This window comes from Balaenoptera ricei, chromosome 15, assembly GCF_028023285.1.
Source record: "Balaenoptera ricei isolate mBalRic1 chromosome 15, mBalRic1.hap2, whole genome shotgun sequence".
Taxonomy (NCBI): Eukaryota; Metazoa; Chordata; class Mammalia; order Artiodactyla; family Balaenopteridae; genus Balaenoptera; species Balaenoptera ricei.
Genome location: NC_082653.1, coordinates 24,241,304 through 24,355,742, shown reverse-complemented (window position 1 = coordinate 24,355,742; position 114,439 = coordinate 24,241,304). Strand labels below are relative to the sequence as shown.

The following is a 114,439-nucleotide window of genomic DNA, read 5'->3' as shown; positions in this document are numbered from 1 at the left end:
GGCATATGGTCATTAAATTTCATTTATTCACCAAATATTTATTGCAAACTTACTATGTGCAGGCACTGTCCTAGGAACTGGAGATATATCTGTGAATAAGATAAGCCTGGTTTGTGCCTTCCAGGGTCCAGAGTCTAGTGGAGGAAGACAGATAGATAAGCAATTCCAATCCACACAAGCATTATAATCTGAACAAGTTACTTAACTTTCTAAAGCCTCAATTTGCTTATGTGTAAATGGAGAAAATAACAGAATCAACCCCAATGGATTGTTCTGAGTTTTATATGAGATAATAGATATAACACAGGGCCTGGCACAAAGTAGACACTAAAAAAGTATTAGCTATTATTATTATATTATTTTTATCACATAAGTTTTCTTGTTCAAAAATATGTAAAATTCAGTGGCTTTAAACTGGCATTTTTAAGGCTCTACACAATCCAGGTTTACCCCTAAGTATTCAATCCTGATTCCCACTGTTCTTCCACATCCCCTCCACGTTCCAGGCAGACTGGGATCCTTAGAGACCTCCTGTCATGCTAAGGATGAGAGCCCCCAACTCCTGCAAATCCCACATTTTCTTTAAGACTAAGCTCCTACCCTTTTCAGAACTCTGGAAGTATTTCTCTGGTCGGACTCTCACAACTTAACCTTGCTCACAAACCTTTTTAGTATTGTTCAATACTTAGTTCTTGTGGTTTCTTTCAATTTTGTAGGTAGATTGCATCTGATAGAAGGATAAAGTAACAAGATTACTTTTCCCTCCTTTTAACACACATATAGTTCAAAACATATTCAAAGCCTTATTTCCTTGACTTGTATAATTATCCCCTTTAAAAAATCCTTTTTGGAAAGAATCCAAAAAAATCTCTTTTAAAAAGAAAGAAAATTCTGAGTAAAAGACACTGCCTCTGTCTTTACTACAATTCTTGGGAACCTCTTGACAGGCAACAAATTCGAATTCTCTGGTGGATTTGAGTCTTACAAACAGCCCAAAGTCCTTCTGAGTGGAGCTTGATGAATAAGTGGATAATTAATACCGTTTTTTCCTGTTCTTTTTTAAAAAACTTCTAATTTGGAATAACTTTAGATTTACATAAGAGTTGCAAGGATAGTACAAACAGTTCCCTTACACCTGTAACCCAGCTTCCCCAAATATTAACGTCTTACATAACCATCATTTTTCTGTTTGTTTGTTTTGTAAGCTGCAGTACAAGAAATCCCACATTGACTGTTGTGCTGCAATCCTAGAAAGCAATAAATCAAATTAGAACAGACCCTGTGAAAAAAAAGAATAGATTCCAACCAGGAATTAGTGTCAAAAATTGAAAGGAGGAACATCATTTCAGATTCTTCAGCAGGATATAATGAACAAGAAGAAGATTGTAAGAGGATATAATGAACAATTTCATGCCTAGACATTTGAAAGTTTAGATGAAATAAATAAATTTCTAGGAAAAAAATCCATACCTAAATGGACACCAAGAAGTAATACAAAATTGGAATAATCCCATATCTATTAAGAAATTGAATCTATAAATTAAAAACCTTCCCACAAAGAAAACTCCAGCCCCAAATGGCTGTGATATCTACTAAACTTTTAAGGAAGAAATAATACCAGCAATACACAATTTCTTCCAAAGACCAGAAAAAGAGTTAACATTCCCCGACTGATTATTACGAGACCAGCATAACACTAATACCAACATAGGAGATAAGGTGCAATAAAAATCTCTAATTGTATTTCATTTAATTCAAACTGCTTTCATTAATAAGGTCTCATCAATTTGTTGCAACAATGATGGGGACATCCAATACCCTGGTTCTCAAACTTAAGCTTGTATCAGAATCACCTGGAAGGCTTGATGAAACACATATTGCTGGCCCTACCCCAGAGTTTCTGAATCAGATGGTCTGGGGTGGAGCCCAAGAGTTTGCATTTGTAAGAAGTTCTCTGGTGATGCTGATGCTGCTGGACCAGGGACCACATTTGAAAACCATGGATCCAGTGGCATATATATTGAAATCTTGCTTGCCATAGCAGTAATATTATTTGAAATGCTTGGATAGGCTTGAAATGTTGGAATGGGTTTCCCAAGAACTTTCTAATTTAATTCACTAAGAATGTTAAAAAATATATCAAATAGGCCAACATTGTTACTCAAAAAAATCTTTGAAAAGATTTTCCAAATGAGATTGCTTTTTGGCTAGAAAAATATGAATTTCATTCTTGTATTCCTATAATGTGCTTTGGACTTTCCTTTAAGACAACCAACTAACTTTGATATGATAAACTAAGTGGTAGGTCAGCTCTAATCCCCGAAAAAGTTTTTTTTTTTAATTGGCTATTTTGTCAGCTTCCGTTAACAAAGTTAACAAGAACATACACATGAATTTCAGCAGAATCTCTGTTTTCCAAAGATTTACAACATATAAAAGAGTATGCCAAATAACATTGTTTTTAGATGCTTCTAACAATTTTTAAATGCCTTTGTTATAGTTTCATTTTTCCAGACTAACTTACATTGACCAAAATTGCACTTGTCAATTCTGTAAACATTTTAAATCAAGTTTTGTGTGAAGAGGTTAACTAAACACATAACAAGACCCTCCTTAAAATGGCCTTACCACTCATATCAGGCATAAACTAAGTGTCGTGCAATTTGCAACTTGTCTTTCTCAAGTTGGATCACAAAATCTATACCAGACTGTAATAGCATAACAAACATTGCTTCTAAAATCTGCAACAGCAAAGATTCAAGGAGAAATCGTATTATTGCTAAGACACATTTTTATCAGTTGATGTACCATAAAAACAGTACACACCAAAATACATACCAGAAGATTAAAAAGCTTTTGCACAGGGAAGGAAACCATCAACAAAACCAAAAGGCCACCTATTGAATGGGAGAAGATATTTGCAAATGATATATCCAGTAAGATATTTGCAAATGATGTATCCAAAAGATACAAAGAACTCATACAACTCAACATCAAAAAAACAAAATCACTCGATTAAAAAATGGGCAGAGGATCTGAATAGACATTTTTCCAAAAAAGACATACAGATAGCCAACATGCACATGAAAAGATGCTCAACATCACTCATCATCAGGGAAATGCAAATCAAAGCCACAATGAGATATCACCTCTCACCTGTCAGATGGCTATTATCAAAAAGACAGCAAATAACAAGTGTGGGTGAGGATGTGGAGAAAAGAGAACCCTCGTGCATTATTGGTGGGAATGTAAATTGCTGCAGCCACTATGGAAAACAGTATGGAGATTCCTCAAAAAATTAAAAATAGAACTACCATACGATCCAGCAATTTCACTCCTGGGTATTTATCCAAAGAAAATGAAAACATTAATTCAAAAAGATATATGTACTTCTATGTTCACTGCAGCATTATTTACAATAGCCAAGATATGGAAGCAACATAAGTGCTCATCAACAGATGAATAAATAAAGAACACGTCACATATATATATATATATATATATATATATATATATATACACACACACACACACACACACACACACACATACACACACACCATGGATATTACTGAGCCACAAAAAAAAGAATGAAATCTTGCCATTTGTGACAACATGGATGGACCTAGAAGGTATTATGCTAAGTGAAATAAGTCAGACAGAGAAAGACAAATGCTGTATGATTTTACTTATATGTGGAACCTAAAAACGAAAACAAAGGAACAAACATAACAAAACAGAAACAGAGTTATAGATACAGAGAACAAACAGGTGGCTGCAGAGGGGAGTTGGGAGGGGGAGGAAAGAAATAGATGAGGGAGATTAAGAGGTACAAAATTCCAGTTACAAAAGAAATGAGTCAGGGGTATGAAATGTCCAGTGCGGAGAATATAGTCAATAATTATGTAACATCTTTGTATGGTGGCAGATCGTAACTGGACTTAGTGTGGTGAGCATCTTGCAGTGCACAGAAATATCAAATCACTATGTTGTGTAACAGGAACTAACATAGTTTTGTAGGTCAAGTATACTTCAGAAACAAACAAACTCAGGAAAAGAGATCAGGTTTGTGGTTGCCAGAGGCAGGGGGTGAGGGGTGGAGAACTGGATGAAGGCAGTCAAAAGGTACAAACCTTCAGTTATAAGATAAATTAATACTAGGGGTGTAATGTACACCATGATAAATATAATTAACACGGCTGCATGTTATAGAGGAAAGTTGTTAAGAGAGTAAATCCTAAGATTTCTCATCACAAGGAAACATTTTTTCTATTTCTTTAATGTTGTATCTATCTATATGAGATGACGGATGTTCACTAAACTTATTGTGGTAATCATTTCATGATGTTTCTAAGTCAAATCATCATGCTGTACACCTTAAATTTATCCAGTGCTGTGTGTCGATTATATCTCAATAAAACTGGAAGAAAACAAAAACAAAATAATATATATGCCAAAAGAATAATTTCTTTTCAGGAGCCATGTGAGCAATTTTCCCTTTAGACACATAATATGCAACCCAATACAATGATAATAAGGTTTTCTCACTGACAGCTACATCATGACTCAGAAAATTTTGCCCATCACATTATATATATTTTTTCTTTTTTTGAAAATATTTAAGGGACTAAGTCAGCACGTCATGTTTCCAAGTATCTTTTTAATATTGGTGGCTTTAAATTTTCATTGGCAAGTGTATCATTACAAATAACACACTAGTATATGTCACTTTTTGGTTTTGCACATTTGATAAAGCCATATATATATGTATACATATATATATATATATATTTTTTTTTTTTTTTTTGGCTGCATTGGGTCTCCGTTGCTGCGTGGGGGCTTTCTCTAGTTGTGGCGAGCGGGGGCTACTCTTCATTGCGGTGCACGGGCTTCTCATTGCAGTGGCTTCTCTTGTTGCAGAGCATGGGCTCCAGGCACACGGGCTTCAGTACGTGTGGCACGTGGGCTCAGTAGTTGTGGCACACGGGCTTAGTTGCTCTGTGGCATGTGGGATCTTCCCAGACCGGGGCTCAAACCTGTGTCCCCTGCATTGGCAGGCGGATTCTTAACCACTGTGCCACCAGGGAAGTCCCAAAAGCCATATATTTTTTTTTAAACATTTAATGTTGCTATCCATTTATTTATTTATTTTTTAAGAGATAACATACATATTTTATTTAATTAATTAATTAATTTATTTTTGGCTGTGTTGGGTCTTCGTTTCTGTGCGAGGGCTTTCTCTAGTTGTGGCAAGCAGGGGCCACTCTTCATCGCGGTGCGCGGGCCTCTCACTATCGCGGCCTCTATTGTTGCGGAGCACAGGCTCCAGACGCGCAGGCTCAGTAATTGTGGCACACGGGCCTAGTTGCTCCGCGGCATGTGGGATCTTCCCAGACCAGGGCTCGAGCCCGTGTCCCCTGCATTGGCAGGCAGATTCTCAACCACTGCGCCACCAGGGAAGCCCCCAAAAGCCATATTTTTTAAGAGCTGTCTTACTAAACTTACCCTTTCTTTTTAATGAGGCACAAAGCCACTGTCTGCTAACGTCAGTACTTTCCCCAATATCACTATTCACTGTTCCCATATTTTTCACCTTCTCATTCTCATTTTTTGTAGCATTAAAATAATTATTTAAGGGCAATTTGAACTAGTTCAATAAAAAAATGCTACATTTCCCCACACATTCAAGATTTTCCTGATTATGAACTTTCTGAAAAACCACACTGCAAATTCCTAACCAAAACTCAGTTGAAAGTCATGGCAATGTTGCCAAAAATAAAATTCTCCCACACTTTCATTCACAACTAACTTCAAATTATGTTGCTATAAAGTTAAACAATACTCGATTCTCCCATTTTAGGGTGATGATCATATTATTGACAGTCATAGACCAGAAAATCAAAGTAGATGCCAGTCCACTGAATAAAACAATCTACTCCTAACCAATGTATATATTTTTCACATTTCGTCTGTGTCTCTCTCACACAGCATGATGCAATTAGCCTTAGTATTGTGCCAATGCCCTTGGTTCTTGTCAAGGATCAACATGATACACTCTAACAATTTCTAATCCATTCTGTTTCATTATTGTAAAAGTTAGTTGTGACTCATTATATTTATTTCTTGACCTGCTGAAAGGTCATAAGCTGAGTCTCAAAAACACTGCTCTAAGGCACTAAACAAGCAAGAAAGTTTGTTTGAAAAAATATATAAACAGAATAGCTTACCTCTCCGCATGCAGAATGCTTCCTTTGGTAAATTTATTTTCCAGGTATGGATTTAGACCACTCTGTGCCTGCAAATTGCTGCTGCTTCTTGAGAGGGTGTATGTTCTTTTTTGTTTCCTTCTTTGTTTTTTCTTTTTTTGCTTTTTTTAAAAAATTGAGATATAATTCATATGCCGTAAATTCACTCTATTAAAGTGTACGGTTCAGGGACTTCCCTGGTGGCTCAGTGGATAAGAATCCGCCTGCCAATGCAGGGGACACAGGTTTGAGCCCTGGTCCGGGAAGATCCCACATGCCGCGGAGCAACTAAGCCCGTGCGCCACAGCTACTGGGCCTGCGCTCTAGAGCCCGCGTGCCACAACTACTGAGCCTGTGTGCCACAGCTACTGAGCCTGCGCTCTAGAGCCCGCGAGCCACAAGTACTGAAGCCCTTGCTCCTAGAGCCCGTGCTCCGCAACAAGAGAAGCCACCGCAATGAGAAGCCCGTGCACAGCAACAAAGAGTAGCCCCCGCTCACCACAACTAGAGAAAGCCAGTGTGCAGCAACAAAGACCCAACACAGCCAAAAAATTTTTTAAAAATAAGGTGTACGGTTCAGTGGTTTTTAGTATATTCACAAAGTTGTGTAACCATCAACACTATCTAATTTTACATTTTCATCACCCACCAAAAAAAAACACAACCCTATGCACATTAGGAGTAACTCCCCATTCCTCCCCCCTCTCCCCCTGGCAACTAACGATTTACTTTGTCTCTATGGATTTGTCTAGGCTAAGTGCTTCATATAAAAAGAACAATATGATAAGTGGTCTTTTGTGTCTGGCTTCTTCCACTTAGCATATATTTTCAAAGTTTATCCATGTTGTAGTATTTATCAGTACTTCATTCCTTTTTGTGGTTGAAAAATATTCCATTGTATGGATATGCCACATTTTGTTTATCCATTTTTCAGTTTACGGACATTAGGGTTTTTTACACTTTGGGCTATTATGAATAATGCAGCTATAAACATTGGTGTTTAAGTTTTCATGTGGGTATATGTTTTCATTTATCTCAGGTATATATATACCTAGGAGTGAAATTAGTGGGTCATAGGTTATTCTATGTTTAACTTTTTGAGGAACTGCCAAACTGTTTTCCAGACCAGCTTCCCCATTTTGTATTCCCACCTCCAACATATGAGGGTTCCAAATTCTTCTTAACATTTGTTTGTCTACTTTTTTTTTATTATAGCCATCTGCAATGGACTGAATGTTTATGTCTTCCCAAAATTCACATGTTGAAATCCTAACCCCCAAGGTGATGGTATTAGGAGGTGGGGCCTTTGGGAGGTGATTAGTTTCACCCTCATGAATGGCATTAGTGCCCTTATAAAAGAGGCCCCAGAGAGATCCCTCATCCCTTCTGATGTGAGGTTACAGTGAAAAGACAGCCATCTAGGAAGCAGGCTCTCAGCAGACACGGAATCTGCCAGCACCTTGATCTTGGACTTCCCAGCCTTCGGAACTGTGAGAAATAAATTTTATTGTGTATAAGCCACTTAGTTTATGGTATTTTGTTATAGCACCCCAAACAGACTAAGACACTGTCCTAGTGGATATGAAGTGGTATCTCATTGTGGTTTTGATTTGCATTTCCTTAATGACTAATGATGTTAAACATCTTTTCATGTGCTTGTTGGCCATCTGTATACCTCTTTGGAGAAATGTCTATTTATCTCCTTTGCCCATTTTTTGATTGAGTTGTCTTTTATTGTTGAGTTGCAAGAGTTCTTTATATATTCTGGATACTAGACCCTCACCAGATATTTGATTTGCAAATATTCTCTCCCATTCTGTAGGGATAGTGTCCTTTGAAGCACAAAGTTTTTAATTTTGAGAAAGTCCAATTTATCTGTTTTTCTTTGTCTACATGTGCTTTAAGGTGTCTTCTAAGAAGCCATGGCCTAATCCAAGGTCACAAAGATTTATGCCTATGTTTTCTCCTAAGAATTGTATAGTTTTAGCTCCTATTTAGGTCTTTGATTCATTGAGTTAATTTTTTTTTTTTAATATGGTGTTAAATAGTGGTCCAAAATCTTTCTTGTGCAAGTAGATATCCAGTTGTCCCAGCAAAATTTGTTAAAAATATTCCCCATTGGGGGCTTCCCTGGTGGCACAGTGGTTGAGAATCTGCCTGCCAATGCAGGGGACACGGGTTCAAGCCCTGGTCTGGGAAGATCCCACATGCCGCGGAGCAGCTAGGCCCGTGGGCCACAACTACTGAGCCTGCACGCCTGGAGCCTGTGCTCCACAACAAGAGACGCCATGATAGCAAGAGGCCCGCGCACCGCGATGAAGAGTGGCCACTGCTTGCCGCAACTAGAGAAAGCCCTCGCACAGAAACAAAGACCCAACACAGCCAAAAATACATAAATAAATAAATTTAAAACAAACAAACAAAATATTCCGCATTGGATTGCCTTGGCACCTTTTTCAATAATCAACTGACCATAAATATAAAGGTTTATTTCTGCACTCTCAGTTCTATTCCATTAATTCATACATCTATCCTTATGCCAGCACCACACTGTCTTGATTATTGTAACTTTGTAGTAAGTTTTGAAATCAGGACGTGTGAATCCTCCAGCTTTGTTCTTCTTTTTCAAGATTGTTTTGGCTATTCTGGGTCCCCTGACTTTCCAAATGACTTTTAGGATCAGCTTGTCAAATTCTCTTAAAAAGGCAGCTGAATTTTGATAGAGATTGCATTCAATCTGTAGACTAATTTGGGTTGTAATGCCATCTTAACAATATTATGTCTTCTAACCCATGAACATGGAAATATTTTTCCATTTATTTAGGTCTTTAAAGTTTTCTTTTAACAATGTTTATAGTTTTCAGTGTACAAATCTTCTTGCACTTCTTTTGTTAAATTTACTCCCAAGTAATTTATTCTATTTTATGCTATTATAAATGGAAATGTTTTCTTAATTTCATTTCTATATTGTTAATTGCAAATGTATAGAAGTAAACTGACTTTTGAATATTGATCTTGTATCCCACAACCTTGCTAATCTAATGTTTTTCTTTTATTTGGGAGTGGTGTAAAGACAATGATTAACTTTAGACTTTAAATTAAAAACATGTACCAGTCAGAATGGTCTCTAGGTGTAACAGTCAGGCACCTGACAGGAAAAATATGGCTCATTCAAATTAGGAAGATTAGAGGAGGGTTTAATAAAAAGACTATTTACAAAGGTATGGGCCGAGTATAAGAGAACCACAAAGGATAACTCAGGAATCTGGGGCTACTAATAGCACAGCAATTACCATACCTAGCCTGAAAGAACAAGGGAATGGAAAGGTTACCATTTCCTGAAAAGAAGGAGTTGAGAGGAACAGTGACCTTCAATTGAGAGACTAGCCAGCCTGAAGCACCCCAGCAGGAAGGAAGCCAGGGGGACAAATATCATGACATCATTCTACTCCCTTTCGCCAGTCTCCTGCCTGGACGCCCCATTGACTGGACCCAAGTAGAAGCCGTAAGGAAAGTGAACCCACTGGGGTAGTTCATACAGGCCACAGGATAGAGAACAATTCACCCTCGTGGGGCAGAGAGGGTGGAGAGTACTTCCGGAGAAGCAAATGGAAGATATCCTACAGACTAGGTCATGCCACAGTAACCAGCAACCTCATCAGAATCACTCAAAGAAAGTATAAGGAAGAAAACAATAAAAAATACTGAATCAGTATGTTGTATACCTGAAACTAATATAATATTGTAAATTATACTATACTTCAATGAAAAATAAAGTACACCTGATTAGTAATAAAATATGAAAGTATTAAAAAAAAAGAAAGAAAATAATAAAATAAAAGCCAAAATTAGGACAATAGAAAATAAACATAACAATTGACAGTAACAACCAAGTCAAAAGTTTGTTGCTGAAAAAAGAATAATAAAATTAAAAATCTCTGGCAAGACTAATCAAGGCATAGATAACTAATATTAGGAATAAAAGAGAACAACTTTATGCTAATAAATTCCTAGAAAAATACAAATTTCTGTGATCATTTTGTTATGTATAAAAATATTGAATCACTATGTTGTACACCTGAAACTAGTATAATATTGTAAGTCAATTATACCTTAATTAAGAAAATGCAACTTTGTAAGTTGGGGAAGTCGATGGGATTTAGGAAAGGACTTTCCTTCCTCTCTCTGGCCTAGAATCTAGTGTGTTGACTGATGATCAAGGGTGTCCCTGAGTGTGAGGTGAGCTGGCCTCGGCCACAAAGAAGCCCTGAATAATGAGTGGGGTGGATTGTGGTTCTATGAGCAGCCATAGCTAATGGTAGTTGTTAGTTTCTAGATGCTGTCATGTCCTCAACTTTCAGTCAAGTCTTGTAAAAAGTTATAGCGGTTCTTATCTGTGCTGTGGGGAATTAAGAGTAGGTCTAGGTCCCTATTTTGAGGCAAAGTAATAAAAGGAGGGCAACAGGTATCCTTGTATATCAAAGTGGCCACAGAGTCTTGCCCTGGAACTGCAGAAGATAATCAATCAGCAGCTGAATTAATGAAGGTTCATGGGCAAAGATGAGGTTGGCAGATAAAACCAGACAAGCTGCTGGTAAAAAGTCATCTCCTCAGCTATTAGAGAAATGGTCAATTCAGGGATGGGGCAGAAAATATATAAGATGAGTCTGAAACATCTTGTTTTACCAGAAAGCAAGGAAGCTATCAAAGATGACTGGGGTTGCATTAACAGGACTCAGGAGCTAACTTGAAGAGAGGCTTCCATTGGCCAGAAATGGGAAAATTTGAGCTTTGATTCAGTGGACTGAAAACCATCAAAATGAGTTTAAATCCAAGTTTGAAGTACTTTTTTTTTTTTTTTTAATTTTTCACTTTATTTATTTATTTATTTATTTTTGGCTGTGTTGGGTCTTTGTTTCTGTGCGTGGGCTTTCTCTAGTTGCGGCAAGTGGGGGCCACTCTTCATCACGGTGTGCGGGCCTCTCACTATCGCGGCCTCTCTTGTTGCAGAGCACAGGCTCCAGACGCGCAGGCTCAGTAGTTGTGGCTCACAGGCCTAGTTGCTCTGCGGCATGTGGGATCTTCCCAGACCAGGGCTCGAACCCGTGTCCTCTGCATTAGCAGGCAGATTCTCAACCACTGCGCCACCAGGTAAGCCCCTGAAGTACTTTTTATAAAAACTTCATTGTCACCTTTGGAGGATGCTAGGGAATCTGCACGTTATTTTGAAAACTGGTAAATAAAAGGAAAGAACCAAGACTTTTCTGTATGAACTATACCTCAAGGTAGCCAACTAGTGATTAAGGTGAAGTCTTTCTTTAGAGAAGTATTCTAGCCAAATTAGAATATCATGATATTGTAACTCCTACTGAAATAATGAATCTAGGCAATGGTCAACAAAAGGCTGTTAGTAATTGAGACAACCAGATATATGTGCCTCCTGATTGAAGTACACAACACCATTTATGAAACATTCTTGAAAAATAAAAACAAAATGTAAAAATATGAATCTGGGGACTTCCCTGGTAGCGCAGTGGTTAAGAATCCGCCTGCCAATGCAGGGGACACGGGTTCAAGCCCTGGTCCAGGAAGATCCCTCATACCGCAGAGCAACTAAGCCCGTGTGCCACAACTACCGAGCCTGTGTGCCACAACTACTGAAGCCTGCGCATCTAGAGCCCATGCTCCGCAACAAGAGAAGCCTGCACACAGCAATGAAGAGTAGCCCCCACTCACTGCAACTAGAGAAAGCCCACGTACAGCAACAAAGACCCAATGCAGCCAAAAATAAATAAATAAATAAATAAATATTTTTAAAAATGGCTCTTAGGATAACATATTCTAAATGGAAAACTTAAAAAAAAATCTGACTCTGATTAAGCCTCTAGATCTTAATATCAATTTACCAAAACAAAAACACCAGAGAGACATTAAACAACCAATTCCACAGGAATGCAATTAGCTAAACCCATAATATGGGAAACTATAGGACAAACAACCCAGTTTCTTCAACAAATAAATTGCAGTGAAAGTAAGAGAGAGTTCAAGAAAATGAAAAGACAAGCCACAGACTGGGAGAAATATTTGCAAGACATATACAATAAAGGACTGTTATCCAAAATGTACAAAGAATACTTAACTCAACAATTAAAAAAACCCAACAACTTGATTAAAACGTGGGCCAAGAACTTAACAGACACCTCACCAAAGAAAACACACAGATGGCAAACAACCATATGAAAAGATGCTTCACATCATATGTCATCAGGGAAATGCAAATTAAAACAAGGAGATACCATAACTGAGTCACTTTGCTGTAGAGCAGAGATTGGCACAACATTGTAAATCAACTATACCTCAAAACAAAACAACTCCCTCCCCCCGCCCTCCCCCAAAATAATGAGATACCACTACACACCTTTTAGAATGGCCAAAATTCAAACACTAACAATACCAAAAGCTGGCAAGGATGTGGAACAACAGGAATTTTCAGTGCTGGTAGAAATGCAAAATGGTACAGCCACTTTGGAAGACACTTTGGTGGATTCTTAAAAAAAACTAAATGTACTTTTACTATAATATCCAGCAATCATGCTCCTTGGTATTTACCCACAGGAGCTGAAAACTTATGTCCACACAAAAACCTGCACACAGATGTTTATAGCAGTTTTATTCATAATTGCCCAAACTTGGAAGCAACCAAGATATGCTCAGTAGGTGAATGATTAAATAAACTGATATATCCAGACAATGTATTTAAAAAAAAATGAGCTACTGAGCCATGAAAAGGCATGGAGGAAACTAAAATGCATGTTACTAAGTGAAAGAAGTCAATCTGAAAAGGCTATATATTGTATGATATTTTGGAAGGCAAAATCATGGAGACAGTAAAAAGATCAGTGGTTACCAGGGGTTAGAGAGAGGAAGGGATGAAAAGGTGGAGCACAGAGGGTTTTTAGGGCAGTGAAACTACTCTGTATGATACTATAATGGTGGACACACATCATTATACATTTGTCAAAACCCATACATACAACGTACAACATCAAGAATGAATCATAATGTAAACTATCAACGTACAACCTCCCAAGACTGAATCAAGATGAAATAGAAAATATTAACAGATCGATTATCAGTAATGAAATTGAATTAGTAATTTAAAAAAAAAAACACCTCACAACAAACAAAAGTCCAGGACCAGATGGCTTCACAGGTGAATTCTACCGAACATTTAAAGAACAGTTAATACCTATCCTTTGTAATCTATTCCAAAAAACTGAAGAGGGAGGAATGCTTCCAAACTCATTCTACTAGGCCAGTATCACCCTGATACCAAAACCAGACAAAGACACACACACAAAAAAGAAAAGAAAGTTACAAGCCAATATCACTGATAAACATGCAAAAATCCTCAACAAAATATTAGCAAACTGAATTCAACAATATATTAAAAAGATCATACACCATGATCAAGTGGGATTTATCCCAGGGATGAAAGGATGGTTCAATATCCATAAATCAATGTGATACATAAACAAATTGAAGGATAAAAACGATATGATGATCTCAATAGATGCAGAAAAAGCTTTTGACAAAATTCAACATCCATTTGGCTGCTCTCACCTTCTGAGACAGCCCACACTCTGTGGAGACTGTTTCTCCCAGGGCTGCTCTCACTTTTTTTTTTTAAATAAATCTATTTATATATTTATTTATTTTTGGCTGCATTGGGTCTTTGTTGCAGTGTGCGGACTTCTCATTGTGGTGGCTTCTCTTGTTGCAGAACATGGGCTCTAGGCATGCAGGCTTCAGTAGTTGTGGCGCACGGGCTCAGTAGTTGTGGCTCACGGGCTCTAGAGCACAAGCTCAGTAGTTGTGGTGCACAGGCTTAGTTGCTCCGTGGCATGTGGGATCTTCCCGGACCAGGGCTCAAACCCACATCCCCTGCATTGGCAGGTGGATTCTTAACCACTGCACCAGGGAAATCCTGCTCTCACCTTTTGAGATGGACTGCATTCTGTCTATGGAATGTGTATCTCTGCTTTCACTTTACTATGGCTTGCTCTTGAATTCGTTCCTGTGTGAAGCCAAGGACTCTCACTTGGTGGCCCGTCCCAGACACTCGCCTGAGACCTGAGACATGACCATACTCTTGTGCCCCATTTTCCTGCAACATCTTTACAAAGGAAGAGGAAGAAGTTGGCCTTCTCCCCCTCCCCATTTTTCCTTTGATTATAAAAATGTAGTCCACTTAGTCCTCAGGGCAGAGCCCTCTTGCCTGCCCACTTGTATCCTTTATGAGCATCCTAAATTATAAATCTACTTCTTGCCTATCAAAAAATATTCAACATCCATTTATGATAAAAACTCTCAACAAAGTGGGTATAGAAGGAATATATCTCAACATAATAAAGGCCATATATGACAAATCTACCATCAATATCATACTCAATGATGAAAAGCTGAAAGCATTTGCTGTAAGATAAGGAACAAGGCAAGGATGCCCACTCTTGACACTTTTATTCAACACAGTATTGGAAGTTCTAGCCACAGCAATCAGACAAGAAAACAAAATACAAGGAATCCAAGTTGGAAAGGAAGTAGTAAAACTGTCACTGTTCATAGATGAAAAGATATATCTATAGAATCTATATATAGAAAATCCTAAGGATACCACCAAAAAAACTATTAGAACTAATAAATGAACTTTCTCATACCATGTTCAAAAAGAAACTCAAAATGGATTAAAGACTTAAACATAAGACCTGAAACCATAAAATTCCTACAAGAAAATATAGGCAGTATGATCTTTGATACTGGTTTTAGTATATTTTTGTTTTGGATATGTCTCCTCGGGCAAGGGAAACAAAAGCAAAAATAAATAAATGGGACTACATCAAACTAAAAAGCTTTTGTACAGAGAAGGAAACTATCAACAAAACAAAAAGGCTGCCTACTGAATGGGAGAAGATGTTTGCAAACAATATATCTGATAAGGGGTTAACATCCAAGAGATACAAAGAACTCACACAACTGAACATCAAAAAAACAAACAGAGATTGGTTCAAAATGGTGGAGTAGAAGGACGTGCGCTCACTCCCTCTTGCAAGAGCACGGGAATCACAACTAACTGCTGAACAATAATCGACAGGAAGACACTGGAACTCACCAAAAAAGATACCCCACATCCAAAGACAAAGGAAAAGCTGCACTCAGACAGTAGGAGGGGTGCAATCACAATAAAATCAAATCCAATAACCGCTGGGTGAGTGACTCACAAACTGGAGAACAATTATACCACAGAAGTCCACCCACTAGAGTGAAGGTTCTGAGCCCCATGTCAGCCTTCCCAACCTGAGAGTCCGGCAATGGGAGGAGGAGTTCCCAGAGAATCAGACTTGGAAGACTAGGGGATTTGATTGCAGGACTTCGAAAGGACTGGGGGAACCAGAGACTCCACTCCTGGAGGGCACACACAAAGTATTGTGTGCATCAGGACCCAGGGGGAAGGAGCAGTGATCCCATAGGAGAGTGAATCAGACCTACCTGCTAGTGTTGGAGGGTCTCCTGCAGAGGCAGGGGGTGGCTGAGGCTCACCACAGGGACAAGGACACTGGCAGCAGAAGTTCTGGGAAGTACTTCTTGGCATGAGACTTCCCGGAGTCCACCATTAACCCCACCAAAGAGCCTGTAGCCTTCAGTGCTGGGTCGCCTCAGGCCAAACAACCATCAGGGAGGGAACTCAGCCCCACCCATCAGCAGACAAGCAGATTAAAGTTTTACTGAGCTCTGCCCACCAGAGCAACACCCAGCTCTACGCACCACCAGTCCCTCCCACCAGGAAGCTTGCACAAGCCTCTTAGATAGCCTCATCCACCAGAGGGCAGACAGCAGAAGCAAGAAGAACTACAATCCTGCAGCCTGTGGAAGAAAAACCACATTCACAGAAAAATAGACAAGAAGAAAAGGCAGAGGGCCATGTACCAGAAGAAGGAACAAGATAAAACCCCAGAAAAACAACTAAATGAAGTGGAGATAGGCAACCTTCCAGAAAAAGAATTCAGAATAATGATAGTGAAGATGATTCAGGACCCTGGAAAAAGAATGGAGGCAAAGATCGAGAAGATGAAAGAAATGTTTAACAAAGACCTAGAAGAATTAAAGAACTAAAGAACAAACAAACAGACATGAACAATACAATAACTGAAATAAAAAATACACTAGAAGGAATCAATAGCAGAATAACTGAGGCAGAAGAACGGATAAGTGACCTGGAAGACAAAATGGTGGAAATCACTGCTGCGGAAGAGAATAAAGAAAAAAGAATGAAAAGAAATGAAGACAGCCTAAGAGACCTCTGGGACAACATTAAATGCAACAACATTCGCATTATAGGGGTCCCAGAAGGAGAAGAGAGAGAGAAAGGACCTGAGAAAATACTTGAAGAGATTATAGTGGAAAACTTCCCTAACATGGGAAAGGAAATAGCCACCCAAGTCCAGGAAGCTCAGAGAGTCCCAGGGAGGATAAACCCAAGGAGAAACACGCCAAGACACATAGGTTATCAAACTGACAAAAATTAAAGACAAAGAAAAATTATTAAAAGCAGCAAGGGAAAAATGACAAATAACATACAAGGGAACTCCCATAAGGTTAACAGCTGATTTCTCAGCAGAAACTCTGCAAGCCAGAAGGGAGTGGCATGGTATATTTAAAGTGATGAAAGGGAAGAACCTACAACCAAGAGAACTCTACCCAGCAAGGATCTCATTCAGATTCGACAGAGAAATCAAAAGCTTTACAGACAAGCAAAAGCTAAGAGAATTCAGCACCACCAAACCAGCTCTACAACAAATGCTAAAATGCTAAAGGAACTTCTCTAAATGGGAAACACAAGAGAAGAAAACGACCTACAAAAACAAACCGAAAACGATTAAGAAAATGGTCATAGGAACATACATATCGATAATTACCTTAAATGTGAATGGATTAAATGCTCCAACCAAAAGACACAGGCTTGCTGAATGGATACAAAACAAGACCCGTATATATGCTGTCTACAAGAGTCCCACTTTTACCTAGGGACACATACAGACTGAAAGTGAGGGGATGGAAAAAGATATTCCATGCAAATGGAAATCAAAAGAAAGCCGGAGTAGCAATACTCATATCAGATAAAATAGACTTTAAAATAAAGAATGTTACAAGAGACAGGAAGGACACTACATAATGATCAAGTGATCAATCCAAGAAGAAGATATACCAATTATAAATATATAAGCACCCAACATAGGAGCACCTCAATACATAAGGAAAATGCTAACAGCTATAAAAGCGGAAATTGACAGTAACACAATAATAGTGGGGGACTTTAACACCTCACTTACACCAATGGACAGATCATCCAGACAGAAAATTAATAAGGAAACACAAGCTTTAAATGACACAACAGACCAGATAGATTTAACTGATATTTATAGGACATTCCATCTGAAAACAGCATATTACACTTTCTTCTCAAGTACCCACGGAACATTCTCCAGGATAGATCACATCTTGGGTCACAATTTAAGAAAACTGAAATTATATCAAGCATCTTTTCTGACCACAACGCTATGAGATCAGAAATAAATTACAGGGAAAAAAACGTAAAAATCACAAACACATGGAGGCTTAACGATAAGTTACTAAATTACCAAGCGATCACTGAAGAAATCAAAGAGGAAATCAAAAAATGCCTAGAGACAAATGACAACGAAAATACGACAATCCAAAACCTATGGGATGCAGCAAAAGCAGTTCTCAGAGGGAAGTTTATAGCAATACAAGCCTACCTCAAGAAACAAGAAAAATCTCAAATAAACAATCTAACCTTACACCTAAAGGAACTAGAGAAAGAAGAACAAACAAAACCCAAAGTTAGTGGAAGGAAAGAAATCATAAAGATCAGAGCAGAAATAAATGAAATAGAAACAAAGAAAACAATAGCAAAGATCAATAAAACTAAAAGCTGGTTCTTTAAGAAGATAAACAAAACTGATAAATCTTTAGCCAGACTCATCAAGAAAAAGAAGAAGGAGAGAACTCAAATCAATAAAATTAGAAATGAAAAAGGAGAAGTTACAACAGACACCGCAGAAATACAAAGCATCCTAAGAGACTACTACAAGCAACTCTATGCCAATAAAATGGACAACCTGGAAGAAATGGACAAATTCTTAGAAAAGTATAACCTTCCAAGACTGAACCAGGAAGAAACAGAAAATATGAATAGGCCAATCACAAGTAATGAAATTGAAACTGTGATTAAAAATCTTCCAAAAAACAAAAGTCCAGGACCACACGGCTTCACAGGTGAATTCTAACATTTACAGAAGAGCTAACACCCATCCTTCTCAAATTCTTCCAAAAAACTGCAGAGGAAGGAACACTCCCAAACTCATTCTACAAGGCCACCATCACCCTGATACCAAAAACAGACATAGATACTACAAAAAAAGAAAATTACAGACCAGTATCACTGATGAATATAGATGCAGAAACCCTCAACAAAATACTAGCAAACAGAATTGAACAACACATTAAAAGGATCATACACCATGATCAAGAGGGATTTATCCCAGGGATGCAAGGATTCTTCAATATACACAAATCAATCAATGGGATAAACCACATTAACAAATTAAAGAATAAAAAGCATGTGATCATCTCAACAGATGTAGAAAAAGCTTTTGACAAAATTCAACACCCATTTATGATAAAAACTCTCCAGAAAGTGGGCATAGAGGGAACCTACCTCAACATAATAAAGGCCATATATGACACACCCACAGCAAACATCATTCTCAATGGTGAAAAACTGAAAGCATTTCCTCGAAGATCAGGAACAAGACAAGCATGTCCACTCTCGCCACTATTATTCAACATAGTTTTGGAAGTCCTAGCCACGGCAATCAGAGAAGAAAGAGAAATAAAAGGAATACAAATTGGAAAAGAAGAAGTAAAGATGTCACTGTTTGCAGATGACATGATACTATACATAGAGAATCCGAATGATGCCACCAGAAAACTACTAGAGCTAATGAATGAATTTGGTAAAGTTGCAGGATACAAAATTAATGCACAGAAATCTCTTGCATTCCTATACACTAACAATGAAAGATCAGAAAGAGAAATGAAGGAAACAATCCCATTCACCACTGCAACAAAAAGAATAAAATACCTAGGAATAAACCTACCTAAGGAGATAAAAGACCTGTACTCAGAAAACTATAAAACACTGATGAAAGAAATCAAAGATGACACAAACAGATGGAGAGATATACCATGTTCTTGGATTGGAAGAATCAATATTGTGAAAATGAGTATACTACCCAAAGCAATCTACAGATTCAGTGCAATCCCTATCAAATTACCAGTGGCATTTTTTACAGAACTCGAACAAAAAATCTTAAAATTTGCATGGAGACACAAAAGTCCGTGAATAGCCAAAGCAATCTTGAGGGAAAAAAATGGATCTGGAGGAATCAGACTCCCTGACTTCAGACTATACTACAAAGCTACAGTAATCAAGACAATCTGGTACTGGCACAAAAACAGAAATATAGATCAGTGGAACAGGACAGAAAGCCCAGAGATAAATCCATGCACCTATGGTCAACTAATCTATGACAAAGGAGGCAAGGATATACAATAGAGAAAAGACAAGTCTCTTCAATAAATGGTGCTGGGAAAACTGGGCAGCTACATGTAAAAGAATAAATTTGGAACACTCCCTAACACCATACACAAAAATACACTCCAAGTGGATTAAAGACCGAAATGTAAGACCAGACACTATAAAAACTCTTAGAGGAAAACACAGGCAGAACACTGTATGACATAAATCACAGCAAGATCTTTTTTGACCCACCTCCTTGAGTAATGGAAATAAAAACAAAAATAAACAAATGGGACCTAATGAAACTTAAAAGCTTTTGCACAGCAAAGGAAACTATAAAGAAGATGAAAAGACATCCCTCAGAATGGGAGAAAATATTTGCAAACGAATCAATGGACAAAGGATTAATCTCCAAAATATATAAACAGCTCATGCAGCTCAATATTAAGAAAACAAACAACCCAATCAAAAAACAGGCAGAAGACCTAAATAGCCATTTCTCCAAGGAAGACATACAGATGGCCAAGAAGCACATGAAAAGCTGCTCAACATCACTAATTATTAGAGAAATGCAAATCAAAACTACAATGAGGTATTTCCTCACACCGGTTAGAACGGGCATCATCAGAAAATCTACAAACAACAAATGCTGGAGAGGGTGTGGAGAAAAGGGAACCCTGTTGCACTGTTGGTGGGAATGCAAATTGATACAGCCACTATGGAGAACAGTATGGAGGTTCCTTAAAAAAACTAAAAATAGAATTACCATATGACCCAGCAATCCCACTACTGGGCATATACCCAGAGAAAACCATAATTCAAAAAGACACATGCACCCCAATGTTCACTGCAGCACTATTTACAATAGCCAGGTCATGGAAGCAACCTAAATGTCCATCGACAGACGAATGGATAAAGAATATGTGTGGTACATATATACAATGGACTATTACTCAGCCATAAAAAGGAATGAAATTGGGTCATTTGTAGAGATGTGGATGGACCTAGAGACTGTCATACAGAGTGAAGTAAGTCAGAAAGAGAAAAACAAATATTGTATATTAACGCATATATGTGGAATCTAGAAAAATGGTATAGATGAACCAATTTGCAAGGCAGAAATAGAGACACAGATGTAGAGAACAAACGTATAGACACCAAGGGGGGAAAGCAGGGGTGGGGTGGGGTGGTGGTGGGATGAATTGGGAGATTGGGATTGACATATATACACTAATATATATAAAATAGATAACTAAGAAGAACCTGCTATATAAAAAAAAATAAAATTCAAAAAAAGGAATATATAATCTTTTGTATGTATTCAGTATTACATGAAAATTAAATGAATATAATGCAAAAACAAACAACCCAATTAAAAAATGGAAAGAGGACCTGAATAGACATTTTTCTAAAGAAGACATACAGATAACCAACGGACACATGAAAAGATGCTCACCATCAGTAATCATCAGGAAATGCAAATCAAAACACAATGAGATATCACCTCACACCTGTCAGAATGGCTATCATCAAAAAGACAACAAATAACAAGTGTGGGCGAGGATGTGGAGAAAAGGGATCCCCTGTGCACTGTTGGTGGGAATGTAAATTGATGCAGCCACTGTGGAAAACAGTATGGAGATTCCTCAAAAAAATAAAAATAGAACTACCATAAGATCCAGCGATTCCATTTCTGGGCATTTATTTGAAGAAAACAAAAACACTAATTTGAAAAGATTATGCATGCCTATGTTCATTGCAGCATTACTTACAATAGTCAAGATATGAAAGCAACATAAATGTCCACCAAGAGATGAATGGATAAAGATGTGGTCTGGACAAAGTGAGAGAGTGGCATGGACATATATACACTACCAAATGTAGAATGGATGGCTGGTGGGAAGCAGCTGCATAGCACAGGGAGATCAGCTTGGTGCTTTGTGACCACCTAGAGGGGAGGGGTAGGGAGGGTGGGAGGGAGACCCAAGAGGGAGGGGATATGGGAATATGTGTATACGTATGGCTGATTCACTTTGTTATACAGCACAAGCTAACGCACCATTGTAGAGCAATTATAGTCCGATAAAGATGTTAAAAAAAAAAAAAGATATGGTTTGTGTGTATACACACACACACACACACACACACACACACACACGTGCTCACACGCAGTGGAATATTACTCAGCCACAAAAATGAATGAAATCTTGCCCTCTGTAAAAATATGGATGGACCTAGATGGTATTATGTTAAGGGAAGTAAGTCAGACAGAGAAAGACAAATACCATATGATTTCACTTATATGTGAAACATAAAAAAACAAAACAAATGAACAAACATAACAAAACAGAAACAGACTCATAGATACAGAGAACAAACTGGTGGTTGCCAGAGGGGAGGTGGGGTGGGGGGAAGAATGAAGTATGTGAGGGATATTAAGAGGTACAGAATTCCAGTTATAAAATAAATAAGTCACAGGGATGTAATGTACAGCACAGGGAATATAGTCAGTAATACTGTAGTAACTTTGTATGGTGACAGATGGTAACTAGACTTATCGTGGTGATCATTTTGTAATGTATAAAAATATCTAATCACTATGTTGTACACCTGGAACTTATGTAATTTTGTAAGTCAACTATACTTCAAATAAAAAATAAAAAATGAAAATCCCTCCCCACCAAAAAAGAACTAACAAATACATTTATAACACCCTCCAGAAAATGGGAACTTTGAAAGGAAGGGAGATTCAAGTATCAACCCCTGGAGTCTTTTACATTTAGCTGTTTCTCCAACTGTATGAGAAAAACAAACTAGATTCGCAATTGTTTTTAGCCATGAACCCTTTCTTTGAATGAAATCTCATGAAATGATCCAATATGTAAAATAGAAAACCATGATCATCAAAAGCAGATTTATTGTTATAGTTTCAAAAACAAACAAAGTATCATCCAGTGGTTATGAGGAATCTAGGAAAACCTGTCCCAGTAATGCCAACTTTGAGGTAAAGGGCTGACTAGGGCAGCTGAGAAGTGGGATTTTCTGCTTGGCGGGCTTCTTCTCCCTTGCCCGGTCATAGTTTTCAGGGGAGGACAATGTTCCTGGCCCTGCTGGGGGTTCCCATGGCCCTGAGCTCATAGTTTTTTTCTGAAATCTCGACCTATTCCGTTTGAGAGAGTAGAATTCCCTCATCAGATCTTCCACTTCCCACTGCTCTTCCTTCAGCCTCCGGCAACAGTGCAGGGCAGCGGGGTCGATGGGGTGCGCTTCTGTGTTGAAGATGTAACCCCCGGCCCCCAGGATGCACTCCCCGTAGGGGGTTATCACCGCATCGAAGGTGGAGCCATTGTTGTGGATGAAGTTGGTCGGGTCAAACAGCAGGTAGAGGTATTTCACGGTCTCGGCCAGGAAGAAAGACTCCATGCGGTTGTCAAGCTTGTGGTCTCGCAGATCTTTGATCTGCCACGTGGGGGAGGGAAGCAAGTCAGACCAGCATCACAGTACAGCAGAAAGGGTCAGGGGACCCTGTCACGCGTTCCCGCTCTGCCACTAGGTGACTGCAGGCCTTTGGGCAAATCACTTAACTTTTCAGAACTTTGCCCTTTTCCCAGCCATCATCATCTCTCACCCGGGTTATCACAATTTTCAACTGGGCTTCCTGCTTCCATCCTTACCCTAAAGTATATTTATATCATAAATCTTACCTGTCACTCCTTCACAGAAAACCCTCTGTTGACATCCCATTTCCCATAGACTAAAATCAAAATCCTTATCGTGGCCTAACAGGTCCTTGGTGATCTGGCTCCTGCTCCCTCCCTGACCTCATCTCTTCCTGCTCTCTCCCTGGTTCTCGCAGGTCCAGCCACATGGCCTTTTCTGTTCTGTGAACAAGCACATGCCCAGCCCGGTTCTTTTCACTGGTGTTCTTGCAACCTGGAGCACTCTTCCTTCAGACGCCCTCCTGCTCTTTCACTTCCTTCAGGTCTCTGCTCAAACGCTGCCTCATCAGAACGGTCTTCCCTGGCCCCCCTACACGATACAACAATCTCCCATCCCCTTTATCTTACCCTGTTGTGACTCTAAACATTGATCTAATCATCCCCTTTTTAATGATGTAAAAATGTAGCATCATTTACTTAGCTAATCCTCCCTTAACGGACATTAAGGTGGTTACCAAGTTTTTTGCTCTTGTAAACAACTAATTAGGAGTCTTTACGAAGAGAAATTCATACTGAGTTTACAGTCAGGGATGAGTAAGTTTACTTGCTACAAACATTTATTTTAGCTTCTCAGAATTAGCAATACATTTTCTTAAACAAAACTAATTCTCAGTAGACATCTATTTTACACCAAAAAAATGTGACTAAAACATGGACTTGATGTACCAAGAATTATTATTCTCTTGCCCTGTTTGCCAAAGGCCAAGGAGTCAGTTGCCTGTTCCCATCATTCTCCTTGGAAGGGCTCCAAAAGACTTCACTTTCATGGAAATAAGTCAAGAGTTCCTAAGGGCCCAATGGGCTCATCCACTTTGGCTTTTCACAAAATACAACATATTAGAAACTACAACATATCATTGCTTTATATTTCTCCTACACATATAGGTCTTTTCTTTAAAAACATGTATCTATGTTTTACTTATAGAATATAATCACATTACAACTTTTTGAAAAAGAAGTTTTTTGTTTGTTTTTAATTCCTTACCCTAAGAAAAACCTCTGTGGGCTTTTTGGCAAATAGGCTTCCAGGCTATTTGCTTACACATCTGGTTTTTACATGTCTGTAACCACTGTTTATTTCTGTCTTGCCTGCCTGGGTCCTCTAAGGATGTGACATAGCTCTCATCCTTGACCCTTTAAATCCATTCTCCACAGAGCAGCCAGAGTTATCTTTCTAAAATACAAATCAGAGCATGTCACTGCTCTGCTGTAAATCCTCCCAAGGCTTCTCATTCCAAGCAGAACAAAAGCCAAACTCTTCCCCACGACTTATACAAAGCCCTGCGCGATCTAGCCCCTGCCTACTTCTGGGGCTGTATCTCCTCCCACTTTCCTCCTTGCTCACGCCCTACAGCCACACTGGCCTTCTTTCTGTCTCCCAGATACACATTCTTTGTTTTTTCTACTAAAATGTCAGCTCAGGGGCTTGGTCTTTCTTCATTGCTATAACCCTCAGCCTAGCACAGAGCCTGGCCCGTGAAAGACACTCAGTAAATATCTGTGAGACCAGTACAGCTGTTCCATTAAGGATCCCTGGCTTTGCAAATAAGGCTATGGGACTCTGTAATTCCCTTCTAGAACCCATTTTATAGGCCTTTTTGCAAAATGTTTCACAATACTCACCCTTGCCAAGTAGCCTATTCCGACAGCTAAAGGATCTCTGAAGCAGGGAGAACGCCAAGGGCATGGAGTCAAGACCCCCTGGGAACTAACCCTAGCTCCACCTCTACTAGCTCTGTGACCTTTAGCAAGGCTCTCAGCTTCTGCTCCTCAGCCTCCCCATCTATAAAATAAAGGCATTACTTATATCTCTAAGGTCCCTTCCAGTGCTAATATTTCAGAGGCTCTTTAGCAGCTGGGGGAGACATTTCCCAATTCTTGGGCCCGTGGAAACACTTACTGTGGCAAACCCACATTCCACCTTGCTGATTTTTTCGATGGATTCCACGGCATCTCTTCCGAGTTCTAAGACGGTGGGGTCCCCCGTGGCACGGTAGAGGTACATGGCGCTCTCAATGAGTTCTGCAAAGTTCAAAGCAGACCTTTCTCACCCAGTGGCTGAGCAGAGAAGGCTTGGGGACAGCCTGGGGCAGTGAGAGATTCCTTCTCTCCACACCATGTCCACAGGGTCCCAACTAGGGGGAACATGGGACAACTTACTCAATACTGAATCTTCAGAGCCAATATACCCAGTCTGAAGCTTAGTGGAAACCAGCATTAAAATGGACCATGGACTCCCATCCCAAGGGAGAGACAGGCAGCCAGGTTCTGGGATAGGGAAGGTGGCAGAGGCTGCTGCCTATCTCCCAATATCTGTTCCCTCCTTCTTCCTTAGTAACAGAAGAGCTAACTTTATCCAAGCACATGGCCGCCTAGACTAACAACTATTCCCAGCAGGCAGGAGTGGGATTAAGGTCCCTGCCACCAAAGAGAGTCATGTAAGGCCAGAAAACCAGAGAGAAATAAATTTCTATTTTATCTAAGCTACTACTTTGTCTCTGTCACTTACAGCCTAACCTAATCCTAAAACTTAAAAGAGTATGAGCCTGTCATTACAAGGCCCTTTCCAAGATGGGATAGGCCAAAAGATAAAGGTTAAGATACTCAAGAATCAACTTTCAATCTAGCAAAGATGCAGCCATCAGTTCTCTGTGCCCAGAACAAGGCAACAGTCTTGCCCTGTTCTACACCACAACTGGAATTTGACGTTCAGACATGGGCCCCATCATAAGATGAATATTCACCAACTAGCCAACAGGAATTGGACCAGATGGGAATATTTATTCCAGAGAAAAGAAAACTTAGCAAAATGTGTTTGTTGCTTTCAGATATCTAGAGAGCTGTTATGGAAAAGATTTGATTTCTAGGGTGGGCCCAGTAGGCAGAAGCTACAGTTCAACAGACTCTCCTACTTCTTCACCTCTTTTTTCTCAGAGAGGAAAGAACATCTCTCCCCTCCCTATACCAACGTCTCCTCCTGATGTTCTACATCCTGTTTCCTCCTAGCCCTTGATCAGTACTTTTCTCCCTTTTGATTTATTACTGCAAACTCCATTACTTATTTTTGGAGAAAAGATCGCTGCCTATCTCTCCAGTTTTCTCCTACTTCTCTCTCCCTTTACCCCACAGGCCTCTAGACACTTGCTCATCTAATCACTCATATTCTAAGCAAAGATTGGGGCACATTTACTGGTAGATGAACACACTGTGTGTGTTCAAAGACAGAAAAGATGGTGTCCTCATGGGAAGCCTCTCCTTATGCTTCTCACAGCTGGCCGACTCAGTGCCCAGGGCCAAGCATCTTGTTTCTTGTTTTCTCTTCCTCACACATGGGCCTGCGTATGCTAGTAATTGCTTGAATTTCCTGTATATCTAGCCAACTCTCTAGAAGAGGGTGACAGTCCAAGGTTTAGATTTGGACTTAGGTGGAGGTAAAGCCCTTCAGAGGCTTTTAGGCTAGGTTCTGTGCTCCAGCACTGCTGATCGGATACATGCACCAGAGCGTCAGGGACTGGCCAATCTAATTATAGAATAGTACCTTATCTCCCATTTGCTACTGTTTTGGGATAGGAAGGGTGACTGGTCTAAGACATCTCTGGATTCCTGGCTGTGGTGCCTTACCTTCCACTGAGCCTTCCTGCAAACAAAATATGTTGCCTCCTTAAGTAGTGAGCCCCCTGTCACTGGTGGTAATCAAACAAAGATGAGATAACCACTTGACAGGGCTATTGCAGGGGAATTTCGATTAGAAGACCTCTCAGGTTCCCTCTAACCTTGAGAATGCACATGTCTAAGTCTTACATTTAGTCCCAAACTCTGTCTTCATTTTATCTACTGGGAACATGGGATCCAATACCATCTGAGTATTTTCTCTTTAAAAAAAAAAAATGCCATGAGAATAAATGCACGAGAAGTACTAAAAACAGCAGCCTCTAAGGAGTCAAAAGTGACTAATTTGCTCCTTCCAGTTGCTGCTTTACTTCCACTTCCGGTCCTCCTCCAAGACTCCTACAGCAATCACTTAGAGGACTACAGGGTTAGAGGAGGAAGGAAGTGGAACCGAGGAGGGCAGGATGGGCAGAACCCATTCGAAGGCCCATCGCACAGCTAAAAGGCATTCAGGTGGGAAGAGCCTAAAACAATGGGAACGTAACCTATTTTGAGGGGGAGGGGAGATGACTGTGTGCTGACTCAGCTTCCTTCCTCTGTCCCCCCTTTCCATCCTCTCCTCACAATGTTTAACTTCCCTTCAGTGAGTCAGAAGATCGGAGCTGGAAAGGAACTTAGAAGAGTTATCAAGTGTGTTGTCCCTTTCTTCTCTACATCTTGACTGCTGACCTGCAAGTGGGGAGGTGGACGAGAAGAGATGATTCACTCCTAAAGTCCATTCCAAAGTTCTAACGTTCCATAGACGCACAACTTATCTGACCTGACCCACTGACTTAACGAAGTTTGCCTACACATCTGAAATCCCAATGGCAAGAATTCAAAAGGCATCAGCCTGGCTTTTTCCATCGCACTTGCTTGTCTGGGTTTGAAAGAGCATAAGATGTAATTAGGAGACCTGGGTTCCAGTCCTAGCTCCTATACTTAACAGCCTTGGGCAAGCCATTTCAACCCACCAGGCTTCCGTTTCCTTCTCTGAAAATAAGGGGGAAAAATAATTCCTAGAAGGAAAACCATCCAGAGCCCCTGGAAGAAGCAGATGGGAAAAAAATGGAGCTGTGAGCACTTGCGAGGCATGGAGCCTCATAGAAATGCGAGGGGTTGAGGTTCTGAGAATCAGAGCCTGTGGGCTGGCAGTGGGCCAGAGATGCTGCTTACCTGGTCGAAGCGGGTAACCCTCTCGCTTCTCCACTGTATATCCCTGAGGAATGTTGTAGAATTCCGGGAGCCCCCCAAACTGCTTCCAGACGGTGTAGTAGTTGAGGAAGGTCCTCATGGCATTGTCAATGTCCCCAATGAGGGTCTGTAGGAGAGAAGTGGTTGTCAGGCAAGCAGCCACCAGGCAGGAAACCCACATACAAAACCCCACACTCAACCTCAGGGAAAAGAGGAAGCAAAGGCTTTGGAGCCAAAAAGACCTGCGATCAAACCCAGAGTCGGCCATTTACTCGGTGTGCTGCCTCAAACCGGACACTTAACTTCTCTGAGCCTCGTCTCTAACATGCAAAATACAATGTATATTTTACATTGTTGTGAGGGACAGAGGCTGTATACAATGTCCCTGCCTACCAGTACGTGCTCAGTCAATACTGGCTACTAACTGTTTTTAAATAGGTAAGTCAGCCATCTGATTCAAAATTCTAAGAATAAGAAAAAGATTGATTGTACTTAATCTCATTCACACTCTACCCCCCAGCAAATAACCATTTTGCATTAGTTTGTAAACATAAGCAAAGATGTATGAGTATGTATTATTTCCCCCACATTAAATACGGCTTATTAAATATACTTTTCTGTAGCTTCCTTTATTCATTTAACAATACATCTCAATTTTTCCATGTAAGTACATAAAGCACTCCCTCCTCCTATTTATACAGTTGCATAGTATTCCATTGCTTGGACCACAATTTAATTAGTTCCCTATTGATAGCTAGTTGGCTTGGTTCCAATCTTTTGCTATTTGCTACAATAATCAATGCTGCAATAAATAACCCCATACATATGTCACCTCAAACATATGTGAAGTGTGTCTGTAAGATACATTCCCAGAGTTGGGATTGCTGAATCTGAGAATACATGCACTTGTAATTTTACTAGGTGTTTCTATGTAGCTATTCATATTAGTATAAGCTCACAGGAAAACAGCTGACCTTCTTGACATCTCCACTGGATGTCTCAAGGATGGAACAAACTTGACAGTTTCCAAACAAAACTCTCGGTTCCTTCACTCTCCCGCAAAGTTGCCTCCCTCCTCTCACCTCTCTCCCTTTTCAGTAAACGGCACCACCTTCCACTGATTCCACTCTGGCCAGATACCTGCTGGCCATCCTTGACTCCTCCCTCTTCCCCCACTCCCACATCCATTCCATCAGCAACTGCTATCAATTCCCTCTCTCTAAAACATAAAGATTTTTCTCTTTATCTCCAGAGCCACCACCTGTTCACCTGCATCTTGCACTGGGATGACCTCAAAGGCCTCCTCACTGGTCCTACCACTTGTCTTCTCCAGTCCACTCTCCCCAAGGCAGCCAGAGTAACTGTCTTACTCAGTGGCTTTCCACAGGCTCAGCTTAAGGTCAAGACACCTCACCATGGCCCTCAAGGCCCTGCGCAATCTGGCCACTGCTGACTTTCCATTGACCGATCTTTCCCCTCCCTGGACTGTGGCCATGCTGCTTTTGTCTCTGATAAACACCCAACTCTTTCCTGCCTCGGGACCTTCACACATCATGTTTCCTCTGCCTGGAATATCGTCCCCCACCCCAGTTCTTCACATATCAGCTTGAGCATCACCACTTCTGAGAGGCCTTCTTATCTAAAGTAAGTCCCCATCCAATATTCTCTCTTTTAGCCTCTAATTTGTTTCCTTCATTGCAACTTATTATTTTATGAATTTGTCTAAGTTTTTCTTTGTGTCTCGCCCTCTATAACTTCACGAGGACAGGGCCTGTAATACAGCAGGCACTCAAATATTTGTTGAGTAAATGAACAAATTTAATGTCTATAAGCCTCCTTTCTTCATCTATGAAACATCGTTTACCTCGGTGTGTTGTGATAATTCTGTGTAAAATGCCCGGCACATAAATCATTCTTTCATAAATATTTATCACCTCTATGTGCCAGACAGACTGTCAGCTAAATGTTAGCTATTAGTGTTATTATAACCTCACAGAGAAATAACCCCAGGACCCCTTCTTAAAGCAGGAAAAGTGCCACACACAAAGCACACAAATCCTATACAAACCAAGATGGCAAAGTGTGGTATATACATACAAAGGAATATTGTTCAGCCTTAAAAAGAAGGAAATTCTGACACATGCTACAGGCATGAACCTTGAGGGACATTATGCTAAATGAAATAAGCCATTATGCTAAATGAAATAAGCCAGTCACAAGAGGACAAATACTGTATGATTCCACTGATATGAGGTACCTGGAGTAGTCAAAATCATGAAGACAGAAAACATAATGGTGGTATGACCCAGCAATCCCACTGCTGGGCACATACCCTGAGAAAACCATAATTCAAAAAGAGTCATGTACCACAATGTTCATTGCAGCACTACTTACAATAGCCAGGACATGGAAACAACCTAAGTGTCCATCGACAGACGAATGGATAAAGGAGATGTGGTATATATATACAATGGAATATTACTCAGCCATAAAAAGAAATGAAATTGAGTTATTTGTAGTGAGGTGGATATACCTAGAGACTGTCATACAGAGCGAAGTAAGTCAGAAAGAGAAAAACAAATACCATATGCTAACACATATATGTGGAATCTAAAAAAAAAAAAAAAGTTCTGAAGAACCCAGGGGCAGGACAGGAATAAAGACGAGATGTAGAGAATGGACCTGAGGATATGGGGAGGAGAAGGGTAAGCTGGGACGAAGTGAGAGAGTGGCATGGACATATGTACACTACCAAATGTAAAACAGATAGCTAGTGGGAAGCAGCTGCATAGCACATGGAGATCAGCTCGGTGCTTTGTGACCACCTAGAGGGGTGGGATAGGGAGGGTGGGAGGGAGACGCAAGAGGGAGGAGATATGGGGAGATATGTATACATACAGCTGATTCACGTTGTTATACAGCACAAAACTAACACACCATTGTAAAGCAATTATACTCCAATAAAGATGTTAAACAAAATAATAATAATGATGGTTGTCAGGGGCTAGGAGAGGAGCGAATGGGGAGTTATTGTTTAACAGGTATAGAATTTCAGTCTTACAAGGTGAAGAGAGTTATGGGGATGGATGGTGGTGATGGCTGCACAACATGAACATAAATACCACTGAACTGTACACTCAAAATGGTTAACGTGGTAAATTTTATGTTATGTGTATTTTACCACAATAAAAAAAAAAAAGAAAAAAATACAATCATTTATTTTTTCTTCCATTACTGGGCATTTGGACCATTTCTAGTTTTTCTTTGTCATGAACCTTGCTGCTGGGAATATCCGTGTACAGGTTGCATCTTTCCCTGGTCAATTATTTTCTTGAGGAACATGCATAGAAGTAGAATCAGGCAAAGTCAAAGGGTGTGATCAGTTGTATGGCTGGGTGGTACAAGCAGGTTTTCCAAGAGGAATGTAGTCAAAAATAGTTTTAAGGAAATAGATTTCCCGATCCTTAATTTTCCTAAAATGGATCTGCTTGAAAAGATGCTTACAACACAAAGGCAGGCAACCCATTCTATCTCTTCCACAACTGTCCTTCTACCATCTTATAAAAGCAAGGTGTACCCACCAACAGTCTCCAGCCTTACTGCGGAACATTGTCCTTGGATATAAAAACATCCTGAGCACTGAACTAGGTTAAATTTAAAATATTAGTGTAGGTGTTGAGAAAAATGAATGGCTCTAACCACTGGGTAACAAATCCTTCTGCAAATCAGATGGCTTTCAATTCTTTGCCTTCAAAAAATTGAAAGAGGAACTGGTCAAGTTGTCAGCAGAGACATCATTAAAAATAATTTTTGATGACAGATCATTTGTGATTTTTTTTAACCATATAAAGAGTGAACCATAAAATACTGCCACATTTGCAGGCCAAAAATGGTTGAATGCTGGCAATTTTATATGGTTCAATCTATTAATGATTTCAAAGAACTGAATGATATCACAATATCAAACTCCTTCCATCTCCATCTACTTATTTATGTGCATAGGCTCCTCGGCACTTACATCTAAAAAAATGAAAAGCAGGAATAAAATTGATGCTTAACCATGCCCTGTTTTAGCAATATGTATTATTCATGCACAAATACACGAACTACTTAAAAACTTTAAAAGGCCCCCCAAAATCTCATTAAGAAATGCATTTCCAATAAAATTGCTTTCAGGTTTATAATCATCAAAAATTGTAAGCTGTAAATGTTGTTTTTTTTTTTTTTTTTTTTTTTTTTTTTCTTTAATACTTTATTTATTTATTTATTTATTTATGGCTATGTTGGGTCTCTTAGTTTTCGTGTGAAGGCTTTCTCTAGTTGCGGCAAGTGGGGGCCACTCCTCATCGCGGTGCGCGGGCCTTTCACTATCGCGGCCCCTCCCGTTGCGGGGCACAGGCTCCAGACGCGCAGGCTCAGTGGTTGTGGCTCACGGGCCCAATCGCTCTGCGGCATGTGGGATCTTCCCAGACCAGGGCTCGAACCCGTGTCCCCTGCATTAGCAGGCAGATTCTCAACCACTGCGCCACCAGGGAAGCCCTGTAAATGTTGTTTTAATCATTTACATACTAATGATAACTAAATCCAGAAGAAAACAAATTTAATACTCAGAGCTTATGATCACGGGAATTTTTAAAACATTTTAAATTTCTATGTATGAACAAATTTTGTCACAGAGACAAATAAAATATAAAATATATTTTATATATAAATTATATATATAATTATACATATAATTATATTATATATAATTATATTAATATATAATATTATATATATAATTATATATATATTATAAAATATAATAATTAGGATAAAATCCTGTTGGAGTGGCAGAATGGAAATATGAGTTGGAGGAGAAAAAGGAATGGTATCCAACTATTTAAACTCATAAGATTAAAAACATGCATGGGGCTCTATAATTTTTCAAAATTCTTTTAGGGGACACTCAAGTAAATTTGAAGATCTTAGAAGAGTTGGACCAATATTTAATATTATCAACAAGTTCTCGCTGAGCTTCTTTCCCCATCTATAAAATGAGAGGGTTGGCTAAAAGTATATAATGGGGAACAAGTTAAATAAATGACAATATATCTATTCAAAGGAATACATGCAACTGTTTAAAAAAGTAAAATTGATCTTTATGTATCAATAAAGAATGATCTCCAAGATACATACAGTGAAAAAGAATAAAAATGTTCCTATTTATGTAAAGGATAAAGGGGGCTATAAATATACATATATCTATGTATATGGATTTCTGGAAAGAGGTACAGAAAACTGACAACAAGGGCTGGATTGGGGAGAGAATCTGAGGGTGGGGGCTTGAGACTTATCATTGTATTCCTTGTTGTGCTTTAAAAATTTACTACCATCTACATGTTACTACCTTTTCTTAATTTCTTAAGATTAAAAAGAAGTTGTTTATAAAAATATTAAAAATATTTTAGGACACACAGGGAGTGGATTAGATGGGCTCTAAGATCCCTTCCAGCTGCAACTCTATCAGACCATGTAATGGAGACACATAATGATGGCAGACAGAGCAGCCCCAGATGCTGTCATGCCCTTTCCTAGGCCCACTGTCAAGAATGAGGATACGTGACAGAAATGTCCAGTGGAGAAATGGTTATTGCCAATGGCTATTACCGCCCTGTCTACTTTAAGTGGTACAACATTCCACAGCAAACTGGAAGTTCAGTTCCTGACACCTTAAAGTTCCCCTTGGAAAATTCAGTTTGGCAGAACTTTAAATCTGTCTCACTCTAAGCCCCTCTCCCATCCCCAATCCACCCCTCCAAAAAAAAAGTGCTCGAGCACTTTTTTGACTTATACATTAGAATGAGCTTGCTTTGCCGGTTCCATAGAAATAGGACCACCCTCTCTGATCGTTCCTACCTGAAGACCAGGCCAGTAGGCCTCCAGAGACTGGAAGACTGGCATGGACACAGTCCCCTTGTACATCTGCACCCACAGGTACCAGTCATCAAAGCGGGTGTAATTCCGAATGGCTTTGTTATATTCTGCAGAGGAGATAAGATGATGGACACATCAGTGATGAGGGACACAAAAAGCAGGCTTTGGCAACAGAAGGATGGACTTAAACATTTGCAAGACCCTAGGGTGGCCCAGTCTCAAAGCAGACTAGGATGCAAGGAGGCACAGAGGAAGGAGCATGGGTTCTGGAGGCAAACTTCCAGGCTCAAATTCCAGCTCCAGCTTTACCACTTGTTAGCTGTGACCTCAGGCAAGTTTTTCCCTCTTAAGCCTCAGTCTTATTATCTATAAAGTGAGGAGAGTAATGTCATATACCTCATGGGACTGTGCAGTCATTTATTCACTCAACAATATTCACTGAGTGCCTACCAGGTGCCAGGCACCTGGGGGGTGGCAAATAAGACAAAGTCCAGCCCTAAGGGAGCTGGCATTCTAGTGGGAACTTGAACTTATAACTCCCCCTAGACTGTAAATCTATGAGAGCTAGGACTTTGTTTTGTTGATTGCAGAATCCGCAACATGAAGATAGTACATAATAAATATGCACAATAAGCATTATATGAATGAACAAAGTACCAAAAACATGCAAATAAATAATACAATCTCAAACAGTGTTGTAAGGATGAAATGAAATAGTCCATGTTCAGTGCTTGGCACAAAACTTAACACATCAATGGTACTCAGTAAATATGTGCTGAATAAATGAATGGTAGCTATAATTATTATTAGGTGCCCAACAATTCCTCAATATCATTACTACTAGTGTCTAAGGGCCTGAAGGGTAAACTGCTATTATTCAACAGGCATTAATCTACAGCTACCTCCTGCAAAGCATTGTGGGAAGTACAGATGAATAAGGCCTGGATGCTGCACTCAGTTAGAAGAGCTGTAACTGTGATGATAGCTGACTACAAAAATGATGCTGGGCTTCCCTGGTGGCGCAGTGGTTAAGAATCCGCCTGCTAATGCAGGGATCACGGGTTCGAGCTCTGGTCTGGGAAGATCCCACATGCCGTGGAGCAACTAAGCCCATGCACCACAACTACTGAGCCTGCGCTCTAGAGCCCACGAGCCACAACTACTGAGCCCATGTGCCACAACTACTGAAGCACGTGCACCTAGAGCCCGTGCTCCGCAACAAGAGAAGCCACCGCAATGAGAAGCCCGTGCACCGCAACGAACAGTAGCCCCGGCTCGTCACAACTAGAGAAAGCCCGCGCGCAGCAACGAAGACCCAACGCAGCCAAAATAAATAAATAAATTTATATATTAAAAAAAAAGATGCTGAAGGCCCTAAATTCTGAGGAAGAATCAAGCTATTTCCTGGGCAAAGTGACATTTAAGCTGGGCCTTAACGGGTGAACAGAATTTGGACACATAAAGGCAGGAAGAAAGGTATTTTAGGCAAAGGAAACACCATGTACAATGGCCAGGAAATAAAAAATCCAGGGCTGCATACAGAGAAGCCAGCAAGGTTCAGTTGGCTCTTGCAGGAAGGCATGAAAAGGTGTAGTGGGCCTCAAGTGGGCAGTGTTAAGTCCATGGTGGTTTTGAATGCAGAGCTGATTCTGTAGGCACTTGGGAGCAACTGAAAGTTTATAAATAAACTACATGTCAATAGGGAAAACCATGGGGAAAAGCCCCCTTACCCTGCCCTTTTTACCTAGGAACATGGCCATGAGCTTCTTATCCTGAAGCAGGATGGCTCCTTTTACCAGGTACTCAAAGTAGGAGTCCACGCCAGCCCCGATGCCCGCGTCCTGGGCTACCCACTTGCCAGTGAGCACGTCGATGTGGTTGCCGACCTGGGAGAGAGACGTGTGGTGTCAAAGGAGGGCCCAAGACCAAACAAGGATGTCCCCACACCCCTGACTGTCCCGTGATATACAAGGCAGGCGCCCCAGTGCTTCTTGGGAGACACGCAGGCTATCAGGGTACAGGGTTGGGGGGCAAGGCTGGATCATGGCCAGCTCTCTTGCATATATGTACAGTGGAGACACCTCTCATGCACATTTAGGAGGACTTAATTTTATACACACTGGTCAACAACTGAAAAAAGAACCATGACTTGGAGTGTTCATGCCCTGTCTAGAGTGAGTGTGAGCTGGGAGATGAGAACGTGCTGTTCCCACAGTCTGTCTCAGACTTCTCAGCCTGAGAATCTGCATGCAATTCCAGGGTCTAAAGACATAAGATATACTTCCCGTATTTCCATAAATCAACTTGGGAAGGACATCCAAGAAACTGATAGAGTAGTTGCTTGTAAGGAGAGGAACTGGGTAGCTGGGGGACAGGTCACAGGTGTCACTGGGTACTTTTTTGTATCCTCTGACTTGTGAACCATTTAAAAATAAATTTTAAAGATTTAAATGAAGAGATATGCAGTCCATATAACTTAGACCCCAATGGAAGCTGATAACTTCACCTGGTACTCATTCAAAGAAACAGCTAATTTGTCCTGTGTTAGTTTTGGCAGAGCCCCAGCAAGGAAGACAGGAAGTAGCTGGTTTGGAAGGTGAGTCCCTGGAAACTCTGGAAGAGGAGGGGAAAAGTGAGGCAGGGCAGGGAGGCAGCCCATAAAGGGTGTGCCGTCAGGCAAGTTACCACCATGGGAAACGGAGCTCCATCCCGCCGGGCAGCTCTGGGAGTCAGTGTAGAGCACGAGCCTCGGCACGGTCCCACCCGAGGGCTGGGGAACAAGGGTGATTGTCCATAAACTCCCATCAGTATCAGCCACTGATTGAGAACTGCTCTGGAGTAGCATTTAAGACCTGGAGTTTCCAGCCAAGGGCAAGCAGAGCAGGATCCAGGCAGCAGAAAAGGCCCGTAGCCAAAGAGACATGGGTGATGGCAGCTGGAAGACAGGCCAGTGTGCACGGAAATGATAAAGGGCTGAGAGGATGTGGGCAGGGTGGTCACGGAGCCACTATGGCTCCCGAGCTAGAGAAAAAACTGCCTGTGTTGGACACTAAGGGAGTTACTCTAGGTCTCCAGACTGGCACCTTCTTAAGGGACTGTCAAGGAGTCCTCACACAAGTTTCACTTTTCAAGCTGACTTAGAACCAGACTTTGCATAAAACGTGCCTCCACCTGAATCACTTTCGGACAACACAGTCTTTATAAGTCATAATGACTCAGCAAGGAGGTATTAATCCATCAGTATTATTGCTGAAGTTAACTGTGGATCAGAAAGGTTGAGTGACTTGGCCAGGGTCACACAGTTTCAACATAGTAAGGCTGGGGCTCAGTCTCAGTTCTGACTAAATCTAGTGCTATTTCCTGGACAGCTTTGGCTCAATTACTGTTAGTTTCACTGGATCATCTAGTTTAGGAGCCGAAACCGACCTTAGAGATGATCTGGCCCAAGGTGTGTTAAATTTCCATAGGTGAGTAGGTTTGGAGGGGAAAGGAAAGCTCTGGGGTCAAATAAGTTTGTGAAACGTTGAGTTAAGCAAAGTTAAATAGATGAATTTATCATAGGATTTCATAACCTTTAACCTGCTCGTGTTCATTATGACTCTCCGAAAAAAGGATACTATTTATAGTGTTGCCCAAATTTAATTGACCGGTAATCATTTTCTCATGGAACAGCCATTCAACATCTCTCAAATCTTCTGGTTCTAAGAAACACAGTTTTACAAACAAAAATATGTAAAAATGAGGGCCAGATAGGCTGACGATCTAAGGTCACCGAGTGAGTCAGGGGCATGAAGCATATGACCCACTCCCTAGAAATCAGAGACGCTCAAGGAGCCAGAGCTTATCACGGCCCCTTTTCCTGCCAGAGGATGTGCTCTCATGCTCTCCTCCCCTCTGTGTCAAAGCAAGAACTGGAGGCTTGGTCTACTTTCGGTGTTGTGAGCCTAAGTCTTGGACCACTCCTGAGGTCACCCTTAGTTTCCTTCGGCTGGACTGCAACTTGTTGCTCAGAGCCCTGAGCCTCATAAGCAAGGGCCAAGGTGGCCAACTTGAGCTAGACAGGAAGAGTGGCAGCGGACCTACCAGCCCAATATCTGACCGGCTCTCCCAGAGGCGCATCAGGGCCACTCTGGCCACGTCTTCGAACACAGGGTCACCGGTGAGGCTGCTCAGGGTGGCAAATTCCACGATGAAGGTCCCAATCCCTGCTGTGCAGGTGACAGGAGTCTCTCCCGGGTTCACGCCGTGAAGCAGGTTCACCGTTCCATATGGCATGCCAGTGGGGGTCTGAAAGGCTGAACAATCGCAAAATTAAGACCCCAGATAGGAGCGGGGAGGTGGGCATGGGTGGACACAAGACCAAAGCCTGAGGCCTTGGCCAGCACTTCCCTTTTGTCTCCTGGGTGATCTGCTAGAGACTGAGCCAGAGAAGGATAAATGTCACAACTGGAGGGCCCTTAGTGGCCACCTAACCCAGATGCTGTCAAACACTGCTCCTCATGCCTTGGGCTCTTGCCTGTGGTGAGCAAGGAAGCAGCGGGCTGTGCTCTGGGGTATCACACTCCATGCATGCTCACTTTAGCTAGAGCAGCTCTACTTTTACTTATTTTATATTATGCCTCAGAGGCCAGGCAAGTAACATAGTGTGAAGCAGGCAGGGCTTAAGCCACAGGCAGTGGGGGAGCTGGTGGCACAACGAAGAAGTCATTCATCTACTTGTTAAAACACCATTCTGACCAAATGAAACACATCTGCAGACTGTAAACAGTCCCAGAGCAGCCAGTTTAAGATCCCTGCTCTAAATAAAGAGTTTCAGGGGCTATGTCATTTTTTTTAAAAAGGATATAAACCACGAAACTGCCAATGTGGTCCAACCCTCAATTCACAGGTAGGAAAGGTCAGGCTTGTAAAGAAGTGACTCAAAGATCACAGAGAGAGCCAAATGGAGCTGGGATGGGAATGACTACCACGTGCCCACTCCCTTTCCCCCTCCCACGGGCCCAGTGCCCTGTCCACCTCACCCCAGTGCCTTCCAATTCAAGGCAAGGAACTAGACAGCAAGTCAAGAGGCAGAGATTTCCTCTCCAGGATGAAAGGTCAAACAACCCCAAAGCAGCCTGTGCGTCACCAAACTGTGAACAAAGTTGTCAAAACTTCCAAGAACCACAAGGTCCAGCAACTTTACTGTAAGAAGAGAAACTTGCTATCTGGCAGACATGAGTGGTAAGCAAGGAGGATTCAAGTCACAAGCAAGAAGGGCCCAAAGGGATAGTTCAGAGAAGTCAGGCAGTATTAAAAAGGGGGTGGGGAGGTGACAAAATCCTGTTTCTCAGCGTGGATGCACTTTTCAATATGTATATTTCTCAATACAAAAAAAAAAAAAGAAGGGAGCCAGCAGACAGAGTTTCACTCCAGGGATGAGTCACACAGGACATGACGTTTGTAAGGAGACATTCAGGCCGTGAGTGAGACCTGAACCCAGTTCGCTCACTCTCCTCAGCTCTTCCCCGAGGATGAGAGGCAAGTCCTGGGTGAAGGGGAGAAGTGAGATGGCCAAGAGGCTGGTGGAAAGCACAGCGTAATGTGTTTGGGTGTGAACAGCTCTCAGAGCCTCCACCACACCCTGAAGAGAACACAGCGTCCCGCCGATGACGCCGAGCCCAGCTACTGCCCCTCTAGACAAACACTGCAGCTTGGCCTGCAGCCCTGGACATGGCTCAGCTACAAAACAAGTCCCTCTCGTGTCTCAGTGGTGTGTGAGGTTCTCCAAGAACTTTCTCCTCTCTGACCTCATTTTACGTCTCCCCAGAGGGAGGCAGGAATTATGACTCCCATTTGATAGACGGGGAAATTGAACCAAGGAGAGGAAGAGCGGCTTGGTCAAGCTACTGGTTGTCAGAGCCGAGTCTAGAACCAGGGGTTCCGAACGCTCACACCAAGGCTCTTCTCTGGAACCCTTTCATTCCAGTGGTGTGTGGGCCTGGGAGGGGGCAAAAGCACTCACTCAAATAAGGGCAAGAGCCTTCCAGCCACCAGGCTGGCCTTCAGCGCTCCTCGCAAACAGTAATGAGGTCAGCTCATCCATCCTAGTCTAGCCCTCAAAATGCCAAGGACTCTCCTGATTTCCATGGTGGGCGCCAAGAGGTAGAAAGACCAAGTGTTTGGGTGAGCAACACGAGCAAATAATTCCGCAGAGCCACTCTCTTCTCCAGCAAGAGCAGCAGGACCTACCGGACTTCATCTCTGCCCCATCTCCATGTGGGTCTTACCTGGGAGGAGTTTCCGGGCTGCCTCCTCAGCCATCCTCAGGAGAGGTCCCGAGCAGGGCCATCCAGCCTCCACTTCTACCCCAGCCCTCTTTGATAGCAGGTGAGCAGACAGAAGTCCTCCTACCACTACAGATGGTATAAAAAGCAAGTGTCAGAATCCTAAGGACCAGTCTTTCCCTTGTACAAATTAAACCTAATGCTTTGTTCAGTGGCTCACTGGGAAGGGGCTGGAGCCACGTAGCAAAAGAAGAGTCCTTAACCCCCCACACTGGTACAGTGTTAAGTTCATGAAGTTGTTTTTCTCTTGGTGGGTCACAAAAATAATGGTTATCATTTTTTTGCAGTCCCTACTGTATACCAAGCACTAGGTACTATTGTGCCCTCTTCAGACAGAGATACTGTGGTTCAGAGAGGTAAAGTGACTTGCCCAGGGTCATCCATCTAGTAGGTGGTAGGGCCAGGTCTGTCTGACTCCAAAGTCCATGCTCATTGCACTTGGTCACTGTCTCCCAGTCACCCCAAGACCAAGGGGGGATACTTACTACCTTCATTTTATTCATTTATCTATTTCAATTTATTACATAATATTTAGGACTTATAAAAAGACACAAAAGTTACGTATCTGGAAATATGGTTAAACAGATATCCTGAATGGCCCTCCCACTGAAAAAACTGGTGACCTTGAGCTTCAGTTTTCCCCTCCTCCTGGCAGACCAGGAATAAGAGACAAAGGCAGGACCTACCCAGAGTGGGAAGTCTGATAGAAGATCCCTCCATGAAGTTGGGATCTGGAAGAATTATATACCTTGTGTAAAGATGAATTAAAAATAAACCCTACACACCTCCCCTAGCATAGAGTAAGGAAAACTGTATACCTCAACTCTCAATGCCAAGTAAAGAGAAGAAAAAAAATCTCTCCTAAGAATTAATAACCACAAACTGATACTCACTAAGTTTTACAGACTGAATTCACCCTGAGTAGTCTAGAAAACCTCAAACCTTTAGCCTAAGGTGGTTTTAGCAGATAATGTCTCCAGCCACATGGCAAGAGTAAACAAAAAATGTATCTGGAAAAACCCACATTCAACCCGGGCCTCAAAGAATCCCACAAGTAAAACCTAGGCAATAAGTGTTCATTAAATAATAAACAGGGGGGCTTCCCTGGTGGCGCAGTGGTTGAGAATCTGCCTGCCAATGCAGGGGACACAGGTTCGAGCCCTGGTCTGGGAAGATCCCACATGCCATGGAGCGACTAGGCCTGTGAGCCACAACTACTGAGCCTGCGCGTCTGGAGCCTGTGCTCCGCAACAAGAGAGGCCACGATAGTGAGAGGCCCACGCACCGCGGTGAAGAGTGGCCCCCGCCTGCCACAACTAGAGAAAGCCCTAGCACAGAAACGAAGACCCAACATAGCCAAAAATAAATAAATAAATAAAAAGAAACCATGTTCTCATGTGAAATTTTTTTTTAAATAATAAATAAATAAATAAATAGGGGACTTCCCCGGTGGCTCAGTGGTTAAGAACCTGCCTGCCAATGCAGGGGACACAGGTTCGAACCCTGGTGCAGGAAGATCCCACATGCCGCAGAGCAACTAAGCCCGCGAGTCACAATTACTGAAGCCCACGTGCACAGAGCCCATGCTCCGCAACAAAGAGAAGCCACTGCAATGAGAAGCCCGTGCACTGCAACGAAGAGTAGTCCCCACTCGCCGCAACTAGAAAAAGCCCACCCGCAGCAACAAAGACCCAACGCAGCCAAAAAAAATAAACAAATTAGTTAATTAATTAATTAATTTTAAAAAAAAGAATCACTGGGTCAAAATTCATTGAAATGTGTAGATCTGTGCATTTCAGTATATGTAAATTTACCTCAATAAAATGAATGATTCATTAAAAAAAAAAAAAAGATTCACTGGGAACCTGCTAAAAATACTGACTGTAGGACCCAACCCAGAGATCCCAATTCATTAGATTTAGAGTGGAGTCTACACAGCTGAACTTTTTAAAATGTCCCAAATGCTTCTGATGGGCAGCCAGGTTTGGAAACTAATACCCTAGACTTGCACTATGTAATACAGTAATTAGTAACCACATGTCCCTATTTAAATCTAAATCCATTAAAATTAAATGAAATTAAAAATTCAGTTCTTCAGTTGCAGTAGGCACCTTTCAAATGTTCAATAGCCACATGTAGCTAGTGGCTACTGGACTGGACAACACAGATATAAAACATTTCTATCAAGAATGCAAAAAGTTCTAACAAACTTTCAATAGGCAATAAGCTACAAGAAGGCAAGGATTACATCTTTCTTGCTCTTGGCCGAAAGCCTGGTACCAAATATATGTTAAATATGTGAGTAATCCTGGCATATTTCCCTTCAGTCTTTTCTCTGTCCCCTGCTCACTTTCATGTCTGAAACTGATAAGGGATCCCGAGACCTCCCTACCCAACCCTACAGGAGGGAAGAGCTCTGTCAATCTTGTTTGAGCCAAGTGCCCTGGCAAGGCTGGCGCTTAAGATCCTGTTTACCACCTCTTGGTTTACACAGAAGCCAAAATTCCACATTCTCCTTTCTTCCAAGGGCCCTAGAAGGCAGCCCTCACCTCGGATGTTGGTTTCAAACACAGAGGCGTTCACATCAATATCAAAGTCCACGTTGTTCTGGAGCACTTCAACCACTCTTTGGAATTCTGAGACATTCCCTAAAATCTGAAGGAAAGAGAGACCTGACAGTGAGGCTCTCAGGCTTGTAGGCACTGAAGATGCTAGATTCAGAATCTAGGATCCTATGCTGGTGTGACTCCCACTTACTCAACTTCAAACCTACAGTTTCTGTTCTAGGACTGCTGATAACAGGAGAAAACACTGAGAGCTGGAAATCACACAGACCCAGTATCAAGAGACTGGTAAAGTAAATTCTTTGGTACCAATTTAAGAATTTTTATGTACTCATTTAAATGAAACCAATATAAAGACTGTAGACCACATAAGGAAATCTTAGCTTGACATTTACAGTGGATATTTATTGTTTTTAACCTTGTCACATTCATCCTCATGGAAAATACTGCAGGATGGTTGGCCCAACATTGATTCTCAGTCTTCTTTACCCTTGTAGCTCCCAGCCATAGAGGCTAGAAATCCACATATTTGCTTTCTCAGTCTCATTTGCTACTGGGTGATTGTGTTACCCAGTCAATTCTGAGCTTTGTGAAGTCTACTACGGGCAAGTCTCAGAAAGCTTCTGTTTTCCTAATAGAAAGGGACAAGACACAGTTGGCATGGCTTTTACTCTTTTTCTTTCTGCTTTGAAAGCAGACTTGATTTCTGGAGCTGTGGCAGCCATCTTAGGCCATGAGGTACTAAGCATGAGAATGAAAGTCAGTATACTAATGATGGTAGAATGGAAGGATACAAAGATCATGCGGTCTCTGATGGCACAGTTGAGCAGCTGATCCAATGCTAGAAATTACCTTCATTCAGATTTTCTTATACTTGAGAAAATTAAACCCTTTTGTTTAAACCATCAGTCAAATGCAATCCTGATGCCTTTTATTCTGATATCAGTGTTCCAGTTTTCCCTTGAGGAATCACCCTTCTTCCACAGTCACTCCTGTAATTTGAAGAAGCTGACTCCATCCCCTCAGCTGCAAGAATGGGCACTTCACCTGGACCAGCCAATGTACTATATCCCTTGGCCAACTGATTGATTCAGGGATAGATGTGTAACCCAAGCCAGATCAGTGAGACTCAGTCCATGGAATTAATGGAAAAGGACTAATTCTCTCCACACACAGGTTACTAAATGAGTGGGATGTGAGTCTGGAGTTACCACTGGCTACCCTGCCAGCTTAAGGAGAGCCTGAGAATACAGCCAGCAAAGAAAGCAGAAATAAGAGATGGAGAAAGAGATTCCTAATGACGTTATTTAAATGTCCGGAACCAGCTGGCTTTGAGGTCAGTCTTTACCTGGACTTTTTAGTTATCTGACTCAGTAAATTTCCTTCCTGTCTAAATCAGTTTGATTTGAGTCTCTATCACCTGCAGCCAAAACAATCCTGACTATCTCAGCATTCAAAGCCCTCTATGATTTAGACCTAATCTATCCTTCTAACCATGTCTCTCACTGTTCTTCTGTCGACTTCAGTACCCACTATTCCCTGATTTTCTGCCCTCAGACATGCTGTTCCCTCTACCAGAAATCTCACCCTATGTCTTCCCATTTCCAAATCCAACCTATCTTCGATTATCTAAATGTCACCTTCTCTAGGAATCCTTTGATTCCTCCAGCTGAAATTAACCTCTTCTTCCTTTAAAAGACTCCAGCAAGTTTATCCCCACAACTCTTAGGGCATCTATTTCTTTCCAGATTACGAGAATCTTTGCATAGGCAGGAGCCTCACTCATTCCTGCACTCCCCCAGAGGGCTGAGCACAGTGCATGAAGCAATTACTCAAAAAATGTTTGTTAAATGATGACATGACTCTTTCTCCACATTGTAGCCAGTGATCTTCTCAAAACAGGAATCTCATTTTCTACCCTCTTCTTGAAAAAATTCCACTGGCTTTCCACTGCCCCCAAATTAAAGATCAAAATGAAAGATGAAAATAAAAGGCCCAGGTGAAGAACTCATTTTTCACCTACAGTAAAGCTACCAAAAGAAGAAGGATATTGGTTATGCAGTGTTGGAGAGGAAAAGGAATAGATGAGACACTTACCAACAAGGTGTCCAGAGCATCAATAAGAGTCAGAGAAAAACTGTAAAAGGACAAAAACCCCAGCTGCTTAGTAAGAAAATCAAACACCAGTTATTAAGGCTGCCCCAGGTCAGAGACCCCAAAAACTAATAAGTGAAGCACAGCGATGCCTCTGCCAGTCCCACTTGAAATCACAACAGAGAAGCCATCGTGAAAATCGCCGGGAAGCTCTGACCCATTTAACGTACCTGGGAGGTGGGCTGATGTATAACATCTTATGCAAATAGCTCGACTGTAGTTAAACACATTGCCTATATTCTCTGGCATTCTTCTCCACCATAGGGAGGCAGTATAAGATTGTAGCTCAGAGCGCAGGCTTTCCAAATCTAAGAATTTATCTCGCAGTGCACAGAACTGTAGCCTTGAGAATGCTCATGGCAATATTGTTTTTAGAACAGCAAAAAGCTAGAAATAACCCAAATGTATACCAGTTGAAAAGTGATTAACCAAATTGTAATACATTCAAACAATGCAAAACTATGAGGTGGTCAAAAAGATTGTTATCAAGAGTTCTATGGGCTAAGGGGAAAACATTCAAATTATATAGTTAAATGAAAAAGACAAGGTACAGAATAGGCAGTGTCGTGTGTTGTATTCTAACTGCATTTTTCTAAAAGAGACATATAGACAGAAAGCAGATTAGTGGTTTTTTGGGCCAGTGGTGGTGGAGGGATTAACTATAAAGGGCCACCGGGGAACTTTCCAGTGTGACAGAAATGTTCTCTATCCTGTGATGGTGGTTACTACACACTTAAAATGTGTGCATTTTATATAAGTTACACCTTTAAAAGGTTATTTTAAAAGATACACATATACATACCTATATGATGGTATAAACCAAAAATATTTCTGGAAGGATACACAAGAAAGTTAACAGTGGTTGGAGTTCTAGGGTATGGGAGATATTTATTTTATTATATGATATTGTACTGCTTGAATTTGCCATTTACTTGTATTACTTTTTTCAACTAAAAAACGAAAACCAGCACAATTTGTGTTGAGCTTAATTTCTCCAGTCCCTAGCATATTCATTTGTAAAACAGAGATAACAGCAATTAACTCCTAGGGGTGTTAATTAAATGAGATGACACAAGTAAAATGCTTAGCACAGTGTTTAATCAAGGTTAGCTTCAGCTAAATGCAATGATTCTTCACTTACTCAGCAAGGAACAAGACAGAGAATTCCATCTCTCATAGATTTTTATTCTAGTGGAAGTGAGAAAGACTAACACATAAGTGAAAATGACAGTATCAGAGTGAGAAGTGCTACGAAGAAAATAAAAAGGGTGGTTTGTGAGAGTGACCTGTACGGGGTGGGTATTTAGGGGAACTGATGCTAAGGTGACAGTTTGAGCTGAGATCTTAAGAAGCAGCCAGGGATGTGAGGGTAATGGGGGAAGTGGGTTTCAGTTACACTAACAACAAAGGCTCTGAAATTCCATGTTTAGGAGAGTTACATCCCCTCCTAGGCCTGTTTGCCCACTTATAACATGAAGAGGTTGGGTCTTCTGACTTTTTGAAGCCCTTCCACATATCCTAAACCTCCAGAGATTTGCCCAAGTCCCAACAGCTGGTGTCTGTCACTGCTGTGGCCAGAGACCGGAGGTCCAGACCACCAGGCTAACCCAGCCTTTTTCCACTATGGGAATCCAACTTTCCAGGAGGCTGGGTGGATCCTGGTGGTGCTGGCCTGAATTGGGGGGAACGCGACCCCACCCTGGCTAGGAGGTTTTTCTGGAACCGGTGAGATCATGAAGCCACCAGCTCCAGCATACCCGCCCGCCTAGGACCGGACTGCCAGACCCAGGCCGCCCCCTTGCTCCTCCGCTCGCACTACCTGCCCCAGGTGTCGTGCCCGTCACAGGTGAGAGGTCGCAGCTCGTCGTAGGGAAAGGCATTCTCCAGGTAGCTGTCGTAGGCGTGGTAGAACATGGCCTTGACTCGCTCCCTGGTGCGGGGTACGAGAAATAAGGCAGAGGGCCACCAAACGAAACCAGGCAGAGGAAAGGACAAGAATTAGGGCGGAAAATGGTAATCACCACCCGATTTCTGCGAGGTGCCCAGTGGCGGGGTCCGAGCAGGTCAGGGTGGGGGGTCTGGGATGGAGGATATAGGGAAGGGACCAGGTCTGGGATTCCCATTCCCCAACTATGGAAGGGCGGAGAGCCTGACCCCCTTCACCTGTAGTGGGCGGGGTCGGGCGCGGTGCCATCCGGGCCGGGCGCACCATGGTGCAGGGGCAGCAGCGCACACAGGAGGCCAAACGGGACGAGCAGCCGGAAAGGCATAGAGCGCGTGCCCTGTCAGCGCCGCCGCTGCAGCAGCAGCCGCAGCCACCCGCACATCCTGCGATTCTCTGCTGGTTCTTCCGGGAATTCGGAGCACTGCGCCTGCGGGCCGATGAATCATCCACTCACTTCCGGACTACAAGCCCCAGAATGCTTGGGCGGTGGAACCCAAGCAAAGAGCATTTTGGGATATGTAGTCTCCGAAGCGGAGATCAACGTGTCTTAAAAGATAGTGGCTAGTACGGCTACTATTATTAATTAATGTTTTAGCAACAGCATTTTTAAAAGCTTTCTTAAATTTAATTATTTTTATTGAAGTATAGTTGATGTGCAATATTATATAAGATACAGGTGTACAGTATAGTCTATAAAGTTTATAACTCCATTTATAGTTATTATAAAATATTGGCTATATTCCCTGTGCTATACAGTATATCCTTGTAGCTTATTTGATACTTTATAGTTTGTACCTCTTAATCCCCTACACTTATGTTACCCCTCCCCCCTTCCCTCTCCCCACTGGTAACCACTAGTTTGTTCTCTATATCTGAGTCTGTTTCTTTTTTGTTACAGTCACTAGTTTATTGTTTGTTTTAGATACCACATATAAGTGATATCATACAGTATTTGTCTTTCTTTGTCTGACTTATTTCACTTAGCATAATGCCCTTCAAGTCCATCGAAGTTGTTGCAAATGGCAAAATTTTCATTCTTTTTTATGACTGAGTAGTATTCCACTGAATATATATACCACATCTTCTTTATCCAGTCATCTGTGATGGACACTTAGCTTGCTTCCATAACTTGGCAAATGTAAATAATACTGCTATGAACATTGGGGTGCATGTATCTTTTTGAATTAGTGTTTTTGTTTTTTTCAGATATATACCCAGAAGTGGAATTGCTGGGTCATTTGGTAGTTGTATTTTTGGTTTTTTGAGAAACCTCCATACTGTTTTCACAGTGGCTGCACCAATTTACATTCCTACCAACAGTTTACAGAGGTTCCTTTTTTTCCACATCCTTGCCAACATTTGTTATTTGTGGTCTTTTTGATGATAGCCATTCCTTCAGGTGTGAGGGGATATCTCACTGTGGTTTTCATTTGCATTTCCCTGATGATTAGCATTGTTGAGCATCTTTCCATGTGCCTGTTGGCAATCTGCATGTCCTCTTTGGAGGAATGTCTATTCAGATCTTCTGCCCATTTTTTAACTGGGTTGTTTGGTTTTTTTGATATTGAGTTGTATGAGCTGTTTATATATTTTGGATATTAACTGCTTATTGGTCATATCATTGGCAAATATTTTCTTCCATTCAGTAGGTTGTCTTTTTGTTTTCTTGATGGTTTCCTTTGCTATGCAAAAGCTTTTAAGTTTGATTAAGTCCTATTTGTTTATTTTTGCTTTTATTTCCTTTGCTATAGGAGGCTGATCCAAAAAAATATTGCTGTGATTTATGTCAAAGAATGTTCTGCCTATGATTTATTCTAGGAGTGTTATGGTTTCAGGTCTTACATTTATGTTTTTAACCCATTTTGAGGTTTTTTTTGTATGTGGTATTAGAGAATGTTCTAATTTCATTCTTTTACATGTAAGTGTCCAGTTTTCCCAGCACCACTTACTAAAGAAACTGCCTTTTCTCCATTGTATATTCTTGCCTCCTTTGTCATAGATTAATTGACCATAAGTGTGTGGGTTTATTTCTGGGCTCTCTATTCTGTTTCATGGATCTATGTCTCTGTTTTTATGCCAGTAGCATACTATTTTGATTACTGTAGCTTTGTAGTATTATCTGAAGTCAGAGCACATGATTCCTCCAGCTCTGTTCTTCTTTCTCAAGATTGTTTTGGTTACCCAGGGTCTTTTGTGTTTCCATACAATTTTTAAGATTATTTGCTCTCGTTCTGTGAAAATGCCATTGGTAGATTGATAGGGATTGCACTGAATCTATAGATTGCCTGGGGTAGTATAGCCATTTAAAAATATTAATTCTTCCAATTCAAGAACATAGTGTATCTTTCCATCTGTTTGTGACATCTTCAATTTCTTTCTTAGCAACAGCATTTTAAACGACTTGTGTACTAAGACTGTATGGGTACTTTAAATATATTATCTTTTTTTAAAAACCACCTTATTAAGCATGAAGGCAGAGACCAGTGGGGCCTCAATATTTATTAGTGGATGTATTTAAAGATGGATGAAGAATGTTCAGCCTTGGGCTTCCCTGGTGGCACAGTGGTTGAGAATCTGCCTGCCAATGCAGGGGACACGGGTTCGAGCCCTGGTCTGGGAAGATCCCACATGCCACGGAGCAACTAGGCCCGTAAGCCACAATTACTGAGCCTGCGCGTCTGGAGCCTGTGCTCCGCAACAAGAGAGGCCGCGATAGTGAGAGGCCCGCGCACCGCGATGAAGAGTGGCCCCCGCTTGCCGCAACTAGAAAAAGCCCTCGCACAGAAACGAAGACCCAACACAGCCATAAATAAATAAATAAATAAATAAATAAATAAATAAATAAATAAATAAATATTAAAAAAAAAAAGAATGTTCAGCCTTTATCATAATTAGAATTTTATTGAGTTTCCCAAACGAGTTCCTTGTTAATCATGTAAGATACAACTTACTCCCAAAGCTGCTACTCTCAAGATTTTCAGAAATCCCTTCAGTTCTAGGAATTCATGAAATCGACATTCCTTTCCTCCCATTTGGGACATGGTCACATCATCATGGTCTCTTCAGTCTCCGTCCCAATGCAGAAGCTACCCCCTCCCAATCCCCTGGACCATCCTCAGCCCTGCATCTCAGGGCTGCAGCCCTGTAGGTTACCCCATGTGAGAATGAAGACCTGGGACACTATAGCTTTGAGAAGGTTGTGACCCATTTTTCCATTTTCCTTCTTGCAAGTTCCCAGAGTTTTGTCAGCCCTTTGGACCATAGCAACACACATGACTTTGGGCAGTGTGATGTGCAGTAGAATCAACCCTAGATTTGAAGTGTGACCAGGACTTCAATCCCAACTTTATCACTTAAAGCCTCTACATGTGACCCTAGGCAGGGCCCTCCTCTTCTGTGAGCCCAGCTTCTTCATATGTAAAATGAGGAATTTGAACAAATGGATCTCTGAGGTCCTTTTAACCTGAGCTTTCTGTGATGCTAGGATTGGCCATCCCCTTCTCTTTGCTAAAAAATGGCAGCTCAGTTCCTTGAGCTGCAGTGAAGGCATGATTGGTCTCCTTTGGTCCAAAGTCCTTGAAAATATCCCTCAGATATATATCCCAAAATTTCGCCAGTAGATACAAGAATTAAAACCTTGACTTACCCCAGAGATCTTGAGGTAGTACAGTACAGAAGTTAAAAGTGTGGGCTTTAGATTTGAGCAGACCTGAGTTGGAATACTAGCTCCATCACCTGTTAGGAGTGTGGCCCCACCAGCTTTTCTTCTGAGCCTCATTTTACTCATCTGTAAAATAGGAATAATATTAGTATTATATTCACGTAATAGGATTATGAGGGTTCAGTGAGCTACTGCATATAAAGTGCTTGTCACAATGCCTTTCAGAAGAGACAAACAAAAGATATTAGGATGCTTTTGGAAACTCTTCTTGGAAGTGCCAGATGGAAGGGAAAGGAGATGACAGTAAACTGAGACTTGGATAACAACACAGGGGCATGGTGTTCGTTTTCTGCGACTATGGTAACAAATTATAATTACCACAAACTTGGTGGTTTAAAGCAACAGAAATGTATTCTCTCATAGTTCTGGAGGCCAGAAGTCTGAAATTAGTTTCACTGGGCCAAAATCAAGATATTGGCAGGCCCGGAGCCTCTAGGGAAGAATCTGCTCCTTGCCTCTCCAGCTTCCCAGGGAAAAGAGAATGTTACTGACATTCCTTGGCCTGTGGCCATGTCACTCCAATCTCTGCTTCCGTGTTGACATCACCTCCTCCTCTGTGGATTAGTATCGTATCTCCCTCTGCCTCTCTAAGGACACTTGTGACTGCATTTGGGCCCTACCTAGATAATACAGGATAATCTCCCATCTCAAGATCCTTAACTTGATCACATCGGCAAAGACCCTTTTTCCAAACAGGGTACACTTAAAGATTCCAGGGACTAGGACCTAATTGTCTTTAGGGGGCCATTTTTTTTAGCCTAGCATAGGTACTAAGCATTTTTCAGGTCTGGGCCCTTCCATGCTATGAAACTCAGCCAGGCCTAAGTGCCCTTCTCTACGTAAGTCCTGTCACTTATCTTCTTGTCTCCGTTCAAAACTCTCATGTGGATTAAATGTTTGCAGGGAGAGTGGGGCCAGGTTGCCTGGATTTGGTAATTATGGGTCTCTTTTGATGAGCAAGATTGAAATACTCATAATTTTTCTTTGTTTTCTTTTTCTAGCTTGATAAAAAATGTGCATTTCCACATTGTCACAGAGCAAATACAATCATGACTTATATTTTCACAATTTATAAAGTTGATTTCATGGTTTTTCATGAGAAAAAACTCTCTTTTTCTTTTTTTAAACCTTTTGGAATGTATTAGGTCTCTTCCTTCCTGGCTTTACCTCTCACTCTGTGATTATCATATTAGATTCTAAAAGGTTGTGGTCCATCAGAGAAATGTCAATCTTGAATATTTACTCATGAAGACTCAGAGTAACCTTAATTTCCTGATTCAAAATCTGGAAATTGACAATGCTACAAAGGATGTCTGGGGATTAAATGGGATAGTGTGAAAATTCTAGCACAGTGACTAGAATGTATTAATTTCTTAATAAATATTCTCGGGCTTCCCTGGTGGCACAGTGGTTAAGAATCCGCCTGCCAATGCAGGGGACACGGGTTCGAGCCCTGGTCCGGGAAGATCCCACATGCCGCAGAGCAACTAAGCCCGTGAGCCACAACTACTGAGCCTGCGCTCTAGAGCCCGCGAGCCACAACTACTGAGGCCCGTGCACCTAGAGCCCATGCTCCACAACAAGAGAAGCCACCACAATGAGAAGACCGCGCATCGCAACGAAGAACAGCCCCCGTTTGCTGCAACTAGAGAAAGCCCGCAGGCAGCAACGAAGACCCAACGCAGCCATAAATAAATAAATAAATAAATAAATCTATTTTAAAAAAATAAAATAAAATAAAAAAATATTCTCTTCCTTGTGTCCCATTCCTTTTTTTTTTAAATTCGGGGTATGTTAATTAGTTCCATTTATTGAGCATCTGTTCCTAATAATCCCAGCTGTTATAGGCAATAATTTCTGCCCTCAAGAACTTGAAGCACAGTGCTGGGTATACAACGAAGATTACAAGTCAAGCCACAGACCTTTCCCTTGAAGTGCCTGAAATTTTGATAGAAAGGAAAGACATCTTTTGGAGAATACCTGGAATCACAGAGTGTTCAAGTTTTCCTGTGCATGTTTGGAGGATGGACAGAGTGTATTAATACCCCAGGTCAGTATTCTTGAACTCTGTGTCGAGTGGAGCAAGCCGTGGACTCGTGGTCAGAAGTCCTTCGTTCTATTACTGGTTTAGTCATTGTCTCTGTGTGATCTTGGGCAAGTCACTTTCCCTTTTGGGGATTCAGTTTCCAAATCTGGAAAATGAGAGAATGAGACTACTTCTCAGTACAAGGAAAATGTTAACAGATTCATAGAGTTATTGCAAAAAAATCAAGAAGCAGAATTCAATACACATTAACTGCAGAAATTTTCCCCCAGAAACAATCATGAAGCAGAATAAAACTGTAGGATGACACTCCAAATAAAATTTGATTATTTCCCAACTGAATAATAATAATAATAATAATAAAGAAGAGGAGAAGGAGATGGGAGGAGGAGGAGAAGGGGAAGGCCAAAATGTATTAATAATAGCAAGAATTTATATAGCATTTACTATGTCCCGGGCTCTGTTCTTGGGACATTAGTCCTCACCACGATCCTCTGAGACAATACTATTATTATTACCATTTTAAAGATTTTTAAAATTGAGACACAGATTTTAAAAATTGAAGAGAGGTTTAGTAATAATCAACGTCTCACACTGAATAAGTTGTAGAGCCAAGATTCAGACCTAGTCTATATTCTACTACATTGATGAAATTAATGACAATTGTATAAATAAAAGTCCAAAACAGAATTAAAACGTGGGGATCTGATTGACTTCGGCAGTATCCTCTAACTTTAGCTTCATGTGATTCTACATTCACCATTCCCTTCCTTTTTGCTGGAAAGTCAGAATAAAAGGTTCAATTCCCTGAAGCTGGAAGCCCAGGCATTTTAGTTCTCCTTTGACCCAGTACTCTTAACTACTTTTAGCAGGGAAGTATCTGGAAATTCCTTTTCTAGCATCTGGAGATCGTGTGGTTCAAGCAGATTCTCTCAACTCCCAGAGCAGAGCTTGCATACTACATACTTTTGGACTGCCAAGAGATAGCTAGTTTGTTCCTGGGAAATTTCCCATCTGTTGCTTTGTAGAAATGCTCGAATTTTCCCTGTCCCCAGTATATACAAAATTTAGAGCACATCGGAGCCCTAGAACACGTTTTTAATGCTCATATTCCATGTAAACATTCTCTAGGCTAAATCTGCCTAGAGAAACTTAGTCATCCTGGTTGTATTTAGGCAAAAGTACAAAATCAAGAAATGACCACAGATGGTCTCATAGTCTGGTTAGTCCCAGGCCCTGAGCCAGATTATAATCTTTGAGATCTCAAGCCTTGAAAATGGTATCCATCCCTCATATGCAATTCAAAACAAAAATAATCTTATACTATAAAATAAAGGGAGGTGATAGCCAAAAGATGGAAGCAATGCAAGCATCCATCAATGGATAACTGGATAAATAAAATGTGATATAAATACAATGGAATATTATTCAGTGTTAAACAGGAAGGAAATTCTGACACGTGGTACAACTTGGATGAACCTTGAGGACATGATGCTAAGTGAAATAAGCCAGCCACAAGAGAACAAATGTTGTATGACACCATTTATATGAGGTACCTAGAGTAGTCAAATGCATAGAGACAGAAAGTAGAGGGTGGTTGCCAGGGGCTGGGGGAAGGGCAATGTGTTGCTGTTTAATAGGTACAGAGTTTCAGTTTTGCAAGATGAAAAGAGTTCTGCAGATGGATGGTGGTGATCGTTGCACAATGTGACTGTACTTAATGCCATTGAACTGTACATTTAAAATGGTTAGGATGGTAAATTTTATGTTATATGTATTTTACCACAATTTTCTAAATTGAAAAAAAATAAATGGATAGTGGTCCCCAAAATTTCTGATTTTTTTCCATGGTGCCTACTTCACTGCCTTTTTGGAAATATCCAGTTATTTCAAAAATATATATATATGTTCTTACGGAGGGGAGGGATATGTGCCTGCTTTGCTGATGCCAAAGCAGATACTTCTTCTGCCTATTTAATGAGACAGAATTAGCATTGCAACACCCCAGGCTGAAGGAAGGAAGAGCATAGGATCCTGCAGGGTTCCCCACTCAGTCTACCAGCTCTGTAGGTCCCAACTCTGACACTGGGGAGAAGGAAAAAAGCCTAACAGAATGAAAATGCTTTCAGCAAATATTTATTGAGAGCCTTATAATAATAACAGTATCTACTAAACTAAACTTACCAGTGTTAAGAAAAACTATCTAAAACATGTTACTAAAGTAAAAAGATGATTATGTGACCTTTTGATGTCACACTAAAGCATTGATCAGCAAGTCTACTTAAGAGTCATCTGCCTCTGAAGAGAAATTTAACATTATTTGCACAACTGATTAGGGCCCAGACATTTCACAGTTCTGTTAAGTAATAGGACGTGATGATTTCCTTTTCTGTCTAGTAGAGAAGATAATCCTTAAGGTTATGGTTTTATTACCCTGTAGGACCTTAATCCATTTGTATATAATTTAGCAATATCATTTCAATATTTTTCTTTTTCAGTGACTATAAAACCCCCAGTTTTCGGGGGCGAGGGGGTGGCCGTGGTGGGATGAACTGGGAGATTGGGATTGACATGTATACAGTAATATGTATAAAATAGATAACTAATAAGAACCTGCTGTATAAAAAAATTAATTAAATTAAATTTTTAAAAAACCCAGTTTTTATATTCTATTTTGAACTGGCTTTGTCATCCTGTTAGCCCCCTTATTAATGAGTTAAATGAAATTCTGACCCATGCTCACTGTTTGTATGAGAATTATGTTTTTAACATGCTGAGAATTAGCCTTTACACTAAGTGTCAGATCCTAGGTTAAGCAATTCACAGACCCATGATACCCCTTTGAGGTAGTTTCTATTTTTATTCCCATTTTCCAGATGAGAAAGCTGATGCACAATAAAAGATTAAACAATTTTCTAAGGGCCAATTATGTGCCAGGCATTTTGCTGGTCACAATTTTCTCTCCTTCCCTAGATGTTCTATTTATTTGTTCATTCATCCAATAAATATCTATTGAGCACTTACCATGTGCCAGGTATTCTACTAGCCTTGTGTTACAGAAACGTTAAAACCCATTCCCTGCCCTCTTACAGCTTTTGGTATGAAGGAGAGATGCTTAAACAGACAATTATCATGGAAAGAAGTTAGCTGTGATGAGGGGAGAGGGCTATGGTAGAACAGAGGGAATATCCAACACAGATTTGCGTGACATCAGGGAAGGCTTCCTGGAGTAAGAGACACCTACTCTAATAGGTTTTAGGTGCGCCAAAAAGGGGGTGAGAATTATCTGAAGATAAAGTCTCCATTCCTTAGTGTAGTATGACAGACTCTTCATCGGACTCCTGCTTACCTCTTTACATCACTTTGCCCTCCCTGCTGCCCACCTATTCCGTTTTGGCCACACTTAAGTACTACTAATTTCTCAAGCATGTTATATTCTTTCTCCTCTCATATTATATTCTTTTGCACCTTCTTCTCCCTCTATCTGAAACAACTCTTCCCCACACCTTCGGCCCTTCCCCCACTGCCATCCCTCATTTGCCCTGCAGGACCACCTTAGGCATCACCTCCTCCAAGAAGCCTTCTCTGACCCCCAGGCTAAGTTAGAGGACTCTACTCTCATAAGCTCGATCCCCATCATGCTCCCCAACTCCAGTCCTCCACCTCCTTGGCCCTCTCTCTTAACACTTACCACACTGTATTATCACTGTCTGCCTATACGTCTCTCTCCCCTGCTTGATTGGCTGCTTCCTGAGGAGGGATCTTGTCTGCTTCAGGTCCTAGTACACAGTAAGTGCTCAATAAATGCCCACTGAATGAATGAAGCAGCCTATGAACAGCTTTAGAGGAAATAAGGAAGATGAGATGGCTCTCAGAAGTCCTTGGAAATAGGGAGTTCCCTGGCGGTCCAGTGGCTAGGACTCTGCATTTTCACTGCTGTGGCCCAGGTTCAATCCCTGGTTGGGGAACTAAGATCCTGCAAGCTGACCTCACATGGCACGACCAAAAAAAAAAAAAGAGGCTCCTCTTGGAAATCAATTGTGAGCAGTTCAGAGTAAGAGAAGCATAGAGTGTAGTGGCAATTGCTATGGACTAAGATAGCAAAAATACTACGTGCCCGGATCTGCACTAAGTGGTTCACTTATATCATTTCATTCTCACCACAACTCTATGAGACAGGTATTATTATTCTCCCTATTTAACTGATGGGCTCAGGGAGGCCAGGTGGCATGCCCTATATCCCACAGCTAGCAAGTGGCCAAGCTGAGATGTGAGCCCAGGCAGCTTTACCCCAGAGCCCATGGCCTCAGCCTTGGTGTTACACTCAATACCACCTCTGCTCTGGGTCCTGGGAGGAGGAAGCAGGCTGAGAAGAGAGCACAAAGATGCTCTCCAGGGGTTTATAGTCCAGGAGAGAAGACAAGGGGATAGAAGGTGACAATATAGCTACAATGAAGCTACCAGGGGAGGCAATGTTCCATTGGTTTTGTGAGTAGAGTGAGAAGTCAAATATAGCTGGGGGCATCCTGGAAGGCTTTCAGAAGGAAGTGGTATCCCAGCAGGGCTTTGAAGGAATGGAGAGGACATGGAGAAGTCTAGAGAAAAACAGCAGAAGAGTAAAATGTATGTAACAAGGAAAATACCTCATGAAGAATTGTCTTCAACAGCGCAAGGTTAGTTTAACACTAGAAACAATGCATTTGCCACATTAACAAATTAAAGATGGAAAATCATATGATCATTTCATTAGATGATGATAAAGGATTTGAAAAACTCAAAACATTTATGATAAAAACTCAGCAAACTGGGAATAAAAATAATCATCCTAAAAAAAAAAAAGAATCTTCCTTACTCCAATAAAGGGTATCTGGGTTTTTTTTCAATATAGCAAACATCATAAAAGCTTTCCTTTTTAAGCCAGGAAAATGAAAAGAATACTCACTTATATTTTCTATCATTTCTGTTCAACATTGTACTAGAGATCAGAGCCAGAACAATAAGTTAAGAAAAAGAAACTGTATAAAAACTAGAAAGGAAGGAATAAAACTATCACTATCTACTAATGATGTGACTATGCATATAGAAAATCGAAAGAATCTACAAATAATTATTGAAATAAATAAAATAGTTAAGGTTTCTAGATACAAAATCAATGCAATAAAATTATCAGTATTTCTATATACCAGCAATAAACAGAACATGAAATTTCTTGTTATTACCATTGTCAATAACATTTTAAAATATGAAGGACCTAGGGAAAAAAATCTAACAAAGGATGGGTAAGATGTCTAGAGAGAAACTCACGTAACTCTGGGAGACACCAAAGGAGATAGAAATAAATGAACAGATATACTTTATCATGCGCTGGACAATTCAATACTGTGAAGATGTCAATTTTCGCCAAAGCCATTAACACATTAAATGCAATACCAACTAAAATCCCAAAAACTTGACAAAATGATTCTAAAATTTATGTATAGAAATTCAAGATTCGAAAATAGCCAAGACATGGGAATTCCCTGGTTGCCCAATGGTTAGGACTCCATGCTTTCACTGCCGAGGGCCCAGATTTGATCCCTGGTCAGGGAACTAGGATTCTGCAGGCTGTGTGGTGTGGCAAAAAAAAAAAAAAAAAAAAGCCAAGACACTCTTGAAGAACAAGGTGGGAAGACTTGATCTGCAAGAAATGAAGATGTATTATAAGGCTATACTGATTGAGAGACTGTGACATTGGTGCAGGGAGAGAAGAATAGGCCACTGAAACAAAAGAAACACATTTACTATAAGTCAGAGATGTCACTGCAGATCAGTAAGGAAGGGCAGACTTTCAAGAAGTGGTGCTGGGACAATGGGCTATCCACATAAGGGAAACTAATCTTTTCTTTTTTTTTAAATTTAATTTATTTATTTTTATATAGCAGGTTCTTATTAGTTATCTATTTATACACATTAGTGTATATATGTCAATCCCAATCTCCCAATTCATCCCAACACCACCACCCCCCCACTTTCACCCCTTGGTGTCCAAACATTTGTTCTCTACATCTGTGTCTCTATTTCTGCCCTGCAAACCAGTTCATCTGTACCATTCTTCTAGATTCCACATATATGCATTAATATACGATATTTGTTTTTCTCTTTCTGACTTACTTCACTCTGTATGACAGTCTCTAGGTCCATCCACGTCTCTACAAATGACCCAATTTCATTCCTTTTTATGGCTGAGTAATATTCCATTGTATATATATACCACATATTCTTTATCCATTCGCCTGTCGATGGACATTTAGGTTGCTTCCATGACCTGGCTATTGTAAATAGTGCTGCAATGAACATTAGGGTGCATGTGTCTTTTTTGAATTATGGATTTCTCTGTGTATATGCCCAGTAGTGGGATTGCTGGGTCATATGGTAATTCTATTTTTAGTTTTTTGAGGAACCTCCACACTTTTCTCCATAGTGGCTGCATCAATTTACATTCCCACCAACAGTGCAAGAGGGTTCCCTTTTCTCCACATCCCCTCCAGCATTTGTTGTTTGCAGATTTTCTGATGATGCCCATTCTAACTGGTGTGAGGTGATACCTCATTGTAGTTTTGATTTTCATTTCTCTAATAACTAGTGATGTTGAGCAGCTTTTCATGTGCTTCTTGGCCATCTGTATGTCTTCTTTGGAGAGATGTCTATTTAGGTCTTCTGCCCATTTTTGGATTGGGTCATTTGTTTCTTTAATATTGAGCTGCATGAGCTGTTTATATATTTTGGAGATTAACCCTTTGTCTGTTGATTAGTTCACAAATATTTTCTCCCATTCTGAGGGTTGTCTTTTCATCTTGTTTATGGTTTCCTTTGCTCTGCAAAAGCTTTTAAGTTTCATTAGGTCCCATTTGTTTACTTTTGGTTTTATTTCCATTACTCTAGGAGGTGGGTCAAAAAAGATCTTGCTGTGATTTATGTCAAAGAGTGTTCTTCCTATGTTTTCCTCTAAGAGTTTTATAGTGCCCGGTCTTACACTTAGGTCTTTAAACCATTTGGGGTTTATTTTTGTGTATGGTGTTAGGGAGTGTTCTAATTTCATTCTTTTACATGTAGCTGTCCAGTTTTCCCAGCACCACTTATTGAAGAGACTTTTCTCCATTGTATATCCTTGCCTCCTTTGTCATAGATTAGTTGACCAAAGGTGTATGGGTTTATCTCTGGGCTTTCTATCCTGTTCCACTGATCTATATTTCTGTTTTTGTGCCAGTACCATATTGTCTTGATTACTGTAGCTTTGTAGTATAGTCTGAAGTCAGGGAGTCTGATTCCTCCAGCTCCATTTTTTTTCCCTCAAGATTGCTTTGGCTTGGGCTTCCCTGGTGGCGCAATGGTTGAGAATCTGCCTGCCAATTCAGTGCACATGGGTTCGATCCCTGGTCTGGGAAGATCCCACATGCCGCGGAGCAACTAAGCCCGTGCGCCACAACTACAGAGGCTGCATGCCGCAACTACTGAAGCCCACGCACCTAGAGCCTCTGCTCTGCAACAAGAGAAGCCACCACAATGAGAAGCCCGTGCACCGCAACGAAGAGTAGACTCCGCTCACCACAACTAGAGAAAGCCCGCACGCAGCAACAAAGACCCAACCCAGCCAAAAATAAATAAATTAAAAAAAAAAAAAGATTGCTTTGGCTATTCAGGGTCTTTTGTGTCTCCATACAAATTTTAAGATTTTTTTGTTCTAGCTCTGTAAAAACTGCCATTGGTAATTTGATAGGGGTTGAACTGAATATATAGATTGCTTTGGGTAATACAGTCATTTTCACAATATTGATTCTTCCAATCCAAGAACATGGTATATCTCTCCATTTGTTTGTGTCATCTTTGATTTCTTTCATCAGTGTTTTATAGTTTTCTGAGTATAGGTCTTTTACCTCCTTAGGTAGGTTTATTCCTAGGTATTTTATTCTTTTTGTTGCAGTAGTGAATGGGGGTTTCCTTAATTTCTCTTTCTGATCTTTTGTTGTTAGCGTATAGGAATGCAAGAGATTTCTGTGCATTAATTTTGTATCCTGCAACTTTACCAAATTCATTGATTAGCTCTAGTAGTTTTCTGGTGGCATCTTTAGGATTGTCTATGTATGGTATCATGTCAGCTGCAAACAGTGACAGTTTTACTTCTTCTTTTCCAATTTGTATTCCTTTTATTTCTTTTTCTTCCCTGATTGCCACGGCTAGGACTTCCAAAACTATGCTGAATAATAGTGGTGAGAGTGGACATCTTTGTCTTGTTCCTAATCTTAGAGGAAATGCTTTCAGTTTTTCACCATTGAGAATGATGTTTGCTGTGGGTTTGTCGTATATGGCCTTTATTATGTTGAGGTTGAAGGAAACTAATCTTGACCTCTATTTCCCACCATACACCTAAAGGTGAAAGACAAAAGTATAAAGCTTTTGAAAATAAATAGGAGAATATCTTCGTGATCCCAGAGTAGGGAAGGATTTCTCGAACAAGGCACAAATAGCATGAACTAACAGAAAAGACGATAAAGTTGACCATCTTAAAATTAGGAATTTGTTTATCTAAAGATAAGATAAAGAAAGTGAAAAGATAACATTTGTGTGCTCTGTGTTCAGGAAACCAGAAGGAGCAGGTTTGGCTGAGACTGGAATACATGGAAAGATAAGGCTGGAAAGATAAGCAGGTACCAAGCCAGGAATGCCAGGCTCCCACCACTTGCTAGGCAGGCAGGAGCCGGAATCATCCTACTTTAGGGGCTTCTTTTCGTGTTTCCTAAGTTGGGGTGTGTGAGTGTGTACAGGGGGAAATCTTGAGGAAGATTCATATTTATTCCTTTGCCTCTCCTTCAGGAAATCCTACTTAATGTCTGCCCTCCATTCTTCCTGTTGCAGTTCTGTTTGCTGCCCCCAAAGCCAAGTTCCTTTCTTATCTCTCCCACCTACTGAATACGTACTGTGTTCTGGCACTTTGTATGAGTCATCTCATTTACTCTTTTAGGATGGCCTGATAGTTAAGAAAACATATTTGGGATACAACTCACTTGGATTTGAGATCTGTCTTTACTAGTTGGGTGTCTTCCAGCAGGTCAAGTCACTGTTCTATGCCTCTGTGTCCTCAACTGTAAAACGGGAGTAATGGCTATGTCTTCCTACTTTTCATAGGACACTAGTGAGAATAAAACACAAGTACTCTGCTGACTTAATACCATGCTTAGCACATTGTAAGCTCTCAATACATGTTATTGTTATTATTTCACATCCTAAGGGGGAGGTGATCTCTGAAGGGACCACACTCTGCTGTTATCTGTTGTTATCTGAGTTGGGCCTGGTTGCTTCAACTGCCTCTCTTCAGTAGCTAACAGGGAGGGAGAGGGCTGGTCCTGTGAAGTCCCGCAGGGCCCTCTGCCAGTCCCCAGCTCAGCCCAGTTCCTACAGCCCTGGCAGGGCCTCTCCTCACCTACTGGGGCTGCACCGGCACTGACCCCTGCTCAGCTTCCTGTCTCCCTTATCTACCCCCCACACGTGCGCTCTGCGGTGGGAAATGCTACCACTTGCTTCCTTTACTCAACAGGACCCTCATTCTTTAGGCCGCAGTCAAATCCCAGCAGCTGGCCCTGTGCCCACTCTGCTCACTGGTTTTCTGCCCCTCAGCCACCCAGGCCAGATGCAGCAGAGGCTCTGCCTCCAACCCTCACCCCTGGCTTTAGAAAGGGAATGGGGACGCCCCTTAAGCTGCCCCCACTTACCAGCTTCCCCAGCCCCAATACTCTCTTTGTTCTCCCTGTACCCAACCCCATACATCCATCCTCTTTGAGTTCCAATCTTTGCTCTGAACTTCTCAACTCTGTGACCTTGGGCAAGTTAATTACACTTTCTGTCCTTTAATTATCCAATCTGTCACATGGAGACAAGATAGCCTGGTGCTATCTGCCCCAGAGGAAGCCATAACGGTCTAGCACTTAGTATAAATTTTTGGCACATTTTATATTATACATAACATAAATATTCAAGCATGTTGGAAGTATGTGTTCAAAAATATACTGATGGAAAGTTATCTCCTCAAATTTTTGAGATACTATGTGGTGGTTAAATTCACAAACTTTGGCATCAGAGAGATGTGGGTTCAGATTATAGCTTTTGCTATATGACCTTAGGTAAGTCACTTACCCTCTCAAAGCCCCAGTTTCTTTATTAGTAAAATGATGTTAATGAAACTCACCTGGTAGGGCTGGCATATGAATAACGTGAGATTATTTGTGTAAAGAGATTATTTGTGTAATAATAATAAAAGATTATTTGTGTAAAGAGCTTAACACTGTTCCTAGCCACGATAAATGTTACCTATAATAATTGTTGTCTCTGCTATTTAATTTTCAGGGCACTGGTGTGTGAGGAGGGTGCTTGGGAAATAGCTGTTGCTGCTGCCACTTCTGTCCATGACAGATCTTAGCTTGGTGGGAAAGATCTCTCTGTAATTAGCTCTGTGCATATTGGTGTGGATCCACTTTAACCCCAGTGACCCAGGCCCTATCTGCTTAGATCAAAGACTCACAGCCCTCAATTCCAAATTGGTTCAATCATATGCTTTATTACCCTCCATCCCAAAGTACCCTTCTAAGCCCCCAAGGGAGAAAAAAGGCAAAGCAAAAATGCACAAACTCACTAGGAATCAGATAAAGCAAAGTAAAACCAAAACAAAGTGCCATTTTACACCCAACCATCTGACGTCAATGGCTAGCAAGGAGGTAGAGCTAGGGAACTCTCACGCACTGCTGGGGTATAAATTGGCCCAAACTTTTTGTAAATCAGTTTGGCAATATCTAGAAAAATTGAAGGTATGCATATACCCTATGACTCAGCAATGCTACTCTCAGGTTTGCACCTACAAAAACTCTCCCACCCACGCACAAAAAAATGTTTATAAGAACATTCATACCAGCACTGTTTATAACAGCAAAAACCTGGAAAAAAGACTGTAATGTCTAACAACAGGAGAATGGATAAATAAATTGTGATATAGTCATAAGATGGCATATTACAGAGCAGTGGAAATTAATGGACCTACACAGGGCAACATGAATGAATCATTAATATGTCAGGTAAAAAAAGCAAACTGCAGAGAAATATGAGCACGTCAATACTATTTCTATAAAGCTCAACTTATGCAAAATACCACTATATATTACTTAAGGGTATATGCATATGTTGTGTAAGTATACAGAAATGTAAGGATATAAAAAATAGCAAATTCTGATTAGTGGTTACTTTGGTGGTGGGGCACGGGGGAGAGAGATGCAGTTGGGTAGGAGTACAGAGGGGGCTGCAATTATATTGGTAATATTTTATTTCTTATGCTGAGTAGTGGGGGCTTGTATGTTTGTAATAAAATTCAAGCGTGAATTAATTCTTCAAATATGAATTATTTCATAATACTTTTTTTACAAAAGGCAAGACAATATAATTGGCAGTGATTTAAGTCCTTTTGCTTTTCCTGAGTCCCAGTCCAGGAAAACAAGGCCCCCATTCTTCTTCTAACTAGACCACTTTGACGAGCTGGAAAAAACTTTGTTATTTCTATGCTGGTTTATAACAACTGAGAGGTGAGTATGGACGCTCTTGCATATTTTCAGCTCAGAGACTGGGAGTCTAGTATGTGCCTAGGGTTTGCCCCAGTTCTACTACGACATCTACTCTCCCTCCAAGAAACAGTATATAAAATAAAAAGTTAAAGTCCCCCCTCAGCCCTTTATCTAATCCCATTCCCCAGAGGTAATCTCTACTGACGGTACCCTTCCAGGCATTTTCCCTATGCATATATAAATACATAGATACACACATAAAGTTTTTTTAAATATAAGAAAGGAATTAAATATGGATTACTTGAACAGAAGTAAAAATTTTAAACTAAAAATAGAAGGAATTTTACTATATGTATTGTTTACTATATAAATCGTTCTGCAGTTCCTTTTTTCATTTATCAGTGTCTCATGTCAACACATCAGTTCATAATGTGTCTTCTACCACAATCTGTTACTTAAACTTCTATTTTTAATTCAACAAGAGATATATGATCACATTCTAGATGCAAAATTTTCAAACAATACAGATAGAGTGATAAAATCCTTCACAAAATAGAGTGAGAAAGCCTTTCACAAGATTGTCACCCCTAACGCATACACCACACACACACACACACACACACACACACACTTAATCTCAGGCTCCTCCCTGGAGATGAACCACTGCTATATTTGATGTACATCTTTCCAGATTCCTTTACTCCCATAAAGAAATAGGTTGTTTAGTTGTTGTGTGCGTGGCTGACACATAAATGGTTCTAAACTGTACATAATGTTCTGTAACTTACTCTTGGTGATTTATGCATATAATCACTATCTCACTGAGTCATCCATTAGCTGATATTTATTATTTATTATGCTATTATTTATGATGTGCACTGTTCCAGGCACAGTAGCAAATAAGATGGACAGCCTCTATCCTCATGGAGCTTACATTCTGATGGGACATTCAGACAATAAACATGTAAATGAATAAGTAAAATCATTTCAGGTAGTGCTAAGTAATATGATGAAAACAGAGTGGGCATTGGGCAGAAAGGGTTTTTTTAACAACTGCATAGTATCCCACAGTATAGATTAACATAGTTTGGGAGAGTGACTTTCAAATTTTTCTTTTTTTTTATAAATTTTTTTTTTTATTTTTTTATTTTTTTATTTTTTTAAAGATTTATTGATTGATTGATTACCATGTTGGGTCTTCGTTTCTGTGCTAGGGCTTCTTGTAGTTGCGGCAAGCGGGGGCTACTCTTCATCGCGGCGCGCGGGCCTCTCACTATTGTGGCCTCTTTTGTTGCGGAGCACAGGCTCCAGACGCGCAGGCTCAGTAGTTGTGGCTCACAGGCCTAGTCGCTCCGTGGCATGTGGGATCTTCCCAGACCAGGGCGCGAACCCGTGTCCCCTGCATTAGCAGGCAGACTCTCAACCACTGCGCCACCAGGGAAGCCCTTAATTTTTATTTTATTATTTATTTATTTATTTATGGCTGTGTTGGGTCTTCGTTTCTGTGCGAGGGCTTTCTCCAGTTGCGGCAAGCGGGGGCCACTCTTCATCGCGGTGCGTGGGCCTCTCACTATCGTGGCCTCTCTTGTTGCGGAGCACAGGCTCCAGACGCACAGGCTCAGTAACTGTGGCTCACGGGCCTAGACGCTCCGTGGCATGTGGGATCCTCCCAGGCCAGGGCTCGAACCCGTGTCCCCTGCATTGGCAGGCAGATTCTCAACCACTGCGCCACCAGGGAAGCCCTCAAATTTTTCTACTTGCTTCCTAGAGTAAGAAATAAATTTTACACTGCTACCCAATATCCACCATAGAAATATACACACACAGAACCAACACACACACATACACAATTGAACAAATATTTCATGAAATAACGTTTACCCTTATTAAGGGTGATGCACTGAAAATTTTTATACTGTTCTATGTCATTCTTTTATTTTTTTTTTTAATTCCTTACATCTCTCTGGGCCTCAGTTTCCCCATCAGGAACATGCTGATCTCAACATCCTAGAATCTGCTCTAAGTTGATGCCCCACCCCCTGACTCAGCGAAGGCAGGACTTCTCTCTGGCCCTTCTCCCCCTTTTCCGCTCCCTGTTCCTCAGAAGTGGCCCAGGGAAAAGGGAAAAGGGAAAAGGCAGGCCTCTGCAGGCAGGAGAGTGTGATTCAGGGCAGGGCAGAGGGAGGGAAAGAGAGAGGCCCGCCCTCTAGTAGGAAATGAGACCGGGTAAGAATAATACTTTATAAGCCTGCCGACCTCTTTCTCCTCCCATGCCCTGGCCACCTTCCATCCGCCTCCGTCCAGTCTCCTCCCCTCCCAGAGAGTCCTCACTTCTTTTTCCCCTAGGCTGCAGTCAGCCGGAGGCCCCAGCGTGCCAGAGCCAAGAGCCCAGGTGCGGTCGAGAACCTCAGCTACAGGATGTTGACAACACTGCTGTCCCTGCTGCCACTACTGCTCCTGCCCCGCTGGGCCCTCTGCAGCCAGGAAGCCTCAGATGGTGAGTCGAGGGCACATCTCGCGCCCTGGGGTGGTTCTGGAGACTCTCAGCCTCTCTGGGTACACAGGCAGGACCAGAGGGGAGCTTATCCCACAGTGTCTGTGTCTGCAGTCGGCTGGATCTCTCCAGGGGGCAGGCAGGTCCTGGGGACTGGTTCGTGTCCCAAAGCCAAGGTGAGGAAGCATAGTTCAGCCCCTGGGAAGGGGGAGATGCAGGAGGCTAGGGGGAAACAAGACTGGAAAAATGGGAAAGGGGCTTGTAGAAAGGGTGAGAGAATTAGCCGTGGGGAGAGAGGAAAGACGGGGCGAAGTCTAGAGAGGGAGGTCTGAGGGTGATGGTGGATGGAGGTGAGTTTAGGGAAGATGGGAAGAGACTTAGGGATGAGACGAGAGATGGAAGGGATGAGAGACACTGGGAGAACTGATGGGAGACTTGGGGAAAGACTGGGGCTGAGATCTGTGAGGCAGAAGAGGAGACTAGAGAAGGTGGAGGAAGACTGGGGGCAGCTGGTGAGGGGAAACCCAGGGGAGAGACAAGCTGTGGTTGATGGGAGAACTTGAGAAGGATCAGGCTGCCACAGTGGCTCCATTTAAGCAGGGAAGGGGAGTTACTGCCTTGCACCGTAATTGCACAGGGGCCTCGTCTCCCCTCTCCCACAGCCTCTGTAGCTTCAGTCTCCCCCTCAGAGAGGGAGCAAATAATAACCAGTATTCAGTCAGTGCTCACTATGCTTAATACGTGTATTGACTCATTTCACTCCCACAAAATCTTTACAAGATGGGTGATATTATTATCTCCATTTTACAAAGGAGGAGACTGGTCACAAAGCAGTTAAGAACCTTGTCTGGGGGTGACCCACACAGAAATACTTGTTCACATCTGCAGACACAGAGCACAACTTCTCAGATGCAAACGTGGACGAGACACATGCCCCCACGGAGATTTACAACGCCAGACGCATTCCCCCCTCAGACATTCTCTGGGCACCAACTCCATGCCAGGCCCTTAGTGGGTGTAGGAGGCAGAGATAACCAGACATGATTCCATAGCCTAGAGGAATGGAAGCCTGTGTGTTTGGAGCCAGTTATGCAGAATCCGGGATCGCGGAAACTGACCCACTGTGTCTGGGAGGGTAAAGAGGAGAAGCATTAGGAAAACTTCTTCAAGGAGAGGGCAACAGAGCTGGGTCTTAAAGCATAAACAGAAGTTTGCCAGGAGGCACAGCAACCCCGGCATGCTATTCACATGTCACCTGAAAGGTGGCATGACGGACTCCAAGTACTCTGAGGTGCTATCTAAGCACAGGGAAGAGGCCAAAAAAGGCAGGCGGGGCCCAGTCTCCGGCAGCCTTGAATGTCAGGCTAAAGACTTTGGACTTGATTCTATGGACAGATATCCTATGGGGAGACAGTATAGTTGAGTGGCTAAGAGTGCTGAGCTCAGACTGCCTGCTAACCTTGACTCTGCTATGCCACTTTCACCTGTTTTCCACATGGACTGGGGTTAATAATAGTAGCTACTACATCAAGTTAATGGAAGGAAGGCACAAATAAGATAATGATGCATGTAAAGTACAGTGCCCAGGTCATAATAAGCACTTAATGGCTATTACTATTGTTGTTGTTGATAGGGGACTGTGTCCCTGGAGGATTTTTAGGCAGAAGGACATAATCTTATTTCTAGGCCAGGTGGAGGGCAGATTAGAAGGGGTGAGACTGAAAGATGAGTGGAGGGGGATGAGGAAGGAAGTTACTACTCCAGGACAGATGAGAACCACTGAGGCCTGAAGTGGGACAGTGGCAGAGGAGATAGAGAACAGGAGATGGAATTGGGACTTCATTGTAGGTCAGGATTTATTAACCAACCGGAAATGGGGGGGTGGGGAGGAAGGGGTGAGAGAGAGAAAGCAGACTAGAGTGGCTCTTCCACTGACCGTCTGGATTATCCTGGGGCAAGTGGCTCCTGCACTTCTAGCCTCAGTTTCCTCATCTGTAAAAACAAAGATAATAACCCCTGTCCTGCCTTCCTGGCAGGGTTCCTGAGAGCGTCAAATGGAAGGAAGGGTGGGAGGGCACTTTATGGTTTAGGAAGGGCCGAGAAGGTGGGCGGCCGACCTCTGGGTGGGGGGTTATTATCTCGGGTTACACGCCGACCCCTCCCACGCCGGCCTGGGCCCGACGCGCTGACTCCTGCCCCCAGGCCCGCGGTACCTCCACATGATCCAGGTCTCCTACTTCCGCAACCCCTCTCAAGTGTGGCACCGGGGCAACGCGACGCTGGGGGGAGTCCTGACGCACGTTCTGGAAGGCCCGGGCAACAACGTCTCGATCCAACAGCTGCAGCCCTTGCAGGAGCCCGAGAGCTGGGCTCTCACAAAGAACAGCCTGAATCGCTACCTGCAGGAGTTCCTGGGCCTGGTGCAGGTGGTGCACCACGAGCGGGGCGTGGCCTGTGAGTGACGCACGCAGGGGAGGGGGCTGGCGAGGGTGGGCCCTTGAGGTGGGGGGCGTGGCCTATGGGCCGGACATAACTGGGGGCCGGGTCTGTGGAAGAACCGGGCGGGGCCAAGTTCTGGGATGGGTGTCCTTGCCGGGCGTGGTCTTTTTGCCTTTGCTGATTGCTGGGTGGGAGATTGAGGCTGGAGAAGAGTGGGTGTCCTAGCTGACGTACTGTACTGTCCGTCAGGCCCTCTTCCTGCTGGCATGACCTCGGGGTAGTCCCTGTTAAAGAGGCCCTGTCCCTGATCCACCCTGCACCCTGAAAGCTCACTTCCCCGTGGCGGACATGCACCGACACCTGACACCCTTCCACATAGCCCCCTGACCCTGAATCCCACATCTACAGTTCCTCTGACCATTCGCTGCTTCCTGGGATGTGAGCTGCCTCCTGAGGGCTTGAAAGCCCGTGTCTTCTTCGAAGTGGCTGTGAATGGGAGCTCCTTTATGAATTTCCAACCGAAGACAGCCTCATGGACAGCAGGGCCTCAGGCACCTTCCAGTGTGGTCACCTACGCCCTGGAGCAGCTCAACAAGTACAATCGTACTCGGTACGAACTGCGGGAATTTCTGCAGGTCACCTGTGTGCAGTACGTGCAGAAACACATCACCGGGAACAACTCGAAAGGTATGGTGGGATCGGGGAGGGTCCTGTGTGTTGGGTGGTTCCAGGCAAATGCGTGGACCTGAAGGATGGATACCTTGAGCAACAGGAGGCCCAAGGCTGGCGGTTTGGGACAGAGTACACACACCTTACGTAAATTAGTGAACTAGCCCTCCCCGCCCCCCTTCCTTTGGGGAAGGGATTCCTTGGGGTTTGACTCAAACCATGGACTCCTTGGGGGTATGCTCTTCAAGCTAACTCTCCGCATGTTCTGCAGGAAGCCAAATAGGCCGCTCCTACACTTCGCTGGTCCTCGGCATCCTGGTGGGCTGTTTCATCATCACTGGAGTGGCTGTAGGCATCTTCTTGTACACAGGTGGACGGCGGCGGTGTTAATTACTCTCCAGCCCTCTCTGGAAAAGAGCTAGACTGATGGGGGCTGGCAAAGGAAGATCTCAGCTCACTGCAAAACTGTACAGTTTCTCTATCTGGGACATTATACTCCAGAAGATTTAGAGTGGCAGCTCATTTCTTCTCCAAGATCCGCCCACCAAGAGTTTGAGGGAGGGGAGGGGAGGAGCCTAGGTAGACAGGGTAGTTGGTTTGCTAAGAACCTAAGAACTGGCACCTTTGCTGAATTGGTCTGAGAAGTGAATGCTTATCTATATTTGTGGAAAACAGATGATGGAGTTGGGGCAACAGAGGTGGTCTGTGGCCCACCCATCTTGCAAAGACAGAATCACCTGAGGCGTTCAAAACACATAACCAAATAAAACAAGTCATCCACAACCCAAACAACCAACATTCAGTGCTTCCGGGTATGTTAGACTTGGGAAGGGACACTGGTATTATACAATAGAGGTAGAAATAACCAGAGAAATGATGGAAGTGTGCAATCGAAGTAATATGGGAGCAAGGAATTATTAATTAATCAATTAATAATAACATTAATAAAATTCCTTGCTTATGTATACACCATTATTATTTCCTCTACTTTGCAAAACTTTGGGGAAAGTAGCCTATACCCTTTGCTTCTGCTTCCTCCCCTCCCACTCTCTCTTCAACCCAATCTGACTTCTCTGTAAACTGCTCTAAGATCATCAATGACCTCTAATTGTGAAACCTTCATCTTCCATGATATCTGCAACATTTCACTTTATGGACTAGGACTCTCTTTTTACCCCAACTTCTGAGATAGCATACTTCTCATCTTTAAAAACTGTTCTGGCTGCTCAGTCAATCCCTTTGCCTATGTCGTCTTCCCCAATTCACCTTTGAAATATTGACTTCCTTAGAATTCCTTTTTTTGGCTCCTTTTGTTCCCCTTTAAACTGTACCCTTTCTGGTGACCTACTAACTTCCATGACTTCAAATACTGTCTCTATGTGGTGGTTTCCATGGGGAAACAATGTCATGGTGTCTTTGAGAGCATGTGTTTTGTCATAAGACAGGCTCGAGTTTTACCTCTATGAGCCAGGCATTTAACTTCTTCAAGTCTTAGTTTCTTCATAAACAAAAGGTATAATAAAATATACAAAAAGGGTATAATAAAAACAATACCTATCTCATAGAGGCATTATGAGTATTAAATGAGATAATATATATAAGGTAATATATATATACTCAATAAATATAGTCCTTGCTGCTGACCTCCAGACCCCCCCATTTGCCTTGCTTCTTGAAAATCATCTGTACCTTAATATTTTGCAGACATTTCAGAGTCAACATGTTCAAAATGAAATTCCATATCTGTCTCCCCAAACCTGGTCTCCCTCTTCTGTTTACTCTCAGTTAAACAGAATTACCATCAAATCATATCAATGTAGAGACTTCACTGTTAACCTTTATTTACTCCCTTTATTTACTCTGACCCACTGTATTTCTGATGAGCTGTGTTCATTCCAGAGCTCCTCACCAGGTTGGCTGGGTCTCTGTTGGATCTACACTACAGTCTGATTTCTTCCTCTATTCAATCCTGCTTCCTCCCCCTAGTTAATATCTTGCACCTCAAACGCTGTCTTGGCATCTGCTTCCAGAAGGCCCAACCTGTGATTGACAATCTCTCTCTCTGTCTCCAAATTGAGAAAGTCTATCAATCTTTTGACTGGACCATGGCAATAGCTCTTCCTCATTTTTCTCCTGTTCTCTAATTTCTCTAATCCTCTACATGGCAATAAAAATGTATAGTTCTGAGCATGTCATTGTTCTGTTTTTCAAATTTCCCATATTTATTGAGCTAAATTCAGAATCTGCAAAATGACTGTCAAGGCCTTGTAAAATCTGGCCCCAACTTACTTTTCAAATTTTTTTCCCTACCACTTCTCTTCACCCAACTGTGCTTTAGATTTACCAATTTTAAAAGCATATTTTTAAATGACAGAAGTAATACAACAACAGTAGCAACACAGAGGTTTACAAAGAGAAAAGTGAAAGACTCCTGCTTTCCCCTTCTCCCCAAAACCTTACCTCAAAGGTATGCCAAGATTCTTAGTTGCAAGCAATAGAAATCAATTCTGCCAACTTAAGGGGGAAATAAATATATCGGAAGGCTATCAAGTAATCCTCAGAGTTTGGGGGAAGGCCAGCTAATCAAGCTCAGAAAATAGAACCAGGGATGACAAAGTCACAGCACAGGAATGGTCTAGTTAAGGATACCACAGCGGAAACCACTACCTTCATCACCACTGCATGGTGCCATCTTAAATGAATACTACCCTGTCCCTTGTGTCTTACACTATTTGTTCAAGATTCAAGGTCCTGGTGGAAGCATTCAAATGGCCAGACCTATATCATGTTGCCTTTGCCATAGTTATAAGGAGGTGGTGGGGAGGGAAACTTTAAGTATCTTTGGCTTCTTTGAATTCAAACCCATGCCTTCATGTTCTAGAATTTATGCTTTTTCTAGTCTTTCTAAAACTAAGGGAATCAGAGGAATCTGAGGGGGAAGGGGTGGGATTTGTGGATGGGTAAGATATGACCATGCACAGATAGGAAACATAGATAGAATAGCTTAAATAATGGCTTAGAGTTAGAAAAAAGCAGAGTAAATTTTAGGAAGGATAACCAGCCCAGTGGGACTGGAGAATAGAGAAGAATGGTGGAAAATGAGACTGGAAAGCAGGCTGGGGTTTCATTGTACTGGACCTCTAAAGCCTGGTGAAAGAGTGTGTTTTTTAGGTGGTAAAAACCTGGGGAATTATCAAAGCTGGTTGGATAGAAAACTGCTGAAGTCTCCTTTCCCCTTTCAGCTGCGTTGCGTTTTTCTTTTGGCTGTGCCCTGCTGCATGTGGGATCTTATTTCCCTGACCAGGGATGGAACTGCGCCCCCTGCAGTGGAAGTGCGGAGTCTTAACCACTGGACCACCAGGGAAGTCTTCAGCTACTTTGTAAAAAAGGGGCTTCAGATAGACTGAGACCCATCGACCCCAAGCTTAAGGACCTGGCCTTGACACTGTTCAGATCAAGACTAGACTAGGCCTGGGACTTCCCTGGTGGTGCAGTGGTTAAGACTCCGTGCTCCCAATGCATGGGGCTCGGGTTCAATCCCTGGTCAGAGAACTAGATCCCACACGCATGACACAACTAAGAGTTCGCATGCCACAACTAAGGAGCCAGCAAGCCGCAACTAAGGAGCCCACAAGCTACAACTAAGGAGCCCGCCTGCTGCAACTAAACCCGGCGCAACCAAATAAATAAATAAATAAATAAATTTTTAAAAAAGTCTAGACTAGGCCTTCTCCCAAGTTAGGGAGCAAAAGGGAAAGGAGAATGTGGGAAGAAGTCAGCCTGGAAAAGAGTGAAATCTTGGAGAGTGGGTCAGATGTACTCAGGCTCTGAGATATTACATCACCCCATTTCATCAATGCTGGAACCGCGGTATTTCAGACCTTCACCAACTCTAACTTAGACTATTAGAATCAGAGCTTACTCTCTTTTAGTCCCCTCAAAAAGTTGCCCTCAGAATGTTTTTTCTAAAACATGCTAGTCTTCTGCTCAGAATTCTTTAGTTCTTCTATTGTCTATAGGATAAAATTTAAACTCCTTAGTATGGAGTTGAAGACCATCCACAATCCAGCACCAACCTATCTTTTCTCTGGCTTCGTCTTCAACCCTTCTGTCTTAGTCTGTTCAGACTGGGTGGCTTAAACAACAAGCATTTATTTCTCACAGTTCTGGAAGCTAGGAAGTCCAAGATCGAGATGCTGGCATATTCGGTGTCTGATGAGGGCCCACTTCTTGGTTCACAGGTGGCCATCTTCTCAGTGTCCTCATAAGGTGGAAGGGGGGAGGGAGCTCTCCAGGGTCTCTTTTTTAAGGGTACTTATCCCATTCATGAGTGTTCTACCCTCATAACCTAATCACCTCCCAAAGGCCCCACCTCCAAATATCATCACATTGGGGATTAGGTTTCAACAGATGAACTGGGGAGGTGAGCACAAACATTCAGTCTATAGTACCCTTCCTCTCTCTCAACCTACCTTCTAGCCCCTCCAAACCACCTTTGTTTTCTCCAACATACCTTGTCCTTTCTGGTCATGCCATTTCATGTCCTATTCTTTTCTCTCCCTGGCAAACTCCTATTCAACAATAATAGTTACAGAGTTCAATACTCCATTTTTAATAATGGCAGAAAATCAATAATGACACAGAAGACTTGAACAACACTATAAACCAACTAGACACATCTATAGGATACTCCATCTAACAACAGCAGAATATACATTCTTCTCAAGCACACATGGACAATTTTCAAGGACAGATCATGTGTTAGGCCATGAAACAAGTCTCAATATTTTAAAAAGAAAGTCATTAAAGGCATGTTCTCTGACCACAGTGGAATTAAATTAGAAATCAACAATAAAAGGAAATTTGGAAAATTCACAAATTTGCATGTAAACAACACATTCCTAAATTTTAAAATGGGTCAAAAAAATTATGAGGTAAGCTAGAAAATAGTTTGAGGTGAGTGAAAACAAAAACTCAACATATGAAAACCTATGAGATGTAGCTAGATTAATTAGAGATGGGGGAAATGTATAGGTTTAAGTGCCTATATTAAAAAAGAAGAAATATCTCAAATCAATAACCTAACCTTCCACCTAAAGAAGCTAGAAAAAGAGGAGCAACCTAAACCTAAATCAAGCAGGAGAATGGAAGTAATAAGAATTAGAGCAGATAAGTGAAATAGAGACTAAAAAAACAATAAAGAAAATCAACAAAATGAAAAGTTGATTTTTGAAAAGATAAACAAATTTGACAAAACTTTAGCTAGACTTATCACGAAAAAAAGAGAGAAGATCAAATTACAAATATCATTACAGAAATAAAAATGATTATAAGGAATACTACAAACAACTGTATGCCAACAAACCAGACAACTTTGATGAAACTGACAAATTCCTAGAAAAACACAAACAATTAACACAGACTAAGAAGAAATAGAAAATCTAAATAGACTTATAACAAGTAAAGATGTTGAATTAGTAATTTTAAACGTCCCACAAAGAAAAGCCCAGGCCCAAATTAATTCACTGGTGAATTCCACCACATTTAAAGAAGAATTAACATTAATCCTTGATAAACTCTTCCAAAAAACAGAAAAGGGAACACTCTCCAGGTCATTCTATGAGGCCAATATTACTTTGAGACCAAAACCATATAGATAGATTATAAGACAACTACAAATATCTTATAGACATGAAAATCCTCAACAAATTCTAACAAATTGAATCCAACAACATATAAAAAGGATGATATACCGTGAACAAGGGAGGTTTATCCCAGGGATGCAAAATTGGCTCAATATATGAAAATCAGTCAGTGTAATACACCATATCAATAAAATAAAGGACAAAATCAACATGATCATCTCAATAGACGCAGAAAAAGCATTTGTTATAATCCAATACCCTGTATGATAAAAACACTCAACAAACTAGAAACAGAAGGGAACTTATTCAACCTGATAAATGTTATCTACAGAAAAACCCACAGCTAACACCATACTTAACCTTTTCCCTAAAATCAGAAACAAGACAAGAATTTCTGCTCTCCCTACTTTTTTTTCAACATTGACCTTGAGGTTCTAGCCTGAGCAATCAGGCAAGAGTAAAATCAGGCAAGATAAAAGGCACCTGTATTAGAAGGGAAGAAGTAAAAGTATATCTATTCAGAAATGACATGATTTTATATATGGAAAATCCTAGAGAATGTACTAAAAAAAACAATTAGAGCTAATAAACAAGTTTAGCAATGTTGCAGGATACAAGATCAATATATAAAAACCAATTGTAGGGAAAAGAATCTGAAAAAGAATAGATATATGTGTATGTATAACTAAATCATTTTTCTGTACACCCGAAACTAACACAACATTGTAAATCAAATATACCCCAATATAAAATAAAATAATATTTTAAAAAAATAAAATAAAATATTGATAAAAAAACATTTGTATCTCTATGCACTAGCAATAAACAATCCAATAATGAAATTAAGAAATCTATTTATAATAGCATGAAAAAGAATAAAATACTTAAGAATAAATTTAACAAAAGGAGCATAAGATCTACACACTGAAAACTACAAATCCTTACTGAAAGAAATTAAAGAAGGCCTAGATAAATTAACAAATCCTGCATTCCTTGGTCAGAGACTTAATATGTTAAGGCAGCAATACTACCCAAACTAATCTACAGATTCAATGCAGTCCCTATTAAAATTCATATGGAAGTGCAAGGGACCCAAAATAGCTCCCAAAAATATCTTGAAAAAAAAGTTGAGGACTCACACTTCTTGACTTAAAAACTGACTACAAAGCTACAATCATCAACACAGTGTTTTACTGGCATAACAAGAGATATATAGATCAGTGGAAAAAGACTGAGACTCCAGAAATAAACCCTTATGTTGTGGTCAATTGATTTCCTACAATTTGCTAAAGTAATTCAATGGAGAAGGAATAATTTTTTCAACAAATGGCGCTGGGACAACTGTATATCAACATGCAAAAGAATGAAGTTGGGATCCCAACCTCATGCTCTAAACACAAATTAACTCAAAATGGATCAAAGTACTAAATATAAGATCTAAAGTCATTAAACTCTTAGAAGAAAACACAAGTGCAAATACTGCCCTTAGATTAGGCAATGGTGGGGCTTCCCTGGTGGCACAGTGGTTGAGAATCTGCCTGCCAATGCAGGGGACACGGGTTCGAGCCCTGGTCTGGGAAGATCCCACATGCCACGGAGCAACTAAGCCCGTGAGCCACAACTACTGAGCCTGCACGTCTGGAGCCTGTGCTCCGCAACAAGAGAGGCCGTGATAGTGAGAGGTCCGCGCACCGCGATGAAGAGTGGCCCCCGCTCGCCGCAACTAGAGAAAGCCCTCATACAGAAACGAAGACCCAACACAGCCATAAATAAATAAATAAATAAATAAATAAATAAATTTATTAAAAAAAAAAATAAAAAAAAAAATATATATATATATAGATTAGGCAATGGTTTCTTAGATATGATAAAAAAGTATAAGCAACAAAAGAAAAAAAATAGATAAATTGCAATTCTTCAAAATAAAATACTTTGGTGCTTCACAGGACACTATCAAAGTGGAAACATGTCCCACAGAATAGAAGAACATATTTGTAAATCATATATCTCATAAGGATCTAGTATTGAGAATATATAAAAAGCTCTTACAACACAAAAATAAAAAGACAGATAACCCAATTTAAAAATAGGCAAAGGATTTGAATAGGCATTTATTAAAGAATATATACCAGTAGTCAAAAGCACATGAAAAAAAAAAAAAAAAAAGCACATGAAAAGAGGCTCAACACCATTAGTCATTAAGGAAATGTAAATCAAGACTATAATGAGATACCATTTCACACCATCAAAAATGGCTAAAATTAAAAACGACAGACAATAAACAAGTGTTGGTGAGGTCGTGGAGAAAGTGGAACCCTAAGATATTGCTGGTGGAAATGTAAAATGGTACAGCCACTTCGGAAAACATTTGACAGTTCCCAAAAAGTTAAACGCAGATTTACCAATTGACTCAGCAATTCCATTCCTGTTATGTACTCAAGAGAACTGAAAACATGTCTACACAGATACTTGTACATGAATGTTCATAGCAGCGCTATTCATAACAGCCAAAGGGTGGAAACAATCCAAATACCTATCAATTGATGAATGGATAAACAAATTGTGGTATATTTCTACAATAGAATACTCTGCAAGCATAAAAATGAATGAAGCATTGATACATGCTACAACATGAATGAGCCTTTAAAACATTACAATAAATGAAAGAAGCCAGTCACAAAGAACCACATCTTGTATGATTCCATTTACATGAAATGTCCAGAATAGGAAATCCATAGATATAGAAAGTAGATTAGTGGTGCCTAGTGCTGGGAGGAGGAGGTGGTGACAGAAAGTGACTGCTAAAGGACACAGGGTTATTTTGGGGGTGATGAAAATATTCTAAACTTAGACTGTGATGATGGATGCATCATAGTTAAACATTGAACTGCATACTTTAATATAGTTAATATAGTTAAAGATATATAGTTATATATATATATATTTAGTTAAATATATAGTTTAACTATATAGTTAAAACATTGAACTGCATACTTTAAATGGATGAATTCCATTATAGTTAAAACATTGAACTGCATACTTTAAATGGATGAATTTTATGGTATGTGAATTATATCTCAATACAGGTGTACCTTGTTTTATTGTATTTTGCTTTATTGCACCTCACAGATATTGCAGTTTTTACAAACTGAAGGTTTGTGGCAACCCTGCATTGAGCAAGTCTATCAGAGCCATTTTTCCAACGGCGTTTGCTTACCTCCTGTCTCTGTGTCTCATTTTGGTACTTCTCACAGTATTTCAACTTTTTCATTATTATTACATCTATTCTGGTGATCTGTGATCAGTGATCTTTGATGTTACTACTGTAATTGTTTGGGGGCTCCATGAACTGTGTTATATAAGATGGCGAACTTATTAAATGTTGTGTGTGTTCTGACTGCTCCACCAACTGACTGTTCCTCTGTCTCACACCCTCTCCTTGGGCCTCCCTATTCCCTGAGACACAACAACATTGAAATTAGGCCAATAATAATCCTACAATGGCTTCTAAGTGTTCAAGCGAAAGGAAAAGTTGCATGCCTCTCACTTTAAATCAAAAACTAGAAATTATTAAGCTTAGTGAGGAAAGCATATTGAAAGCCAAAATAGGCTGAGAGCTAGACCTCTTGTACCAAACAGTTAGCTAAGTTGTGAATACAAAGGAAAAGTTCTTGAAGGAAATTAAAAGCACTACTCCAGTAGCACATGAATGATAAGGAAGTGAAACAGCCTTATTGCTGATATGGAGAAAGTTTATTCTGGAGAGATGATCAGACCAGCCACAACGCTGCCTTGAGCCAAAGCCTCATCCAGAGTAAAGCCCTAATGCTCTTCAATTCTATGAAGGCTGAGGGAGGTGAGGAACTACAGAAGAAAAGTTTGAAGCTAGCAAATGTTAGTTCATGAGGTTGAGGAGAGAAGCCATCTCTGCAACATAAAAGTGCAAGTAAAGCTACCAGTGCTGATGCAGAAGCTGCAGCAAGTTATCCAGAAGACGTAGCTAAGATAATTAAAGAAGGTGGCTACACTAAACAACAGATTTTCCATGTAGATGATACAACCTTATATTGGAAGATGCCGTCTAGGGCTCTCATAGCTAGAGAGGAGAAGTCAATGTTTGGCTTTAAAACTTCAAAAGACAGGCTGACTCTCGTTAGGGCCTAATGCACCTGGTAATTTTAAATCGAAGCCATGGTCATTTACCATCCTGAAAATCCAAAGGCCCTTATGAATTATGCTAAACCTACTCTGCCTGTGCTCTATAAATAGAACAACAAAGCCTGGATGACAGCACATCTGTTTACAACAGGGTTTACTGTATATTTTAAGCCCACTGTTAAGACCTATTGCTCAGGAAAAAAAAAAGGATTCCTCTCAAAATATTACTGCTCATTAATGCACCTGGTCACCCAAGAGCTCTGATGGAGATGGACAGTGAGATTAATGTCATTTTTTTTAATATACTCTGCTTGTTGACACTTTCTTTCTTTTTTTAATTGAAATTAATGTTATTTTCATGCCTGCTGACACAACAGCCATTCTGTAGTCCATGGATCAAGGAGTCATTTCAACTTTCAACTTTATTTATTTATTTTTTTTAGAATTTTATGTATCTATGTATTTATTTTATTTATTATTTATTTTTGGCTGCATTGGGTCTTCATTGCTACTCGCGGGTTTTCTCTAGTTGCTGCGAGCGGGGGCTACTCTTTGTTGAGGTGAGCAGGCTTCTCATTGCGGTGGCTTCTCTTGTTGCGGAGCATGGACTCTAGGCCCACAGGCTTCAGTAGTTGTGGCACGTGGGCTCAGTAGTTGTGGCTCGCGAGCTTAGTTGCTCCGTGGCATGTGGGATCTTCCCGGACCAGGGCTCGAACCCGTGTCCCCTGCATTGGCAGGTGGATTCTTAACCACTACGCCACCAGGCAAGTCCTCAACTTTCTTTATTTAAGAAATATTTTCGGGGCTTCCCTGGTGGCGCAGTGGTTAAGAATACGCCTGCCAATGCAGGGGACACGGGTTCGAGCCCTGGTCCGGGAAGATCCCACATGCCGCGGAGCAACTAAGCCCATGCTCCACAACTACTGATCCTGCGCTCTAGAGCCCACAAGCCACAACTACTGAAGCCCACGTGCCACAACTACTGAAGCCTGCGCACCTAGAGCCCGTGCTCCACAACAAGAGAAGCCACCGCAATGAGAAGCCCGCCCACCGCAACAAAGAGTAGCCCCTGCTCTCCACAACTAGAGAAATCCTGCGCGCAACAACAAAGACCCAACTTAGCCAAAAATAAATAAATAAATTTATTTTTTAAAAAAAGAAATATTTTCCGTAAGCCTATAGCTGCCATAGTAGTGATTTCTCTGATGGATCTGGGCAAAGTCAGTTAAAAACCTTCTGGAAAGGATTTACCATTCTAGATGCCATTAAGAACATTAAAGGGGTTAAGCAACACTAACAGGAATTTGGAAGAAGTTGATTCCAACCCTCATGGGTGACTTTGAAGGGTTCAAGACTTCAGCAGAGAAAGTAACTGCATATGGTGTGGAAATAGCAAAACAACCTGAATTAGAAGTGGAGCCTGAAGATGGGACTGAATTGCTGCAATCTCATGATAAAACTTGACCAGACGAGGAGTTGCTTCTTACAGATGAGGAAATAAAGTAGTTTCTTGAGATGAAATCTACTCTTGGTGAAGATGCTTTGAAGATAATGATTTAGAGTATTACATCAACTTAGTTGATAAAGCAGAGGCAGCATTTGAGAGGACTGCCTCTGATTTGGAAAGAAGTTCTACTGTGGGTAAAATGCTATCAAACAGCATTGCCTGCTACAGAGAAATCATTCGTGAAAGGAAGAGTCAATGAATGTGGCAGACATCACTGCTGTCTTATTTTAAGACATCGCCGCAGCCACCCAAGCTTCAGCAACCACCACCTTGATCAGTCAGCAGCCATCGCATCAAGGCAAGACCCTCCACCAGCAAAAAGATTACTGCTTGCTGAAGGCTCAGAGGATGGTTAACATTTTTTAACAAGAAAGTATTTTTAAAATTAAGGTGTGTACATTGTTTTTTAGTCATAATGCTATTGTACACTTTCGAGACTACAGTATAGTGTAAGTAGAACTTTTATATGCACTCAGAAACCAAAAATGTCGTGTAACTGGCTTTATTGCGATACTCACTTTATTGCAGTGGTCTGGAACCAAACACACAATATCTCCAAGGTATGCCTGCAAAGATGTTACAAAGCGGTACCAATAAAAAAACTTGAATATGAAAAAAGAAAGCAATAGATGCTTAAGTCAGAGGTCAGCAAAAAAATGTTAACAATTATTTGAAAAAAAAAAAAAGAGCCTCTAGAGTGAGGTTAGGGAAGTTAATTCTCTTTTTTTTTTCCCAATATTTATTTATTTATAATAGATCTTTATTGGAGTGTAATTGCTTCACAATACTGTGTTAGTTTCTGCTGTACACCAAAGTGAATCAGCCATATGCATACATATGTCCCCAGAGCCCCTCCCTCTTGAGCCTCCCTCTCTTTATGCTTTATCAACCCACAGTCTGATCACTCTTCCTCTGAGTCCACAGGGAGAATAAAGAGGCAGAACTGTAAAATGTTATATCGTATATTCTTTTTTTTTTGGCTGCTTTGGGTCTTCGTTGCTTTCTCTAGTTGTGACGAGCGGGGGCTACTCTTGGTTGCGGTGAGCAGGCTTCTCATTGCGGGGCTTCTCTTGTTGTGGAGCACAGGCTCTAGGCCCGTGGGCTTCAGTAGTTGTGGCTCACAGGCTCAGTAGTTGTGGCTCACGGGCTCTAGAGCTCAGGCTCAGTAGTTGTGGTGCATGGGCTTAGTAGTTCTGCGGCATATGGGGTCTTCCCGGATCAAGGCTCGAACCCATGTCCCCTGCATTGGCAGGCGGATTCTTAACCACTGCGCCACCAGGGAAGCCCTACATCATATATTCTTGACCTGATGGTAAAATTGAATCTGGGAGAGACTAAGCAGCTTGTCCAAAATTCCACAGTTATCTGGCATAGGAACTAGCACTAGAACTTGGGACTTCTGACTTTTGACCCTGAGCTAATGCTGCTACACCATGCTGTGAGACGTGGTGGGAGTCATAAGCTGTAGAAGTAATGGGATTACTTGCAGGGATTTTCTTAAAGTTCTTATTCACATTCCGAAGAAGGAGAGGTAAAGCGTCAGAAAAACAATGGGATGAGTAACTCTGACCTTCTAGGGAGACGATATGATCCTCATTTCTAGAAGGTTCTACACCGAGTAGAGAGTGAATGGAAGGTTCATTGCCTATGCTTACACATGTGAATATTTGTTCATAGCTGTGTGACCTTGGCTAAATCAGTGCCCCTCCGAAAGGGAGCTTATAATTTCTAAGATACTTTCCAGCTCTGATAACTAGGATTCTAAGTTCCTAAGTCCAGACAGCTGGCCTTTGGGTAAAGGTAAGAGTTCTAGAAGTCCCATTCTTCTTCCCGGACAACTGCAGAATGTTTGGCTTATGCCTACCTCCAGTAGCCAGACTACTGGAAGCCAAATTTGAGTTTGCACAAGAAGTAAACAAATCTGGAATAAATTTAAACAAGTGACTCCCTAGCGTATTCTAAAAGCCTCCTTCTGGGTAGCTTGGCTTACTGTCTTCCCCATCTTTTTAATTCAGTTCAATATGTATGTTTTTATGGATCAATGGAACAGAATAGAGAGCCCAGAAATAAACCCACTCACCTATGGTCAATTAATCTTTGCCAAAGCAGGCAAGAAGATATAATGGAGAAAAGGCAGTTTCTTCAGTAAGTGGTGTTGGGAAAGCTGGACAGCCACATGCAAATCAATGAAGTTAGAATACTCCTTCACACCATACACAAAAATAAACTCAAAATGGCTTAAACACTTAAATATAAGACAGGACACCTTAAAACTTCTATAAGACAACATAGGCAAACATTCTCTGACCTAAGTCGTAGCAACGTTTTCTTAAGTCAGTCTCCCAAGGCAACTGAAATAAAAGTAAAAATAAACAAATGGGACCTAATCAAACTTATGTTTTTGCTTAGGAAACCATAAACAAATGAAAAGACAGCAAAGGAAACCATAAACAAGCGAAAAGACAACTTACAGACTGGGAGAAAATATCTGCAAAATATGTGACTGACAAGGGCTTAGTTTCCAAAATATACAAACAGCTCACACAACTCAATAACAACAAAATAACAAACAACCCAATCAAAAAATGGGCAGAAACTCTAAATAAACATTTCTCCAAAGAAGACATACAGATGGCCAGTGGGCACGTGAAAAGATGCTCAACTTCGCTAATAATTATCAGAGAAATGCAAATCAAAGCTACAATTATGTATCACCTCACACTCAGCAGAACGGCCATCATTAAAAAGTCTGCAAATAATAAAGGCTGGAGAGGGTGTGGAGAAAAGGGAACCCTCCTACAATGTTGGTGGGAGTATAAATTGGTGCAGCCACTATGGAAAACAGTATGGAGGTTCCTTAAAAAACTAAAAATAGAATTCCATATGATCCAGCAATCCCACTCCTGGGCATATATCCAGAGAAAACCTAACTCAAAAAGGTACATGCACCCCAATATTCATAGCAGCACTATTCACAATAGCCAAGACATGGAAGCAAGCTAAATGTCCATTGACAGATGAATGGGTAAAGAAGATGTGGTAGGGCTTTGCTGGTGGTGCAGTGGTTAAGAATCCACCTGCCAATGCAGGGGACACGGGTCCGAGACCTGGTCTGGGAAGATCCCACATGCCGTGGAGCAACTAAGCCCGTGCACCACAACTACTGAAGCCCGCATGCCTAGAGCCCGTGCACCGCAAGAAGAGTAGCCCCCACTTGTCGTAACCAGAGAAAAGCCCGCGTGCAGCAACGAAGACCCAACGCAGCCAAAAATAAAATAAATAAAATAAAATAAATAAATTTATATAAAAAAAGGAAGATGTAGTATATACACAAATACTACTCAGCCATAAAAAAAGAATGAAATAATGCCATTTGCAGCAACATGGATAGACCTAGAGATTATCATACTAAGTGAAGTAAGTCAGACAGAGAAATACAAATATCGCATGATATCACTTATATGTCGAATCTAAAATATGACACAAATGAACTTATCTACAAAACAGAAACAGACTCACAGACATAGAAAACAAACTTATGGTTACCAAAGGGGAAGCAGGGTGGGGTGGGGGGGAGAGGGATAAATTAGGAGTTAGGGTTTAGCAGATACAAACTACTATATATAAAATAGATAAATAGCAAAGTTCTAGCATATAGCCCAGGGAACTATATTCAATATCTTGTAATAACATATAATAGAAAAGAATATGAAAAAGAACATATATATTTATATTCTTTTTCATATGCTTTTCCATTATACATATATACATATATTTATAACTGAATCACTTTGCTGTATACCAGAAACTAACACAGCATTGTAAATCAACTATACTTTAATTAAAAAATAATAAATAAATAAATAAAATAAATATAAATAAAAACAAAATGCAAAAAAATGTATGTTTTGATTTTATGCCTCCTGCCAGGTCTGAGGTGTAGGTTTCTGTAACTTATTCTTCTTCCAATTCAACCAACTGTTGCTGGGGCCTATCTGATGCAAAGCATCGTGTTAACTGCTCTCAGGATGCAGAAATGGGTAAAACATGATTCCTGAAAGGAGCTCATAGTCTAGAAGGAGAGGCACACAAAACAGTTTATTTTCACACAATAGGAATGAAAAGGGTACAAAGTAATTATAAGCCATGTACTGAGGGAAAGGGTCTGGGAAAGCTATACAGAGGCCATAGATTCACCTGGGCCTTGAAGGAAGAGAAGGATTTCAGTAGGTGAAGGGGGGAAAGATGTTTCTCCCCTCCCAGGCTAAGATCTTTGAGGGCAAAGCTTATATCTTATTTATCATCATGTTCCTGGGACTTCCCTGGTGGTCCAGTGGTAAAGAATCTGTCCTGCAATGCAGGGCACGCAGGTTCGATCACAGGTTGGGGAACTAACATCCCACATGCCGCGGGGCAACTAAGCCCTGCGCCACAACTACAGAGCTTACGTGCACCTCAACTACAGAGCCCCACGTGCTGCAAACTACAGACCCCACGCTCTCTGGAGCCCACGCGTCATAACTAGAAAATAGGAAAAACCCCAAGCCACAACTAGAGAGAAGCCCGTGTGCCTCAGTGAAGAGCCCGCACGCTGCAAATAAACACCCTACACGGCCAAAACAAATTTCCTGACATGTCCCAGCATAAAACACAAGGAAAGAGTCCAGTACATGTTTGTTCAATGAATGAATAATGACTGGATTCTGGATGGACATAAAAGCATAAAGGCAAACAGGGTGAAAGAGAACCGTATGTTTGAGGAATAATAAATGGTCTCATGTGGCTGCTCTGAGTATAGTAAAGAAATGTCATGGGAGATAAAATGGGTCATTTCAGTACCAGATTAAGAATGCCATGCTGGGGACTTCCCTGGCAGTCCAGTGGTTAAGACTGCATGCTTCCACTGCAGGGGGCAAGGGTTCGATTCCCTGGTTGGGGAACTAAGATCCCACATACGGGGGCTTCCCTGGTGGTGCAGTGGTTAAGAACCTGCCTGCCAATGCAGGGGACACGGGTTCGACCCCTGGTCCTGGAAGATCCCACATACTACAGAGCAGCTAAGCCCGTGCACCACAACTACTGAGCCTGGGCTCTACAGCTCGTGAGCCACAACTACTGAGCCCACGTGCCACAACTACTGAAGCCCGCACACCTAGAGCCTGTGCTCCGCAACAAGAGAAGCCACCGCAAAGAGAAGCCCATGCACCGCAACAAAGAGTAGCCCCCGCTCACCGCAACTAGAGAAAGCCCGCACGCAGCAACAAAGACAGAACACAGCCAAAAATAAATAAATAAATAAAAATTAAAAAAAAAAAAAAAAGATCCCACATGCTGCGTGGTGTGGCCAATTAAAAAAAAAAAAAAAAGAATGCAATGCTAAGAAGTGATACTTAATTCTACAGGCAGTAGTTAACTAGTTCCTTCTCTAGGGAAATAAAAACCCTTGTTCATCTTTGTAGCCTTAGTATCTAGAAGAGTGCCAGGGATCTAGAAGAGTGCCAGGGATTTAGAAGATAGACAACAAATGACTAGATGAATAAATAAATGGACAATTTTTGAGAAAGAAAGTTATTTCATCCAGTCTTCCACTAACTTTAATAATAATAATCCCTTTTATATACAATTTTATCATTACAGAAATATTTTTATTCTATTATCTTGTTGAAATTTTTGTTGATCTGGCAAACAAGTTTAGAAGGAAAGAAGGGCAGGTATTATCTTCATTTCCTAGCAGATGTTATTATTCTCATTTCCTGGCAGATGTTACTATTCTCATTTCCAGTATCCAAAACTCATTTTCACAGAATCCAAAACTCATTTCCACAGAATCCAAAACTCTGTTTCCTCTGATCTCCCCTCGTCTGGCTGAAGGACTGGTGTATGTGGACCTGCATATGACAGCCCTCTCATGAGCAGCCTCAGCCTGGCTCCTCACTCACCAGACTCAAGACTTCTACATATTCCCCCCCAAACTAGATCCAACTCTACAATGCAGGAATATTTTACTGATTACTTAATGGAGAGCCTAGTAAAAAGGTACATCATGCCTGCCCCATACAGCAGAAACTTAATCAAATTCTCCTTTAGATATTTCTGTCCTTTTCCCCAAGATCCCTCTCCCGAACCATCAACTCATCTTCCTTCTTTGTCTTTCCTCTCACAACTTCACAATACCTTCCCACTTAAACAAACAACAAGCAACAACACCCTTTATTTTTTCAAGCCTCCCATTTTTCAGTATGTGTATTCCTTTCTGCAAAACAAAAGTCATGTCATTTTTTTTGCTTTATTCTGTTTTTTAAATTTCCACAGGCATACGTGTTGGTGTTCTCTCACTATTTTTTTTTTTTTTTTGGCCACGCCACGCAACGTGTGGGATCTTAGTTCCCCGACCAGGGACTGAACCCCAGCCCTTGGCGGTGAGAGCCTGAAGTCCTAACCACTGGACTGCCAGCGAATTTCCCCTATTGGTGTCTCATTTCATCCAGTTAGAGGTGAAGAGGGAAGGATATTTGGTCTGGAAGCTCCGGAGAACAGATTAATGAATAAGAGGAAGTCATAGAGAAATAAATGTTAGTTCAGTATAATAACTTTCTAACAGAGCAATCCAATAACAGAACTGGCAGCTTCACAAAATAGTGAGCTCCCTGTCACTAGAAGTATTCAAATGGGTCAGGTCCAAGTTCTGACCTCCAAAACCACATGTGACAGCCCTGCATACTTTTGAAGACAGTGATCCTGTTCCCCCAAATCTTCTCTTCTTTAGGTTAAACATCTCTGGCTCCCTCAAGGGTTCCTTATGTGATGCGGCTTTTCAGTATCCCAGTATTACTCTTCTGGACTTATCACAACTTGTCAATTTATATGAGTTTATTCCAAAAATATTTATTGAGTGTCTACTGTGTTTCAGACACCATTTGAGGAGCTGGGACTATAGCAGAGAACAAAATGAAGTGTCTGTCCTCATAGAACTTACTGTCTACTGGGAGAGAAAGACAATAAACAAGTAAAGTTTTAAAATGTCAGTGATAATAAGTGCTATGTGGAAAAGTAAAGGAGGTGAGGAAGAGTAATAAAGCGATAACGAGTGCCAGGGTGTGGTGAGTTGCTGTTTTATACAGCACAGTCAGGGCAGGCCTCTAAAATAGGATAACAGATGAGCAGAGATCTGAAGGAAGAGAGAGAATGAGCCATCACATGGCCATGGGAAGAACAATCTAATCTAAGTAGACAGAACAAATGCAAAAGTTCCGAGAGTAAGCTTGGTTTATTTGATTAACAAGGAGGATCGTTTATCTATAGTATATTGTTGGGCAAAGGAGAGAGAAGTAGCAGGACGCTCATCCCTTAGGACCTTGTAGGTCAATTATAACTCCTTTGATTTTTATTCTAAATGAGGTGGGAAGCCATGGGAGGCTTTTGAGAAGAGGAGTGATGTGATCTGACTTTTGTCTGAAGAGCATCACTGTGGCTACCATAGGGGAAATAGGGCTCAGGGGCAAAGACACGCTCAGGGAGTCCCAAGGACACATACATTCCTCTTATGAGGCTACTATAATAATATGGGTGAAAAATGATGGTGGTGTGGACCAGGGTGTTTGCAGTAGAGATGGTGAAAGTACATGGATGTTGGATATATTATGAAGATAGAGCTGACAGAATTTGCTGACAGATTGCATGTGGGTATGAGAGAAATAGAGGAATAAAAAAGTGACTCTAAGAAATGAAAATTAAAGCCACAATATGAAGCCACTACTTACCTACCAGAATAGTTAAAAACAAAAAGACAAGACTAGTGAGGAAGGGAAGGAGAGAGGAGGGAGGGAAAAACAGTATTGGTGAGGCTATAGAACAACTAGACCCCTACTACTCTGCCGTGGGTAATGTAAACTGGTACAATCACTTTGGAAAACTGATAGCACCTACTAAAGCTGAATATATCCCTCCTAGGTATATTCCTAATAGAAATGCTTACATATATCCATTGAAAAACACATATATGTTTAGTCATAGCAGCATTATCTGTAATAGTCCCAAATTGGACACTACCCAAACAGCTGTCAAGAATAGAATGACTGTGGGGACTTCACTGGTGGTCCAGTGGTTAAGGCTTGGCACTTCCAGTGCAGGGGGCGCATGTTTGATCCCTGCTGGGGGAACTAAGATCCCACATGGCACGGTTAAAAAATAAATGAAAAAAAAAAAAAAGAATAGAATGATTGAACAGATTATGCCATATTTACAAAATAGAATATACAGCAATGAAAATGAATAAACTTAAATTACGGTGATTTGTTCAAGATGGCGGAGTAGAAGGATGTGCTCTCACTCCCTCTTGAGAGAACACTGAAATCACAACTAACTGCTGAACAATCATCGACAGGAAGACACTGGAACTCACCAAAAAAGATACCCCACATCCAAAGACAAAGGAGAAGCCACAATGAGACAGTAGGAGGGATGCAATCACAATAAAATCAAATCCCATAAGTGCTGGGTGGGTTACCCACAAACTGGAGAACTCTTATACCACAGAAGTCCACCCCCTGGAGTGAAGGTTCTGAGCCCCATGTCAGGCTTCCAAACCTGGGGGTCCGGCAAAGGGAGGAGGAATTCCTAGAGAATCAGACTTTGAAGGCTAGTGGGATTTGATTGCAGAACTTCAACAGGACTGGAGTAAACAGAGACTCCACTCTTGGAGGGCACACACAAAGTAGTGTGCACATCGGGACCCAGGGGAAGGAGCAGTGACCCCATAGAGACTGAACCAGACCGACCTGCTAGTGTTGGAGGGTCTCCTGCAGAGGCAGGGTGTGGCTGAGGCTCACCACAGGGACAAGGACACTGGCAGCAGAAGTTCTGGGAAGTACTTCTTGGCATGAGACCTCGTAGAGTCCACCATTAACCCCACCAAAGAGCCTGTAGCCTTCAGTGCTGGGTCGCCTCAGGCCAAACAACCATCAGGGAGGGAACTCAGCCCCACCCATCAGCAGACAAGCAGATTAAAGTTTTACTGAGCTCTGCCCACCAGAGCAACACCCAGCTCTACTCACCACCAGTCCCTCCCACCAGGAAGCTTGCACAAGCCTCTTAGATAGCCTCATCCACCAGAGGGCAGACAGCAGAAGCAAGAAGAACTACAATCCTGCAGCCTGTGGAAGAAAAACCACATTCACAGAAAAATAGACAAGAAGAAAAGGCAGAGGGCCATGTACCAGAAGAAGGAACAAGATAAAACCCCAGAAAAACAACTAAATGAAGTGGAGATAGGCAACGTTCCAGAAAAAGAATTCAGAATAATGATAGTGAAGATGATCCAGGACCTCGGAAAAAGAATGGAGGCAAAGACCGAGAAGATGCAAGAAATGTTTAAAAAAGACCTAGAAGAATTAAAGAACAAACATAGATGAACAATACAATAATTGAAATGAAAAATACACTAAAAGGAATCAATAGCAGAATAACTGAGGCAGAAGAATGGATAAGTGACCTGGAAGACAGAATGGTGAAATTCACTGCTGCGGAAGAGAATAAAGAAAAAAGAATGAAAAGAAATGAAGACAGCCTAAGAGACCTCTGGGACAACATTAAACACAACAACATTCTCATTATAGGGTCCCAGAAGGAGAAGAGAGAGAGAAAGGACCCGAGAAAATATTTGAAGAGATCATAGTCGAAAAATTCCCTAACATGGGAAAGGAAATAGCCACCCAAGTCCAGGAATCGCAGAGAGTCCCATACAGGATAAACCCAAGGAGAAACACACCGAGACACATAGTAATCAAATTGGCAAAAATTAAAGACAAAGAAAAATTATTGAAAGCAGCAAGGAAAAAATGACAAATAACATACAAGGGAACTCCCATAAGGTTAACAGCTGATTTCTCAGCAGAAACTCTACAAGCCAGAAGGGAGTGGCATGATATACTTAAAGTGCTGAAAGGAAAAAACCTACAACCAAGAGAACTCTACCCAGCCAGGATCTCATTCAGATTAGATGGAGAAATCAAAAGCTTTACAGACAAGCAAAAGCTAGGAGAATTCAGCACCACCAAACCAGCTCTACAACAAATGCTAAAGGAACTTCTCTAAGTGGGAAACACAAGAGAAGAAAAGGACCTACAAAAACAAACCCAAAACAATTAAGAAAATGGTCATAGGAACATACATATCTATAATTACCTTAAATGTGAATGGATTAAATGCTCCAACCAAAAGACACAGGCTTGCTGAATGGATACAAAAACAAGACCCATATATATGCTGTCTACAAGAGACCCACTTCAGACCTAGGGACACATACAGACTGAAAGTGAGGGGACGGAAAAAGATATTCCATGCAAATGGAAATCAAAAGAAAGCTGGAGTAGCAATACTCATATCAGATAAAATAGACTTTAAAATAAAGAATGTTACAAGAGACAAGGAAGGACACTACATAACGATCAAGGGATCCATCCAAGAAGAAGATATAACAATTATAAATATATATGCACCCAACATAGGAGCACCTCAATACATAAGGCAACTGCTAACAGCTATAAAAGAGGAAATCGACAGTGACACAATAATAGTGGGGGACTTTAACACCTCATTTACACCAATGGACAGATCATCCAGACAGAAAATTAATAAGGAAACACAAGCTTTAAATGACACAATAGACCATATAGATTTATTGATATTTATAGGACATTCCATCCAAAAACAGCAGATTACACATTCTTCTGAACTGCACACGGAACATTCTCCAGGATAGATCACATCTTGGGTCACAAATCAAGCCTTAGTAAATTTAAGAAAATTGAAATCATATCAAGCATCTTTTCTGACCACAACACTATGAGATTAGAAATCAATTACAGGGAAAAAAACGTAAAAAACACAAAAACATGGAGGCTAAACAATACGTTATTAAATAACCAAGCGATCACTGAAGAAATCAAAGAGGAAATTAAAAAATGCCTAGAGACAAATGACAATGAAAACAGGAGGATCCAAAGCCTATGGGATGCAGCAAAAGCAGTTCTAAGAGGGAAGTTTATAGCAATACAATCCTACCTCAAGAAACAAGAAAAATCTCAAATAAGAAATCTAACATTACACCTAAAAGAACTAGAGAAAGAAGAACAAGCAAAACCCAAAGTTAGCAGAAGGAAAGAAATCATAAAGATCAGAGCAGAAATAAATGAAATAGAAACAAAGAAAACAATAGCAAAGATCAATAAAACTAAAAGCTGGTTCTTTGAGAAGATAAACAAAACTGATAAATCTTTAGCCAGACTCATCAAGAAAAAGAAGGAGAGGACTCAAATCAATAAAATTAGAAATGAAAAAGGGGAAGTTACAACAGACACTGCAGAAATACAAAGCATCCTAAGAGACTACTACAAGCAACTCTATGCCAATAAAATGGACAACCTGGAGGAAATGGACAAATTCTTAGAGAGGTATAACCTCTCAAGACTGAACCAGGAAGAAATAGAAAATATGAACAGACAAATCACAAGTAATGAAATTGAAACTGTGATTAAAAATCTTCCAACAAACAAAAGCCCAGGACCAGATGGCTTCACAGGTGAATTCTAGCAAACATTTAGAGAAGAGCTAACACCCATCCTTCTCAAACTCTTCCAAAAAATTTCAGAGGAAGGAACACTCCCAAACTCATTCTATGAGGCCACCATCACTCTGATACCAAAACCAGGCAAAGATACTACAAAAAAAGAAAATTACAGACCAATATCACTGATGAATATAGATGCAAAAATCCTCAACAAAATACTAGCAAACAGAATCCAACAACACATTAAAAGGATCATACACCATGATCAAGTGGGATTTATCCCAGGGATGCAAGGATTCTCCAATATACACAAATCAATCAATGCAATACACCATATTAACAAATTGAAGAATAAAAACCATATGATCACCTCAATAGATGCAGAAGAAGCTTTTGACAAAATTCAGCACCCATTTATGATAAAAACTCTCCAGAAAGTGGGCATAGAGGGAACCTACCTCAACATATAAAAGCCATATACGACAAACCCACAGCAAACATCATTCTCAATGGTGAAAAACTGAAAGCATTTCCTCTAAGATCAGGAAGTAAAGCTGTCACTGTTTGCAGATGACATGATACTATACATAGAGAATCTGAAAGATGCCACCAGAAAATTACTAGAGCTAATGAATGAATTTGGTAAAGTTGCAGGATACAAAATTAATGCACAGAAATCTCTTGCATTCCTATACACTAATGATGAAAAATCTGAAAGAGAAGTTAAGGAAACACTCCCATTTACCATTGCCACAAAAAGAATAAAATACCTAGGAATAAACCTACCTAGGGAGACAAAAGACCTGTATGCAGAAAATTATAAGACACTGATGAAAGAAATTAAAGATGATACCAACAGATGGAGAGATATACCATGTTCTTGGATTGGAAGAATCAATATTGTGAAAATGAGTATACTACCCAAAGCAATCTACAGGTTCAGTGCAATCCCTATCAAATTACCAATGGCATTTTTTACAGAACTAGAACAAAAAATCTTAAAATTTGTATGGAGACACAAAAGACCCCGAATAGCCAAAGTAGTCTTGAGGGAAAAAAACGGAGCTGGAGGAATCAGACTCCCTGACTTCAGACTATACTACAAAGCTACAGTCATCAAGACAATATGGTACTGGCACAAAAACAGAAACATAGATCAATGGAACAAGATAGAAAGCCCAGAGATAAACCCACACACCTATGGTCAACTAATCTATGACAAAGGAGGCAAGGATATACAATGGAGAAAAGACAGTCTCTTCAATAAGTGGTGCTGGGAAAACTGGACAGCTACATGTAAAAGAATGAAATTGGAACACTCCCTAACACCATACACAAAAATAAACTCAAAATGGATTAGAGACCTAAATGTAAGACCAGACACTATAAAACTCTTAGAGGATAACACAGGAAGAACACTCTTTTTTTTTTTTTTTTTAAATCTCAATCTGTGTGAACCCATAGTCTGCTTTTTTTTTTTAACTTTATTTATTTATTTATCTATTTATGGCTGTGTTGGGTCTTCGTTTCTGTGTGAGGGCTTTCTCTAGTTGCGGCAAGTGGGGGCCACTCTTCATCGCAGTGCGCGGGCCTCTCACTATCGCGGCCTCTCCTGTTGCGGAGCACAGGCTCCAGACGCGCAGGCTCAGCAATTGTGGCTCATGGGCCTAGTTGCTCCACGGCATGTGGGATTTTCCCAGACCAGGGCTCGAACCCGTGTCCCCTGCATTGGCAGGCAGATTCTCAACCACTGCACCACCAGGGAAGCCCCAGGAAGAACACTCTTTGACATAAATCACAGCAAGATCTTTTTTGATCCACCTCCTAGAGTAATGGAAATAAAAACAAAAATAAACAAATGGGACCTAATGAAACTTAAAAGCTTTTGCACAGCAAAGGAAACCATAAACAAGACCAAAGGACAACCCTCAAAATGGGAGAAAATATTTGCAAATGAATCAACAGACAAAGGATTCATCTCCAAAATATATAAACAGCCTATGCAGCTCAATATTAAAGAAAAAAACAACCCAATCCAAAAATGGGCAGAAGACCTAAATAGACATTTCTCCAAAGAAGATACACAGATGGCCAAGAAGCACATGAAAAGCTGCTCAACATCACTAATTATTAGAGAAATGCAAATCAAAACTACAATGAGGTATCACCTCACACCAGTTAGAATGGGCATCATCAGAAAATCTGCAAACAACAAATGCTGGAGAGGGTGTGGAGAAAAGGGAACCCTCTTGCACTGTTGGTGGGAATGTAAATTGATACAGCCACTATGGAGAACAGTATGGAGGTTCCTTAAAAAACTAAAAATAGAATTACCATATGACCCAGCAATCCCACTACTGGGCATATACCCAGAGAAAGCCATAATTCAAAAAGACACATGCACCCGAATGTTCATTGCAGCACTATTTACAATAGCCAGGTCATGGAAGCAACCTAAATGCCCATCAACAGGCGAATGGATAAAGAAGTTGTGGTACATATATACAATGGACTATTACTCTGCCATAGAAAGGAATGAAATTGGGTCATTTGTAGAGACGTGGATGGATCTAGAGACTGTCATACAGGTGAAGTAAGTCAGAAAGAGAAACCTTACTTACGCAGTGGTTAAGAATCTGCCTGCCAATGCAGGGGACATGGGTTCGAGCCCTGGTCCGGGAAGATCCCATATGCCGCAGAGCAACTAAGCCCATGTGCCACAACTAGAGCCGAGCCACAACTACTGAAGCCCGTGCACCTAGAGCCCATGCTCCACAACAAGAGAAGCCACCGCAATGAGAAGCTCACACACCGCAACGAAGAGTAGCCCGCACTCACTGCAACTAGAGAAAGCCCGTGCACAGCAATGAAGACCCAACGCAGCCAAAAATAAATAAATAAACTAATTCATTTTAAAAAAAGAGAGAGAGAGCAGATTGCTCCATCTCCTATTTAAAAAAAAAAAAGAGAGAGAAGTTTTTTTCTTTTGAGAAGGTGGATAATATAGCATGTTTGTACACTTATAGGAATAATCAATCGGGAGGGAAATTTTGATGATGCAGGAAAAAGGACGGTCACTGGAGTGGTGTCCTTGAGGAGGTGAGAAAGGATGGAATCTAAGGCACAGATGGAGAAACTGACTTGGCTGGGAGCATAGACAGTTCACTCGTAGTAACTGGAGGGGAGACAGAGCAAATGAGTAGAGATGCTAATAGATCAGTAGATGTGGAAACTGTTTTCCCAGAGAATTAGGAAGCACAATTTTCATCTGAGTGTTAGAGGGACACAGTGATGGTGGTGGCTTGGAAAGAGAGGTGTGAAACAATCATCTTGGAGATTGGAAGAGTACAAGTGTGAATTGGACAATAGTTCTATAGGTAGCATTTGACAAGTGCATCATATTTATCCAATGAAACTATTACTTTCTGGGTTTTGTATACAGTGTTTTTTCTCCAACAGTACAATCAAACTTATTATTAATCAAAATATCTGGTTTTTACTTCTGGCACTGGCCAAATGAAGTAAACCCACTACCATCTTTCTCTCTCACTGATTGCAGCTAAAAATCTCTGACCAAAAATATGAAACGAAACAAAACAAAAACAGTCTGAAGACTCTGAAAAGTTAATAATAGCAGACAGATTGGGGAGGGAAGTCAAAACTTGAAGAATGCCCACTATGGCAGTGGTGAATTTCCTAGTGGTGTTTGGTTGGGACTTTTTTCTCCTTTACCCCTGGCCTTCACCCGAGGGTGGGTCAAATCTGGGAACTGTGCAGTAGGTTCAGACAATAAAAAACACTAAGGGGCTTCCCTGGTGGCACAGTGGTTGAGAGTCTGCCTGCCAATGCAGGGGACACGGGTTCGAGCCCTGGTCTGGGAAGATCCCACATGCCGCAGAGTGACCAGGCCCGTGAGCCACAACTACTGAGCCTGCGCGTCTGGAGCCTGTGCTCCGCAACAAGAGAGGCTGCGACAGTGAGAGGCCCACGCACCGCGACGGAGAGCGGCCCCCGCTTGCCACAACTAGAGAAAGCCCTCGCACAGAAATGAAGACCCAACACAGCCAAAAATAAATACATAAATAAAATTTTTAAAAAACGAACAAAAACAAAACACTAAGAAAACCCCATCTTTCTGTCCAGAGGATCTGAAAAGGAGACGTTTTGAGCTGGAGAGTGTGAGGAGAATCCCTATTTTTTTCCTCTCCCAGTGTCTGCACTGCTATGGGAGTGGTGATGTCAGTATGGCCACCTAAAACTCTGGAGAAAACCCACTTTTAGACAGAGGATCTGGAAAAGGGACCACTGTTGTGTGGATTTTTTCTTTCTTTTTTTTAAGCAAGGGGTAGTTGATTTAAAATACTATATAAGTTTCAGGTGTACAACATAGTGATTCACAATTTTTAAAGGTTATACTCCATTTATAGTTATTATAAAATATTGGCTATATTTCCTGTGCTGTATAATATATCCTTGTAGCTTATTCATTTTATACATAGTAGTTTGTAACTCTTAATCCCCTATCCCTATCTTGTCCATTTCCCCTTCCCTTATTCAACTGGTAACTAGTTTGTTCTCTATATCTGCGAGCCTGTTTCTGTTTTGTTATAGTCACTAGTTTGTTTTATTCGTAGATTCTACTTACAAGTGATATCATATAGTATTGGTCTTTGATTGATTTCACTAAGCATGATACACTGCAAGTCCATCCATGTTGTTGCAAATGGAAAAATTTCATTCCTTTTTTATGTCTGAGTAGTATTCCATTGTATATACATACCACATCTTTATCCATTCATCTGTTGATGCACACTTGGGTTGCTTCCATATCTTGGCAGTTGTAAATAATGCTGCTATGAACATTGCGGTGCATTTATCTTTTCAAATTAATGTTTTTGTTTTCTTTGGATATATATCCAGGAGTGGAACTGCTGGATTATATGGTAGCTCTATTTTTAGTTTTTTGAGAAACCTCCATTTTCAGTGTCTGCACCAATTTACATTCCCACGAACAGTGTACAAGAGTTCCCTTTTCTCCACATTCTCACCAACATTTGTTATTTGTGGTCTTTCTGACGATAGCCATTCTGGCAGGTGTGAGGTGATACCTCACTGTGGTTTTGATTTGCATTTCTCTGATGATTAACGATGTTGAGCACCTTTTCATGTGCCTGTTGGCCATCTGTATGTCTTCTTTGGAAAAATGTGTATTCAGGTCTTCTGCCCATTTTTAAATCAGGTTGTTTGGTTTTTTTGATGTTGAGTAGTATGAGCTGTTTATATATTTTGGATATTAACCCCTTATTGGTCATATCATTTGCAAATATTTTCTTCCATTTAGCAGGTTGTCTTTCGTTTTGTCAGTGGTTTCCTTAGCTGTGCAAAACCTTTTAAGTCTACTTAGGTCTCATTTGTTTATTTTTGCTTTTGCTTCCTTTGCCTTAGGACACAGATCCAAAAAAATACAGCTATGATTTATGTTAACGAGTGTTCTGCCTATATTCTCTTCTAGTTTTATGGTTTCTGGTCTTACATTTAGGTCTTTAATCCATTTTGAGTTTTGTGTGTGAATGTTTTTCAATGTAGATTTTATTTTTATTCAGGTATGGTGAGGCCAACAGATCAGGAGATGATTGTCATAGAAAAGATGGCCACTGGGGCCACAGAGAGAATACTGAGGTCCACTGCAGGCAGAGAGAGGACCTGGAGGTATGTCTTTAATGTGGTTTTGGAGGGAAGGAATGAGGGAGACAGGGTAAGCAAGTTTAGGATAGATTAGTTTGAATAATTTCAGGGCCTCTAGGATTTAGGGGCCCAGAGGTCATTCTGAGGTAGGGCCTCAGTATTGATTAATTTGCATATGAATGGCACACAGGAAAGAGAGTCATTTCCTATTTCTAGGAATCAGCTAACCCTTGAAGGGGCAGCAAGGCCCTAGATGTCAAAGCACCAAATATAGAAACTAGAAAATGTGGTTAAAACTGTGGAGACTATGGAGGGAATCCCCCACCTTTTTTTCTCTTTTCTCTTGCTAGCTCACCCCAGAGGTGGGTTGAGTCATATGGAACTGTGTGACAGGATGGGAGGCTAAAGCTCTGAGAGAACCCCAACTTTCTAGACAGAGGATTCAGAAAAAGGGGCCTCTGGGAGCCAGAGTGAGGGAGAAATCCCAGGGAGGAGGGAGCAGGAGAAGGGGGACCCTTTAATTCTGTGCATGAACCAACAGAAATTCTGGGCTCATCCCCAAGTAGCAGAACATACCCAAGAAGCTTAGTAAGGGCTTTGGGAAATGAACTATGATATAAACCATCACCTAAGTCCCAAACCAACCCCTGAGCAGCACATGACAGGGTCAGGTCCAAACAGCTAAGGAAAAACTCTGAAAACGAACTGACACTGGAACCACCACCCATAGAAGGTGAGACAGAACTTGTAGTCTGAACCTAATTGTGTTGATTTGATTGTTAATATAAAAATAATCAACATCCAGAAGATTTAGCAGAACTCAAAGTCCCACAATATGGACTTCCCTGGTGGCACAGTGGTTAAGAATCCACCTGCCAATGCAGGGGACACGGGTTCGAGCCCTGGTCCGGGAAGATCCCACATGCCGCGGAGAAACTAAGCCCATGCGTCACAACTACTGAGTCTGCACTCTACAGTCGAAGCCACAACTACTGAGTCTGCATGCCACAACTACTGAAGCCTGCACGCCTAGAGCCCATGCTCCGCAACAAGAGAAGCCTCCGCAACAAGAGAAGCCTGCACACTGCAAGGAAGAGTAGCCCCCGCTCACTGCAACTAGAGATAGCCTGCATGCAGCAACAAAGACCCAATGCTGCCCAAAATTAATTAATTAATTAATTTAAAAAAAAAGTCCCACAATATAATATTCAAGAAGGCCAGGATAAATCCAAAATTACTTGACATACCAAGAACCAGGAAAATATGACCAGTCTTCAAAGGAAAGGAAAATAAACAAATGCTAATCCTAAAATGACCCAGATATTGAGATTACCTGACAAAGATTTTAAAGCTATTTAACCATCCTCCATGAAGTAAAAGTAAACACCTTTGAAATGAATAGAAAGGTAGAAGTTCTCAGTAGAGAACCAAAAAATAAAATAAGAACAAAATGGAAATAACATGAAGAAAAAAAATTACTGGAGGGACTCATTAGTAGAATAGAGATGACAGAGGAATGAATGAGTAAACTTGAAGATAGATCAATCTGAAGATCACAGAGGAAAAAAAAAACATCTTTTTTTAATGAACAGAGTTTTGGGACCTGTGGGACAATATTAAAGAAAATTGAATTCATAGTTTAAAACCTTCCTAACGAAGAAAATTCCAGGCCCAGAGTTTCATTGGCAAATTCTACCAAACACTTAAGGAAGAAATAATACTAGTTCTACACAAACTCCCCTAGAAAATAGAAATGGAGGGACACTTTGCAACTCATTTTATGAGGCCAGCATTATCCTGACACCAAAATGAAAAAAAAAAGACATTACGAGGAAACTACAGACTAATATTCCACATGAGCGTAGACTAAAAATTCTCAACAGATTATTAGCAAATGGAATCCAGAAACATATAAAAAGGATAATACTTCACTACCAATTGGAGTTTATCCCAGGTAATTCAATGCTGATACAACATTCAAAAATCAATTAATGTAATTAACCATATTGACAGACTAAAGCAGAAAAAAAATACATGTTAATCTCAACTGATGAAGAAAACACATTAACAGAATTCAACATCTATTCATGATAAAATCTCTCAACAAACCAGGAACAGAAGATAACTTCCCTAACCTAAAAAAAGGACATCTACAAAAAGAGCATCATACCTAAAGACTGAATGATTTCTCCCTAATATTGGGAACACAAAAGGATGCTCACTCTTGCATATTCAATATTATCCAGAAAATTCTAACTAATGCAACAAGGCAAGGGGGGAGAAAGACATATGGATTGGAAAGGAAGAAATAAAACTCTCTATTAGTAGCCAACATGATTGCCTATATGGAAAATTCTATTAAATCTACAAAAAAGTTCCTAAAACTAATTAATGAGTTTGGCAAAGTCACAGGATACAAGTCATAATATAAAAATCAATTGTATTTCTATATACTGGCAATAAACAATTGGAAAACAAAATTAAATAAATACTAATTAACAGTTGCACCAAAATAATGAAAGTCTTAGGGATAAATACAACAAAATATATGATGGGTCTTTATGCTGAAAAACTACAACACACCGATGAAGGAAATCAAAGCGATATAACATGTTCACTGATTGGAAGCCTCAATTCTGTTAAGACATCAGTTCTCCCTAAATTGATATGCAGATTCAATACAATCTCAATCAAAATCCCAGCAGTTTTTGTAGATATCAATAAGTTGATTCTAAAATTTATACGGAAAGACAAAGAAACTAGAATGCTGAAACAATTTTGGAAAAGTAGAACACTGGTGGAGAAATACCACTACATTGATAAAGATAGCATAGTACTGGTGAAAGGACAGATGCATAGATCAATGGAACGGAACAGGGAGTCCAGAAATAGATTGACACAAATATGGCCCATTGATTATTTTACAAAAGTGCAATGGGATAGATTGTCTTTTCAACAAATGATACTAGAGTAACTGGACATTCCTATGCAAAAATGTAAACCTTGACCTATATCTTATACTTTCTATTTTAAAAACTTAGTTGAAATGAATCTTGGACCTAAATGTAAATCTACGAAACTTTTAGAAGGAAGCAAAGGAGAAAATTCTTTGTCACCTTAGGTTAGACAGAATTCTTAAATGCAACATTAAACCAAATTCATAAAAGGAAATCATGGTAAACTGGACCACAGGATAGAGAGAACATCAGTGTGGCCAGAGCTTAAGGGTGGGAGAAGGTTTTGACTACAAAGGGTTAATACATGGAAATTTTTAGGGAATGATGAACCATTCTGTATTTTTATTGTGGTGGTTACATGACGGTGCAAAACTCACAGAGCTATACACCAAAAAGTCAATTGTACTGATATAAATTACAATTAAGTTGTATATACAGATACATTTACATATATTATATGGATGGATGGATGGATGTATTTATGAATTTTTAAAGAAGCTTTTCTCCTCATATCAAGTCATATCTAACAGATTTTGTATTTGTACAATTATTTTTCTTGAGACCAAGATTAGGACTGCTTTAATCCCAGTTAACTTTCCATTTTCTCTTATTCCATAGAACCTAAAACTTCATCATTTGAAATTTATTCTTTTTTGAGTAGGTTACTCTGTCTCAAGAAGGTCCAACTCCTATTATTGGGAGTGGTAAAATAACACACTATCTGCCATTAGCACGTTAGCGGGGTCCCATTTATTGGGTGAACTAGCTGTCATCGTGGATGGCAATGAGTAGGCCTCTGAGGGGCTGGGACACAGGACAGACGTGCTTTGATGGGAGGAAAGGGAAAGAAAGGCCTGCAGTTCAGGACAATGATAGGGCACCAGGGTGAGAGGTGGAGGTGGGAGGGCAGTGATCAGAGAGCAGAGATACGAGCCTGCCAAGAACACACTGTGATAACAGCTTTGCCTCCCGCTGGCTATGGACTTAGGCCAGTCTCCTCCTTGAGCTTTCATTTCATCTCTTATGAACCTGTCAAGTCTCTGCTCACATCGGATCCATAAGGTAACCAAGATCCTCTTCCTCTGCCTGCATTTATTCAACAAATATTTATCATACTGACTCCAATAATACTCTCTTCTGTTTGCACTAAAGCTCTTTTATATCTGCTTATCTTTTTTGATCCACGGGGAGGAGAATTAGCCCTGATTTCCGAGGAAGGAAATAGAGTCTCAGAAAAGTTAAATCATTTACCTGAAGTCACCCTTTCAATACTGAAGTGGACTCTTTCTATTATCTATACTCTGCTGCCCCCTACTGTGCACATAGCATTAGGCACTAAACTTCAGACACAACACACAGTTGCTATCAATACAATCTGAGGGTTTATATTTGTTAATTTAACAAATATTTATTGAGATCCTACTATGTGCCAGAAAAAAGACAAGCATGGTTCTTGTGCTTATGGAGCTTGTGATGTAGAGGGGGGGAGAGATAATTACATAAATAATTACATAATTACAATTTGGATGAGTACTAGAAGTAGAAGGTGCTATATGAGGGTATAGAATAGGGGTATATGTAGTCTAGTCTGCAGGTTTAGGGGAATCTTGCATGAAGTGTAATCTATAGGAATAGATTATTTATTGGCTATGGAGCAGGTTAAGGAGGTATCAGAGATGGCTCCCAGGCCTCTGGCATGAACTGGGCAGAAGGAATACTGTGACTCAGTTGGGGAAGCCTAGCAGAAGATGAGATTCTGACTGGGAAGAACATGAGCTTGGCTTTGGTTTTTTTCAGTTTGTAAATTCTGTGGACCTTCTGGTATAGATATGGAATAAGTAATTGGATTTAGGAGTTTGGGAGCAAGGTCCTAGGCTAGAGATAGAAATTTGGGAGTTGTTGGGATGCAGGTGGTATTTAAAATTGGGATTAATGGAGACTTCCCTGGTGGCCCAGTGGTAAAGAATCCACCTTACAATGCAGGGGACGTGGCTTCGATCCCTGGTCACAGAACTAGGATCCCACATGTCGTGGGGCAACTAAGCCCATGCGCCACAACTACTGAGCTCACGCGCTCTGGAATCGGCGCACCACAACTACAGAGCCCACATGCCCTGAAGCCTGTGCGCCACAACGAGAGAGAAGCCCACACCACAACGAGGACCCCACGTGCACAACTAAGACCCGATGCAGCCAAAAAAATTTTTTTTTAATTAAAAAATTTTTTAAAATAAAATTGTGGTTAGGGCTTCCCTGGTGGCGCAGTGGTTGAGAGTCTGCCTGCCAATGCAGGGGACACAGGTTTGAGCCCTGGTCTGGGAAGATCCCACATGCCGTGGAGCAACTGGGCCCGTGAGCCACAATTAACTGAGCCTGTGCATCTGGAGCCTGTGCTCTGCAACAAGAGAGGCCGCGATAGTGAGAGGCCCGCGCACCGCGATGAAGAGTGGCCCCCGCTTGCCGCAACTGGAGAAAGCCCTCGCACAGAAACGAAGACCCAACACAGCCATAAATAAATAAATAAATAAATAAATAAATAAATAAATAAATAAAATTAAAAAAAAAATACTCTTCTTGAAAAAAAAAATTGTGGTTAAAGGATGAAATCTCTTTGTAAGAAAAGAACAGAAAGAGGAAGGAAAAGTGTTTCTAGTGGCTGGATTATGAGTCTGGAGAAAATCACTCAATGCCCATTGGCATTCGTTTAAAGTATTATTTTCAAGGAAAAACAATGGAGAAAGACTTGTTTGTTAACATAAATTGCTAGAAATAAAAATAAACAAAGGCAGAAAAAAAAAAAACCACAGAAAGGGAAGAGGGCTTATAACTGCCATGAGAAGCTCTTGAATTTAAAAGGTCAATTGGAGGCTTCCCTGGTGGCGCAGTGGTTGAGAATCTGCCTGCCAATGCAGGGGACACAGGTTCGAGCCCTGGTCTGGGAAGATCCCACATGCCACGGAGCGACTAGGCCCGTGACCCACAATTACTGAGCCTGCGCGTCTGGAGCCTGTGCTCCGCAACAAGAGAGGCCACGATAATGAGAGGCCCCTGCACCACCATGAAGAGTGGTCCCCACTTGCCACAACTAGAGAAAGCCCTCGCATAGAAACGAAGACCCAACACAGCCATAAATAAATAAATTTTTTTTTAAAAAAGTAATTTAAATGCAAGTTGAGTGGCATGTATATTTAAAAAAAAAAAAAAAAAAAAAAAAGGTCAATTGGAAGAGATGGGACTAGAAAAGGAAAGTTAGAATGAGGGGCCAGAGAGGTTGAAAGGAAAATCAGAGTGTGATAAAAGCCAAGGGAAGAGTGTGTTTTAAGAGGGAGACTGTCGGGGCTTCCCTGGTGGCACAGTGGATAAGAATCCGCCTGCCAATGCAGGGGACACGGGTTCAATCCCTGGTCCAGGAAAATCCTACATGCCACAGAGCAACTAAGCCCATGCGCTACAACTACTGAGCCCACGTGCCACAACTACTGAAGCCCGCACGCCTAGAGCCCATGCTCTGCAACAAGAGAAACCACCTCAATGAGAAGCCCACGCACAGCAACGAAGAGTAGCCCCCGCTCGCTGCAACTAGAGAAAGCCCACACGCAGCAACAAAGACCCAACACAGCCAAAAATAAAAATAAGTAAAATAAGTAAATATATAAAAAAATAATAAGAGGGAGACTGTCAACTGTAATGGAAGTTATAAAGTACTCAAGTACAAATTAAACAAATAAATAAATAAATATGCTTTTTAAAAAATCAAGTAAAAATTATTTACCTGACTCTCCTAGTAAAATTGAGGTCCAGTTGTAGAGGCCTAGAGCTTGAGAAGCCCAGGATCTCCTAGAAAAACCTCCAGAAGCTACCATAGTGTGTTGTCTTGGACCAGTGGTCTTCATACTATTTTTTTCACATACCACCCAAAAAATTGTCATAGATGATGTAACCCCAAAATTAAAAGATATTTCCCTGAAAAATATCAACAAAATGAAAAGGCAGTCTACTGAATGAGAGAAGATATTTGCAAATGATATATCTGATAAGGGGTTAAAATATACCAAGAACTCATGCAACTCAATATCAGAGAAAACAAACAACTCAATTTAAAAATGGGCAGAAGACCTGAATAGACATTTTTCCAAAGAAGACATACAGATGGCCAGCAGACACATGAAAAGATGCTCAACATCACTAATCATCAGGAAATGCAAATCAAAACCACAATGAGATATCACCTTACATCTGCCAGAATGGCCATCCTTAAAAAGACAACAAATAACAAGTGTTGGTGAGGGTGTGGAGAAAAGAGAATCTCCATGAACCGTTGGTGGGAATGTAAATTGGTACAGCCACTGTGGAAAACAGTGTGGAAGTTCCTCAAAAAGTTAAAAATAGAACGACCATGTGATCCAGGAATTCCACTTCTGAGTATTTTTCTGAAGAAAACAAAAACACTAATTCAAAAAGATATATACATAGCAGGATTATTTACAATAGCCAAGATAAGGAAGCAACATAAGTGTCCATCGATAGATGAATGGATAAAGAAGATGTGTATATATACAATGGGATATTACTCAGCCATAAAAAGAATGAAGTCTTGCCATTTGTGACAACATGGATGGACGGACCTACAGGGTATTATGCTAAGTGAAATGTCAGACAAAGACAAATACTGTATGATTTCAGTTATATGTGGAATCTAAAAAACAAAACAAATGAACAAACATAACAAACAGAAAGAGACTCAGAGATACAGAGAACAAACAGGTGGTTGCTAGAGGGGAGGGGGGTGTGGGGATGAGTGAAATAGGTAAGGAAAATTAAGAAGTACAAACTTCCAGTTACAAAATAAATGATTCACAGAGATGAAATGTACAGCATAGGGAATATAGTCAATAATATTGTAATAACCTTGTATGGTGACAGATGGTAACTAGACTTATTGTGGTGACCATTTTGTAATATATAGAAATATCAAATTACTATGTTGTGCCCCTGAAACTAACATAGTGTTGTAGGTCATTATGCTTCAATTAAAAAAGGATGTTTCCCTGAAACTGGTATTTTTAATTGTCTCTTTGTCACTTCCAGTATTTTTTTTTCTTTCTCAGACTATTTTATTTTATTTTAAAATTTTTATTGGAGTACAGTTGACTTATAATGTGTTAGTTTCAGGTGTACAGCCAAGTGAATCAGTTTTATATACATATTTCCATTCTTTTTCAGATTCTTTTCCCATACAGATTATTACAGAATATTGAGTAGAGTTCCCTGTGCTTTACAGTAGATCCTTATTAGCCATCTATTTTATATATAGTAGTGTATATATGTTAATCCCGATCTCCTAATTTATTACTTCCCCCCATGTTTCCCCTTTGGTAACCATAAATTTGATTTTGAGATCCATGAGTCTTTCCGTTTTGTAAATAAGTTCATTTGTATCATTTTTTATTAGATTCCACATATAAGTGGTATCATAAGATATTTGTCTTTGTCTGACTGGCTTCACTTGGTATGATAATCTCTAGTTCCATCCATGTTGCTGCAAATGGCATTATTTCATTCTTTTTTATGGCTGAGTGATATTCCATTTTATATCTGTACCACATCTTCTTTATCCATTCCTCTGTCAATGGACATTTAGGTTGCTTTCATGTCTTGGCTATTGTAAATAGCGCTGCAATGAACATGGGGTGCAGGTATCTTTTTGAATTCACTTCCAGTATTTTTTATTGCCCCATGCAATAAATGTATTTTGAATTGCCCCAGGCAATAGATTACCATAGTAAGATTCATGTTGACCCAGGATATGCCTTTCTTATGAAGATTAGAAGAATTACAATTATGAAAGAAAAGCCAGCTTGGAGCCTCAACCCCAGGAACTTTCTCAGGTAGAATGCATACGGAAGTTGAGGACCTGGAAATTGATGCCCTTAAAATGATCAGTACATGAGAACCCCATAGAAGGTCTTTCTATATCATAGGGGTATCGCATACCTCCATTTGAAAGCCAGTGTTGCAAAGGATTAGAGGCAATCTGAAACTACTGCCAGGTTCCTGGAATCTGGAACTGACTGATGGGGTCAGCTGGACCTGATGAAATAAAATCCCCATTTTTAAATGCCTGAAGGGTATAAGGAGATGCAGAGACAGGGGTAGGTGGCTTGGGGGATCCTCCAAAGGCTTTCAGGTTCAGGCATCTCCTACTGCTCCAGGGGACCATCTGAAACTATATCACGGCTCTTAGAATCAAGAGCTAGCCATCAGGGCTTGCTGGCCTCAGTGAACTTAGAGTCCAATCCAATTTAGCAACGTAAAGGTGAGGTGTAACCATGAAGCAAAACAATTGATTATTTAACACACCCACCCAAACAGATCCACTCCAATTCATTCATTCTCTCAACTCCCAGGTCCCCAGCAATGTATGAGGTTCTAGGGTTACTCAAATAAGCAAACAAGCATAACCCATAGGCCAAGACTTTGAGAAGCTTAGAGGGAGAGATTTTTAAACAAATCATCATAATACTCTGTAACAAAGAGTTAATAAAACGATGGGCAAGATCTAGGGGAGCACTGAAGAGTGTCTTGGGTGAGAGGGTCAAAGAAAACTTCCCAAAGCATTTGAGTTATTTCTTGACAGGCATGTAGTACATCAGATGGTGGGGGAAAGATGTGGGAGGCGGAGGAAACAGCATGCCACTTTGGCAGCCAGTGTCTAAGTTGGCACTCCAAGAACAAAGCCAGCTTCACGGGCATGTGACCTTGGCAGTCACACAGGGCCTTGCACTTAGAAGGGTCCCCGCACTTGTTTTAATGCTCTGCTGTCACCATCTTGGAATTCGTAATATTTTTTAAACAAGAGGCCCTGAAATTTCATTTTGCACTGGGCCTGCAAATTACATAGCAGGTCCTGCGAGGGGGCAAGATAAAGGCAGGGAAACCTGTCAGGACACTGTAGCCCAAATAGGAGATAATGAGGGGGATAAATTAATCTTGTCATAACAGTAATATAGATGCACACTGTTCTTTTCAACACCTACCTAGTGTTTCTCTGTTTAGATGTAGCAGTTTCCCCAGTTCGAAAATATTTAGGTGGATTTTGATATTTTGTAATTACAAAGAATGCTGCAGTGAATAATTTTGTACATCTGTCTGTGTACATATGCAAAGATTATCTGTCTAGGATAAATTCTGAAAATTAGAATTGATGAGTCAAAGGTACGCTCATTTTCAAGGTTGAAAGGCATGGCTAATATGTGCTCCAAAGAAAGTCTACCGGTTTATATCTCTTCTCAAAGTACTTTAATGGTGCCCTCTTTAACACTCTGTAATATTCAACTTTTTGATATTTGCAGTCTCGTGGGTGAGAAAGCAATAGCTCATTGTTCCAATTTGCCTTTCTTTAATTACAAATAAGGTTGGACTTTAAAACAAAGAATATAAGTCCATATTTCTGTTTACGTGAAGCCCATTTTATCCTTTGCCATTTTTGAACTGGGTAATAGGTCCTTTGCTTAATGGTTTCTAAAGAACTGTCTTATGTTAAGAAAATTAATAATAAATATCTTACCGTCCTTTTTTTTTTTTACTTTATTTCTGGTTTTTTTTTTGGCCAAGCAAATTAAGGCCTGAATTTTTGAAACTGCCCACCTAAGTGAACTGCTTTTGCTTATATCATGCCGTAATAAATGCCCTCTTTTCGGGGAATTTCCTTTAGAGACTAATACACTTACTTTTTCAAAAGTTCAACTTATATTTATGTATTTTTTTAATAGATAATATATTCACATGGTTAAAAAGTCATAGAGGTATACAGTGAAAAAGAGGTATACAGGGAGCTCTCACCCTGTCCTCAAGCCACATAGTTCCTCTCCGGGAAGGTATTCCCTGTTATCAGTGCCCTGGTTATCCTTCCATATTTGACATGTAAACAAGCAAATGCACACACACACAAGCACACACACACGCACACACACACAAACTCTTTTCTTGCCATTATTACGTAAATAGTAGCATACCATAACCAGTATTCTGCACCTTCCTTTTTTTCATTTAACATCACATTTTGGAAATAATTTCCTAACAGTTCATAAAATAATTTCTCATTTTCTTAAATGACTGAGTGTGTTTTATTGAATGCACATCACTTTGAGGATGTTCTTAAGGGAAAAAAATCTAAGTGGAAAATACCTTGGAGTCATTTGAGGTTGGATTCTGAGACAGAGGCAAAGGATTGAACTGGGGCTTCTCTGCGTGAACAATCAGACCCTTTCCTTCCTCCATGCCTTCACCCCTATTTTCTGCCAATTAAAACTTCACAGTCTTCCATTGCTTATAACTTTTAAACACATGTGTGGTAATGTTCAGTGTATATTGCATATAAAACAATTAGTTTTAAACATATTACTTGGTTAGATAGGCTCATCTCAAATGCTATTCCTTTTGGAAGCCTTCCTTGATCTCTGATTTTCCCCAGCCAGAGTGACTTCACTCCCTCTGAAATCCTATAGGATGTTGTAATGTGTTGTGGTTATGTGTCACATCTTATGTGTGCTCAGGTCTTAGCTCTTTTACCTGAAGACAGTCTCACTCGCCACAGTACCTTCCAGAATGGCTGCTTAGTAATGTTTATAGAATTTTTGAGGTGATTAATGAATGAACAAAAGAACAAGCAGATAAGGACATAAGCTTTAGTGTCAGACACTTGGGCTTTATTCCCACTTTTGCCGTTTTCTAGGTGTATCATTGGGTAAATCGCTTCTCCTCTCACCCTTCCTTTGGAATCTGCCTCATAGGATAACTGTGAAGATTAAGTGATGTAACAAAGATAAATTGCTTTGCACATAATAAGCCCTCATTAAATGTCAGCTGCTGTAATAGGAATTCAGAGGAAGGAGAGAAATCAAGAAGTCTTCCTGAACTGGATCGTGCTCTCCAGCCTCCCATCTATACTTCCTTTCAGACCCCAAATCAGAACTTCACTCTCCTCTATTCATGTATTCTCTTTTTTTTTAAATTTACTTATTTTATTTATTTTTATTTTTGGCTGTGCGGGCTTTCTCTAGTTGCAGCGAGTGGGGGTACTCTTCATTGCAGTGCGTGGGCTTCTCATTGCAGTGGCTTCTCTTGTTGCGGAGCACGGACTCTAGGCGCACGGGCTTCAGTAGTTGCAGCACTCAGGCTCAGTAGTTGCAGCACGCGGGCCCTAGAGTGTGCGGGCTTCAGTGGTTGCGGTGCACGGGCTTAGTTGCTCTGCTGCATGTCGGATCCTCCCAGACCAGGGCTTGAACCTGTGTCCCCTGCATTGGCAGGCGGATTCTCAACCACTGTGCCACCAGGGAAGTCTCTTCTCTTTTTCTAATACCTCATATCCAATACATTGTATGTTTGGTCAACTCTACTTTCAAAATCTATTAAGAATCCAACTACATCTCACTATCCCCACTTGGACTCGGGTCCAAGCCACCATCATCTTGCACCTGATGGATTATTGCAATAGCCTCCTAGCTGACCTTTCTGCTTATGATTTTTCACTTGTTCTCAGCAGCAACCAAAGTGCTTCTGTTAAAGGTAAGTCAGAAGATGTCTCTTCAGTTCTCAAAAGCTTCTATTGGCTTTCTCTCTCAGGGAGAGCATCCCTTCCCTCCATAACCCTCATCTTCTAATACCCTCAACCTTCTTCCACTCCAACCACACTGGTCTCCAAGATGCTCCTCAAACCTCCCAGGCAAGCTCTTGTCCCAGAAAGTTTTCACTTGCTATTCCCTCTTCTGAATTCATTTCTCTCAGATGGCTGCATGATCCACTCCCTTCTTGTTCCTTCAATTCTTTATTGAAAACACGCCTTCTTACTGAGGTTTTCCCTGGTTATTCGATCCAAAATTACACACACCCACACACACACACACACCTTTCAGCTTTCATATCCTAGTTCCCTGCTTTTCTCAACAGCTGTTACTATTTAACATACTATATATATTAATTATTTTGCTTGTTTTCTGTCACACCTAGTATAAGTTCCATGAAAGTGGGGCGTTTGATTTGATTTGTTGACTGCTCTATCCCAGCACCTAGAATATGTAGATTATGTTTATTGACAATTACCACACTAAAAATCAAAGCCGAGACATTTAAAAATATTTACATATTAATTCATTTAAAATGATAAATGCATCAACATAAATAACATTTTTATGAAAAATAACTATATTTTCCAAAACAAAACAAAAAATTTAGTGAGAAGAGTGGTATTGTTTTACAGTCTTGAAAACCTGTTTAAAGTCTGACTTTATAGAAGATAGGGCTTCCCTGGTGGCGCAGTGGTTAACAATCCGCCTGCCAATGCAGGGGACATGGGTTTGAGCCCTGGTCCAGGAGGGTCCCACATGCCGCGGAGAAACTAAGCCCGTGCACCACAACTACTGAACCTGCGCTCTAGAGCCGGTGAGCCACAACTACTGAGCCCACGTGCTACAGCTACTGAAGCCCACACACCTAGAGACCACACTCTGCAACAAGAGAAGCCACCGCAATGAGAAGCCCGCACACCACAACAAAGAGTAGCCCCCAGGGGCTTCCCTGGTGGCGCAGTGGTTGATAATCTGCCTGCCAATGCAGGGGACACGGGTTCGAGCCCTGGTCTGGGAAGATCCCACATGCCGCGGAGCAACTGGGCCCGTGCGCCAGAATTACTGAGCCTGCTCATCTGGAGTCTGTGCTCCGCAACGGGAGAGGCCGCGATAGTGAGAGGCCCGCGCACCGCGATGAAGAGTGGCCCCCGCTTGCCGCAACTGGAGAAAGCCCTCGCACAGAAACAAAGACCCAACACAGCCATAAATAAATAAATAAATAAATAAATAAATAAATAAATAAAATTTTAAAAAAGAGTAGCCCCCGCTCACCACAACTAGAGAAAGCCCGCGTGCAGCAACAAAGACCCAACACAGCCAAAAATAAATAAATTAAATAAATTTTTTTAAAAAAGAAAAAGAAAACTCCCACAAATCTCAAAAAAAAAAAAAATAGAAGATAGATGTCTTCTTATGTCTACTTCTGCAGTCAATCTGTCGTGACATGTCATAAAGCCTCTGGACAATCACACAGTCTTCTCATGAGAAAATGAGAGTTAAAAAAAAATAATGTCTTAGTATTACTAGGAAAATAGTTTTGATCTCACAGACCCACTAAAAGGGTCAGGACCACACTTTGAGAACTGCTGGCTTAGAACATGAAGTTCAAACTCCTTAGCGTGGCATTCATATATATCCACACCTTTGTTTATACAGTTCCCTTCTCACTCTACCCAGCAAATCCCTGCTGGTCATTCAAGGCCCATCTCACCTCCTGACAGCTCTAGACAGTTGTTCCCTCCTCTCTACTCCCATAATATTTTTCTCTTCTCTCTTATAGCACATACTATGTTATCTTCTTGGTGTCCATTTAAGTGTCTATCTCCCCAAATGACTATCTTTCTAAAGGAAGTTTTACTTTACAAATGAGGAAACCAAGGCTCAAAGAGATGAAACGACTTGCCCAAAGATGCACTACAAATTAGTGACAGCCAATATTGAATCCAGGTTTCTGACTCTAAGTCCAGTGCTTTTTCCCTGGAAGAGGAGAAAAGAGAAGTCAGCGCCCTAGTGATTCCATCTTAGGCTGTTACTCTGAAGCCTGCTAAACTTCCTCTTGGGCTGGCTTCACAATGCTCTCTAGACTTTTCCTACTAGGGACCTACCTTAGGGTTACATTTTATAAGCATCCAACCTCTTCCTTCTTTATCATCAATTACCTACAGCCACTCACATCTACCACCTTTGGTAGCTGGCTCATGGACCACTTGAGCCCTACGTTCACATTAGCAGTTCAATGAGCATTTGGCATTAGGAGTAAGGAGATGAATAAGAGATCTTATTCTTAGATGCTCAGTCCAGTCTGTTTCTTTTCACTCTTTGAATGTACTATTTCCTCCTTCTGGAATATACCCTCTCTCAAATCTTCTAACTTTGAGCAGTTTGTTGCTCTTTCCTCAAGGTTTCCATAACACTTTGTTCTCATCACTGCCGTAATTTATCACGTAACCAAAATGATTTGCTTATGTCTGTCTCCCTCCTAGACTGTGAGCTGTTCAATTCAATGGTGTGGATGCACTCTTCCATTTCTGATTTCCCTGACACTGCCAACCCCTCTCCCTCTCCTTGAAACGTTTCTCCCCCTTCCTGTATATTCCATAACCCTGATTCCTCAATCGTTTAGACCACTCTTTAGACTGAACATGTCTCAACAGGGGGCCCTCAGGCGTTTGCTCTTTCCTACTCCTATCTTTCAGTTTCAGCTATCATATTGACCTGAATGTTTCCAAAATACCTATTCTCCACCCTCCTCTGAACTCATTGCTGTACCCATCTCAGGGATCTTGTGGTCACCTCAACCTCAGCAAGCCTAAAACCAAAGCCCTTGTCAATTCCCTCAAGCTGGTTCCTACTTATGACAATGTCATTTCTGTGAAGACACCACCACCCATCTTTCTGGACTTGCCATTACTCCAAACTCCTTTCCCTCTTCTTCTTTGCCCAATGTGTCTTAAATTTGTCTGTTTTTTTTTCCCCCA

General features: G+C 40.9%; 2 protein-coding genes across 3 annotated transcripts; one reads left to right on the top strand and one right to left on the bottom strand.

Annotated features, from left to right (window-relative positions):
* Positions 1 to 22,802: 22,802 nt before the first annotated feature.
* Positions 22,803 to 69,634, bottom strand: EDEM2 (ER degradation enhancing alpha-mannosidase like protein 2). The gene is made up of 14 exons (XM_059896658.1): positions 69,423 to 69,634; positions 53,073 to 53,284; positions 51,018 to 51,158; positions 47,590 to 47,798; positions 47,246 to 47,356; positions 45,370 to 45,409; positions 43,258 to 43,363; positions 40,652 to 40,777; positions 38,466 to 38,677; positions 36,127 to 36,268; positions 34,365 to 34,489; positions 28,449 to 28,593; positions 25,525 to 25,646; positions 22,803 to 23,364 (listed from the first exon to the last, which is right to left on the bottom strand). Exons 4-14 carry the CDS (start codon positions 47,694 to 47,696, stop codon positions 22,864 to 22,866), a joined length of 1,737 nt encoding a protein of 578 aa, XP_059752641.1. The 5' UTR covers positions 47,697 to 47,798; positions 51,018 to 51,158; positions 53,073 to 53,284; positions 69,423 to 69,634; the 3' UTR covers positions 22,803 to 22,863.
* On the top strand, positions 66,834 to 72,477 carry PROCR (protein C receptor). Of its 2 annotated transcripts, XM_059896659.1 has the most exons (5): positions 66,834 to 66,941; positions 67,062 to 67,212; positions 69,412 to 69,663; positions 70,057 to 70,335; positions 70,589 to 72,477. In XM_059896659.1, the coding sequence occupies exons 2-5, from the start codon at positions 67,134 to 67,136 to the stop codon at positions 70,705 to 70,707; spliced, it is 729 nt and encodes a 242-aa protein (XP_059752642.1). In that variant the 5' UTR covers positions 66,834 to 66,941; positions 67,062 to 67,133; the 3' UTR covers positions 70,708 to 72,477. The 2 variants fall into 2 exon arrangements, with proteins under 2 accessions (XP_059752642.1, XP_059752643.1); XM_059896660.1 differs by lacking the exon at positions 66,834 to 66,941 and having other exon boundaries at positions 66,979 to 67,212.
* The last annotated feature ends 41,962 nt before the right edge of the window (positions 72,478 to 114,439 follow it).

Coding starts and splice junctions, on each gene's coding strand:
- EDEM2 (XM_059896658.1), bottom strand. CDS start 47,696: ATGCCTTTCCGGCTGCTCGTCCCGTTTGGCCTCCTGTGTGCGCTGCTG. Junction 40,778..43,257: donor GTTTGAAACCAACATCCGAG/GTGAGGGCTGCC, acceptor TACCATCTGTAG/TGGTAGGAGGACTTCTGTCT. Junction 36,269..38,465: donor GCCGGTCAGATATTGGGCTG/GTAGGTCCGCTG, acceptor TCTCTCTCCCAG/GTCGGCAACCACATCGACGT.
- PROCR (XM_059896659.1), top strand. CDS start 67,134: ATGTTGACAACACTGCTGTCCCTGCTGCCACTACTGCTCCTGCCCCGC. Junction 67,213..69,411: donor CAGCCAGGAAGCCTCAGATG/GTGAGTCGAGGG, acceptor TCCTGCCCCCAG/GCCCGCGGTACCTCCACATG. Junction 69,664..70,056: donor CCACGAGCGGGGCGTGGCCT/GTGAGTGACGCA, acceptor CCACATCTACAG/TTCCTCTGACCATTCGCTGC.